General features: G+C 40.4%; 3 protein-coding genes across 4 annotated transcripts; all 3 read right to left on the bottom strand.

Moving 5' to 3' along the window:
* Window positions 1–3,244: 3,244 nt before the first annotated feature.
* On the bottom strand, window positions 3,245–18,716 carry LOC134041584 (opsin-5-like). The gene is made up of 6 exons (XM_062488428.1): window positions 18,436–18,716; window positions 14,584–14,703; window positions 10,334–10,504; window positions 6,979–7,313; window positions 4,558–4,793; window positions 3,245–3,308 (listed from the first exon to the last, which is right to left on the bottom strand). Exons 1-6 carry the CDS (start codon window positions 18,572–18,574, stop codon window positions 3,245–3,247), a joined length of 1,065 nt encoding a protein of 354 aa, XP_062344412.1. The 5' UTR covers window positions 18,575–18,716.
* A 33,833-nt stretch (window positions 18,717–52,549) lies between these two features.
* On the bottom strand, window positions 52,550–58,275 carry ADGRF4 (adhesion G protein-coupled receptor F4). Its single transcript, XM_062489654.1, has 7 exons — window positions 57,698–58,275; window positions 57,279–57,315; window positions 56,977–57,137; window positions 55,700–55,981; window positions 53,632–54,996; window positions 52,722–52,763; window positions 52,550–52,642 (listed from the first exon to the last, which is right to left on the bottom strand). The coding sequence occupies exons 1-7, from the start codon at window positions 57,773–57,775 to the stop codon at window positions 52,550–52,552; spliced, it is 2,058 nt and encodes a 685-aa protein (XP_062345638.1). The 5' UTR covers window positions 57,776–58,275.
* A 6,773-nt stretch (window positions 58,276–65,048) lies between these two features.
* CD2AP (CD2 associated protein) lies at window positions 65,049–140,171 on the bottom strand. 2 transcript variants are annotated; one of them, XM_062489653.1, is made up of 18 exons: window positions 140,150–140,171; window positions 118,141–118,301; window positions 102,651–102,804; window positions 99,038–99,138; window positions 94,927–95,047; window positions 92,382–92,581; window positions 88,932–89,040; window positions 85,385–85,476; window positions 83,762–83,866; window positions 81,417–81,453; window positions 81,004–81,066; window positions 77,618–77,777; window positions 75,658–75,800; window positions 69,486–69,598; window positions 68,545–68,631; window positions 67,753–67,937; window positions 66,973–67,036; window positions 65,049–65,808 (listed from the first exon to the last, which is right to left on the bottom strand). In XM_062489653.1, exons 1-18 carry the CDS (start codon window positions 140,151–140,153, stop codon window positions 65,767–65,769), a joined length of 1,941 nt encoding a protein of 646 aa, XP_062345637.1. In that variant the 5' UTR covers window positions 140,154–140,171; the 3' UTR covers window positions 65,049–65,766. The 2 variants fall into 2 exon arrangements, with proteins under 2 accessions (XP_062345637.1, XP_062345636.1); XM_062489652.1 differs by lacking the exon at window positions 140,150–140,171 and having other exon boundaries at window positions 118,141–118,607.
* Window positions 140,172–144,179: the final 4,008 nt, after the last annotated feature.

Raw genomic sequence — 144,179 nt, 5'->3', positions numbered from 1 at the left:
TGCAATAAAGAAATCTTCCTTCAGAGTCATATTCCTTACTCATTCATCACACTGAGTAGGTTTTATACTGTTGGTGCTTTGACAAAGCCCAGATCACAAAATGGCATAAGCTTGAAATGTGTAAAACATTTAGAAGATTTCTAGAATAGGAAAGTGAAAGATTCACTCTTTTGTTGACCTCAGACCAAGCTAACATATCTCAGTTTTATATAATAATCAATTATCAGACTCAACGCAGGGAAAAGAAGAAACTCTGTTCTGAGCATCAATGGCAAAGTATTATCTTTAGAACCATCTGGCTACAACCTTCAAATCAATTCAAAACTGACCTTGAAAATTTGAATCCATGATTAGACCCCTCATTCCTCTACTCAAACAGAGGAGAAACTGTGTGAGCTGCTTTATATACAGGTGAGCAAAGAGAGTGCTCCAGGCCTCTTGTCATTGAATCCAATGAGATCCATTTGCTCTTAGGTCCAGATTCTGAATTTAAATTAAGCACTGCATGCTGAAATGTGCATGTCCTGCTTGATTCAGGGAAACATCTTTCACTTGAACACATGCTCAGCATAAACTTGTCTCTAACTCCTGCACAAGCTGGAATCCTAAAGTTTCTTCTAGAGCAAGATACTGTTCAGCCATGGAAAAACTGAGTTTTCAGACAAGAATAGTTATGTCACTGAATAATAAATAAATTTAAATAAAATTAAAATAAGTGTCTTTAAATAATATGAAATGTTTATCATTTTTCTGGATATTCATATTTAGGGTTTACTAAACCTCTGAACTCTTTAGGTAGCAGATGTATCTAGTACATTTGCTATAGTGGGATCCAAAAATGTCTTACACTGTTTAAAAATATAAAATTCAGCCCTACCACAAGTGTTTATCCACTTCTGGGACAACCCAACAGCAGTTCTGAGGAAAGTACATAATATTAACAAATAAAGAGAAAAGCCTCCCCAGTTTAAATTAGAGGAAGGGTTCATGCACAGACTGTGAGTTGATCTATGCCTAAATCTGGCCAGAATAGTGAGCAATTCCTACATTTTACCAACAGTGTTGTTCCAGCCAATCTCTTTTATAGAGACTCTACATCAGATTTACATCACACCTTAGTTATGATAAACACCTGTAAATACAAACAGAAGTTTGCCTGGATGAAGAAAATAATAAAAGCTTCAGGATAATGCAGGCAAGGTTGTTATATCTTCATAACCAAGTCTGAAAATATTGTAAAAGATGCTTTCTGCTCTGGATCAATTTGTGGGCAAAATTTGCAACCATAGTTAAGGAATAAGTTGGTCTTATGCTGAAAGGTCTATAGAAATGAAAGAATTCAACTTCTGGGGGAAAATTAACACAAAATCACGTATAGGTAGCATGGTAACTCTTTGTACCTCTGCAAGTTCTGTTAGTATTTATTCAAACTTCTTTTGCTAAAGCATTGCAGAGGGGGAAGCAGTATTTTCCTCTAACCAGCTTAGGAAATTCAGCAAAATTCTACTTCTGATACATGTCTGAATATCATTTGATAAAATAGCAACTGCAGAATGGGAGTTCTGGGACATGCCAACAAACATCAGATTAAACCTGCATGGTATTATTGCATAAAGCAATATTAACACCACCATGGATCAGCTGCAAAAGAAGTGCAGTTCAGTGTGACAGAAAATGCATATGAAATACAATTCTGAAATAACAGTAGGATAAATTAACATTAAAGAGGAAATATTAAACAGGAAAGTAATTGAAACTCTTTCACAAATGCTTTCTTTCCTTAAAGGAACAACTCGGAAGAAAACTTTGCCCTTGTAATTTTGTTAACAGTCAGCATAAATCTGTGTGGGAGAGTCGTTGATTTGAAATTAACTTATTTTTAATAAAATCATATCCTTCTTGAAGAAATGTCATAGAAACTTCAAAATCATTATTTTAAGCATTAAAAATCTGCTTTTACTGAAATGCTAGTTTATGACCTGTAGTCATGCCTCCACCTTAAAATAAATCCAAAGGAGAAAAAGGAGATAATAGGAACTATTTTGTCTCCTATCCAGCACAACTGTTTTTGGCTCCCTTACTCTGCAGGTCATTTCAAGAAAGATTGTTTTTCTGTTGAATGCATTAGGAACTTACAGAACTTCATTCTCTCAAATAGTTACTAATCCTCATCCTTCCAAGACATAGTGTTTAAGAGCTACTCTGCAGATGCCCTTTGGAAAGACTCCCCTATTACCAGTGTTGTGACCTTCCCCACAAATACTCCAGTTTTGAATCTGGTTCCATGGTTTGGATTGAGGAACATTTTGCCATTTTATATCTAATTAATTGATCTCCTAAAGAATTGTGATGAGTAAAATACAGAATGAAAAATTCTGTTATTAAATCTTTATGCTTATTGCCATCATATTCCATTGTAATTTTGGCCAGGGAATGATAAAAAATAGGGAAATACTGTTTTGCTCAGTTTGGCTTGGGCTGACTTCATTTCAGTTCTGCTTTTTTATTGCAAAGTTATTCATAACTCCTAAATGAATCTACAGATTGAGCAAGAGACCTTTCCCCTCTCATCCACAATTGAGTAAGGTTTGTTATTCAAATGTCCTAAAGTGATCCTGTGTATGAATGTGGCACCTCCCATTTTGGCATGACTAAAATCAAAATACTTCTGAATATTGAAGTACTGAAGTCAAAGTGGGTTTAACACAACTTGTAGCCTCAGGACTTGAAGCGATGCTCACCAGGGAAATCCAGTCAGCTAATATTTCCCCACTGGGTAATTCAAAGCCCCAAGAAGTGAAGCTCCAACTCAGATTTGTCCTCTAAGGAATCCTTTCTCTCATGGTCCAGGCCTCCAGTGACTGCAGCAGGAATTTAGGGAGATTAGCTTTGGTAAACTAAAACTGGCCTTTACGAATACTTTCCTTCCCCTGAGGGAAAATATTGCCCAAACTATAATTTCTGTTAGTGCTAAGAACAAAAAAGGGCATTTTAGCATCTGAAGTGAAAGAAAAACTTTAATAAAAACAAATTTTCTCCATTTCTTCTTCCTCTGAGTACTTAGGATATCTGCCCAACTCTAATGCACAACTTTGGTCAGGATGGAAGGAACCGTACATTGTACACAGGAATAGGGAGGAAAAGAAACCTGTCAGTATGTTTTAATTCATTTACAGAAAGAGGAACTTGAGCCAGTAGGGTTGTTTGTCACCAGGTTTTCCTTTGCTGCACGTGAGATGAGCCCTCATGCTTCCAGCTGGGTTTCATTCATCACCGTGGAGTCTCTGTGTGCAGATATGGTGTATGTCCTGTGGGGCAGAGAAGGTACCGTGGTCATTTTGCTCACACCAAGCTGAAAATTAAGTTCCTACTTCTGGGAAGTGATTCTTCCAGATCATTTTGTTCACTTCACAGGCCAAGAGAAGTCAGCTTGCATTCAACTTGAGGGACTGGGTGAGAGCTCCTTCAGATGTTAAACACAAATCCAGCTACCAAAACTCCACTGAAGGCTACTTCTAATTTGCATCCCATTGGGCTAAAACTGCAAAAGGGATTTTGGCAAACTATAAATTCAACACCTCATACATTTACAACATATATAAACTCTGTATGTTCTGCAGATGAAATGAATCTCAGTGCATTATGGAATGATCTGCTACGAGAATCTGTGGATGCTGAAGATTGACTCACGGAGCAACATACCAAAAATTCTGGAACTGGTAAGGGAGTAATGTGAATGATAAAATGGTCCTTCATGCACATGTGTTTTAGGACTTTGAAGCAAATTACTGGCATCCTGTTGTTTCCCAGTCACTTCTGTGCAGCATGGTGTTTATGACAGTGTACGCTCTCAGATTAACATCCATCATTATTATCTTGTTCAGTCACAAAAGTAAGGTACTTGTCTGGCATAATACAGAACTATATTTTTCCTCCAAGTGCATAATTAATGTTTTCAGGAATTTCACAGGTGTGCAGCACAAATTTTGCCTGAATGTTGTAAATAAATAAAAAAGGAGACTTTCTCATGAGACAACTACACTTTGATTTGTCTGGTTTGAGGTGGGTTTCCTTGGTATGAGTGGTACCTGCTGGGTGGTTGAGGAAATATTGTCTCTCCCTTCTGATTCAGTGGCTGAAAGGCATAGTATTAACAGGTTAATTATGGAAGGAATTGACACAATTCTCTTCCATTTGCTTCACTGGCAACAGAGGTCATCAATACCTTGTGGAGGAAACTCATATGATGATGTGAAAGAAAAGGATTGGGAAGACAGGATTGATCCAAAACCTGTTAAAACCAATGAGACATTTTTCCAAACTATATCAGTGGAGTTGTATCTGGATCTAAAAGTTAGGACTGTCTCCTTGCTTCTCATTATACACCCACGGTCACTTTACAAATTCTCATGGCAAGAAAAATCCCAAATCAAAATGGTCATGGTCAAACTCAAGAAATAAGATTCAATGAGCTGTGATTCTTAGTAGATCTTAGCGTGGTACTTTTTTGGAACATTGTGTTCCTAAAGGTATCCTACTCCCCAGAGAAGAAATTACCTTGATTTCTTCAAAGAGCTCTTGGCCTTCAGCCCTCCTGAGCGGCAGCAGGCAAACTTGCAGTCAATGACCTGGTAAATGATGGGGTTGTACATGGCTGCTGACTTCGCAAGCAGTGTTGGTACCACTGAGAGCTGGATGGGGACTGAATCTGGCCGTCCAAAAGCTGACCAGACCGAGACCAAGGCGTAAGGGATCCAGGCAATGAGGAACCCTGCGCAGATCAACATTGCCACCTTGTGAGAGCAGAAAAGAGACAGCAGGGTTACCCAGGAGAGACACATGGCAGAGCAGCACAGAGCTAGGCAGAATGCAAGGCAATTGCATTCCACTGAACGGAAAAGAAAACTCAGAACGTGCTTTTTCATACAAATTTACAATATGAACAAAATCTGCCTCTTTATCTCATGCCCGTGTTTCTTTTGCCTGACACAGAGCAGCTAATGAGTCTGCTATCAGATCTTCAAAAATACAGCAAAGTCTGGCTAAATTTCAGGAAAGTAAATGAGATTTCAGAAAATAATAATAGCTTGATATTGAATTCAAATTCTTTAAGGAGGGGATTCCTTTCAAAACACAGAATCTTCTTTTTAGGATAATATACTGATAATAGCAGAGCTGTGAAGGTTCTTGAAAAAAAGATCTTTTGAAAACTGGGAATTTAACTGAGAGTGAGAACGCTAGTAAAATGTCTAGATTTATTTCTCCTAACCCATATCAAGAATTTGTACTTCATTAGAATATGTAGACACTTTAAAAGCATATTTATGTTAAATATTTTTGTTCTGATAAATGTGTTTCTAGTAAATTAGTAAGTTACCTCCTTATAATGCAAGGAAATGTGACCATAAGAAAGTTTAGTATAGATACTAAAGAGAAATTATTTGGGGCCAAAATCTGTGATTTGTATACTTTACCTGAACCAGCCTGTCTGCACTCGGTCACAGCCTGATACCACTTCAAATGATGCCATGCCATCATACATCCTGAAAAACATCTGTCTTTATACTGCTGCCATTGACAGATTATTGCTGCATCCAGACTGGTAGCAGTACATGTGCACTCATTTGGAATAAGGCAATTAACAGGATCAGATTACCAAAAAAAAAAAAAACCAGAAAGCACGAGGGGTTTGGACATTGAATAACCTTTCCTGTAGCCTGTTCTTTTTGTTGTCTCTCACTGAAGGAACAGTGCAGGTGAGCCAAGGATCTCAAATACAGCCTGTTTGTCATAAATTCTTCTGTGGAGTCAAAAGGGTTATAAAGGAGACTAATTTTCCATATTTATATTTGCCCCAACATTATGTTCTCCAGTGTAGATCCAAGACAGGAGAGAAAACTACTGATGCGGAAACTCAGATCACATTGAAATTTTACATGATCCTTCCAATATGCAAAAAAAAAAAAAAAAGATATAAAGAAAAGCAAACAAGCAAACAAACAAACAAAACCCAGCAGCTTCAAATCAAAAGTTTCCACTGCTCTTCAAAGGAAATTTGCAGAATAACCATCAAAAAAAAGTAACAATTTGAAACATCCTTTTGAAAGGCAAGTGCAGTTGTACCAGCTGTACTGTCAGTACTGGCTGTGCAGGTACAGCATTTTTCAGATATGTTTAGACATAATGTCCCTTATTGCTGTGTGTTATATAACTCTCAGTTCAACTCACAAAAATTGTAATAAAATTTGATCAGCCAAGCAAAATTTGTCTCACTTTTGGCATGGCTTGTAGAGGTTGGTGAATCTTTTACAGCTAAGGAATCGAATTTTGTTCAATACAAGCCTTTCTTTTAAGAGATTTCCTGGCACAATAACCAGTATCAAATATCATGGCTGTCACCATTGCCAAACAGAAAATAGATTCAATCAGAAAGGGAAAACAGGATTTGGTCTGAGATGAAAAATTAATTTTATCACTTCAGCATTTTTATCAGCAGTTATGGCTGAGTCTAACTGATAAATTATTTTTATAAAAACAATTGCAGTGTCACAGGACCAATTTTGGTTTATATCTTCATTAACAGAGGAAGGTAAACTGTCTGAAAATTTTATTTCCCTGCTTCAATAATCTGCTCTCTGTTTTCTGTTATAATTCCTATGCACATCAAACACCCTAAATTACCTTTCCCAACTGTTTCTGAAAGCAAAGGGTGTTCTATGGTGGGGAGGAGGGCCACAGGAAGATTATATGACATGTAAGGTCACAGGGGAAAGCTGAGGCAGAGCTTCAGAGTGAATCATTATCTCAGGGACCCAAGTGCCCTAATCACAGAATTATATTTTCACACCTGTTTTTTCACCATCTTGACAGTAACAGGAGAGAAAAAACACCTTCAGTGCATCATGTTATTGTCTCCAAATCTTCTATGCTTCAAGCTTCTATGACCCAGAGCAAACTGAGAAAAACATTCCAACCTACCTTGGTCAGCTTCATTTCAAGTATGTGGCTGTTCTGAATCCTGGTATCGTAGTGAGCAACTTCTTTGGTGGATGATTTGACTTTTAAAATTATTTTGACGTAGGAAAATACAATCACTGCAGTTGGGAACAGGAGGCAGAAGAAAAGGATGCTCAGAACAAAAGCCTGTCCAGCCACTGAAGACTGTGCCAGCCACCAGTCCAGAGTGCAGGAGGTCCCAAAGGGCTCAGGGGCGTAGCTTCCCACCCCAGCAAAAGGCACTGTAGCCCAGAACGTAGCATAGGCCCAAATTATTGCCAGGCAGATAAATGCATGGTGCCTCTTAAGCCAGGTACCTGGAAGAAAATTCTGGAGTTACAAGTCCATGCCCAGATGTGTTTGGCACAATGGAATGTGTTGTGTCACGTGGAAGTGTTCAAGGCCAGGCTGGATGTGTGTCTTGGCTTGCAAAACAGGATGTGACCAAGAGTATGTATTCTATCACCATCTGCTATAAAACAGGTGGGGCAGTCATCTTTATCTTTTCCACAACCCATCCTTCATCCAGGGAGATATCTCCTGTTAATGGGCCATTGAGTCCCAATACATGACTGATGAAATTACATCATCCCATTGGGAGATGCTCCACCCAGGGGGAGGAGACAAGAATTTCCTACCTGGATATAATCTGAGATTTGGAACATCAGGGCAGCCTTTTTCCACTGGATTCCAGAGAAACACCAGACCCTTCTACAGGACCACTGCTGCAACAGAACCGCATCTGTCAGTGCAGGAGGACTGCAGCCACCATTTAATGGGACTGTCACCAACACCCTGACTGATGGGGTGTCATATTCTGACTCTGTCAATGTTTTGGGTTTGTTTTTCTGTAATACTGTATTTCTTTTTAAAGTTTTTCCTAGTAAAGAACTATTATTTCTATTCCCATATGTTTGCCTGATAGCTCCTTAAATTTCAAAGCTATAGTAACTTGGAGGGAGGGGGTTTACACTGTCCATTTCAAGAAAGGCTTCTGCTTTACTTAGCAGACACCTGTCTTTCAAACCACAGCAATGCGCTGGAACAATCTAGTTTACTGGAAGTTGTCCTGTAGGGCCTTTGGAACTGGATGATCTTTGAGGCCCTTTCCAACCCAAACCATTCTATGATTCTGTGAAATACGGTTTTTTAACTGTTCTACAGCAACTCTGTCATGTTCATCTTGGCTTTTTGCAGGTGTCCACAGTGACCCTGAGCTCACACTGTGCCTCATGAAGACAAAAGCATGCTCACATGGAAGGCTTCACCTGTGTTTATTTCAGATCTTTGTTTCAATTTGTGATGAATTACTACTGAGAAGAGTTCAAACTAAAGAAATCCAAACAACCAGCTCAGCAGCAGTCCAGTATATGGAATCTTGTCCAGTAATTTCAATTCTTTAATGTAACTTAGGTTTTTTCCTCTTCTTTCTCTCCTGTTACCTGACTAAAGCTCAAAGTCAGCAACTGAAAAACAAGACTTTACGGTGGAAATAAGATATTAAAGATTTAATTTTACTTTTTCATTCTTTTCCATTATAGAAAATCACCATGTGTGTCCTGTCAGATATATCTGTAGTATGTGTTTTCACACATTTTGCCCTTTTTTAAAATTAAATGGAAATAGAATTCCTGGAGATGAGAATATTTTGTTTCTGCTCATCTTGCATACAGTTTTAATTCCTCTGGAAAAATTTTTGATTTACAAGGTTTTCATCATCATCTACATGTTCAACATGTAGGACTCAGATAGGACTAGCAAATTTAAATCTTCAATTTTTGCAGAAGCTTGGAATATGGTGTTATAACATCTTCTTGGGACACCCAACTTGTTTACAACCTTTGACTCAAAGGAGAGTTTTCACTTGCTTCACACTAACATTAAGGAGATTTCTTCAGAGTTTCAGAGTGACTTAAAATAAAACCCAAAAAAAGAAACACCTGTAATTTGGATGTGTCCAGCACCCCTTTCCAGCTGATTTTACATGTGCAGTTCACTGGAAGGAAAACAAACACCTCCTGACAAATGACATGTTCATGTGTGAGAGACAGAAAGGTGGTTTGTTGTGTTCAGGGGTGGGAAAACAAAGTAACAATAGCATAACTATTAAAAGAGAAACATTTTTTTAACCACCTAGACTGAGCATGATAAACAAGTCTGTTTATTGCTCTCCATCCTTTTGTGTGGTCCACCATGATCAAAGTCCTTGAGAATAAAGGTTTTGAAGAGTTATTTCTCCCATGAACTAAGATGTCATATTAAACACCACAGCTGTTGGCATGAATGCAGCCAGCCATGAAATATTCACTTCAGCTCACCAAGTCTGTGAAAAATTGTCTGTGTTTTGGGTTGCCACTGAATTATTTTGAGAAGGCTTCTATGGAAAGAACTGAAATCCTGCTTAATATTATTGGTGTATCTAAAACTCAGCTAAGGAGGGTACTCCTTAGCTGTACTCCTATTTAGGGAAAAAGTATGGACACACCAGGGTCTATGACAGCACATCTTAGCACAGTACCACAGCTTTTACCTGCTTGCACAGACTGGGTTACTTACACTTCCTAGCTGCAAACGTTCCTTACGACTTAACATGATTGATACTACATGTCATCATAAAGAAATCTGTTGTGTCCCTCAAGTCACACGGACAAGGTGTTTATTACTTGTAAAGCCACCTTGAGCATTCCCTGTATTTGGATGGGAATTTAGTCCCTTACAATGCAAGAAGAACATCTTTCTAAACTGTGACAATATCATTTAATGGGAAAGAATGAAGCATATAACACACCATATTCCAGAGGTACAAGATATTGATGGATATGATGGTAACACCTTACACTGCTTAATTCATTTCATCCTCTCAGGTTCCATTTCCATATTTGAGAGACTATTCCACATTATGACTTATTGCCCTTCCAAATCTCTTAGGTGTTTTAAATAGCTTGCCATACACCGCAGAGGAATGTAGGCATCTAATAAGGAATATTTTTATGTGTTGGTCCATAAGACCCTGCAATATGTGCAGTACTTGCATCTGTTAATGCTAATAGGCCTTGGTAGATATAAAGTGATTTATCTATGAGTGGTTACAAAAACTCATGGCCTAAGTAACAGCAGAGGGAAAACAGTGATGGTGTTACATCCAGCAAAATTAATTTAACTGGGATTTCTTGGACCATGCAAACATGTTTCTGTCCTCTGTGTACTTCCCTCTATATTTAAGAAAAGTAATCTGAAGATTTTAATTATTATTTCAGTGTAGTAAACTATAGCACTTAATACAGCTTTTCTACAGCCCTAGATAATAGAGTTATCTATAGATACATATTTGTCTTACCATAAGACAAGTGGCAGATTTTCAGGTACCTGTCCAGGCTGACAGCTGTCATGGTGATGAGGCTCCCACAGCCAAAGAAGAAACCAGCCCACCCATACCAGCGGCAGCCAATCCACCCAAACATCCAGCGGTGGCAGAAGAAGGAGATGATGCTGAAGGGTTTGCCTACAACTTCAAAAGGAGAAGAGAATGTCAGCCCACTAATAAAACCCATCCTTGAGAAAATCTCCTTTTATAAGAAAGGCAAAACCTCTCCCTTGCACAAAACTAATACCTGTAAAAGTGCTCTGCAACATGGAGAAAGAGTTTCAGGCACAGTGTGGGATGGGTTCAGCCTGGAGGGTAAATTTATGTGGGATATTAGGAAGAAAATCTTGACTGTGAGCATGGTGACTCAGTGTCGTGGGATGCCCAGAGAAGCTGTGGATGTTCCATCTCTGGAAGTGTTCAAGGCCAGGTGGGATGAGGCTTGGAGCAACCTGGCACACTGGAAGGTGTCCCTGCCCATGGCAGGAGTTGGAAGAAGATGACCTTTGAGGTCTCCTCCAACCCAGACCATTCTATGATTCCATGGCTTGTGACCCCTCCATGCACAGGACTGAGCCTAAGACAGCTGTAGCTGGATCCCAGGGCACCAATGATGTGGTAGGATAAGCCAAGCCTGCAGAAGGGCTGGGAATAGGTGCTTTACCATAAATCACAGGAACCAGAGGTAAACCAACACTCTGGAACCGATCTTGGGCAGACTCTTCTTATTATGAAACCTTCAGAGTACGTGTTAAGTCCACATGCCAGTACCTAAACAGGATGGGTGATGGTGAGTCTGAGCTTGAAACAAGCCCAGATCTACTTAGTCTACATCCCTGTAGCCAACTGGGTGTCTTCAAGCACAAGGTAAAGAAATTTGCCCTCACAAACTTCTCTTTTCAAACCTGTCAAGGTCCAGCAGTAGGATACACAGTGAAGTAAAGTGTTAGGTGGGAAGGAGAGATAAGGACTTGAGCTGCAGAGATGGTTTCAGCTCCCCTCCACGCTGCACATCCCTTTGGTACCTCCCAGGAAGACACTGCACAAAGATACCAAAACATTCCCCAAAGAGATGGGAAATTAATAAGTATTTTTGAGGCTTTCTCTTAGTGGCATTTTAGCTCATTCCTCCACAGGTAAAAGTGAGTGCTGCAATATGGAAGAAGTGAAGTTTGGTCAAACGATATTCCATTTTCACCCTAAAGCTGGTTTACATTTTTCATATTCTTTGTAAGCATTGCGACAAAGAGAAAGTTTGAAAATTGTAATAATCTAATCGGGAATCTCCAGTTTCTTCTAATTACTTGTCTTTTTCTTTTTCTTTTTTTCTTCTTCTTTTTTTCTTTTCTTTTTAAGACCTTTTCTTGGTCTTAATTTAGGCAAAGAAAAATCATCGACTTTAATGGAATAGAAAACTCAAAAAATCATAATCTAGATATTTCTGTTTTTCCAAACACTACAGTTTTACTTACCAGCCTGATCTTAAATTCTCCCAGGCCTGAACATTCTAACTGCAACATTCAAAAAACATTAAATATTTTACTCCACATTCCTGTGGCTGTGTTCCTTCCTGCAAAGGAACAGCTCAGCTTCTCTGGGCTGGTTTCTCTGGCTGAACCACAGTGTCTGTAATGTCATAGAGGCTCAGTAAATTGATTATTAAGAGAGCAAAAATTATGTTGCAAATTGTATTTCCTACAACATAACCTATTCATAGAAACCAAGATAAAAATCTCTATTTTGTTGAAGTGATCTGTGGGAAAATATTTTTCCTAAAAACATTCAATTTCCCATTGAACTGATATAAAACCATGCATTCTCTTTTCATTCTTAACAGAAAATTAAAGCATTTCTTCCAAAACCAAATCTTGCAGAAAATTACCTTTGCTCTATCTTCTATGCCAAAAGCATCAGGATTGAAAATCCTTCAAAATCTGATGCATTTTTTTAAATGGTATTTTTTGATTACTTTTGTTCAGCCTCAACCTGCGAGGGAAGTTCTGCCTGGACCTGCATGATGTGCTCAGGTCAATGTATGATGTGCTTTTCCCTGAGCAGAATAAGTGCACTTCTAATTTTTCAAGCAAAAGCTGACCTTGGTCATTAAGGTTTCAAGAAAAACATTAAATTTGGCAAGGTGTATGTTATGTGCTAGCAGTGAACTCATTAGCTTTAAGCATATAAGTGACTGACAACTCTAAAAGTCAAAACACTTCTATGCACAAAACCAAGTTTCTCTTCAACAGCAGCTCTCGGAGCAGCCCAGGGCACGGTGTCAGTGCAAAATGAGCCTGTTGCAGCTTTGAACAAGGGGCTGGTGCCCCCCTGTGGAAATCTGCAGGAAGCAGGACTCTTTCCTTCAAAAGGTTGTTAAAACAAGTGTGTGAAAGATGAAGATTTTAGAAAAAAAAAAAATCCCATCTTCAATTTGCCCAGCAGACAGAACCCATCACATTTCTGAACTTAGCACCTTCCATTAAAAAAAAAAAAAGAAAAAAAAAAAAAGCATGGCTCAGCCAATCATTATTTTTAATTCCAAAATTTAAGCAAAGTGACCAAGTGGTGCACTGGTGACTGACAGACCTCAACAGAGCAGAGACATTGGCAGCCCTCACACACTAAGAGGGGTCCCAAACAAGCTGTAGGTTGAACGCTTGGGACACACAGTTTTTATGGTTAGGAGATACCTGCTAAAATTAATCCAATCACAGAATATAATCCAATCACAGAATATAATCCAATCACAGAATATTTTGGATTGGAAGCTGTCTTAAAGACCATCTCATTCCATCCCCTGCCATGGGCAGGGACACCTTCCACCAGTCCAAGTTACTCCAAGCTCTGTCCAACCTGGTCTTGGAAACCCAGGAATGGGGCACATTCACAATATAAAGCTGGGGAATGTCTCCTAAAACACTCCTTCTCATTGGAGTGACTAATACCAACCTTTTTACGCAGATTCTTAAAACACAAAATAAAAGGGAATATCAGAGACGAGGGAAATGCCAGTCTGAGGTTTTTCCTTAACTTCCAAGTGTTGAGAGATGGAAGTAGTGTGTCCATGACAGAAATGCCAAAGAAATCATTGGGATTTCTCTGTGAGGTAGCAGTGATATTTATACCAACATCTTTCTTCTACTGAATTAGTATTTCCTTCAGAAATCCATGTTTACTGACCAAAACCACTGGAATCTGCAGGGATGGGCAGATCTTTGGTCTTGTGCTCTGAGAGTTCAAGCAAGCATCAGTCTGGGGAGGCTGGGAGCCATCATTTTATATTGTTCAGGGATATTTTTGTCATTTATATGGGGCCAAAAGCATCTGGCAGAGACAATGGCAGGAGAAGGGTGCACTGGAGCTGAGGGCAGAGGTCCCAGTATATACAACACATAGGGGACAGATGACTCTGCAAGCATGGGAATATAATTCCATTTTTATGGCACTGGGGGGATCCCATGGTCAGCTAGGTTCTGACACCCACTGGATTGTCTTCCATTCAAAATATCCTTTTCTAAAGGACACCCAGCCCTTTCCCTGTATTTACCCATGAGCAGCTGAATCAGTCTCATGTCAAGAGCCAAAACAACCATCTCTGCAGCTCTGGATAAACCTCTCCAAAGCTCCTTCCTCCAATGCCAACACATCCAGACTGTGGGGTTGAAACAAAAACCTTCCCAGCTGGCTCATACTCTACAGATTGACACAAGTACTTATTTTTTCAGATCCAGAGACAAAGGAGGATGGCCACTATAGAGAAAACTACTAGCTTTGATGGGCTGATGGCCACTGGCATTTTCCAATTATTTGGCTAAATGTGCATTTTTGTGGCATTTGGATCCTTTCTATTTCACCCTATGGCAAGAAAGCATAATTTTCTGCACCTGTGGTACCAAGCTGTTTTGTGGTTATTGTGCAAGGGTGCACATGGGAGCCCCCTTTGGAGGCCTGCCCAGAGCTGGGGTGAACAGAGGCTCTGCCTGTTTGATGAAATCAACCTTAATTTTTCCTCTGTACTGTTCATTCATTCCTTCCAATCAAGTTGTTCAGGAATGTTGTTTTCCATCCTCCTCTATTATTTTTTTATTGCATGCAAATAATAGAGCAGAAATATCCTCAGCAAAAGGCATTTGGTGCTCCCATGACTTCCAGAGGAATGTCTCTGGCTGCTGCCAGGCAGAATGGTGAGATAGCAAAAACAAGGGAGAATGAAAACATGAAATTACCTGAAATGCCCAGATCACACACTGCTAAATTAACAGTCATTATCTCAGCAGGTCTCAGCTTTTTTTTTCGCTTTGAGGACATAAAAATAACATACCCATTTCCCAGAGTTGAAAGGATCCCTGTAATAATGGAAAATAGAATAACATTCAAATTAGAATCATCCTCAAAAACATCAATACTCCATCTTCCTTGTGAAATTCCCTGATATTTTCAGCCTCCACCTGCGGTCCCTAAGGCTGGGAATTTTACTCTGAAACATGGTCCCCTCAATGTCATTGTGCAGCTCATAGAGAGCTCAAATGCAAACACATCCCTGCCACAGCAAATCCATCAACAGAATGCTCACAACAGGAACTCCAGAATCCCTCTGCTCTGACCCACCCAGCTCTCACTCAAACATTTATACAGCCACGAGAATGAAATTCAGATCTCTGTAATCACAGGAACCAGAATCTGACCAATTTCAACATAATTTAATACTTTAATCATACATCGAGGGATAAATTTCTAGTTTAATTTAAATTAATATATTAGTACCATATCTTAAATCTTGCATTAAAATTTATTTCTATCATAAGAAAGAAAAATTATAAAATAAAACTGATTAATCTGATACTAACTTCCAGATGAAATTCAGTGCATGGGATCCTTCTCATATTGTCTTCTGGAAGGCCAGAACTCGGGAAACAAATTTCAGTAATTAAATGGGTGATTAATCAATTATTTAGTGATTAATTTGGTAATTCTGTCATAAATAATCCAGTATTTAAGTGGCTATTTTATTATTCCCTCAAGTCTATCAATGGCATGATCCCCTTGCAAGGGTGCCTTGTCCCCACAAAATCAAGAAACCCAACCTGGGAACATCCATGAGGCAGAGAGAGAAATGGTTCCCAGATGCTGAAACCAAAATATTTATCAAGAAATATGAGTGACTGAGAAACAAAAAGTTGACCAAACTGAGGAGAAAAACACTTTGATTTCATTTTTTCTGTACTAAATGGTACACTTATTGGAAACTTTTTATTTTTATATTGACAATATTGTTTTCTATATTATTTTACAAAATAAACAGAAGGACAGAAGCTGGCTTATTATTGATCTTCGGTTTTCTCATCAAATTTGATTTACCCTTGGTGGATTAAAATTTAAGAATGACCTATAAGCAGATAGAAGTATTCATATGAGTCATTTTCTTCCTTGCAGCTGAGTGAATGAATCTCAATGCTGCGAGCATTTCCCATATATTTTAATCCTTTTCTCTCTTAATGCCATTTTCCTCTCCAGTGATATTTAGGATAACTAGAATGCCAGCATCCAGTTAGAAATACCTTTTGAAAGCATTTGACATTTTCCTGAATCTTCTTCAACTGACTGGCAGTCTAGAGAGACATCTCTATCAGCCAAGTAGCTCTGAAGCTGCCAAGTGGCTCTGAAACTACTGCTCATTATTAATATCAATATTTCAGAGAGCCCCAGCCCACTGAGCTCCTAATCCCGTGGCTGGAAGGAGTCCAATGATAATTTGTGTAGCCTTTTGTCTCGGCCTGCATTTGAAAATTGCTTACTGAATTTTTTTTTTTTAACTCCTTGGTGATCAAAACTTTTTAACCTCCTTAGATGAGGCATCTCATGCTCCATTTCTCCTGCTGTGAAATGACTTTCACAGCAGTCAGCTAAAGCCCTTGCTGGAGCAGGCCCTCAGCTCTGGTAGGTTGGAAACAGGGGAAAAGACTTTTCAGATATGAAATAGAGGCTCTTTTCCAGGAGAACTGTCCATGGCACCGTGGCACTATTACATATATACAAAGAGCCAAGGATGTGATAACTAAAAAAGTGACACCTGCAGAGGCAGAGCCAGGCTGAGACACACAACCTGCAGTGAGAGGGGGAAGTGTTTACAAGCAGCCAACTGGAGGAATAAACTTTCACTTCTCCAACCTGACAGCAGCGCTAAACCATCAGAGAAAATAAAATTTTAAAAAATATATAGGAAAAATAGGTAGTTCAGGATTTTGTTTTCAATTAAGCTGTTTCACAACAGTTTGTAAATCAATAGTGATTTGCCAAGGGGTTTCAGAGGAGCTGACAGCCAGCAGGTCCCTGCTCAGTAGTTTGTCACCCTGCCCAGATGTACAGTGAATCAGTCAAGACAGTGATGAAAAAGCTGATGAGGGAAGTGACAAAAACAAAATAATTGGATTCTTATAACCATGTGCATAGTCTGATTTTTAGGGTTTTTTTCCTAGACAATGAGAAAGCTGTACATGGAAATGAACTATGCAGGACAAAGGATCATGCGCTCACATAGAATTTATCAGATGGGTCAAGACTCCTGATTTTCTTCAAAGACAAAAAAACAATTATTTTTCTATTTCAAACTGCAATACTTCAGCTGTACAACCAGTCTGACCCTAAAAGCTCTGCAGAGTTTCCTGATAAGATCCAGCCTTGTTCATTCACTCTTCAGCTTCTTCCCCTTTTTGAAAAAAATTAAACTCACTACCACCTTACACAGCTCAAGTGCAAAAATAAGCACAAAAGCAGTCCTGACTTCCCACCTCCTGCTTCCCTGTCCCTGCTGTCAGGATGTCCTCACAGGCCATCCTCAGGAGTGGCCACAGTTTCTTGGGAGGGATCTGCAAAGGAGTAGGAAATGTAGTTCACAGGAAAAAATGTGACAGGTTTAGTCTGAATCACAAGTCATCATTAAAAAAACACTGACATGGAATCATAAGATCATTTAGGTTGGAAAAAACCTCCAAGGTGATCAAGTCCAACTTTTGACTGAACACCACCAAGCCCCCCAAACCATACCAAGAAGTGCCACCTCCACTCATTTTCTGAGCCCTTCCAGGGCTAAAGATTTCACCATTCTCTGGGCAGCCCATTCCTGTGCTCAACCATTCTTTCAATGAATAATTTTTTTCCTAATCCCCTTATTCTAGAGATCCAAGGAATATGCAAATACAGCATTTATATGGATATGGGAAGACCATAATTGACTCTAATGAAAGCCACTAGTGAAGTTTGTTATGCACACAAGGACAAAGCTATTAACCAAGTAAAATGCAATGCAAAACACACACTTCAAAAATTAACTTAATTTAGGGCTAAATGTAGGATATTATGTATACAGATACATACAGGCACAGCAGAGCTGTGGTTTAAACTATTCTAGCCCAGGCCACCAGATACAATGAGTTCACAAGTCCAATATCAAAATTATTGTGAGACTTTTAAAATTATAATTTCAGTTTCCACATATTGCTCACAAAAGTCTGTGTCTTTATGGTTGGCTTTTGTCTTTTCACCAGAAATTTTTGATTCTTGTTCCATGCCTTAATTTGATTATGTCTGTGTTTTTCAAGATGTTTCACACCTGACAGGGGTCATTTTTGGAACAGGGTAAATCTACATTAAATACAGTGAATATAACAAGGCAACACAGTGTATATTGGGAGGATTCATCCAGCAGATGTATTTTATGGGATTAAAGCTAAGTTTGCTTAACCAAGTGAAAAAAGAGCCAAAGTGGGGGTTGTTTTGTACAGTTCAGTAAAGACATCTATCTGCACAGCAACAGAAAATGTATGGGTGAAAAGTGAGGATACCCAGTGACTAGTCACTTCTAGTGACTTTTGGCTACCGAGAGCAGCATTATCTGTTGACATTAACTGCTGACACCATATTTCTAACACATTATCTCTTCTCCCTCCCAGATTTTTCCTCCTAGTATGAAAAAAAGTGAAATTACACGTCTAATGAACAGCAGTTTCTGCCTCCTTTCTGAGAGCTGCAAGGATGCAGTGGTATAATCATATTTCAAAGACCAATTATAAAATAATTACCAATTATTGTCAAATAAAAGCCAGCTATGATGTCAGCTTCTCTAGAGAGCTTTGATGCAAAGGGGTCTTCCTTTTGGAGATAGTGTGGGATGTATTCCTCCTGGGAAGAATTGTTGTGATCTGATGCCATCCCACTCATGTCCAGTTAAGTGCCTGAAAAACAAAAGAACAGAGTTTGCAACAGATCACACCCGCTGTTAGAAAATGTGAAGATATTTTTATTCATACACAGGATCCATTTTCCCGTCTTTCATTCTGCCCTGACACGTTCCAGAGCATTTCAGGATACCATTCAAACTCCCATAAAGCATGGTGCCATGATTTAGGCCACGACTTATTTTGTCTAAGAACATCTTTATTCACTTGGGACCACAATAGAAAAAAGGCATCAAGCTATTGGAGAGTGTCCAGAGGAGGCCAGAGGATGGTGAAAGGTCTTTGAGGAGCAACTGAGGCGACGTGGTCTGTTCATCCTGGAGGAGACTGAGAGGAGACCTCACTGGGGTCTTCAACATCCCCATGAAGGGGGGAGGAGCAGGAGCAGGGGCTGATCTGTTCATTCCCATGACCAGTGACAGGACTGGAGGAAAGCTGGGGCTGGGGCTGTGCTATTTGTCTTTGTCTATTCACATGGTTCTCACAATGCCAAGAAATTGGGAATTATCTGCAAGACAGTCCCAGCAATTTCTCTGTATCCTGAGGGGCACTATGTCTGCAGATGGCAGCTCTGCAAATTTTACAGATAAGTGAAAAATTATGTCCATAAATTCTCCTTTGAGCTCCTTAGTAGCTGTGTTCCAATGCAAATAACTTCTCACGGCCACAGTTCTAAAGAGCAATTGGCCACTGGAATTGTGAAGCAGCAGGAGTATTAAAAAAATAAAGTCATCTAGGAAGGCTTGATGTGTTTTCTTTTCATTTTCTTTTGTGTGGAAATGGGTTATTGAGGTCAAACGTGTTAATATAAATAAAGGGAACCTTGGCAGGGGAAAACACCCATGAAAATCATCCCTGAGGACAACTGAAGAAATAAAGTGAGGAACTCCTGCATAAGACAAAAATATTTCTGTTGTGTTTGAAACCACCCAGCCAGGGGCTATTTAGGGCATTCAGACACCCCAATTCCTCCTGCTGGTGCTTGCTGGGGCAGGAATGGCACTGAGGAACTTAGCACTTGACTCAGGGCTTCCATAACTTTTGCTGTGGGACCTGGGACAAGCTGTGAAGCTCTAAATATTTCCTCTCAAAATTCCAGCTTGGAGGGAGACTAAATGAGAAAGAAAAATTATTTCTTTATTTTAGCCATTTGCTCTCTCTTTTGCATCTTGAAGCCAGGCAGTTTTGTCAATAACAGACCTGTGTGGCCAGGTACACCCATGTACACCTGAAGCACTCACAACCCTCTCCCTACTGTCCTTCTGGCTTTGGAAAAAAAGAAAACAGAAAGATTTTATTGAAGGGGATTGAACCATGAAGGCACACTGCTACTTTTGACATGGGAAAGAACAAAAAGTCACCCAGGCATATGGCTCCAAGCAGCATTAACGATTTAAAGTTCAGCAGCTTCATTGTCTTTGGGTGGTTTTTTTTCTCTCTGTTTTTTTTAATTAAAAAAAAGAGCTGATTAATTAAAAAAAATTAATTCATTATTCCAGACAGCAGAGTAACCATTTAGGTTTGGATCAGGCACTCTGGTACAACGAACAGCCTGGACATTCTGAAAAGATTTTCTTCTACAGAAGGATGGACTAAAGCATGAATCTGGCAAATAATCAGTATCATCCTGTCCATCCTATCACAGTCACAGGTCTTGATTCAGGTTTCACTTGGCCTTTAGAAGAATCCTGATGCTTTTTTGTCCCCCACCTTGCACAGTCCCACAGCTCCTCTGTGGCTGCAGCATTTGAACCATGTGGGTGGCTGAAGGGATGCAAATGGAAAAACACATCTGGGACCTGTCAGCACAGTTTGGGTTTGATACAAATATCCGAGTGTTTAGGGGCATGTTCCTCTTTTGAGCCACAGTAGAATCTCCCACTCAAGTCAGTATCAGGTGGCTCACAAGGATAATATTTTGCTACTTCCAAGCATACTTCTTGACTTCTGTGTATGCGAAACCCAGCCAGAAGTGCAGACACTGGGTTTTTTATCTGCCTAAAGGTGTAGTTTTTCCAGACAAATCACAGCCTTGGGACAGGAGAGAGCCCTCTGTCCACCTAGACATAGAAAATTTTGCTTCTGCCTTTCATATAAGTTGTTTACCTGCTTGCAAATGTTAATGTTGTGACAGACTATTCTCTCTGATTGCTGAAAAAAGAAACACTTTATCTCAGCTTTATGCAGAGAGAACACATTATTTCTTGAAAATTTTCAACAAAAATAAAAGGAAATTAATTTCTAACTTCCAAGTAGGTACACAAACTTTCCTTATTATTTTAAATCATGTCTGGTGAACTAAAAATAAGTTTCAGATATATAAGACAAAAGAACAACTATACTTGATTTACACAAAAATTCTTAGTTACGTATAATGCAGAGGTTTAATCCTTGATTATGGCTTGAAAAGATGTCCATCATCCTGATTAGACAGGAATTAACTGTGCCACCCAAAATGAACCTTTATTCCAGAATCAATCTTGCTTTTAGAGTGCATAAGACAGAAAAGTGTGTAATTAACAGGGCAGAATAATTAGCCCTCTCAAAATTCCTAGTCAAGAAAAGCCATAATCCTAATCAGCATCTAGTGTCTAAATATTGGGTAAAAAATGCAGAGAGGGAAAACTTTCATACTAATAGACAAAGCCTAACAAATGTAGGAGACATGCATTTTCACAAATACATTACTTCAGGAACCAAGATTTGTACTGCCAGCTCTGTTGGTTTTATTTATACATGTGATTATAAGGTATCACAGTATTAAATGCCTGATAAAGGTCATAAATCTTCTGATACACACCTCATAAAAGTTAATGGGTCAGCAACAGGGACTATAAAATATTATTCTAATAGAAACACAAGTGATCCATGCTTGTACCAATCCTCACTGCTTTCACGTTCCTGGGAACTCCTACAAAGTTCCCAGGAAGCTACAAATGGGAGGTGTAGCAGCCCAGGTTCAAATCATTGTGTCCTCTTACATGGGACTTAGAAAATTATGGGCATTATGGGCAAAATCTAAAGTTATTAATCTAAGTTAGTAGGAATCTAAATTAGTAAGAAATCTTAATTACTAATTGATCTAAATTAGTAAGAAAACAATCACTGTGCTTAAGTTAGCCAGGAAAAAAGTGGATGTACCCAATTAATGTACAACAGTCAAACTGGTATGAAGTGGGTAATGCATTTTCTGTAAATCTGCAGGCAAATGGAGGAAATACAAATGCCAACCATTAAAAAAATCTGAAAAAACTAAAAGCATGTTGTAGGTCAATGACAAAAGTTGTTCACTATGGGAAACAGCAGTGAGTGCCATAGGAATCCCAGAAACTGAACTATTCTCAGGTGCTGTCAAAATCCTCTGTGGAAGTTACTGCAGCAGGAACGCTTTAATGTACTTGACAAGAGAGCACAAGAAATCAAACATTATTTCCAAAGTCATGGCCCACAGACAAGTGTTGCGAGTATTTGTAAAAGCAGATTAATGGCAGTGGATAAATGGCAAAGTGAAACAAAATATACTCATGGACCCAGGGCCACCTCATAGAAAGAGTCAGTAGGGCTTGTTTGAAAAGTTTATACAACTAAATTGATAACACTATCAATTGTGTTAATTAAGAAAATCATTTTCTGCTTTTTCATGATATGTTAAAAACAATTAAACTATGAATTGTTTTATCTGAGTCAGTAAAACACAAAAGCTAAAAGATAAATTAGTGCCAGCAAATATCTTTCTAAGAGGAAAAAATGTAATTATCTCCTAATTTGTCCAATGACATCCATTCTCAGTATCTCCACAGCAAAGTTAATCTGCTCTCAGTGTCTGCTGGATCCCAACTCACACTGTCAAGTGCTGTGCTTATCCTAAACTTCCCAGGGTATTTTGAGGAGCTCCTTTCCTAGACTGGGGCTGTGGAAGCACAGGCAAAGGTCCCAGTGGTCATTGTCTCACCCTGTCACACCATCCTGGCTGCTGCATTGCTGACACTGAGCCTGGAGACTCAAAGCTCAGTCCACAGCACACATCCTTAGCCAAGCACTTCCCAATTGTCCAACCTGCCTCTCTACTTAGCAACATAAATAACAAGGATCAGAAAGACCTCAAAACAGCTACAAAGGGCCATCATTTTTATTTCTATTTTTCTTTTCTTTTCTTTTCTTTTCTTTTCTTTTCTTTTCTTTTCTTTTCTTTTCTTTTCTTTTCTTTTCTTTTCTTTTCTTTTCTTTTCTTTTCATCTTCTAGTATAGTAAAAGAAATTCTTTTAAGAAAAATTTGCTTTGTTTCATCTCACTTTAGGACTAAATCCAGCAGATTCAAGCTATGGACTGGAAATATGTCTTTTGTCCTCAATTGGCTTGTTCAACCACCAGGCTGCAGGTTATTTTACAGTGGATTCAATCCCACCTGTTGAAGAGGAATCATTACTGTGAATGTATTAATTAAAACATTTTCTACATTTCAGGTGCACACTGTGCTCTATCACATCACATCACATCCCACTGCTGCATTTGTGTTAATAATTATATAAAACAGTACATTTGGTGTGTCTCATGTTTCTCACACAAGAGACACAGACAGAGCTTCTGAAACAACTTTTGGTCTGTTGATACCAGGAAAACACTTCATGCCTACCTGTCACAGAAGATGTGACCAAACTACCTAATGCAACATCCCACAGGAGCACTGGAAGGGCAGGGCAGAGAGAAAAGCTACACTCAGATCACAGAAACACAGAATGGTTTGGCTTGGAAGGGATCTTCAAGGATTATTTAATTCCAACCCCAGGTTACTCCAAGCCCCATCCAGCCTGGTCTTGAACTCTCCCAAGGATGGGGCAGCCACAGCTTCTCTGGCAACCAGTTCCTCACTGCCCTCTCTGTATGTGGTCCCCATCTCAGACAAACTATTTTAAATATTTTAAATAAATTTTAAATAAATTTATTTTCAATAAAGCCCTGTTCACTTGCTACTATTTCCTTTCAGTTTAAAGACTATGCAATAAGACATTACCTGGCCTTGGAAAACAGGCAATGATTTTTAAAAATAATAATTTACTGTTTGCAGCTACTTTCACTTTCCTAGGCAGTACAGACCCACAGCAGTGGATCTGCAGAGCAAAACAGCTGCTGTTGAGGACCTTCATTTTACCAAGGCTCTACACTTTTCAGGCACTAAAAAGAAAATAGAAAAAGGAAAAAGAAAAAGAAAAAAAAGATTAAAAGGGAAAAGAAAAAAAGAAGAAGAACAAGGAAAAAGGAAAAGTGAAAAAGAAAAAGAAAAAGAAAAAGAAAAAGAAAAAGAAAAAGAAAAAGAAAAAGAAAAAGAAAAAGAAAAAGAAAAAGAAAAAGAAAAAGAAAAAGAAAAAGAAAAAAGTAAATTATAACCCTTTTTATAATTGATTCCTTGATTTTGGTTAATAACCATAGATTAAAACCCAGGCTCCCAAAAGATATTTTGTGACATAAGCGTCTGACGCAATGTGGTAAGCACACTTGGACAAGCACTGGGAAATAATCCATTTATCCAGGACTGGCTTGGTTTTGGTGTTGCTGCCTCAGAAGACCAAAGGGTCCCACTCTGGTCTGTCTCTGATGTCCAACGCTGGGAGCAGAGAGCACTGCACCTCAGGCTGCCATCCATTCCATCCCATCCATGCTGTGCTGGAAGGCCCCCAGGGCCTGTGGAAATAGATTTAAAACCACAACAAAAGAAACCAACTTGTTCTTATTATTAGGAATGGGTTCATGCTTATATCAGTGCTGCAGACACTCATCTTTAATTAATACACAAGCAATTCCACTTTTAAATAATATATCCTTTAAAATGGAACTGTTCCACTACAGCCAACCTCAAGAGATACAAACTCCTGGCTCAGACACTATAAAATTTCAATATCAAGCCTCAAAACTTCTGAGATTAAAGAAAAAAAAAGTGATTTGAGGTTTCTTGTTTAGCCTAATCAATGCAGCTTTGCCAGCCCTCCATCAGCTTTTTTCCCTGCTCCCTCCTCATCTCTCACTGGGAGTGTTTCAACATGTCCTTCATGGCTTGGCCAGGATGTTCTTACCCTGACAAAGGCCAGGACACACCATCCCCACCTCTCACAGGATACAAGTCAACCACATAACAATGGTTATGTGCCTGTAGGGAGGGCACAGAAGGAGGGGCAAGAAAATCTTGGTTGTTGCTACAAAGCACTGCTGCTTTCACTAAGGTTTAGGCAAATCCAGGGAATTTTCACACAGAGTTGCCAAGATCATGATGTTTTGCAGATGAGTGACAGGAAGCAAAAGGACCTGACTGTTACTTGTCATTTATCACAGAATCACAGAATAGAGTGGTTTGGGTTGGAAGAGACCTTAGAGACCATCTCATTCCAACCCCTGCCATGGAGCAGGGACACCTCCACTAGCCCAGGTTGCTTCAGGGATCTATTCAGCCTGGCCTGCAGCACTTCCAGGGATGGGGCATGCACAGCTTCTCTGGGCAGCCTGTGCCAGGACCTCACCATCCTCACAGTAAAGAACTCCTGGCATTCAATCGGACCCTGCCCCGGTTGGTTTATTTCCATTATTTATCTGGCACTGACATTTGGGTTCAGGGTTTTGCAGTGGCTGCATCACAGCAGGCACAGCATGAGATTTTCCACGCCCCTAACAAACTCCAGCCTGTGAGGCCTTTAGGTCCCATATCCCTCTACAGCATCACCTGGAGAAGGTGGGAACTCCAAGGAAAGTGCTGCCTCAGCAGCTCTAAAGCCCTGACACAGGCTGTCCTGGCTGGGGTTTTGTGAGTTTTTGTTTCATCAGACACCAGGACTTACTGCTGCCCACATTTCCATCCTGGTGTGCCTGCTTTCCCATCTTCTGAAGGAAATTCTTTCACTCCCCTAACCTTTTGAGGGAGCAGAAAGGTCTGAAGGACCAAGGACAGAGCAACCCCTTGGGTCCTGCCAAGCCTCAGCTCTTCTTCTATTTGCTATGGATTTTGCAGCAAATTACTAAACCTCTTCCCCCCCAAAGAAGAACAGAGGGATTTTGCATCTACAGGGGAAGGTGGACCAATGCACTAACGTGTTCTGGTGCAATGGTTCCCAAGCCAGTGATCAGAGCAGGAGTAATGTGTTCTGCTGGTTTGGAAAATTATTGTAAACCACAAAGTGTCCTAAGGTACTATGAAGTACTCTGAGATCTGAAGCTGTGTGGGTTTTTTTCTGCCCAGGACAGCAACTTCAGAAGAAAAGTGATTTATTTACAACGAAGAGATTAAAATTGAAATTTCAGATTAGCCTCAGAAGCCTGGTATGTTTTCAGTGTTTGATAAGAAAAATCAGAAACATTATTGTTTTTAAAATTTATCCTCAATGTCCAGAGGACACCTAACAACATCCACCAGCCTGAAGTCATCCAAATTATTCCCTTTATTTGTAAGTTTGTTTTCCCATAGCTCAATAAAACAACAAATAATGCTCTCTGGCTTGATAATATCCCTGAAAATGACCATATATATTTTTTTTGTCCAGGAACAGAATCTGAAGGTGCTGGGGTAGGCAAATCATGGAATATTTCTTTCAGCCCTTATGTGATTTCACAGTAGGTTAAATCCTGGTTTTGTTGTTACAGAAGAGTGTCCAGACTGTTCCTAATAATGGAAATTTCACAGCTTCCCAAGGTACATATTTCCTGAGGTTAATCAAAATTTTCAAAGAAAGAAACTTGAGATCACACACTTCTTAAACAATTTACTTCATTAGGTCAGAGAGACTCATTTTCCTCCCAAATCTTAATATCTGATATAGGTAGATGCTTCTGGGGAAGAATAATATTAAGGATTTATTTCTGTATTTTAAGGGTATAATCAGTGCAGATCCAATAATTCAGCCTTGATAAAAACCCTGTTAATACAAAATGGATTAGGAACAGGGCTGTGTACAACAAAGGGAAATTCAAGTGCCTTGAACAAGTAACATATATGAAGAATGGTAGGAGGATATTGACTTGGCAAGAAACATCAAAAGTGTTTTAATGGCTTAAAAAAAAATCTCAATTCACCATGATAATATACCACAAAATATGTATCAATTGCCAGAGGCCTAAGTACATGAATGTGAGAGGAAAGAAAAATTCACAAGGACCTGAATGCAAAACCAATTTATTCTTTTTCTGGTGAATAGAAGGCATTTAAGAAGCACTGAAAACAACTCAGCTTTGGATATTAAAATTAAGAGCCATGTAAAGGTAAATGTTTGATAAACAGCACTAGAGATTTCCTGCTGTTTGGGCTTTAGGCCATAAAATGACCTAAAAGTTGGCATTTAGACCAACCTAGCTGCAAAACATTGTAGGCAACAACCCTGCAAGAAGATCTGATCACTCTTTGCAAATTCCTCGGGGATGATAGCCAGCCTATTAGGAGGAAAAGGTCTGTGTTCCCACTGTATTCCCAGGGATCCCTCTGACAGCAGAATTTCCTTACATATATGCTTGAGCTCCACCTTGATCATGAATTTCATGGCACCGACCTCTGCTCTTTCCTGGGGCAGAAAGGGCCATATTTTCTTGCAGTATTTTTCCTGGGAGTCCTGGGAGTGACCAGATCAACGTTGTGAACCTGGTACAGCAAAGTAACACGACAAATATCTGGCTCTACCCTTCTCCTGATCCTGCAGAAGGAACCTGGCTGTCTCTGTAGACCTGAGCCAAAACAAAACTTAAGAAAACAGAGGCAGAAATTTCGCAGGGTCTGGAAGGGCTGTAAAGGTTTTATTGAATCTTTCTACGGTAGCGAGAGCGCAGCATTTCACACTCCTGCTTCCCTGAGGCTGACTTGTGAAAAAAGCATGTGCCACTCAAATGTGGGAGCTACAGAATCAGCAGAGGCTGTCTAGAAGAAAATGGAAAGCAGTCACAGCCAAGCATCATTTGGAGAGGAATAAAAAATGGTCTCAGTAACCCGGCACATGCTGTTTTAACCAAGAAAACTGTACCCCAATTGCAGCACCACTGGAGAACAAGCAACAGGGAACAACCATTAAAAGAAAACGATTGTCCCAGGGACAAACAAGTGGTTTCCTGGTGGATCAGAGCATGAAATCTCATCTGATCCTTTCTCATGTAAAACATTAGGTTTGGAGTAACTAAATGCACAACTATTTTCCAGCTCATAAACTTAATTAGAGCAGCTTAGTCATCTACGTGCAGTCATGTAAGGAGTCAGGGGCTGGGAATGCAACTTTCTCTCTCTGCTGGATCTCTCTCCTCTTGTCCTCTGTTTGATATCAGGCTGACCTTGATATTAAAATTGTCCTTTTGCTGCCTGTTTATTATTGAGGAAGTTCACGCTGCAAATTGGAGTGCAGGAAGAAAAACAAAGCAAGTGTCTGTATACAGCTCAGCAAAGAAACATCCTCCAAAGGCATGCAAATACAAGGATTTGCTGATGCTTGACTCTCAAGTGAGTACTGCAATGCTATTTTATTATTAAATGAAGCTTAGGGTTCTGCTAAATACAAAGAACTGCATTTACTTTGGTGCAAAGTGCCATCACAACCCTGTGCTGACTTACAGTTGTACAACTCCAGGCTGTTCCCTTCTGTCTGTGAGAAAAGTTCCTGCAAATACCTTCTCTCTTGTTGTAAGGGAATATTTTGGGATGCTAATTTTAATTTGTTATTTTGAAATTAACCAATGATCAGCATAAAATCAATACCAATCATGTAATCAGTATCAAAATAGTAGATGTTTTAGGCTCCTGGTATTACCCAAGTACACAGATGACCAGTTCTCTTCCAAATTCATTCTGCAATAGACAACGCCAGATTTGGGCAGAATTTCAGAAAGACTAATGGAAACACCAGTCCAAAAAAGACAATATTTACCAGAATGGCATTAGACTGGCCAGTCCTGTTACATCAAGAAATCATCCCTGGTTATATCACACAACTGAAGACTCCAGTGCCTTCAGAAGGAGTGGAGGAGAGAAAAGAATAAATGCCCCTGTGCAATATCAAAACCTTCAGGATATTTTTCTGAATTTCCTAGGTATATTTCAGAAGGCTGCACCCCGACATTTTCATTCCTATAATGAAACATTTTATTCCACAGGAAGGAGAAGAAAAATAAGATAGCAATCAAAAGGACTCTCTGAGAAAGTAAGTATGAGCAAAGAAAATATGAAAATTAAGAATAGAGTGAAAATAGGTAAGCACCCTGGTGTTATCTGTGTTTGCTATTTCCCACCTGCATATTCTTGCACATGTAAATATCCACACTTTCAGCATCTTACCAGAACAAGAGGAGAAAAAGGACTTACCTTATTTATTAACTCTGCATAGAGCATCCCCTCTAGAGCGCCACAGCTGCTTTTATTTCAAAATCTGGACCACAGTGATCTGTAAAAGCATAAATCCACAGGGCTCTTGCCGTTTCTCAAGTTTTACAGCTCAAGAGGGAGAGGTGAAAATCATTCTGTTCCTCAGTACGAGCCAATCTCCCTCCTGCTCCCACTTCCCATCTCGGACTCCCAGACTCTGGATTCTGCGCTGCTCCTCCTCTCTCACTCTCCCCGGTGCTGCTGCTGTCCATCATCCATCTCACCCCATGTAATTCCCTCTCCGGAGCATCCTGCCCCTCTGTCTGTGCCAGGCAGCTTCCCAAAGAGCAGGAGCTCCTCAGAGGGACCACGGGAGAACGCCAGGCAGGGGAAGGGGCTAAGCCAGAGCCAGGCAAGGTCTGTCCCAGCACAGTGTCACACACTGCTGGGTCCCTCCTGCCAGCACGGCTGGGATCCTGTGCATCACCCCCACCGCAGAGGGGAGGATGGATGCTTTGAAACTTGAAGGTGCTTTCTCGCATCAAGTAGTTCTAACTTTTCTGGTAAGAGAGGAAAAAGGTCTGCAGTACTAAAAGTTGCTTTCACAGAGGCAACAAAAGCTTCTTTCAGTATTTTAGTTCACTTCTCTTCACCAGCAGCATCAGGAGCTTATAAGACTGAGCTGGATGGTAAAAGGATGCGTGTGTAAATCATATCACCACCCCGAAGTCAGAAAATTTTTACATTAACTGGAGCCCTTTCCATCCCCACTGTAGCAAAATAAAATGTGAAGCCTGCAAAAGAAATTTGCCAAGAAGAAACACAGGGGTTGACCCTCAATTTTCTTCATTGAGGCAGATTTTTGAGTCTGCACAGCTGAATCTCAGAGTCAGTTCTCTTTCATCAGCTCTGGTCAAGAATCACTTTCTTAGGTAACACAGGAAACTGATCCAGTCCTGGGTGCATAAAGAATATTGCAGCAATATTTTAGATGTTTTGTAACTCGACACTTACCCTATCACCTTTCTGGCAGGGCTAGGAATTAGGAGCCTTCAGAAGTCTCTGTAAGATTTTAATAAATTACTTCACTTGACATTTTAGCATTAAAGATAAATAGAGATAATGGCACTCTTTTTGTTTCATTTTTAAAAATATTGTCATGATTTCATGGGTGTCTTTCTATGCTTGCCAAAGGTGGAAGGATTGTGTTCTAGCTGTAAATACAAAAGAAGGATTCTGTCCTAAAATGGTAAAAGAAGATAAGAAGCAGCAAATAATTTCCAGAAATATTGAGATTCCTCTGAGCCAGGGCAGAGCCCCCCAGTAAGGCTGGATACCACTCTCTGATGGTTACATTAAAAAAAAGCAACTTGTTTTTTCATTTCCTTATGAAAGAACTGGGAGTAGTCCAGTTTTTGGGTACAGACTGGCTCCCTTCAGTTCACATTTCCTTGGCACGCTCGGGTCCTTCAGCCTAAAAGCACTGGATGTAAGGAAGGAATCATGAAACTCCAGGAAGGGATTTTCTAATTGACCCAAAATCCAGGCTGCACCATCAAAAACCCTGTGGGGCAAGTGACTTGAGGCCAGTTCACTGCAGGATTAACAGGAACACAGAGCTTTATGCTCAGTTGGTTTGAGGCTGCTCTGCAGAGCACACTCATCCTTAATGCCATGTTTTATTCAGGGGGTGAAGAACCCCAGCAGAGAAAGGTGAAAAGTACATGATTTTCCAAAGAGGAAATTCACTCTAGGTAAGAACTTCAGTCTTCCAAAGTGTCAGTGTGTGCCAAAACAGCTGCAGACATCAAGAAAGCTCTTGGGATGTGGAGCTCTGAGCCCCCCAAAATCACCCCTGTGCCTCACCAGCCTCAGGAATAGACCAAGGTAAGCATCCCTGTGCTGCTGCCTGCTTTGTGGTGCAAGTCCTGAGGTGACACCTGGGGTCTTTTTCACCTCCAGCTCCTCACATCAGCATGGAGCAGAGCAATAAACAGCAGCATTAGGGAGGGTCAATGACAGCAGCATAACTCAGGATGGCCAGGACTTGGAAAGGGCAAAGAAAGTTGGAAAAGAAGGAAAGATAGGTGTAATTTAGAGCATCACCCAGAGCCCTTGGCACTTGGAGATAGCAGGAACATGGTTCTCCAAACAGTAGTTTCTTTAAAGAGGACTTTGATAGTTGCTACAGACTCAAAAATGGTAGATGTGAACCATGAATCAAAGTCCTTCTGGGGCATGTCACTTATCTCTAGGAAAGAGTTTGCAGAAATCATGGCTAACGACTCATGAAAGCTGGCAGTGGGAGGAAATTGAGTTTATTCCCCAGTTTATTGCAGGTGGTGACATTGTCAGTGCTAGTAACAGATCACTGATGATGTCCTCATCTTAGCTCCCACCTTAACTGGTCTTACTAACTGGTCTTGACTTGTTTTCCTTGCTCAAGCAGCAAATTAGTCAGGGCACTAAAATCTTAACAGCAAAATAAGAAAAGAGATGAAAGGGTTATTTTTTCAATTACAATCCTTCTCCAGTAGCTTTAAACCTTGGACTTGCTCATATTTGGTAAGATTCAGTCTTACTACTAATGGCAAAATCCCAGCAAAAAAAACACATGTGAGTGAAAATCCTGGCACAGTAAGGGTTCATAAGTGGCTGGAAAAGAAGCTCACTAACAAAAATAGTATAAAAATAGCCCCAGGCAAACCACAAAACCAAGGAATTTTAGAAGATTTTGATTGTGCCAGGCCAGGCTGAGGATGTAGTTGAATGTTGTGAGCTGCCTCATGAACTACTTCAGGCTTAGTGAAGAGGCAAGACTCGAGGATTCATGTTGTCTAACTTTTTTTCAGGAATCTCAGAAGAAAAAAACCCCACAACTTGGAAAATGTTCCACCGACTGGAGAAAACTAAGAAACTGCTGGTCTCCCCAAGCTTGAATGAACATAAGTGGCATGTACCATGAGAAACAGAGAAATAAAAACCAATATTGAACATGCTTGCAAGCACAGAAAACTGAATACGCTATTGATTTTTTAGGAAAAAAAATGTACAGAAAAAAGAAAGGTACAAGGAAAAATATCCTTCAGCCTACCAGTTCATTCATTCAATTTTTCTTTCTATTTTTAAAACAGCTTTTTAAAAATTATTGATTTATGGCTACAGCAAATAAAGAATAAATCAGAATGGCAGCATCTCCATTACTGATACACCACAGCACTGCAAGGTGTCTTTTTAACACCCACTGTGAAGCACAGCAAAGCTCCATGATCACTGCACAGCACCATGGGGTAATCCTGGTGCAGCACAGAGAACACCAGTGTAGAGCAAACGTGGCCATGTGCCAAGGGCAGGGTGTCTGAAATGTTCAGTGCATTTACTCACACGGTTATTAAAAAAATAATATCTGTGGCTTGATGCTTAATGTCACACTGATCAGCTGAGATAAAAAAATAACTCCCTGCTTACACAATTTCATCCTTGACATCAAGAAAAGGAATGAAAGAAGGGGATTTGAGTGCAGGGGCTTCATCCATCTGGATGTGTCCAATGAAACTGTTCCTGTTCCTATTCTTGTCTCATTGAGAAGTAGATGCCAGGACCCATCAGAAGGCCAGGCTGTGCAAACCTCCCAGTCACACACTGCAGCATGGGACACAGTCACTTAACACAATGCCAGTGCAAAGCTTGAGGCACAGAAGAGCTGGGTGCCATCCTCTCCTGGGGGCTCATCTTCTGTCTGCCAGAACATGTTAACTGAGCCACAGACTCTGCTGGATCGACTCACACCATTTTGAATGATATTTTAAATATCCCTGCTGTGACAGGATCTGCCAAATGGAGCACTTGTGCTCATTCCCAGGTCTACCCTATTGGCATGACACTGGAGGAGTTCTACTGCCCTCACCCTTGAGACCTTCTCCACACTGCCCCACCTTCTGGAAGGGAGATATTTTGCTCAGCAAATGTGTAGGGTAATAAAAACCAAAATAAAACACTTTCCCCCCACCCCTCCCTTTTTCTAGGGCTCAGCTTCACCCTGGATTTTTTTGCCCTCCTTCCTTCAGCAGGGGGACAGGGAAGGGGGCTGTGGTCAGTTCATGACATGGTGTTTCTGTTGCTCCTTCCTTCCAGAGCAAGGACTCCTCACACTCCTCCCCTGCTCCAGTGTGGGCTTCCTCTCCCAGGAGACAGATCCAGATCCCAGGATGAACTGTTTCTGTGTGAGTCCTCCCAACAAGCTGGAGTTCTGCATGAACTACTCCAGTAGGGATCCTTCCCAGGGACTGCAGTCCCTCAGGAATGGGCTGCTCCAACGAGGTCCACTGTGGATTCACAAACCCTGCCAGAAATCCTGATCCAGTGTTCTCTCCATGGGGCTACTTGTCCTGCCAGGACCTTGCTGCAGCACAGGCTTCCCATGGGGTCACAGCCTCCTTTGGGCATCCCCCTGCTCTCTTGTGGGGTCCCCATGGATCCCCATGGGCTGTGGCTGGATCTCTGCATCCCCATGGATCCCCATGGGCTGTGGGTGGATCTCTGCATCCCCCATGGATCCCCATGGGCTGTGGATGGATCTCTGCATCCCCCATGGATCCCCATGGGCTGTGGGTGGATCTCTGCATCCCCCATGGATCCCCATGGGCTGTGGATGGATCTCTGCATCCCCCGTGGATCCCCATGGGCTGTGGATGGATCTCTGCATCCCCATGGATCCCCATGGGCTGTGGATGGATCTCTGCTCCCTGTGGATCCCCATGGGCTGCAGGGGCACAGTTGCCTCTCCATGGTCCTCACCAGGGGCTGCAGAGGAATCTCAGCAGTAGTGAAGTGAATTGCCCTCTAAAAATGCCAGGTTTTCTAGAACTGGAGAACTAGGTCTAAAATTAGTCCTAACTCAAACTTTTCCTCCCACACCTCTCCAAAACACCTTGCATCAACCCCCACTGCAAACGTAGGCAATGTCTCCTTTAGCACGCCTGCATGGAGCAATGCATTTCTCTTACTAAGGCATATAAAATCTGTGTGATCAATCAAGCCACTAATTCTGTCCTCTGGGTGTGCATAACTTGCCAAAGACAACTTCAAAGTAGGCCACCTGCTGACAGTTCTCTCAGGCCATCTGGGTACATCTCACTTCAAAAAAAGCTTCTCTCCAGCAGTGAGGACACCTTGGGATCCTCTGCTTCCAGCCAGTGGTCCCCAGCTTCCTGAGAGGAGGGACAGGGATGGCACAAAGCAAAGAAACAGCAAATAAAGTGCAGGTGAGCAGAATTCCAGGGTTTATCCTATGCCACATGAAGATAATTTACGTGCAGGCTAAAATCCATCTAACCTAATGGAAGTTGGTGAAATGTGAAACATCAAAATTTTAATATCCATCAGCTTTTTATCTTTAAGCATGAGGGGGGAAAGAAAAAAAAAAACAAAAACAAAACCAGAAACCTTTTTTATCATGGAATCATTCAAAAGAGAAAATGGGTTAAAGAGAAATGGGAAAATGTAGTTTGATTAAAAAATTGAAATTAACATTTCTGATGTTAAGTACTTCTTAAATACTAATACTAATTTCATTTCTTCGTCCCTGAAAATGCATATTAGTTCTGAAAATCAAATGAAAGTTAAGCAGTTTACTTGCTTCTTGGTTTCATAGGGAAATGAGAACTACACAATTACACTGCCCAAGGTTTCCCCAATAATTTTTGACATAGCTGATGCCCTCAAAAACAAAAACTAGTGGAAATCTCTAATTATATCTCTTTTAATGCTTTAAAGAGAGAAAAAACAGCAAAAGCACAGATAAAGGAGAAGCAGAACCATAGGCAAAGCAAGGAGAACCACGAATTCACCACTTGGAGCAGCAAATCCCTTCTTTGATAGCAAATGCCTTCCCTGTCCATCTTTATCTGGAGAGGTGTGCTTGGGCTTGTACCTGCCATTCTTTCAGCTGCAAACTTCCCTGCTATTTGTGCAAGTTTTGCTAGACTAATCCAACTTACTCCAGTTGGTTTAGCAAGTAGTTGTGACAAGATTCCATCCAAACCATTTCTCCTAATTGGGAGAAATAAGACTGCTTGTGCAGTCACCACTGTCCCAACACAGTCCTTTAGAGGTAACAATGATTTTAACTTTGTGGTTCTCATTTCAGCTCCTATTTATTCAGTTTCTGGACATACTGGAAGCCTGGTCTGACTACACCCTTTTGAGTCAACAGCAGGGAGAACTGAGACTGTTTTGTTATCACAACCTGTAAAAAAAAAGTGTTTGCAGAACCTGGCAGAAGGAGTGAAATAATCAGGTTGTGCTGTTTTGTTTTGTCTAATGAAAGAAATTTATCGGAATGAATTAATGATCTGAAAAATTTCTTCATCTAAAGGTTTGCACCAGAACAGGCTTCCCAGGGAAGTGATGGAATCACCACCCCTGGAGGTATTTTAAAGACATGTAGAAGTGGAATTGAGGGACCTGGTTTAGTGGTAGGTTGCAGTTCTGGGTTAATGGTTGGACCTGATGATATTCACAATGGTTTCCAACCTAAATGATTCTGTGATTCCATGAAAAGTTGAATTTTTTGATGGACTCCATACCCTTGAATGAATTTTGTATCTTTTCTTATGGCTCCAGGTTTTTTTTCAGCTCCATTCTCTCCATTCTGGGAGAAAGAGGGGAAAGAAACAGAGGGAGTATTTTTTCTCCACCTGTGTTGACTCATGCTCTATTATACATGTTCATTTGAAAGCAAAATTTGGTGCTACTTGATTTCCATGTTGTCATATGGCTCTCCTCTGGAGTCACTGGTTCATTCACCACAATGAGAAGGTTTGATTGTTGCCTACATGACCTCCAACAAGGATCAAGGAACTGCAGCAATCACATCAGGCAGTTTAACACAAGGATGACTCAGCTGAGGCCACCAGCTGAGATATCCAATGGCAACTATATGTGTAAATTATATTTTCAAGTCTTTCTATACTCAGTACACTTTGGGCACAGCAAACAGGAGCAAACACAAACTCTATTCCAGAAGAGTGAAGAGAGGAAAGAGAAGAGAGGAGAGAGGAGAGAATTAGTGGTTGCAAAAGTGAGGAAAAAGAAAATAAATTAAAAAGATGCAGCAGCAAGAGCAGTGGAAGGTAGGGGGGGAAATAAACATTTCCAAACTGGTAAAGCAAGAGAGAAAAATCTTGAAGTAAAGTGGGTTGGAAGATGAAAGAGGCTCAAAGGAATAAAAGAAAGAGGGAGAGTTTCTAAAAATACATCCTCATTAATTTAAACTGTATATTCTATGATGCAATTATCCCCAAAATCCCCTTAATAGTTTCAGGGTGGGGACATCTCCTCTTTCCAGCTCCCTGTGCAATTCCACACCTCAGCCTGTTCCTCTCTCTCCTCACTCCCTTCCCAGGCACTGTTGCTTCCCTGTGCATGTTACACATTTTAGTCCTTGGACTGGCCTCCTCACCTTCCCAGTCCCACAGGAATGAGGCTGGAGTTTATTTACTGTGCTCTATTTACTTGGAAGGAAAACCAAGGAGCTGTGAGGTGTTTTGGAGACTTTTGTGCCTGTTGTGGGTCATGCCCACAGTCCCCTGCCAACACAGATTATCCCAGCTGGGTAAGAGCAGATGTGGGGGCAGCAGGGTCTGCAGGCAGCACAGCTCTACCATCAAATTAACAATTTTACCACCAAAACCCCCAGTCCTAAGCAGAATTACTTTCAGTGTCACGAAGAAAAATTAAAAGTTTCTCAAGTCACCTAAAAGGCTTTGGAGATGTGTTTGGAGATGTGGAATATCAGCTTATGGAGCTTTCATCATTGATCCATTTCTAGTGGATTAATTAAAAACTAAAGGTGTAGTTAGTAATATACATATATATATTATTGTTATTATATATATTACTGCTATAATAATAAAGACTATTATTGCTTTAAGTGATATTATTTGTTCTGGAAAATAGTACAAAGGAAATGTTCCTATTTCTCCACTTGAATATGTTTGTAATAGGTGTGATACACTACATCCAGGAGGAGGGTTTATATTTTATATATTGCTATATGTATCCCATACCTGAGGGATTCATTTTCTCCGTGTTTTTGAAAGATTTCTGTCATAAAACTTAGGAAACCATCGAGCTTTTTGACCTCAGTGGAACAAGGATTGTGTTGAGACCATGATGGGAAGAGTCTTTCACGTCAAGATAAGCTGAACCCAGGAAAAAAACATAAGAACAGCTCCTCACACTATTTCCTAAGTACCTCCCTTGTCCTTGGATATTACCTACCTCACCCCATTTCCACTTATTTCAGACTTCAGGGTGACTCAAATTTCACTGGCCAGGTTACCTCTGGGAAATCCCTCCTGGCACTGAATCTGTCACCTGCACTTAAAATGAATATTTGGCCACACTGCTGGCCAAGACAAGCCCACAGCCAACCAAGAAATCCCAGCTTGGGGCCAGGAACTGTTCCCAAAAGAGGGCTTGGATGTAGCTACATCATTTTGGAGACCAGAGTTTCTTCACAGAGTGGAAATCCTGGCTGGCACCTGGGCCAAAGAGCTGCTGTGACCCTGACAATGCTTCTACTGCCACTTAACCCTGCAAGTGCTGGTTTTATCTTCTCCTGATGGGCATAAGGACAGGTACAGACCTGGCATGTCCCTGGCAGCTTAAATCAGTCAAAAGCAATATTTGCCTTTGGACTAGGGATGATTTTTGTCTCTGTAATTGTTTGATGCGCACATGAGGAGCTACGAATGTAGAAATACCCCAGTTTCTGAGGAAATATTGACATTTTTATTTCCCAGTCTATGGGTTTTATGAGCACTTTGTCCTTTTAAATATTAACGTCAATAAGAAATTTGACTCAATTTTAAAGTTCCTTTTAAAGATAGCAATTAAAATAAAGTCCTCCAATAATCCTGAGTGACATTTTTGTGTCATTTCACAGCAATATTACACAGGGCAGTAAAAGCAAGTCCTGCAAATAGAATCTCCTTTTTTGACCAGTCATTGTGCTGGGTGGATGGTTTGCCTTGATAATCTTAAAGGTCTTTTCCAATTTTAATGATTCTGTGATTCTCTCAATGTATTTCTAATAAAAGAGCTCCTTCACTTCTTAGTAAGGGAAGCAGGACCAAAAAAACCTTTGCAGTATTAAAAAAAAAAAATAAAAAATTGGTCAAAGTGTTCTGAATAAGGACAAATTGGGTTTTAAGGGCCTTTTGATCATTAATATGAAAGGAAACAAAAGTACCTCTGCCTCTATACAAAATATGTCCTCATGACAACAAAAAAATGTTGCCTAATTCTTGAAACAGGCATTGCATTATTTGTACTTTTTCTCCACAAGCAAAAGAATCTTCTCTTAATGACTAACTCTTGTTCACACTATACCAAGTGTTGCAAAGCTAATGTCCTCAAATTGTGAGCTATCATTAAATCCAGAAAGCTTTTATATAAATCAAACTATGGCTCAGGGTGGGGGTTTCATTACTTGAACATGTAAAGAAGCAGAAAGTCTATTTTCTGATTATATAAGATATATTCTGAAATATAAGATACTAAGGATATGTTTAATATAAGTAAATTTAGCATGTGTTTAAATAATTTCTTATGATAGTATATTTTTAACAAGATGGTTGATGTTCTGAGACCAAAGTAGATTAATTGGGAGATGATAAAATGAGCAGAGGAAGAATTACAAGGGGACTAAAATCAAATGAGGCACGGGAATTACTTTAAATATTCCTAACAGATTATATCCACTGAGAGACAGAGTATATCTATTATATCCACATCTCCTTTGGAGCACTGAGTGACCACAGCACAGGGAAGTGAGGATGGAACTCATGGCCATGTAAGTGAGCAGATGAGCCTGGCTCAGTCTTGGACAAGTCAATGAGAACAGACCCATTTTTTTTTCTCTAAACCCGATTTTCATGGTGTTCTTATTGCAGTATAAATCATACATCAGCAGGATGGAGAAAATGCTGTGTAAGTAGGAGCCCTCTACACTCAGTGGATTAATTTTGGCGCCTTCACATTACAAGAGCCTAATGTCCCACATGGCAACTGAGTAAAGTTCCAGTCAAAAATGTGCAACCTGAAGTGTTATCCTCTAAAAACATTTTCTTCCTAAAGGAATAAAAGATTTGAGAACATGCAAACCCATGAAGGTGGATAAGCTTTCACCTCAGCCATTCCAAATGTTCAGAAAGGATCTATTTGTTTTTTTTTAAATCCCTTGCTGTTTGCAGTCTCTCCCTCTAAAAGGTGACACACCAGTGCTAGGATTTCTGCTGGGATACTGAGAGCTCCCAGTCAGAGGCTGGACCTTATAACACAAACTGGAACTTGAAAAAAAGTCTATTCAAGAAGCAGAAAATTATTTAATAAAGAACTTCCTTAGAAGTCAAACACAGTATTTGACAATAATGTCCCCTGGAAGGCACAGAAGGATAAAAGATAATTACTGAAATGATAGCTGGAATTCTTAAAACTTTGAGAGCAATCCCTTGAGGACTGGTTAATGATTAGCACCTTCTTATTGAAGGAAAGGTGTTCAAAAAAAGACTCAGGGACATCATGACAGGGAATCACACACTAACCAGCCACTGCTGGGTATGTTTAGATTATTCAAAGGCATCCACATAAATTATATATAAATTGCACATTTGAACACAAATGTGCTGGTAGGAGCAGGTGCAGTGCTTATTTCCAAGGTCCCCGAGCTTTCCTCTAGGAAAAAAAGTCTTGTTATTAATTTCTGCTGATAAAAAGAAAAAAGTCATTATTAAATTCATTATTGCAACCTGACCAAAACCAGTAAGCATATATCAAACTGAAACAACACAATGGCAATTTCTTTAAGGAATAAGAAGACAAAAGTTTTCTACTTCTATGCAGCAATTTTTTTTCTGAGTAATTGTAACTAAAATTAAATATAGAGCTACTTTGGAAACTCTAGGAAAAATATGCAGGTGTGAACGAAGCATCCAGTGTTTTTCCTTCACTCCCAAGAACTTTAAGGGAATTCAAGCCATTATATAGCAAATAGACATTCATACAACAATGAATATTTATAGGTACATTGCTAAACTATTCTGATTTTTCCTTTGATGAGGTCCCTGGTCCTTCTGTGCCATGAAAAGAAAGCATATTTACTTTTTCTCTGTCAAGCAAACACATATCAGCCATTAAACCATCTCTACCAGGAAAACATGTTTAATTCTGCCTGGCAACTCCACACCAGCCCTGAGAGCTGCAGCCTCCTGGAAACACATCCAACACGTCCTGCCTTCGTGTGCACAGCTAGGAGATGCCTTACAATCTTATTTTGATTCATTACTGAATTATGGTCTTCTAAACTCTCAGTAAAACCGGGGTCTGTTCGAGCTTGAAAAGGTTTTCTGGCTAAAATCTACAGTCTGCCAACTACATGAGGTTGAGATTGTGCACTATTATTTTTTTCTGAACACTTTATGACATTATAATCCTTGTTTCTTACTTCAGATTGTAAACCTGTAATGAATACTCGTAAGCAGAAATATATAGGCAAGATTTTCTTTCTTGCTGCCATAGAATTTGATGAAAGGATCCCAGATATTTCACAGCAATGTTTTCTCCTTACACCCCAAATCAGTTTTTAGATTATTTGACTCATAATTTTCTGTATCTATTACACCATCCATTCAATTTTCTTGAGATTTTTGGAATCCTGAAATATAACTAAAATATTTCTAAGATTACTGTTCCCAAATCATCACAGAGAACAATAAAATAAATAGATTTTTATCTATAGCGTTGCGATTGGCTTTTAACAGCTTTGCAAGGCATATTTTAGGTTGTTTATTTTTTTAACTAAGAATTTCCCAGCAAAATTAGTACATGCTTTATTCATGCTAAAGTTCAAGATGATCAGCACATATGAGTGACTTTTTCTTAAGAAAAGTTCACAGCCAAAAATTGCCTCAAGAATGTTAATTTAATCAGGTCACACTGACATTTTTCCCCTAAAGAGAAATCAGATAATAATAGGAAAAGTCACATCACCTCACATTTCTAATGAAAATAAATACCAACAGCATAAAATGTTCAGCCGATGTAGGCACTGTAGATGTGCAAAGGTGAAATTGTGCATTAACTTGCCAAGACAAAAAGATGTTTCCATTATTCTGCTTAAAGAATTCTTTCAGCCTTTTTCTAGCTAAGATGTGATTACATCTTAGAATGCAACAGGCAGCTCCAGTGACAGAGTATTTTTAAAAATCCCAAATAGCACAGAAAAATCTAGAAAACTGATTAAGAAAAGAGAGTTCTCTGAGAGTGCATTTAATTCCAGAGGCAAGTCAGCAGAACTGTATTTTAATACTAAGAAAAAGAGACAAATGTGTCAAGAATGGAGGAAGGGGGAGGGCTGTGAATTAATTCTAATGCGTGTCTTGGGCATTTTTTTATATTAGATGCACTTTGGCTAAATTTCAGTTAAACCTCCAGTCAGACAGGTACCAAACTGGTATCAGTTGTTCCATATGGAAAGAGCCTGGAACAAACAGGGGGGGTGGGGAAGAAAATGGAGCTAAGATGGACTGGCCTAAAGGGGATGAACTGGATGAACTGAAACATGTGCTCCTGCTTGCCCATAGCACAGGAAGCAGAACGGGAGATGACATTTGTTATTTGTGTTGTACTTACAACCTGTGGTACAGATGTACACAAGACAACTTCTGGAAACAAGGCAACCTAGAAAGGAAAGATCTCACAGGGAGAATGCTGACTAATTGTTTCCATAAAGTGCGTAGCCAAATGTTCATGAATTTGAAGGAACCCAAGCTTTTTATATAAAATATGGGTGTAATGAAACTGAGAATAAAATTCCACTTTTATTCACTTGTTGTTCTGTAATTTTTTAGAAATTTTAATCAGGATACAGAAAGACACAGAAAGGTACAGATAGATACAGAAAGAAGACTCGTGATTCGCCCTGGACAACATCCACACCAAAAATGAACAAATCCACATGTACTGGCCATGCAGTTTCTTGTGCAGATGATCCAAGACGTCCTTTCTCTTCCTTCCCCCTGCCCACCTCTGACCTTACCCACGGTCCCAGCAGACACTCACAGTGCCCACACCTGCCCATAAGGGAATCACGCAGTGATGCTCTGGAGCATTTCCTGGCTCACCTCTCTAGGATACAAAGAGACAAGTGGATTTTTTTTCTAGGGCACTTTGCTCAAGGAATGCTGCACAGTCTGTCTCAGAGCTGAGGGAGGGACAGAAGCTGAGGAAAGCATTCAGCTGCAGATGCCTCCACTTGCAAATTACTCGATTTCCTTGAAATTTCCCTGTGGAAAAAGGCAATAAGCTCTTTGAGAGTCCCAGGGAGAGGGTGGCAAGGTGCAGGTTGAAGGCTGGGGGAATTTTTTGCCTGAGTGACTAGAGGTCTTCACCTCATCACCTTTGCTCTAAATAGGTAAATACTTACAGAAAATACAAAACCAAATGCAGATATCTGAAGTTTCTGAGACTTCCCAATAAAACATGGCTGAATTTACAACATTTTTCCCACCAACAGCACACAGAGAGAGAGGAAGTGATTATAAATCAGTGGAAATGTGTTGTGTTTAATAATGTCATGCATGCTTTCTGCTACACTACCTCTGTGAGGAATTTGGCTCAGTGAGATGGAAAATTTTAGACACTCCCTGTATTTTTCTTACAGATTTCTGTAAGAGCCTTCATAGGGTTTGAGACTATGTAGATAATTAATTCATCTTCAAAATTGTTAATATGTTAAAACATTATTTAAGATTATGCCACAGTCTCAGGGGCGAAAAACCTGTTATTTGGATAAGGTCAATAAAGCAAATAAGTTTGTGGGTATTATTCCTTCAAATATGTAATTTTGTGGTTTGACAAAAAAAAAGCCTTTGGATTTGCTTTGTGCAGCTGGCTCTGGTTAATAAATGAGATTCTTCACAGGATGGAGAGCTCAAAGCTCACACTGCAAATTCCCCACAGGCCTGTGCTCACACTGATGAGAGGGTGAAAATCTATGACATTAAAAGGACAGATTCCATTAGATTTGCACCTTCAGAGTCTGTCCTGTCAGGAGAAAGAAAGTGTGAATGTGCTGAGCAAGATGACTTTGACTTTTAAAAAATGCTTCTATCCAGGTCGCGCAAGGAGCCCAAAGTTTTACCTGGGTGCTGCTCCCTGCCCACAGGGATGCTCAGCCTGTCCTGGGCTCCTCCTCAGCTTCACAGGGGGAGTACAAGAGACTGAAGAACGCACATGTGATGCTTTCCACATGACAGACAGCCAGGCCACCTATTTCCAAAGGTGTTCAGCTCACACCGAGCAGAACAAAATGTGTTCTGGAGATGGTTTTCAGCTCTGCACTGAGTACACTGAGTTAACAAGCTGAGAACTGAGGAGAACCTGAAACCACCTTCAGCCCATCTGAAAATCTACCACGAATTTCCTGACCAAAAGCAGCAAACAAAAGGGTAAGAACAGCCAGTGCTAGGTCCACAACCCAGCCAGGAAATATTGAACAAGGACTCAAAAACAGATTTGCATCTCCAATTCAACGCTGTCAAAAGATACAAAATTGACTCACTCCTCATCAAGTGATTGCTTCCAATTCTTTTGGTGGACCATTTTGAAGGGGGAAAAGGATCCTTCTGCTCCTCACAGAACATTCTTTTTTTGCTGATAATAAAAGAGCAAATCTCTAAAGCGTTTAGGTTTTTTTAACCAAAATTTCTAACTTCTTCATAAGCAAAAGGACTTGATTTTTCTCTATTCCATATTGTTTTCATATTTCCATACATTCCACATCATTTCCACCTTTAAAATCCTTCAGTCTGCTTTTAGGGAAAAACATTTTGCCTTTGCCTCAGCCTCTCTGAGGAGCTACTGCCTGTAGCTTTGAAGAAAAAGAAAATTATTTGGTTTTCCTCATCTTCCTTAGATGAGTGCAGGCAACAAGCAATTTCATTGTTCTAAGGCCCCAGCCATACAAGCTCTAACAGATACCACGTCTCTGCTGCTGGCCACAAATTGGGAAATTTTAATCCTATCAAAGGCATTTTGCTTAATTGATTCCATGATTTACTTTAAATGGCTCTGCATATCCAAATCTGTACAAAGATGTCAACAAAAATTAATTATTCCAGGCACAGCCTCCATTGATACTGCATGAAGAGATGTATTTTTTACTACACAAAGGCTGTGCAGTGTATTTTTATACATGTGCATACCTACACACACCTTTAAATCTGGTGATAAAACCAAAGAATAAATCTCCCACTTTCTACCATTACAATTTCTTACTAAAAAAACAATTGCACTGAGAAACCTGTTGTGACAGAAAACAAAATCATAAACTTCATCCAAAAGCTGCTGCAGAGATGTGCAACCTGACACAGACTGACCCTCCCCAGAGGCAAAAGCTTCCTCAAAACTCATAGAATTGGTGTCTTTCAGTCACCTTCCATCAGAAGCAGCACAACCAGAACGACACAAAATTATTAACTAACAATAATTCTGCAAGAAGGGAAGGTTGTGTGGAGACCTCTTTTCCAGGAGCTGCGATGGTAGGACAAGGAATAATGGGTACAAACTGAAAGAGGGAAAAATTAGATTGGATATTAGGAAGGAAATATTTATTGTGAGGGTACTGAGACACAGGAAGAAGTTTCACAGATGAGCTGCGGCTGCCCCATCCCTGGAACTGTTCCAGGCCAGGCTGGATGGGGCTTGGAGCAACCTGGGATAGTGGATGGTGTCCCTGCCCACGGCGGGGAGGTTGGAATTAAATTACCTTTAAGGTCCCTTCCAACCTAAACCATTCTGTGGTTCTAATTTAAGATTTTAACCAGCAATACAGGAATCATTCCTTTAGAAGAAAGGAAACACATTTGCATTAGGAGTATCACATTTTCCATGTTTATTCCTCATAAACACCCTACAGTGTTTATCACATCCTCTATAGGGGCTGCCTTCTGCTGCTGCCAAAGAACTGCAGCACTCCAAATCTCCTGGGAGAACTCTCCTTTCCCCTCTGATTTTCACATACACACATAACAGGAAGAAGACCCAAATTCCTATTACTTTAACACAGCTCGTAACCTGATGGGTGCATTTGTGTACTAAATTAATTGTTCTGTCTGCTACCAAAAATGGAAATCAATACAAATTCAATACAACAACTCCTCTTCTGAAAGGGAAAAGACAGGTCAATCTATCAAAAGAAGCTTGAAAGGTGGTTTGATCACATGAGGAGAGGAGAGGAGAGGAGAGGAGAGGAGAGGAGAGGAGAGGAGAGGAGAGGAGAGGAGAGGAGAGGAGAGGAGAGGAGAGGAGAGGAGAGGAGAGGAGAGGAGAGGAGAGGAGAGGAGAGGAGAGGAGAGGAGAGGAGAGGAGAGGAGAGGAGAGGAGAGGAGAGGAGAGGAGAGAGAGAGAAGAGAAGAGAAGAGAAGAGAAGAGAAGAGAAGAGAAGAGAAGAGAAGAGAAGAGAAGAGAAGAGAAGAGAAGAGAAGAGAAGAGAAGAGAAGAGAAGAGAAGAGAAGAGAAGAGAAGAGAAGAGAAGAGAAGAGAAGAGAAGAGAAGAGAAGAGAAGAGAAGAGAAGAGAAGAGAAGGCTCTGGTTAATCTCAGCAGTTACTTCTGGCTTAGAATATAAAAGCTTTAAAAAAGTATCAGCGAGCCTTTGCCCAAAAGCAGACATTTTCAAGACACTTAGGGCTTGGCAGTTCGTTTTAAAAGGAATTTTAATGCTAATCTGCACACTTCAAAGTCAGCCTTCAAGTCTTGTCTTCAATAGATCTTTTGACAGAGCCTGACACACATTACACTGCAAGAGCTTTACAGTTTATTGATAAAGAAGTCAAAATCCCCTGTTCCACTGCCCTATCCTGCTCTGCCCCATAGTACTGCAGCAGATAACCAGGGGATTTCTGCTGCACCTCTCCAGCTGCACAGATGAATCCCCCAGGCTCTCTGCAATGAGCAGGGATTAAGATAACATTTTGTAATAATGCAGGAGAAATCCAGGCTGTCCCAGGGCTCCCAACCCAACCATCTCAGCCAGGTGGGAGATTTTCAGCTGCAGCATGGCAGAAACAAGGATTGCATGAGCAACTGTCATTACCCAGGAAATAATGGATCATTTCTGTGGAAACTGCAGAAAGGCACAGGGCAAGGTGAGGGATCTGATGGGATTTAAACAGGCCAGGGGTACCCAAAGCCCAGTTCTGCTCCTTTGAAACACAAAACATCAGCATGAAATATTGACATCAGTGGGGCATTTCTGGAAGATGAACAGTCTAAGAGCAAGGATGTGGGCCAAATACACTAATAATGAGCTGCAGAGTGCATTAAAAAGGTTGGCATCAGTGCAGGTATACTGAAAGAAGTGCCCCAGCTTCCTTTTCCAGAGTCCTGTGCCTGGAGATGGCCACCTCTAACCCCAGAAATTCCCAGCTGGCTGCTGGTATCAATACTGCAGTGGGAAGGACAGCCTGGGACAGGGATCAAGTGTTCAGGCCACCAGGGACCATTCCACAACTGGGGATCTGCCTTTGCACCACTGCACAGAGCCCAGTAATTGGTGTTTACTGGAAGCCTGTTTAGCAACACCAGGGTAAGGAAAACTCACTGCTTCACAAAACACTCACTTCTCTATTAACTTACCTTTCTTAAACAAGGGTATTTAAAGCCAAACTCAAGCTAAACGTAGCTCCATCTTCCAACACCCCAGAAATTGCAACAGTCTGCCTGTTCCCTGCCCAGATATGCTGCAGCATGAATAGGAATCACATTATAAAACTCAACTTGCACTGCCCAAGGGTTGGAATTATCTTGCTAATCAATCCATTGTCCAACACTTAATCCTCAAATAGCCCAGAGATGATTTATTACTGGTCTCAACCTGAAACAAAAGTACCCAAAGGGTATGCATACGTCTTAGATGCGGGTTGAAAAGCTATAATTAAAGATTGATGCTTAAGTCAGCAAGAGAGCACAGAGCCTTTCAAGCTTAGCACTGCTGAGCAAATAAAAGTGCCATTCCATTGACTGGCTGCAGTCAAGTAAATAAATAGACCTCAGATTATGTTTTCCAGTTGTGAAAAAGAACGGCCTTAGCACAGGGCTGCAGTAATTAGTGACAGATGAACTACTTTTGTCAGATCAGAAAGGACATGCACCTTTTCCCAAAGCAGCCCCAGGGTGTCACTGGAGCCAGGCTGGGTTAGATACAACAGGAAACTGAGGGGCCTGAAGGAACACACAGTGTCCAGCCACATCTGATCTGAAACACAGATGGCATGTAAACATGTTCACAAGCTTTACACCATTAGAAAGGTTTCTCTGTTGTGTCCAGAAGGAAGTTACTGAAGAAAGACACCTCCAACCACAGTGCTCAGGGAAAAACCAAGGAAAGATTTTGCTGCATTAAAATCTCTCAGGGAAGTTAAAATTCTACACAACTCCAATGGCATTTAGAGAATCACTGAAAGGGTCAGGTTGGATGGGACCACAGTGGGGTCATCTGATCCAACATTCCTGCTCAAGCATCATCCCAGAGGATGTTGCACAGGATTGTGTCCAGATGGTTCTGGAATATCTCCAGTGAGGGAGACCCCACACGCTCTCTGAGCTGTTCATTGCTCATCACTGCACAGAAAGGTCTTCCTCAAGTTCAGCTGGAACTTCCCATGCACCAGTATCAATTTGATATTGATTGCACCCCCCTTGAGAGGATGAAAACAAAAACAATCTGCTTTATAGTACAGGGTATGCTAGAAACATATTCAGCCTTGCCCTGCCTGCAGGATACAAACAGGACATCTGACCTGGGGGGGCAGGGAAGGGGAATACGGTTTATTATAAGGTTTATATAGTTTGTTTATAAAGTTTATATACAGTTATAAAGTTTAGAATTTTGACCTGATGACATTCACAGAATTCTGTGCTAAAAATATATTCCCATCATGCTGTTGGCTTAAACAAAACCACTGAAATGAGCCAGAGGAGACAGTGTTCCCAAGGGGCCCTTTCCTGGGAGCACATCCACCAGGGATTTTAGGAGCATCCTCACTGTGGGGCAGGAGGTGAAATAGAGCTGCATGTCCCAAACTGTGCTTTCCCCCTGAAATGAGGCTTAACTTTGGAAGGACATGGCCCTAGAGACTCCGTTTGTGTAGCCACGTGCTCAGCCACAGAGCCAGGGCTGTAAGCCTGTGGCAAGGAATGGGATGTGCAGTGAGTTGTGACCCCTTGGCAAGGTGGGCACTGGAGCTTTTAATTGTCACCACTTTGGCAGCCAGGGTGGAACAGTTCCAGTCAAAATCCTGCACATCAAGGAGTCCAACTGTCCCACACAACCCTGATATTATTAAGTTGTTGCTACACAGATAATTTGTGAAACTGGCAGAATTCCAGCTCTGGTGATTCCCTCTACTCAGCTGCAATTAAAGGTGGGTTCTCAGCCCATGGAATTTTGAGAAATACTAGTTTATAGCCCACGAAGGACAGTTACAACCTTCACCCCTCAAATATATTTATTAATGAAATGCTCCTGCACAGTTTAAGTTTGGGCTATTAAAAATAGAATTTCAGTGCTCCTCTTTATCCTGGACCATAAACTGGTTGTCTGCAAAGCTACCCCACCCCTGTTATTTTTAAATACCTAAATGTCCATAAAACACAGAGGAAAACACTGATATGTGCTAGGTGCTGCAAATAAACACCATGCTTCAAATACCCTTTGATAAACAGCAGATGAAACTGATTCCTTTCATGGTGCTTTAGCTGGGCCAAGACTCCTGCTGAATTTCCTGGGATTCTGGAAGGATTCTGTATAATAAAGGAAGCCTCATCCAAGACCATCTATAAATTCTACTTTTCAACAGACTGGTTTAACATACACACATGTGAGAGGAGGGCAGGTGCTGGGCTGTGGCAATTTGCTTAAATTTATCAGGTGCTATTAAAAAATCCAATCACTTCATTAATAAAATGACACCAAGAAGCAGACCCTGGGATAACGGTCTTTTAAAATTTGTTACAGCAGCACACAGACCCAATTTTACCTCCATTTGTATAAAACTCTGCAACATGCAGATGGGCTGTGTGAAAGCAGCAGGGATGGACTCCTGTAACAAGATCAAAGTCTATGAGAAAAGAAGAGAGGAAAGGAAGCAACAGAGTCCTGAGGACAAGAAATACCCCACGGCCCAGGCACAGCTCTGCCCTCCAGACCCTCCTCAACTTCTCCCACCAGAACATCTGGCTGTGGGTTTTTCCAATGCCAGGGCATTTTTCTCCCTCTTCAATAAAAGTTTGTTGATGACATTAAACTGTGTTACTTTGCTTAAATCTTCTATATTTCAAATGTATTTGAAGCCACATGGGTTTAAGTGATTTATGACTTTAGGTAATACTACAGGGCATTTATCTACATTTTTGGTAGAGAAGGATAAGTACCACTTGTTAGAAACAATGACAAAATTTCAACTTTATTTTTATTTGAAACCATCAATTTATCCTGACAAGAGTCATTAATATATCTATCAAAGCCTTCATTAGAAAGGGTTTCTCAGAGCAAGCACAGATTTTCTAATCAAACAAGACAACCCATCTCACATGGAGAAACAATCTCCTTTGATAGGACATTGCACAGGACATGTCCATCCATTTGATTAGCTCTGCTTGCTTTCCCACATCTAAAGGGGGAAACTGAATATTTGCAGCATCCTCTTTCTTGTTCATCTCTGTCATTGTCTTGCAGGACAGGAAAAAGAATAAAAATTCTGTCCTGACAGGTCAGAAAAGAGCTTTGTACAATTCATCTCACACACAAATACTGAGATGGAGACAAGAAATATTGGGAGGGAGAGAATGACTGCAATGCAGAAACAGAGCTGTCCATCACCCTGGCAGGACAAATGGAAATTATGAATACAGTAGCAACAAATAGAATCAGTTTTGTTCAAAAGACAGCCAAAATCAGCAAGATAATGCTCAACATCTCTACATCACATGAAAAATTAAATAATTTTAGAACAGTTCCACATACTGTACAGCTCCTTATTGCACTGACAAAAAAAAAAAAAAAAAAAAAAAAAAAAAAAAAAGTAAGAAAGAAATTGAAGCCCTGAAATGGCAAACAAGGACGAACTCTCCTCACAGAAGTTTTCACAAAGGTGAGGAACAAGCTTTATGTTTCAGCATGTTTCCTCCAAGGGCTGCAGCAACACTGATGGTTCCTGCTCCTGACAGCAGGTTCAGGGCCTTTTCTCTTCAGGTTTTCATGATGCTTCCTGTGGCTGTGCTCCCAGACAGTGCTGTCCATGCTCTGAGCTGGCCAGGCTCTTCAGCTCCCCTCAAACCAGCACCTCTCTGCAAGAAGTGCTCCTTTTCTTCTCGCTGGTCAGATCCACTGAAGACAACAGTCCACAGCTAGGACTAGGAGGGAAAACAATCAGGTCAGACTACAAGAATCATCTGAGAAGGTGGAAGGTCCATTTCAAACAGGAGGTGCCTCAGCATCCTGTGAGAAACACCACAAGATGGTCACCTTAAAATGTGACCCACAGGAAAGGCTCCTGCAGGTCTGGGGAAACTCAGAGATCTGATGCAAGAGTCTGCATAACCCTTCCAGAGTTTTACATTGACCATTGAATCCCTGGATACCCTGTCCCATTTTGGGCCCCTCAGTTCAGGAAGGACGTTGAGGGGCTGGAGCGTGTCCAGGGAAGGGAACGGAGCTGGGGAAGGGGCTGGAGCACAAGGGAGCAGCTGAGGGAGCTGGGAAAGGGGCTCAGCCTGGAGAAAAGGAGGCTCAGGGGGAACCTTGTGGAGGGGACAGCCAAGGGGGATCAGGTTCTTTTCTCATGTAACAAGCAACAGGACAAAAGGAAATGGCCTCAATTTGTGCCAGGGGAATTTAGATTGGATATTAGGAATAATTCCTTCACCAAAAGAGTCATCAACCATTAGAACAAGCTGCCCAGGGCAGTAGTGGAGTCACCATCCCTGTAGGTATTTAAAAGTCACATAGGTGTGACCCTTGGGGACAGGATTTAGTGGTGGGCTTGGCAGTGCTGGTTTCATGGTTGGACTCGACCTCAGAGGTCTTTTCCAACATAAACAATCCTACGATTCTGAAGCTCTCTGCAACAAGACTTTTTTTTAAAACAATCATCTCAGGTGTGACAAACTTCTCCAGCTCTAACGAATCAAACTCCATGTTTACATCCAAGTTTACAAAAGTGGATGACTCACATCTTTCCCCTCTGTTATGCCACAGTAAACACCTACAAGTGGTTTCTTCCACCCAGGTGAGTGACAACATTGACCCAAATTCCTAGGTATACACAGCCATGGTTTCCACATCAAGTTTTGCCCAGTGAGATCACTCAATATTTTTATAAAATGTTGCTGAGTCATGGGAGTAGTGACACTTCCATCTGTTGTTTCCAGCCTATTATACTGATGGTGTCTTGAGAGAATTTTAACTTTCAGACTTTCAATCCTGACCTAATGCCAGGCAAGTTGTGCAACATCTTTACTGGATCTTCCTGGACCTATAAAAGAATCGTAATCTCAAAGTTACACAGTCTCTCCTGCCCCAAATGACCCAAATGCTGGTTTCAGAGGAGAGGAATAGCTGCCTTAACCCCTCTGTTTTCCCCTCACAAGCCATATACATTTGAATACACTGTCACTGGAAGACCCTCTGCAGCTTTCAACACAAGGATCATAACTGAGTAATAGACTGGAAAAAAAGCAAAGAAATTATTTTTCCCATGTCCAAACTGACAAAGTCTCTTTTGGCAAGACAACAAAAACACTGCAGGTAATTCTTGAGACACCTAAAGGGCACTCCCTTTTAAAAATATTGTGTGAAACTACTAAAGCCTTGGTACCAGAAGAAATTTAAGGACAACAGACAAAAGTTTTCCAGTAGAGGCAGGAAACACCAACTCAGTGACGTCAACACTTCAATTCTGCCAAAGTTTTTGTAGGAAAATGCTAAAACATGGTTTGTTTCCTTAAGGATGAAACGCTGCTTTTAATGAATTGTTCTGATATTTAAAAGAACCTCAAGCTCTCATGAGTGCACATCAATTAGGATCAAGCACACTGGCTGGGCTCTGAGTGGTTTCCATCCCTCAGTTGAAAACAGAACAATCCTCTGACATCCTAAAACAGCCCTGCTGGCATACAGATCCATATTTTTGTGAAGGCAGCAAACAGGTCATTATATTGGGAATTCCAATTCCTAATTACATTCCTTCCTTATTCAGTGACCCTAAAGTAAATCTAATTCACGTACAGGGCAAAAAAATTACTGGGACTGTTTGCCTAAAGGGCTTTGACATCGGCAGGTGAAGACATTACATTAAAATACTACTTTTAACTTTGTAACCACAGCAGTAGGCTATGTAGGAGTCACAAAAATCTATCGATTGCCACTTCTGATATTTAGAAGCTTAATATCCTGAGCAGACTTTTGAGATACCTGTATGTCCTTCAGCAAGAATTTACTTTTGAAAAATGTTACACAGTGTAAGATGTAATGGATGGTCCTATTCTTCCAACATACAAATAAGGTTTGTAAATTCATAAATTAGCCATTAACAGGAAAATAAATCAACTTTACCTTTTCTAGACCCCACTTCCGCCTTGATGAAAGGCAGTTCATTCTTAAGGCTTCTCTTGTCTGTAGATTTAAATAAAAAACATTAAAGGGACCAGTTTCTTAAGGTGTAGAAAATGTGCATATAATCCAGAATAAGTACCTTTCTGTCCAGAAGTGTGCCAAACAACAGGATGAAGAATCCCTAAGAAATTACAAAATCAGTTAACAAAATAAGCATAACCACATGATATTTCTTCAGTGTTTCTAGATGTCTTTTCATTAGGGAGAGATCTCATCACCTGTGATTCAGGTAACAGCAATGGACAAAATGGGTTTATCCACACAGGTCATACAGGCTCTCTGGGAACATCAGGATGGATATAACCTGTGTTAATTCTGACTATGAACTGGGCTGATGAGTAACAAACCAGGGCTTTCTGAGCCCACTCAGTGCAGCCTGAGCCAAGAAGAGCTAAGGCAGACTGGGTGTGCAGCAGTGCATCAGGTAACACCGGGTGTTTATGCTGGTGATTTAAAACCATGGAATCAGTCATGGAATGGAATGGTTTGGGTAGGAATTGACCTTAAAGGACATCCAGTTCCAACACTCTGCCATGGGCAGGGACACCTTCCACTACACCATGTTGCTCAGAGCCCCATCCAGCCTGGTCTTGAACATTCCTGGGGATGAGGCATCCACAGTTTCTCTGGGAAACCTGCACCAGTGTCATCTTCACTGGAAGGGAGAATTTTCTGTGCAATTGTTAATCAATAAGGATCAGACATCTTTGCGGTTATGGACATTAACTGGTGTATTTTACATTTAAGAGAAATTAATTATGGGATTAATTCTTCATCCCCCTTCAAACCAGATCAGTTTGTTCCATGACCCATCTCCACCTAAAACACCAACCCGGGATGCCTCGTGCGGGTACCGTGGGAAAGCACCGAGTGGAAGGGAAAGCTGAGCTCTTACTTTTCATGCACAACACCTGCTGCCAGCCCCTCTTTGATCTGTACCTTTATGCCAGGCTCAAGGTCAGAGCACACACGCTACTCCCAGAGTTTACCTGGAAGGCGTTCAGCAGTGCAAACACGATGTGGAAGGCCAGAGAGCGGCTGTCGATGATTGTTGCTAATCCAAACCCCCAGGTGAGGCCCAGCAGAGGTGTCAGAAGGGCAACATTTTTGCTGACTCGTATCATGCTGCTCAAATCTTGTGACTTGCAGCCTTCTCCAACTGAGGATCTCCCAGTCTTTACCACAACCACGACCACCACAATGAGATTCATAACGATGATGCTCAGGGCAGGTACGACAAAAGCCAAAAGGGCTTTTGTCTCATACCAATTGAGCCAGCAGGCTCCACTCCTTAAATACCCATTTTTTGGTTCAGTAATAGCAACAGTGAGAACAGATATGACCAAGGGACATCCATACCCAATAGAGAATGCTACAGCTAGGAATACAAATCTTGTTACCTTAAAAAAGATTAATAATAATCCATAGAGAATCAAAAGGCCCAGGGTAAACATCCAAAAAAACAGGGCAAGATAGAAAAAGTGAAGGAAAAAGGTGGCTGCCACACACAGCTGGTAGTTCAGGGCTGTATTGTGCACAATGGCTGCCAGGATGAACAGCACATCAGCAACAAGAAGCGATGTGGCAATGTTGACCAAGCAGAAGTGACGCATGTAGGTTATTTCGGTTTTCGTGACGTGGTGCCAGACCACAGCCTCGATGACAAGGCAGAGGACCAGGCTGAGAACGGACAGGCCCAGGCCCACCCGTGTGATGTAATCCAGCACCGGGCTGCGCGGCGCGGCCGGGGCCATCAGGATGGAGAAGGATCGGTAGGCGCGGCGCCGGTGGGCGCAAACGCAAACCACGGCGGTGACGGTGTGAGCGCGCAGCTCGCACGCCCCGGGGTCCCAGCGCCGCTCGGCCGAGTGCCACCCCACGCACTGAGCCCCCGCCTGCTCCAGCTTGTTCAGCTTCTCAAAGGTGAGCACAATGTTCTGGAGCTCCTCTGGCAGGGACACCGACAGCACCATGCCGTTCACAAAAGCGGGGTCCGGCTGGTTGGTCTCCAGGATGGCTCCGAGTGTTGGGAATGCGACGCTGATGGCTTTGGAAGCCCTGGGTAACCTCAGAAGCTCGTCTTCTGGAATCAGCACGTGCCCAGTTATGTTGCCTGTGCCATTGAGCTCCATGGAGAAGTCAAAGCTCTTTTCTGAAGCGTTTCTGTGTATGCTGTAGCCTTTGGTAGCAATAAAGGGCTCCTGGATACTCTCTGACCCATTTCTCAGAAGAAGTTTCCCAGCAAATACATTCACCGAGTCCAGTAATATTGAACCAGCATTTCTGTCCTTTACAAAAGCCCAGTTGGAAATTATGGAGCTGTTTAGAATATGGTTTGCTATTCTGCTGTAGCTCTGAAACAAAGAAGCAAAATTGAATTTATTTGTTTTATGTTAGAAGAAACCAAATATTACTATCCTGGCAGTGCCTCTAAAAAGGCTCATTTAATTAATAAGTGATTTCTATAGAAGGAATAATCCCTTTGACAGTGAATATGTTCCCATGATCCATCTGAGTCAAACCCAAACATTTCATTACTAGAATTGTCCTATCCTCTTCATATCCTACATCAAAGGGTGATCGGAGAAATAAATGTATAGCAAAAAGGACAGCCTAGTTCTCTTCCAGATGTTGTCCCACAGTGCAGGTCTGATGTTTACCACCCTCTCTGATTTCTGAGTTCATCAGGGAAAGATCTCAGCTGTTGCTGTACAACACATGACAGCGCAGCTGCAGGTCAGCACCTCCAAGGCTGCCTTCCCTACAGTGTCATACTTTAGAAATTAATTCTTCCTTGTACTTATCCCATGTCTATAACAGCAGTTCCTGAAAACCTTTGCTTTTAAAGAAATTTAATTCCACAGTCTACTTTCATCTCACATGAATAAGCCAAAAAGTTTCTCTGACAACAAAATATCCCATTCTGGAAACTCTTTCCAGGTGATCTCAATGTAGCTTGCAGCCACCACTTCACTACACAGTGGCCATAAGGAGAAAATACTTGTGGATATGCTGTAAAGCTCAGAAGCATCCCCCAAAGTCAATAAAAGTAAATACCTGCATTTTTCCTCTAGTGACATTCTCTGATAGCAGCAGGGAAATCTTCTTTAGCAATTTCACTATATCAGCAATGTTTCCTGGGATGGCTGGTGAAGACAGGATATCTGGGATGATGCATGAAAAATCAGCTTGGCAGCTATTATTCCCAGCACCAAAATGTTTTGCTCCATCTCCAGGTTTCCCATGCCCCAGCTTTCCTCCTCCTACAAAAGGAAGATGTTCTCCAGCACCACCACTGTGTCCTCCAGAGCATGGGAAGAGTTCACTTTGGGATATCCTCTGGAGGGAGGAAATAGATTTGAGACAATTACTGAAAAGAATGAAAATGAAGGCACAGTTACAACCAGGCAAGAGATGCAGTGCTGGGTGTGCAGAGAAGGTGCCAGATGGACTGAAGCCCAGGACAAAAGCCCACCTGACAAGAATATCATGATTATACTACACACATGAAGGAAGGGACAAGAGCTAAATGCAGTGTCTCATTGCTGAAGTAACTTGAATAATGATCTTGCAGCTGAGGAGAATTTGTCACAAATAACCTGATTATTACACACACTGGTGTTGTTTTTTTTCCTCAGTTTCATCCAACTGTGTTCTTATCTTGGTTTAGATCCACACGAGGAACACCAGTCAAGTGAACAAGGCAACTTCATTTATTAATCATTTCCACACAAGAATCTCCCAAATTTATTTCTTATCACCTGATTTAAGATTGCAAAAGAACTAGAGCAAAGTGTAGTGAGGAGTGGCTGAGGGATCTGAGAATGTTCATCCTGGAGAACAGGAGGCTCAAGGAGGGACCTTATCACTCTTTACATCTACCTGAAATGAGGTAAAAATGAGTCGGGGGTCAGGCTCTTCTCACAGGTAATAAGTGACAGGACAAGAAGCCATGGTCTCCAGTCACAACAAGGGAGGTTTAGATATTAGGAAAAATTTCTGAAAGTGTGGTCAGGTATTAGAACAGGCTGTTCAGGAAAGTGGGGTATCACAGTCCCTGAACATGCTCAAAACAAGTGTGGAGGTGGCACTTGAGGAAGTGGTTCAGCAGTGGAATGGTGGTGCTGGGATAATGGTTTCACTCAATGATCTTAGAGGCCTTTTCCAACCTAAACAATTCTTTGATTTCATGAAGTCAGAGCCTGTTACCAAAGTATTCTGTGTTTTAGGATCCCATCTCCCTTTGCCCAAGTCTGAAAGCACATGGAAGGAGGGTCTGTCTTTGAAAGAAGTTACAGGCACAGGCTAAAGTAGGTGTACAGTAGCATCCTCACCTGAAAAAGGGACTGAACATCCAGGCTTGCACAAGCATCTGACAACATCTGCCACTTTCTGTCTTCACAGACAAAACTTGTCTCCCCGTGGAAGGAGGGAGAGCAAGGCTGAATACAAATTGCTCCATTATCTTGGCAAGGAATGAGATTTATACAGGCATCTGGAAAATAAGCCAGGCAGACACAGTTACAAGGTGAAGACAGCATACACAATGTGTGATGTGAGTATCAGGGGTGTAAAGTATTGGTAGGCGATAACACCTCACAAGGCATTAACCAAGGCACCTAGTTAGTCACTGTACCTTGCTCATCACCAGTCTTTGATGCGTTACTGAGAACCTGAAAAATAAGAAGTGGAAAGTAGAGTGCATGTTTACATAAATAAGTAAAAAGATGACTCCTTGGTATAAACCAGAAAGGGTTTCAAGAGGAAAATAGTCCTTTTGAGGTCCAGAATGCAGAGCTTGTGCCCTTTGCTCATCCAGACCAACTGAGAGCTCTCTACTTCAAGTCTGTCTCTACATATGAAGCCTTCAGTTGGACCCTGCTACTGAAGTGACACTCTGAGCTCATACACAGGATTTAAGATGATGAAGCTGTTTATGATGAGCTTGGTGAGACACTGGCACAGGCTGTCCAGAGAAGTTGTGGCTGCCCCATCCCTGGAAGTGTCCAAGGTCACTTGATGGGGATTTGAGCAGACTGGTTTAGTGAAACTTACCCTGGGAGTGCTGTGTGGCACAGCCAGGAGGAAGTGTGAAGCCCAAAGGAGCAGGCTTTGGATCACCCTCACATCCATCACCACTCATTTGCTGATCTCCTCCTAGAAGAAAGATATTGACGAAGTTTAGACATCTCTGTTTCCACTTTTTGAACACACTCTGGTTACTTACTAGTAAAAAACTAGCTAAAGCTATGCCAGAGACTGTCCTTACTGGGCTTGCAAGGTGATTTTCAAGCATTCATAATTAATTACCTTTACTGAGAATGACTTGTGAACCCTTTCTTAAAAAGGAAAAAAAAAAACCAAACAAAAAATGCAAAAATCTGTTGAGCACTCAAGATTACTGCATTAATAATTTACTGGAAACTGCGAGCTGGAGAGCTTATTAAAGCAGTTCAGCCTGCGGGTCCCTTTTGAAGTGATTTAAGACATTCTCATCTCCACTGGTTTCAATGCTCTGCTCTCTTGGGCAGTTCCTGCCATGTGAGTAGGAAATGTGGGCACTCAGGGGCCAGAAATCAAAATGTGATAAACAAGGGCCAGAGTGAAGAGTTATTATTTCCTTTGCAGAGGATTCAGTCCTCTATTCCCTCCATGAGGTTTCCCACAGTCCTTAATAAAAGCTAAACATCCTGGGATGCAACTTGTTACAGGCATATTTGTTAGAGGAAAATAATCCAGCAAAGGGAATGAAGGAAAAATAACATCAAATACATGTGATACATCAAATACGATTATTAGATGCCAGACTTGTCCAAGGCAAAAGAAACAGCTGCTGTGGGTTCAGAAGAGTTGAGACACTGATCTTATATCACCACAAGTATAAGTAGATTAATTTAATTTTTTTAAAAATCAGAAATATAATGCGTAGAAGTCAGTGAGCTAAACCACAAAAGCAAGAAGCAAATGCTCAATGGCAGAACAGGACTACAGCTGGAACTCAAGAGAAGGCAACATGAAAAACCTCATCAAATTACCATGCCTTGAGAGGAGCACCTCAGTTCTCCCCTGACATGTACTCATCAGCCCAGATGATGCTGATCAGAAGCAGAAGGGGTCCTGCACTGGGAGAGCAGAGATGTTTTCTCATCCAGAGGCTCCAGGCTCTCCCATCTGACAGCATCAAAGGCCCAGACACACTGCTGGCTGCCCCTTTCACCTGTGATGTTTCTCCACCGTGCTATGTTTTTAGAGTTGTAGGTTTATTACTTAATCATAGAATTACAATAAGAGTTCAACTAATGCACTGAATTTCTAAGGTAACTCTTAAGGAGAACCTCATGCCAGCCCCTGAATTCAGCTGTTAATATGAAGAGCATTTTCTGGGTTAAAAGCTAGCAGCCACTAGCTCTTCTAAGGAAATAAAATGGATCAAGAGAAGTGAAGCAGAATATTCAGATAAATATTGCCAAACAACAGGAGGTGGCTGGGAAACACCTACAGGTTTGGGGTGAAAGGCTGCACCAAATTCTTTTCTGATTTCTGCAGTCATTAAATGTTTATTGTGAGCTCGTAGCCCTAATTCCATTTCACAGCTTGGAATCCTTGAGCTCATCGTGTCTCACCATTAATTAATTCACATTCATTTTGTGTTTGGTCATGGGTGCAACTCCACCTAGGGCTGTTACCTCTGATGAGGCAGAAATCTGGGACATCTCAAGTATCTCAGGCTCACCGAGACACCGGACCCTGCCAGCAGTGAAACACTGAGCTTGCCTGGCTGCATTGTTTGACTCATCTTGGAAACCACCCAGTCCCAGCACTGCAGCTACCTGCCAAGGAACTTGGGGCAAAACAAGCAAGACAGCAGCAAGACACTGTTACTTTAGGAAAAAACATGGGTGAGTGACACTGGGCCACATGAAAGCATAGACAAAGAGAGGATGATTTATGTCTTAACATAAACTGCTACCAATGATCTCTGCCTTTGTAAGAAGCTGTAAGCACAACACTCCTGGAGGTTTCTGCTCCATCCATGTACCAGGACACAGGTACATGAGCAGCTGAGGTGTCAATACCCTCTCATGTGAAAAGGACTTTCTAGTAAGGGGAGACTTCCACACCCAGCTCAGGAGATTGTCACTAGCAGAGGATCCTCCTTCTCCAGTTCATATCAAAGCCCTCAACAGAAGGGAAAGAGCAAGGAGAGAGGGGATGGGCAGTGGTTACAAGAGAGCAAAGAGTCTCTTAAAACAGCAAAAAAAAAATTAAAAACTGATCATTAATTTAAAAAGTAATCCTTATGTTGGTTAATGCTCATGGCCTTACATTCAAATCCCTTACTCTGACTCCTCTTGGTGTGCAACTGAAGTATTTTGCAAATACTACTCTACCCCAAGCATATTCTTGATTCTAACTACTGGCAGGATGCACTGCACAGCAATCTGGCCCCACGTGGACACAGCAAACAGAGGGATCTGTCCAAACGCACAATGGCAGCAATGGGATTTACACCCTGCTGTGCTGGACCCAAAGCCTCCGGCCAAAGGGCCCTTCCATTATCTGGAGTCACCTCTCTCCACTCTCCACCACTTCAGAAAACAAACTACGGTTAAGTTTACAGGGAAAGGTGCTCTGCACAAAGAAATTACAAGCACAGTTTTTACAAAATCAAGATTTATACCAACCTTGCAATAATTTGCTAGAGACATATATTTTCCCAAACACTACTAACTCACAACCTTAACACCTATTAGAAGTATTAAACCCATTATTACAGAACCTAGTCTATTGGTTTTAGGGCTTGAATGGCCACATGGCTTGCTTAAAACTCAATAAACCACCATAACATGGTAACCTGCCATTGCTACCAAGCAAATTATGGCTGCAGCAGGAGACTTTAATGTCCACATGGTCATCTAAGGATAAAAAGTAAAGCTCTTAATTCTTCAGAACAGTGTAAGTTGTATTTTTAAAGGAATCATAGCTGGAAAGTACAGCTTTAAGTGAAGCAGGTTCTAAGAGGACAGTAATCTTTATACATAGCCACAAGAAAACTCCAAGTTTTCCTAAAACTGGCAACACTGATTAGAGACCAATTACAAAACAACAACCACAACAACAACAACAAGAGGTTAATTAAGATATCTAATTATTTTCACAGATATAAAGAGAATATAAAACTCAGGAAAGAAGTGCAAAGTAAAGACAGCCTTAGCAATTAAATGCATTTTAGATTATGAATGAATAAATTTCACAGACCACTGATAACTCACCAGTAGCTCTGGAATAATGATGTTCTGTGGAAGCACTCACCGTTTTCAGAAGTCTGGGGAATACTGTGACCAAAGTTAACCCAGCCAGGGATCCCCAAGGTCTCAGGTGTGACTGTCTAACCACTCATCTGCTGCCATCCTGCCCCAGTCTCACTCTCAGTCTTACCCAGCCCTGCCTGGGTGCTTCAATTAATTTGGAGTTTTCCCATGAAGAAATAATGTTGTCCAGCAGCTGCTTCTTTTCTTGCCTGACTGGATTAAGGCTGAGGAACCTGCAGATGAAGGTATCGCACTGCAAAATGACAAAACACCTTACAAACACGCCCACAAATCTGCCAGATTGCCACCTCTGCCGGGAGTCCACAGGCATGAGTCACACCTTGTGGGGTTGGTGCCCTTCCTCCAGGTGCAGGCAGCAGCTTCTGCTCTCCTGTATTTCATAGAATTATGGAATGGTTTGGGTTGGAAGAGACCTTAAAGGCCATCCAGTTCCAACCCCCTACCAAGGCCAGGGATACCTTCCACTGTCCCAGGTTGTTTCAAGCCCCCACCAAACTGTTCTTGAACACTTCTAGGGATGGAGCATCCACAACTTCTCTGAACAACAATCTCTTAAAGACCTCAAAACATTAGTGATCAAAATCTGGTCAAGCTAATGCATTATTCTTCATTAATGCAAGGGCATGCTTCTGACAGAACCTTGTGCAGCTAAAAAGCTCAATGGGCAAATAATAATAATAGCCCTTTCCTTCAGGGCTACCCCATCATAAAGGGTGACAGTTATCTGCTGAACCTTGTGCCATGGTCACTGTTGGCTCTCTAAACATCACCTCACCTCCAAGAGCCAGATTTCCAAAAGCCAGAAATTTACAGCAAATCTGTAGCTTATCAGTACAGAAGAGCATTTCCTAACAGTCCTTCACACAGGACTGACTTGGAAGAGCTCTGGTCACTAATTTTGTTTCCTACATTCCTGCAGTGTGTTAGTCAGGAGCTTATGGGGTTTCCTCTCATTTTGTCTGCTGTCACAACTCCAGCCAGTCCTCAGTCACAGGTGTAGCTCCAGTTTTAATCTGAAGATAGGTATTATTTACTGTTCTGCTTTGATATAGCCAGCCTCACATCAAGACCAAGTAGGAATTTAGCCAGGCACAATCAAACACAGCCAACACAACCCACCTGGGAAGGTTAAATTTCTTGTACTTGGTACAACACCAGATAGGAATAAATTTTAAAAAAAATACTTTAAAGTAAGGAAGGCTAAAAACAGTATCATGTCAAGTAAGGTATGGACATGTTTCAAAAGCCTTCTTGCCCACATCACCTGGAGCTGTGCTTCTATAAACTCCCTGAACCTTCACTGTGATGGCGAAACTGAATGACCCTTGATTCTCAACACCTCCTTAACATCAAAAGTTCTCTGAATGATGCAAATTCCAGCATCCTGCAGTCCTCAGACACCCACACACTTCTCCCAGAAGGAAGCTGTGTGAATCTTGGCTCCCAGGGGCCTTGGAAAGAGACTGAAACCATGACTCCCAACAAAAAGGGCACTTCAAACCCTGACCCCAGCATCATCAGTCTCATGATTGACAAGCTAGTTGGGGTTGTTTGCCTTCCTCAGGCACATACAGGGAGGGGTTTGTCCTCTCAGCTCTTGCAAAATCCAATTAAACAGCATCTGCAACCAGCTGCTTCGATGCTGTGGTCACCACTTGCTTTCTCAGAGATAACAAACATCTCAGGTAACTTACAGCAGCCGAATGGCAGCTGTGTAAACCTGGGTTTACCATTTCCTTTGGAAAGAGTTAACCACAGACTTGTGCTAACTTAATGGATACAAGGTATTTATTTAAAAGTTCCACAGATATTTTGCTATACAATTCAAACCCGGCAATAGTCACAGGTTTCCATCAGAACTTTACTTCCATAAATATTAATGAAAAAAATTCATCTTTGTGGGGAAAAAAAAATCAAGTAAGTAGACCTGTAATTTTGCTTTTTTAACTTTAACTTGTGTGGTACCAAAATATTTTTAGAGAATCTTAGCATTGAATGAAAACCTGGCAGTTTAAAAATGCCCTTCTGCTGTTTTGTTCTTTATGTGCATTTTCCCTCTTCCACATCCCTATTAAACATGCCCATACCCTCAGTCTTCAGTTCTTCACTATTACTTAATATGAGATTCAAACATGCATTTATCCATGTTACTGAGTGGCAGCAGGGATCTTAAAGCCTGAGGATGAAGTTAGGTCAGTGCAATATGGGCCAAGAGTTAAAAAAAATAAAAGGGGGGAATGGATAGATCCCGAGAAGTTGAAGATTCCCAGTTATGTTTGCAAAGCAAAACTGAGCTTTCCAACTGTTTGGATCCTAAGCCACCCTGATGGTGAGGAGCCAGAGCATCCCAGTGAGCAAACATCTGAAATCTTTAAAGGGGGACTATTATAAATACTTTGCTTCCATTCCCTATAATCCTCCTTGCAAAGAATTTAATGGCAAATTAATTTCATTTGTATTAAATTTTAATACAGAACACTCCTGAACAGAACTGAGCAGACACCTGAAGTGGTTTTTATACTCATTTTATTTGCTGGGTTTAGATAGCATGCATCATTTTACAGCACCGGTAGACAAGTCAGTGAAGCACACTGCTCTTAGGAACTTGTACTGTGGAATGTCTCCAAAACTATTACCTTCTCCCCCTCCACTGTAGGACGTAACATTAGCTGAAGACAAGACAGACACACATCAGGGCAATTTCCTTATGGCTACAAATACTCATAGCAGCGACTTTTAAAGGAGGGTTTATTAAATCAAGTCATTGCACTTGGGTCATTTATTGCTATAGCGAACAAAGGCCATTAAATAACAAACACCTTTCGTTTGTGGCTTTAACTGATTGTCTTGTTCTGTTCATCCTCTGCCAGCTTACACACAGGCACAATTTCTGCAGAACAACCCCCTTCCAAGATTTGTTTCGTGCTCCAATCACAGTGAAGAGCTTGTATAACAAAATAGGGTGCTGCATTAGGCTGAATTCTTGTTTTTCATCACTCGCTTTACAGGCATGAATTCCAGGCAAGAGTTCAGTGTCTGACAAGAAGCACATGATTCCTCAATTCATTTGTGATGCACTTGGGCAAGTCAAGGTTAAAAGCATTAAGAGTCAATCAGCTTACTAGCAATTTGACTAGCATTTATTACTCAATACCTGCACCATGTATTGATCAGATTTCAATGAGATTTCATGAACTATTTGAATCCGTAATGGACAAACATTCCCCAAATGACTTTTTGACGTTTTGTATTTTATGACACATCAACTGTGGAAGAATCCCAGTGTGGGATTGCTCTCAAGAAGTAACACTTTCATGTCACTTGAACAAGTGGCATACTGAATGCTTACTATATTTATGAGTACTCCCATGAAGAGAAGCTTAATAACTTTCTTGTATTGGTGAAGTTGCCAAATTATGTGGCACGTTTTTGTCTGTTAAATTACAGCAGATCTAAAGGAGATGAGCTGATTAACAGAACTAATGATTTTGACTAGCTTTCTAAAGCTGTATGTTTTTTAATTCTTTAATCAGACAAACAGCAATAAATACCATTGTCTCCCATCATTTTGCATATTATTTGTGTATTATTCTGGTGCAAGTTTTGCACCCAGGGGTTAAAGATAAAGGTAACCCACAAGATCTCACCTTTTTTTCTATAAAGTAACAACACCATCTTGGGCAACAGTACAATGATGTTAAAGCAATTGTTCAAATCACTCATTAAAATACAAAGATGCTACTAAGTTTAGAGGTACGCAATATACTGAGAAAGTTTATGGCATAAATATATAAATATTGAGAGCTTTTGAGAGTATCAAAGTTCCCAAAGGGATTTATTTGGAGCTATATTATTAACAAAACCTGACTATTGTAAAAACAGATCAAGATGCATACTTGAACCACTAGAAAGACCAATGATTTCAGAAACACAGAAGTACAGATGCTGTGACTTAAGGTTTACTTTTTCATGCTGTATACTGCAATATTTTAGGCACAACAGGTTAAGACTGGACTCTCGCTTTGTTTCTGTATTCCTTGCATTTTGTGGTTCAACAGTTAATTTTGTCATGATTACATGATTCAGTCTTAAATCCCTTTATAATCCAATAGTGCAAGTGACAAACCGTTCTGGTGAACTACATGGATTAGATCATTCAATCTTTCTACAATGCATAGGAGTTTCACCTGCTTCATTGCACTATCAAATTCCTATCTCATTACTCAACTTATTAACAGCATAGTATTAATATTCTCACTGCAGACAGGCACAACAGCATAACCCTGGGTAGGACTGCCAAAATTATACAAATACCATATATTCCCTTTTGCATGTAGGGGAAAAGTAGTGACTACAATTACGATACAGTTATTCCATCCCTTCCAACAGACTATTTTACAGATTAGTTGCAAAGACAGATCACCCTATTTATAGTATAGATCTCTTTAAAAATTAAGCTACAGGTATTCAATAAAAATCTATGAAGAATTCCCTCTCCTTTCTATACAGATTCAGTAGTATTTTCAAGCAAACCAAAGAAATAAGGTCTGCAATTCCAGCACAGTAAGAAATAAGGCCTCTTTTATATTGGCAAAAAAAATTACACCATTATTCTTTTTTGTTTCCTTATCTCTCTGAATATAAGACTATATTCCTTTTTTTTTTTTTTTACTATATTTTTTCTTTAAAACTGTAGAACACCAGCATCCACTATAATGAAATAAGAGTCAGTTCTCCTTGTGTTCAGCTTTGAATTCCTGGTGAGTTAAAAACATTGAGTCCATAGCTGTCTCATGTAGACATCACTGCTTTCTTCAATTTTTCTACTTCAAGCTGAAAAAAAAAGACATTTTGAAAAGAAAGTCAGTATTAAAGTAGCTCTAAAGTCTTCAAAGCTTTCACCAAAGTTATAACCTTTATATTTCAGAGACACTTAAGTATTGCACCATATAAGCATTTGACAGCTCAGTATTTACAGTTGGTTTTGTACCACTATATTGCTAAATGAACAGGAATTTAAAATAATTAAAATTTTAACTACAGTTCTGATACAATTTTTTTAAATTAAAAAAAATGTGTTTTATAAATCTGTTTATCTGGATAAACTCTCTCTGCAAAAAGAAGTCAAAGCTGGTTTATGGAATCACCTAAGGTGTCCCCATGTAATGCTGCACCATCACCTGAGAGTAACCTCTTAAAACAGCCTTGCATGCAAAACACTGCCTGGATTAATTTGTATTTCTTGAAATGGATAGAGGACACCTGGTGTTACATTCTCTTCATCTCCACTGCATATTTAAGGTATCTTCATAGATTGCTTTAGAGTCACATTAAAGAGAAACTCACCAGAAGTTTCTCTCATGTGTTTCAAGCAGCTTTGTAGACAACAAAATATACTATTGCACAAATAAAATACCCTTTTGTACCAGACCAAAATTACTTTTTACAATGAGCTTATCCTATTAACTAATTAATGGCATCATATTGTACTGCAGGTACATTCTTAATCAGTAAATTGAGGAGTGGTGTTCATTCATAAGGAAATTTTTCAGATGCATTCTTTTCTTTTGGCAAATCACCCACACTTACTATTTAAACAATTCAAAAATTTAGCGAAGTTTACTTTTGCCCTGTTTTATTTTACCTAAATTAAATAGGTCTTTCAATCTTATAAATGCAAAGTATTAGCTGTATCTCTTGGAACTTGTCCAGTTGGACATATTTCTAGCAAAGAGCAGAATCCAGCAATGCTAGACTGAACTCCCACCCCAACCCCCCACACTGATTGTTCCAAATAATATTCCAGAAAATGAAAGCTGAACTTAGATCTTCTCTATACATCCAAATGCCTCATGAGGCATTCATTCAATCACAAAATAAAACAGCAACACAAAGGGAACTGAACAGGTTTGGCAAGACTTTCCTGTGACATCAAATCCCAGAACAAAGCCTACACACCTTTAAACTCCCCATGCCCTCCCAAAGTGATCACATTACCTCCAGACTGCTTCGCATCAGCTTCTCTTCTTCCAAATCCTTCTTTAGTTTTTCCAGTTCTCTCCTAATAATAGTTAAGAGAGAAACAGAAATTAAAAAGGGGAAAAAGAAACTTCACATAACCAAGGACAGGATGCACAGGTCTTGTTTAAATTTTAGGAGTGGGATTCACAAGGCACGTGCCCACCAGTGAATTGTTACATCTGTTGGACCACGAGGTTTTGCCATCACTCAACACTTCTTACCTGCAGCTATTCACCTATCCCTAATTTTTAATCCCAATTTTAAGAAGGCTACTTAAAAGTTTGTGCTGTTATTAAATATTTAAAGTTGAATTCAAGCTAAAATAACCTGGCTATTTCTACACCGAGAATAAACTACTTAGAATATCAAGCTCCTACCAGCCATGTTGATACTGCAAATACTTGTGCACATTGTTACACAAGACCAGCACATGTACTTATGTCATTACCACAAAAAATTAACTACTTTTCCTTACAATGAAAGCACAAACTGTTTAAGAACTGTTTTCAAAAAGATGTAATGGATGCAGGAGTGCAAACTAGGAGGGAAAAAATGTATACAAATTCCAAAATACTCTCACATCAAATTTGTATGTATTTAGGACATTTAGTAGGATCAATTTCAATAGAAAATAACTAAATTTATGTATTAATATGTTATTAGCACAGAACAGTTTTCTAATTTTAAAGTCTGCCATTGAAGACATTTATAAGATGTCTATATAACCCTTCACATATTGACAAAGGAAATATTTACCCATGCTCTTTCTTCAGTGCATCTACTAAACCAATTAAATCATTAATCTGAGTCCTGAGCTCTTCCACAGAATTTTTTTCATCATCTGCTTCTCCTTTAGGTTGGGGATCTCCAGGTAGAAAGTCGAGTATGACAGAACTTGGTCTCTGAGATGAAGGTGGAATCGGTGGGCTGAATGAAGATGGCTAAAAAATAAATCAGCAGAAAGGTAAGAAGTGAAATCTTTATGAACTGAACACTTACATCACACAGGTTGTACCAGGATAGGAGGTAAAGTTCCCTTAATTTTCTAACTAAAAGGTAAAAAACAATGTCCAGTTTGAATGGATTCCTGGGGTACATGAAATAGTTATACAGCTCTTAATTAAGGATCTACCTGAGGTTCCTGTAGTCACTAAAAAAAGTACTTACACTGCAGTCCTCTACACTTTAAAAAAAAAGTGACTTAATGGAACCCACTGGATCATTATAAAGAAGCTTTTGTGCACTTTGCTGATCTGCTCAGTTGTTCTGTCTGCCAGGAAACTGGAGGCTGAGCAGATATGGAACTTATTTGGGAAACACTACCTGATACAGCAGTTCTCATCAGAACTCACACGCTTTGTAAGTATAAGTGAACTTCAATACTAAATATCTTACTATGAACTTTATACTAAACGACTCAGCTCACTTGTACTTAAAATATAAGCACTGGCATTCAGATGGCTGCGTGAACCTGGATTGGAAATGCAAACAGGATGAGCAGAACAGCAAGCTGCCTGGTACTCCTCTGACTCCTTGGTAGCATCATACCTTCTTTGTTTCAACTGGCTTTGGTTTGGCACTTTCTTCTTCTTTCTGCACCTTCAAAATTTTTTCTGGACCCACATTTTGACTTGCCTGGTAAACCATTCATAAGGAATGAAAAGGTTTTCAGAATTAAAAAAAAAAAAAGTAACACAAAACAAAACAAAAAAAACCCCAACAAAACTTAAAAGTAAATAAATAGAGTAAATTTTAAAAAAGCTAAAGCTTTCACATGTTTCTAAAAATGCAATAGTAAAGGGGAAAACCATGTAACTAAACTTAAACTGCTACACTAGCAGACTTTTCTGTCCCTGACAGTCAGAACTTCCCTTCTCTACATTCAGCTGAACTTAAATCAAACACAGGAATCTTGGGCAGGATTTTCATGCATATTTGCAATACTTAAGTGTGTGATGCTTTTGGGAACCTGTAGGTGCTTCCACAAAACACAAATGGGCAGGAACTGTAGATGGTAACTGGCATGCCTAACTATGCAACATCCAGTGGAAAAAACTGATTTCAGAGACTCTGCATCTCATTGTCTGCCAACCTCACATCAGCAATGAGATCAGAAACCCCACATTACAGCAGCATTAAATTACCAATTTATAGTGACCAATTGTCAAAGTCACTAAAGACACTCTCAGATCTGTGTGTATGTAGAAGATCTATTTCACCAGTGAGACCAGAAGAGCCAAGCATTTCCTGTAGCAACAACCCATGGAACAGGAACACTCCTTCAGCTGCAACACAGTTCCAGCTGTTTCTCTTACATTCATCTTCCTGCTGGGAATGGATGTCCCCACACACAAAACCTACAGGAACTGAACCCTTGCAGCATTTTACTCTCAGAAAAATGGCTTACAGGACTGTTCCCCAGGGCACTCCTGTTGGCTGGGAAGCCAGTTTTTAGTTCCCTACTAGGAGAACACCCCCACAATACTCACAGGACTACTGCTATTGAAACGGGAAGGCAGCCTCCTACCAGGCATCTTGGGCCGGTTCGCAGTCGGGTGTGACAGATTATCTGAGGTAGCTATTACATCAAAGCTTAACAGATCTACAAAAAGATGAAAACAGAGACCACCATCAAGACCAGAAAGTTTTGCTGTGTTCTTTTTATCACTTTTTTTAAACTTGAGGCACAAAAAAAGAATTATTAGAATTCTTATTGTTTCGAGGATTTTCAGCATATACAACAGGAGGTATCTGAAACAACTGCATGACTTTGACATATCTGTATACAAACTGTATTTTCCCCCTTGAAAAAATAAGATTTAGTTCAACTAGGACTTAAATTCCAGTTAACTTGTGTGAACAGAAGAAATGCTCTAGCAACATGGCAGCGCCTGCAGAAAAATAAATTTATTACTTTTTCTGCCATATTCAACTACTTAAGAGCATATTTTCTTGTCACTGAACTTGCATGTAAAGCATGAAAATATAAGTTTTGTGACTAAGACAAAAAAAAAGCAAAAATGGTGAAGAACATACTGGCGTACTCCACACAATGGTGAAAATTAACAAAACATTAACTGCACCTATGTCTGTGCAGTAGTTTTTTCATGTTCAGTATCTAAAGATAATATACAACTTCATAAAGTCGTTAATAAAATACTTGAAAACTCTACTCATACTTTATTCAACCACACAGATCTCTTTGCTCATTAGTCTCTTTATGCTCACACCTCTAGGTAAACTCTCCTAGACCAACTTTACATCCTCTGGGAACAGGCAACCTCAGGAAAAAAGTTCCTAATAGGAAGAACTGACCACAACTATTCTTAGTAACATAAGTATTTCACCTAAGTAACAACAGGATTTAGCCTTCTCCACAAAAATAAATATACTTACCTGGCAACAGATGTTTTAATAAGACTGAGTGGTGTTTTGTATTTAAGCACTGACATAAGATTACAGTTATTATATATCATTTGCAACCCAAATTCATCACTTATTTTACAGACTGTAACTAAAATGCCACACAGTATTTACCACAGGCACCATAAACAATATCCAAGATTTTGGGTTTGATTATTTTTAACATTGTGATTTAGCAAACAGAATATACAATATCTCTTTTCCTATGTTCTCATTAAAGGTCAGATAAGAAAAAAGCCTTGGGTACTGAGCCAGATCATTCATGCTCCTTCAGTGTCTGGATATCTTAAAATCATCTGATTGATGCAAGTTTATTCACACATTGTCAAAGCTAATTTATACCTGTAGGTACAGAGTTTTCCACTGAATGTTTTAACTGATTTAAATGTGTTCTCCACATTAATATCCTTGAAGACCTTAGAGCATTCAGCTCCTTAGGACAGCCCTCATCAGACCTACTTCCTCACCCATTCCTTTACAGCAGTGTTACCATCAGTTTTGCTGCTTTTTACTTCTACTCAAGAGAATGTCAAGGCAGTCTTTTGCAAACATGCAATCACACCTGCAATTAAACAAGCGGGGGAGAAAAAAAAAAAAAAACAAAGAAGGAAGAAACAGAAGAGTGATAAATGGCAAGCAGCTGACGGAAAAGAGGATGAGGGAGAAATAAATGAGAAGGGATTTCTGCTCTAGTCTGTGCCAATATTTCATTTAATACTCTGCAAGCAACAGTGACCACGAGGTCATCTTCATGGTCTTTACTCAATTATTAGTAGTCCCAGGGTGGTTCAGGTTGGAAGGGACCCTAAAGATCACCCTATTCAAGCCCCTGCCATGGGCAGGGACACTTTCCACTAGACCAGGTTGCCAAAGGTCAAATTAGGATTGATGTTAGTTAGGTATCATTAAAAAGTTAGGTATCATTAAAACCCTAACCCTAACAAGAAAATACTTAATGCCTTTTTCCCCTCATCTCACTAATTTCTGACCTTAAATGATTCTTCTTTTCTCTTTCCACAGAAATGACAAATCATTTTGCAAGAGATTTAAGTAAGAATTATAAACTTAGTTGCTATTATGGTTGTAATGCCACTCCTGTCTCCGAACAGTAAACATCAGGAGTATTACGAAAATTAAGAATATATTAAGAAAAATATAAAGTTTAAAAAATATCACAATATTCGACAAGACTTGAAAACCCCTATGGTCCTGAACTGTGTACTATTTAAATATAGATGGTGGGATGATACAAAAGCCAAGGATTTTTTCTGTATTTCTAAGAGCTTCTAAAGGAATTTGTTACACCTGAGAGAATTGCTCAACATTAAGATTTTGCCAGCAGAGTCCAGTCAGAGGGAATTCTGCCTGTACTTGATTTTTTTTTTTCACTTTTTCAATTCATTGCTTTGGTTTAGGGAAGAAATTAAAACACAGGTTGGCGGAGATTGGGGTTTGGGTTTTTTGGTGGTGGTGGTTGGTTGATTGGTTTTACTGCAGGCTTAGGAGGTTTATTTGATTGTTTCTCTTTAATTTAACAGCATTTTTAGTTATTTAAGAGAAAATTTAACCAATAAACCATTAAACCAATAGAGATACTGATGAAGTCCATTGAAAGTTCATAGTCTACACCCATTTCAGTTAATAAAATGATTTATCAAATAAGATTTTTACAGACAGACTGTGAGCAATTGTTAAAGGAAATCACATCACAGTTCCAAAAGAGCAATGCCACACATCTGGAGATAATCTGGGTGAAAAAAAGGACTTTATGACTGAGCAAGAGACCTTCCTAAAATAAGCTAAGCCTAAAGTTACATAGGATGGACTATTAGAAATGTCTCTTCTACAAGCTTACCATGGATCCACCACAGAGCTGTTAGGAGCTTTGAGAGGTACAATTAATGAGAGGCTTTGTTAAGATTTGTGGATGCTTTAAGTGTATTCACAGCTGTTTGTCTTTAAAAGCTTTCACAAAAAGAAGCAAAGCTGAAGGTTGGTTGAAGACATTATGGTTCCACCATCTCATGTGGCTGGGGTTTAAACACCCATGATATAAGTGAAACATATCCAATATTTTAGAAGGTAAGAACTCACATTAATCTGTGGAGTAAAAATATGGCACCCTTTCTCCTATTACTCATTTTGCTGAGATTTCCCACCAAAAATTCAGGTGACAGCTGTAAGCTATAAAATATTTTAAAAATTCCATGATTGTGTTCTTTGTGTGTACAGAACGATAAAGCCATTCAACCTACATATACCAGATGTGCTAAAAGTACTGAACACATTTCACTACAAACAAACAGTAACTTTGGGTTATCAACAGCTCAACTATATATTTTTTCTTACTTTTAGTTCTCACCAGTTCCTAATGGAAAAACCTACTTAAAGAACTTCTTTAACCACTAAGGAAAACAGGCATTCAAACAAACAAAAAAGTGCATTTTTAATAGAAACCCCAAAATTCTAGTACCAATAGTTGCAACTGAAAATCATGCTTACGATGTTAAGAAGAGGATATGTGTATGGAATAAAGCATTTGGATTTCCTTAGAGATTGTTATCTTACCAAAATGGAGAAGGGTAGGGTAATTTCCTGACACGTAAGAAGGGAAACATGGCAAACAGGATAGGAAACAAAATCTGGAAAGAAAAGTCAAGGAGAGGAATGTCTAGAAAAAGATTCTGAACAAAAAAATTATTTTACAAAGCAGGAAAAAGAAACATTTGTAGAAGAAACAGAATTGCTTTACATGTTCAGCATGCCAGTATTACAGCTTTAGTCTTTTACAGCACTTGATTCTAATCAAACAGAGAAACATTCATGCAATTTTTCAAATAAAACTTCAAGAGGAGTTATTTCAATGTGATCAATGTTTCTAAATGGTTCTGATTATTTGTCCTTTTTGGCATGGGGTAGGGGTTGGTTTTTTAATTATAGAATATTTACAGCTTCTTATTTTGCTAAACTGAAAGTAGCTCAAGCTAAACCTCACTTCATGGTCAAAGTAAGTTGCAGAGAAGCAGGACCCGTATTTAAAAAAGTTATTTCCTAAAAATTCATCTAGCTCAGGATCAGTATCTGAAGAGGACTCTAAAAATAAGGACTCTAGTAAAGCAGTTGCCAGCCCCAGCCACCCATTTTTCCTCATCTTTTATTAATACCTACTTTAGTTATTGTAAGGTTAACAGTCCTAAACAGCATATAAGGAGCCAATATATTTTTTATAGTTTTATATAGCCTTGCTGCACAGGGTATTATGTCTTTAGCAGCACAGTAAGTAGAGAATTAGAGCATGAGATCCATTACATTTTACTGGCAGGAGTTTGGATCAGTCCCTTTTCACAAGAGTGGTAGGTGTGACTTAGGCAGATTGTTTGAAGGAATGTCAGTTTGACAAAACAGGATTTCTGAAACTTTCCTTCAATTGCAGTTCCTTGACCCTTCTCAGTGTTGTGGCCCCACATGAACTGCCTGAGTTTCCTTTGCTTGCTGTGCACCAAACAGAACTGAACAGACCTCACCCATGAGCCTGTTGTACACCCCTATGCCCTGCCCCATCCAGGTATTAAAATCTTTAATTTCTTCATAAGCCTGTAAAAACCTATATTTGCAAAAAAATTAATATTTTCCCTCAATCTGTGTAGAATTATTCTGTTTCCATCACAGAATATTCTAAGTTGTAGTATACACATGAACACCTGACAGCACAGGTACTATGTCACCACCCTGGTTATTAAGGATGTCATGGTAACTGAACGTAAAAGGAAAAAAAAAATACAAAAAAACCCAAAAACATATTCCAGCTGTTTTCATAGGGATTTTTCCTGAGGTTAAATGATACTACCCTATACAGTAACACATCTAACACAACCCTAGAGATAATAATGGAATTTATTATACTAGCTAGAAAGCTGATAATCATAGAATGGCTTGGGTTAGAAGGGAACTTCAAGATCTTCACCTTCCACTACCCCAGGTGGCTTCAAGCCCTGCCCAACCTGGCCTTGGACACTTCCAGGGATGGGGCAGGCACATCTTCTCTGGACAGCCTATGCCAGGGCCTCACCCTCAAATTAAAGAGGTTTTTTTCTACTATCTAATCTGATAGTAAAATTTCTGTATTAAAGACATATATGAATTTACCTTTCTTCATATAAAGCATTTACACTTAAAAAGCATATTTTAACATGCTCAGTGAAAAAAATCAGGAGTATTCTTTTTATTACCTAAACTGCTTCAGTTCTTTTAATGCCTTATTTTTATCTTCCAGATGTATTTATTATACTTTGGACCAACTATTCTACAACTGGAATATCACAATTTGCCTTAAAAATAAATATATTTATAGTATTTTTAATTGATTATTACTAAAATATTTTCTGAGACAAAAAGTTGCATTTGAGAGATGAAAGATGAACATTGCAGGTATAATTCACTACAGCTTTTTCTGAAGTGGTTACTCATAAAATATCAATAATTCAGAGTTTAGAAAAATATGCCCACAGCAGCTGATCTCTGCCTAAGACACACAGAGGTCTGGTATCAGCTGCACAGTCAGTCAAGGACTAATGGTATCAATACAGTAGTTCAGAGATTCTGATCATTAAGTGTGGGGGCTTTAACCACTGCCAAGGGTTTTACTGGATATATTTAGAATTAAGGAGATGCCAGGTTTGGTTCAAGGTGCTTTAAGCAAAGCCATAAGCATGCTATTCAAATGTACAATGCTCCATGCTTTAAGGCCCCAGTTTAAGGTATGATAAAGTCAAAATCTAGAATAGCTCTGAATTAAATCACCAGAGGCCAAAGGTAATAGCATTACTAAGAATTCTGAAGCCAGCTAGAAAAGCAAAGTTATCTGAACTGCAAGAGCAGAATAAACTGGACCAGCCATTAAGAAAACAGCTTCATAAAAACTCAAGATGAAAGAGGCAGCAAAAAAAAAAAAAAAAAAAAAAAAAAAGCTTTTAAATTAGAAGAACCATCCATTATCTCTGTCTCCCTTCCTGCCCACTGTCACAACCCAGAGCTCAGCAGCTATCTGCAAATACCCTGCTGACATCTGCTCATCCCCTCCTGACTCTTACCTTCAGCTGCCTCCAGCACTTCTAAAAAATACACAGGCATAAATGCACTCCGTGGCATTTTTGAGTAAATCGCTCAAAATGCTCATTCCAAGCCTGTAAAACACAGCAATCCAAACAGAAAGACCCAAAAGAACATTTATTTTCTTACCTGATTCTTTAGAGCTCTTTACCACAAGTGAATCTACCTCTACTGATTTTGGTCTGAGTGGCAATGGTTCAGAGTCTAACTTTGGTTTTGCTACTGGCTCAACTTCAGATTTTGGTCGAAGAGTAACAACTTCTCCATTAGTCCTGGTAAGAAAAAAAAGAAAAAAACATACCTAGTAAAGACATGAAACAGTTTAAAAGGCAAACATACTAAGAATTAGAAGCAAACTGAAAAATTACAGTAGATTTTATCACCTTCTAAGGTCTTGTTTTAAAACCAAGGCTTCTGGAGATCATTACTACTCCTATGAAAACCAATTCTGCTGTTCCAGCTCTTGCAGACTTGCCAGACGTACACAAAACTCATGTGAAAATAATGCAGAACTTTTACTGTAGGAACCACTTTAGTCCAAAATATTGCACCTCAAATGACAGGTGAGCTGAATAACATTTTCACTAATACCTCCTGAAATAATTCAGAAACTGACTCCTTGACATTAAAGAAATATTCCTTACAGGAAAAAAGGCTGATAAGAACAAGTTCTTTCTTGCTGGATATGAAAAAAGCTACTTTGTAGCTTTTGTTCTATCATGCATTCCCTCCATATCTGCTCACATCATTCACAGACAAAAAAAAACCCCCAAGAACAACAACGAAAAAAATCCAAAGTACTAAAACCCCCACCAAAATAAATGAAGAAGAATAGATAACATCTTCCTTTACAATTTTTGCCATCACAAACCCATTCTGATCAGGCCTGATCACCCAGTTAGCCTGTACATGCCAAATAAAAACTGTGCTCCTTTCATTAATTCACCTCCCAAAGCCTGTAACTTTTATTGCAGTAGTAAAAGGAACAGCAGCCTGATTTTTCCTAAAAAAATGTTAAAACTTTCAGACATTTCAATATCTCTAAGATTTAAAGGTTTCAACTGCTAAAGGCCACAGCTTACTACAGATCTCCATTTAACTGCACATGTGCATCCTTTTACAGCAGTAATTATTTTCTAAGCTGGATAAGAACACGACTTGTGGTTTTCAAAAAATAATCTTTACTTGGGAAAGTCTTCAAAAGACCAAGTGAATATAATAGTTCTGTACTGAAAAGTTATTTAAGGTGCAAGCTCTTTGATGTAGCAGATGTCTGCTTTATTTTCACAAGGCCAAGTGTATCACAACCTCACTTTCTCATGGTCCTTTCAAGCCAACTGAACTTCCCAAAGGGACAGTTACCAGTCAGCTGTTGGTTTACACTTCTAGGTAAGGGCCTAGCAACTACTGTGATGGAGACAGAAAGGAAAATTCTATGTGAGGGATTGTATGGATGCAAAATAAGGCATCGTCAGAGTTTCAAACTCATGAGAAATTAAAAAAAAAAAACCAAAACAAAACAAAGTGTATGTAGAAGCAATTGTCCCTAACTCAAGTGAGAAGGCTCAAGAGTAGATAATGTGAATGTGGTTCTGTACTAAGTGCTTCCTTCCCCAAAAGCAAACATGAGCCACAGTGAGTACCTTTAGCACAGGTACCTGTGCTCAGTTCTTCCTTTCCATCTATCTTACTCTCTACAAAGTGCTCAAGCCTTGAACACTGAGGCAGCTCGAATTTTCAGGGTTTTCTTTCTATGCAATAGTAATTCTCAAGGGCTGTGCCCACATTCTTTTACTCCACCTTGCCACTGTAGCTACAGCAGCCCCCAGAAGAGCAATTTCATCTGCCTCATGGTCAGTTATGCTCTAATACTGACTCTGAGATGGATTCAATGTCTCAAAGGACTTGAAAGGTCTAAGTTCACATTGACAAAGACTGGGAGAAATAAGACAATGGGAGGTGTAAGGCAAAACTTATTTTTGCATCCTTTTCACCCTTAAAGCACACGTTTCTTTCCAACTCATCCAAGAAGGAAAATCAACAAATCAAATTGAATATACTTGGTGACTGCAGCTTAAGTGATACTGACTTGGATGCAGATGATGGCAAACCAGGTTTGTCTGGACGTTTTGGGTGCAGGAGCCCTGCTCTCAGTAAGCTGTTGGTCTTGCTTGGAGGAATAGGCTTCTTGGGTGGGACTTGAGGAGCTTGTGGCTTCAAAGGCTTCTGATCCAAAGTTCCTTTTTCATCTGACAAAGGAAGTCACATTTTCAAAACCCCACATTGTTTAGAATTCTTACACTGCTCATCAATTAAAAAGCACCTGCTATCAGAAATGGCTTCTTTGAAGATTAAAATGAAAAATAGATAAGCAAGTGTCTTAAATGACACCTTATCAAAACACACAAACTACTTACCCGACCTCAAAAAGATTTATCTTAGAGTAAGATAAGCCATGAAACGGTATTAATAAATTATGGATTCACATTATTGCACTGCAAATGACAGCTAAGACCCAAAAATCTTTGTACTGCTTTGTCTTTTCTACAAATTCATTTGATTTCCTTTTAAAGAGGTAGGGTCCTTTCATTTTGTTGTAACTAGACTTCTTACACATACAAGCAGCATAATTTCTCTATGGAAGAAGTAGGGGGAGAGAAACGATGTTTCATCTGAATAGCTGAATTTATTTATCCAAAGTCTACCTTCCTACAAAGAGATAGAAATTAGGTATGGATTAAAACAAAAAAATCCAGAGGAACTGACACAACATATGGGACACTGAAAAATTGAAGCTGCTTTACAAGCAATAGTTGAATAGGCTTCAACCCACGTGTCCTAACTCTACCCTGTTGGACAGGCAGAGCAAACCTTCTACTTGTCCCTGTAAAACCATGCCATAGTTCAGTATACACAAAGTACTGAGTATTTTAAAAAAGAATTGTTAGGATACAGCAATGGGTTACAGTTCTTTATAGTTACTGCCCTTATTTACAGGGAAGGGGAGAGTGACCTTCAGCTTTGATTCTCTCCATCCTCCCCTCCTGCAATTTGCTTTTAACCAAGTATTGATCTGGTGTAAAATGTTTACATATGTTATGGATCTGGGAGCAGGGCTGAGTATTTGCTGCAGCTCCATGCCAGCAAAGTGCCTGAACTGCCAGGTCAAGGACTGATGTCCTTTGGATAAGTCCTGCAGTCACTGAGCATCCCTCCAACCCTAAAACAGGAAGAAGCCCATGTTCTTCCACAGGAAATTAAGAAGCAAACAGATCCTAGAGATACTTCTGTCAAAAGCATTGCTCAGGGGCAGAACTGCCTTCCCACTTTGGGACACTTGAACATCAGGAGGAGACATGAGCAAAAAAACAAGCTGGCTGACATCTAGCAGTCTCGGCATGGAGCTAACAATGCAGGATGCTGAAGCAGTGGAAGGATCTGCCACACGGTGGGGCTGCCTGTCCTGTGTAAAGCAGCCCATCAGCAGCACCAGCCACTCCTGCCTCCCTACCCAATAGACAACACTGCCAGTTTTAAAAACCCAACACCAGCAAGTACTAACTGCAGATCAATTTGCTTTACTGAAGCTATGCTGAGCACAAGCTGACAATTACCCTTTTGCTTTTAAAAATGAGTGAGTTCATAAACAGGGCAGAAAAAATGTCATCGAACCCTACTCCTTAACTCTCGTATGTCAGTTCTCCCTTCTAATACTCCCACTCAAAATCTGAATATAAAAAATGTCAATAGCTAAGTGGAATAAGTTAATACAAAAGGCCAAGGTTCACCATGAGCACAGAAACTGGGCATTTCTGCTGGACAAAATGACATATCTTTTTTGGACTTTGCTCCTCAATGGAAAAGAGCACTGGCTAAAAATGAAGTTTTGTAATGGAAATAAAAGATACAAATCTGAAGGCATTTACACTGGAAAAAAAATTTCTACATGCCACCACGAAGTGTCCTTCATTATAAATACAGAAATACTCACAGAAACTCTATTTTTAATTTTTGATCAATTTTTGATTGCAATTAAAGGCAGATTTATTAGTCTCCCAACAGACATAAAAATAACATGGTTTGATAGCTTCTGGTTAGAGCTGCTCAGTATATTTTTCTGAGAACTAGTTACAGAACAATTTCATTCTTAATGGGCTTAATTACTAGTATTAACAGGGCTATTTTTCCACAAGTACAATTGCCCTGATAAATGGACACCTTTTCCAGTAAAACAGTAGTGCTATCTAAAAAAGTAATTTTTGTGACCTGATCTGCAACTGAATACATGACAAACTTTTCCTCCTGCATCTCCTGTAGCTCAGTAAAGAGTCGTCTACTTTATGTAATTTTGTAGAGTTCACTTTCCTATGTTTTTTGGATGGTGTCACTCAGTATTTCTTCCTATATTCTTCCATGAACAGTGAGCTCAGCTGTGCAAAGATTAACTCTATAGTCCAAACAGAAGCAGTTTAAAATTAAACTTCCTTCAGTTTAGAAGAATTTAAAAGGAGCCACGGGATCAACATTCCTGGAATCATACATACATACATCTCAATTCACATCTGAAGATGCTGCTCCCACAGATAAAAATTACTTGTTTGTTCACATACAGAACAAACAGAACTGATTTTAACAAGTGTTTTTCATATTCAGTACCTGGGAAGGTGCCTTGTTAAAATGGGGGTAATAAAAACTATCCAAGGAAGCCAAGAAACCCATCAGCAGCCTCAGTGGCAGCAATGCTGGTCAGCCACAGTCCACCATTCACAGGACAGAGTGGTTTCATAATTTGGTTAAGCTGCAGAAACATCAAGATTTCTTCTGAAAGGCCCAACCTTGTTTAAGGTTGTTTAAGCATCTCACTTTTCAACATAATCAAACATTTTCACTTGGCAAGTTTTTCAAACACGGAAAAAAGCCTTTTAGAGTCTGTTTGGGTGACTACAGTAGTTTTGCCTCTGGAAAAAGGCATCCTTTAAATGTTAAGAATAAAGCAGTAAATGTCTCCAAATTCAGTGGAACTTAAATATGGAATATAGCAAGAATTAACAGGACAAAAAAATAACTATTTCTGAGTATTGTGACTAAGTTCTATCTAAGGAGTCTTGTACCTGTTCTGTGTAGCTCTTTCAAAATACTTTTGATCAGGTTGATTTTTGCAGCAGTTAACCTTTCCCCTTCTATTAACTTACTGCTGCTAAAAACTGCAGCCACTGTCACGGAACTACCCCTTCATGAATTTATAGTAACTATGTTACTGTGCAGTGCAATAACCTATCTTCAGAATGTAATGCAGCAACAGAAATAAAGATTTCAACAGAGTTTAGCAGTTCCTCTAACCACCCCAAAGATATTTCTGTAACATCTCACACAGGAAAACTTCAGTAGATGTTATTAAGGAAGTTTGTATGATGGCTCCTGAACAGAGAGCCTATTGCCAGAGCAGCCAAGTCACCATGAAAAAATCATCCTTACCTTTTTCTTCAGACCTCAAAGAAAGGAATTTCTTTTCTCCTGCTGGCAATTCAGGTCTTGCAGCTGAATGCAAAATCAAACCATAAACATTTCTCAAAGAGCTTTAATTATCTTGGTCACTAACTAAAAATAAGACTCATGCCAAGTTGTATCTTCTCTTCTGAAAGGAATGTAGTACCATTCATAAACACTCACTTGAGCCCAAAAAATTTGTGAGCCACTGTTAAAATGTTTCCAAAGCAGGCTTCATTATAACTTTAAAAATACACAGCAGCAGCATGAAAAGTAACCTCAAAGTGTGACTATGGCTGCATTATTAGGAAATAAAAAGCTGCTTCTGAAGTTTAGTTTGAAGTCATGCACTGCTTCTGAAATTTATAATTTTCTCAGACCACTATACATGTACCACATACCTGGACTTTTAACTGGAGGTGGAGGTTTCTTCGGCTTCTGCAAAATGAAGGGGGAAAAAACCGAAGTCAAACAAGCAAGCAAACAGATATTCTCTGTATCCAAGACAGCCTCATTTGTGTTTTGTTTTGCATACTGTAATGTGGAGCTTGTTTAGCAGCTGATTTCCAAGTATTTCATAAAGGAGGCAATCAATTCAGACAGGAAACACAAAGACCTGGAACAATGCCTCTGATATCTCCCAGACAACCAGGTAAAAAATTCAGGGCCAAAATTTAGGTCTGTTCAAATGAAATCAGTGCTTCAGCAATGTGCATAAACGGGGGGGGGGGAGGAAACCCCTAAAATCCAATAATTTCATCTTTTTTAGTCCAAAGAATTGCTCTGAACACACTCACTTTCATTTCAATATAAAAATCTCAATCTTAGTACATGCCAGTTTAAATGCCAGTTTGAAAGAGTATCCAGGTAATTTTTTGAACCAAAGATGTTCACTTTCACTAAAAACAGATTTCTAAATTAAGTATCAGAGGAATGGCCTCAATTAATTGACTTTTAAATTACAAGTGTAAGCAAAAACTAATAGATGCTGGCAGCATTTGTCTCAAAGATTACAGTTAAAAGAAAAACATTTAAGTTTAAGCTCCCTTATCATTACGTTCAAGTGGGCAAGATGGACAAACTATACCAGACATTAAAAATGTACAAAGTATCACAGAGTATCACAATGCAGCAGTTTCTACATTGAAATGACTATTTTGAAACAGTTATTCATCACTTTCTGATACACTTGAAGTTGAATCTCTCTCCTGCTGAAAGGAGACTGCCACCTCTCAGGAGAGATCTCAGCCACTCACCCTCACAATGTGATTCATTAAATTACTTTACAAGAGGGGGCTTTCTGGTTGTACTAAGGACAAGATTCCCTGATAAAATGATACAAAAGCCTACAAAACCACTTGTCCTTCACACAGGTACTGCTGACACCATACAGGCTCAGTCTAACACACCCCCTCCAAAAACGCCTCGCAGTGGGTATTTTTAAAACAGTTGCTATGGATGGATTTCACTTCTGTGCCCCTACAGCTATTGAATAAGCTCTTTTTAATGCAGCAAGATTTTACTCTAACCTGTGAAAAGTAACTAAGAAGAGCCACCCGTATACAATTTCTTCAGAGGACACAAAAGCAAGTGAACCCAAGTAAAAAGATTCCCTTTTCATTCTTCCCCAAAAAAGTAACTACATTATCCAGCTGTGCAGCACTGCTGCCCATACCAAAAACAATTCAACAGAGTTCAGCATCAGCTTGCCATTATACAGTTCTGCTCTGTGTTTTCATGAAGCCAGTATCAAATAGCTGATTATGATCACCAGCCATCCAATGCCTTGAGCCTCAAAGCTGCTCAGTGCAAGGTGAATCCCTGTGCTGAGACACTGCACACAAAGCAGAATAAAGGATCAAAGAACGAAAATGTTGTTTAGGGTAAAAGAACGGGGTTTTTTTTCTCCATCTCTGTAGGAAACAACTCTGTATTGTGAAACAGCAACCCTACCTACCCTTTCTTCTTGTATTTTATGGCGTTTATGCTGCCCCTGCACTGCTGAGAATCCATCTGAAAAGAAAATTCTGTCTGAGGGTAGGTAAGTTTCTGTGGATGTGAGGTAACTCAGGATAAACGAGAAATTAATAGCTCCTGATCTGGAGCTGAATCCATTTCACCTGGGGTTCATGTACATTTGGGAATTAACACAACCATCTCTGCTACACAAACGTGACAGAACCAAAACATCACACTAATCTCAACAAAAAAAATTTTAACACGAGGACCAAAATTATAAGGTCACTGAGTACCACGTGAAAACATGAACTTTTACAAGTTATTACACAAGATGGTGAAAAAGTATTTCTAAATCCTACCCAAAAAATAATCTTCAGGGGTCACTCAGCATTTTGTAATTACAGTTAGTAAAGGACTTGAGATGGAAAAAATCAGCTTATCTCCCTCCTGAACAGCAAGGGTTTAATTCAGTAACCAGCAACATGCAACTCCATGCTATCAGAACTACACCCTTTTCTAAAAAAAAAAGACCTGATCATCCTCATTAATTAGAGTTTATCTCAAAAAACATGCCTCACTTTAGTATTTATAGTCAAGTTAAACACAAAGATTAACCTTCTCATATTTCTTCTTTTACACAACTAGGCCAAGATAAAGTTAAAACTGCCCCACTTGTAGTATTTTTAAGCTACAAAATGTGCTGTGACCTCTTTTATTCTATGCATTTTCATCAATAGTTTTTTTTTTTTAGTTTTTTGTGATACAAACAAAAGGTGTAAGAACTTACAGGGAAGTCTTTATCAGACTCTTGTATTTGAATAGCAAAGTTATCTGGGAAGACTCCTTCTTTACCATTGAGCTCTCCTCTCCACCAGCCTGGCTCTCCAGTGTCCTAAAATAAATAACCGGTTATTTCAACCAATATTTACTTCTTCCCCAGAACAGATACAGGTACAATAACTATTTCCCTTTCACATACAACATAAAGTAATTGTTTGTCTGAAATTGGCCAATTTAAATGTCTACAGATCAGATCAGGTTTGGTCAGGTTTTGTTCATTTTCCAAAATGCAGGCTGAAATTATATTACATCATATAAGATAAGGGTATAAGCATAACATCTGCAAAGGGAAGGAAAGTCCACAAACCCAGTTAAGACCTAACACAAAACATTTGATCTTCTCAGCTTCCTTGACCAGTAAGTTACTCTGTAAATACTTCAAATATTATTGGCATGACGCATAATTCTACTAAATAAAAGTGATTCTGATGCTATGAATGAGCTCCACTGGTCTGAAAGGCTAAAGAAGCAGAATATATCCCACTGAGAGAAAAAACAACCATACTACAACAAAAGAAAATAAAATATTGGCTAATTAATTCAGCGGCAGAGAAATGCATTATATGATGCTACTGGATCAAGGCCTTTGTCCACAACAGAAAGCATGATGCTATACTTTACCAGCATAAATAACAGCTTTCCTCTGAGCCTCTGATCCAAAAAAATCACAGAAACCTACAGTGGTTTAGGTTGGAAGGGATCTGAAAAATCATCCAGTCCAAACCCCCCTGCCATGGGCAGAGATGCCACTCAGTCTGAACAACTCTTCTTAGCTCCACTGTGGACTAGTGTGTGCTTGGGGTAAATTGGTTTAAAAAGACAGAGAGGCAAGAGATTGAGTGGAGATGGGCTAAGGGTTGCTGTGTTGACAAAAGAGCCTTCCATAGTTACTCTTTTCCACTGTACTTACAATCAAGGATGGCCATAACATCAATAATTTAATTCCATAAAATTAAAATCTTAAACTAAAAAAAATTCTTCTGCAAGTGAGAGAAAGTTGAAGATGAAATTTTCCACTTTTTTAGGAAAGTCATAATTCCTTAATATAGCAAGCATATAAACAAAAGACTGCAGGATATTGCAGGGAAATTAAGTATGGGTAGGTTTATTTCCTGTTTAGAACCATCTCTGCAACAAAATGATCAAAAGGTGCTTTCAGAATTCAACACAAATGAGAACATTCAACTAAACAATCATGCTTCTCTTACAGACAAAATACCACTAATTTCTGTCTGGTCATTCTTCATCACCAGGGAAAAAGAACTGTTTGGGAAGGGGCTGTTTGCAAAGCTTTTCCCATTTCCTCACTGAAAAGGCATTTGGTACTGAGTGTACACTGATCCCACTGGCCTCTGAGTACCCCAAGATAACCTCCCACTCTGGAACCACCTTTAAAGCCACCTGTATCTCCATCAAGTGCAGAAGCACAGAGTTGACTCTCACATGAGAGAAACCAGTTTATAGGAATATCTACTCCAACAGACCCTCCTGGTTCCCAATTCATACACTACCTCCCTGCCAAAATTCACCAAAGCCATAGACATGGTCAGAGCAGACACAACTTTCTTACCTTACTGATTATTTGAATGATCTCGCCTTCTTTAAAGCTGAGCTCATCATTTGAGCCATCATAGGAAAATATTGTCCTGCAATATTCCTTGGCTGGAAGAGAGTAGCACAATTAACCTGGATACCATAGGTAGTAGAATTCATTACAACAGCTCTCTTAGGCTGTCTGAGAGCTGAGAAATTCACACTGTAACTACACTGAGAGCTGAGAAATTCACACTGTACCTTTCCTTCAAGACCAGTCACCTGAGACTGCTTTTATGAATGCACAAAGTACAGGAAAAATAAGATAATATATTTATTGAGCAAAGGAAATAAATCTTTGAGAAGTTAGAAATATAAGCCCCAAAACATCTTTTTCACAACAGCAAATTAATTCAAGCCCTCTGATTTCAGTGGGAGAAAAGAGGCATTAAAAGTGTGACAGTTAAAATTGTAACAGCCAATTTCACCCCTCCATAGCTTTTATATATTCAACTTCGAGCTACTTTACATAAAAATGGTTTCAAACTTCTTAGAGTTTATATGTATTCTCTCAAAATTAATCTAAATTTTAAATTTGCAATCCTAATTAAATACAGGCAGCTGTTTTCAAGTGACATCCTTTATTAACATGTACAACTACAGAAACTTCAAGCAGCAGACTTCAGGAATTGTGCAGTGAAACCAAGTAACTGAAGCAAAGGCATTCTTTGGCTAAGCACCTGAAACCAGAGCTCATCTGAGCCAGCAACTCGGCCACAGCATCTTCTGCAAAAGCAGAAAGAATAATTCTTCTCTTCCTATTTGCTACAGTTCAAAACTAATCCATTTAAAATTGTGGTAACACTTGAAAAAGCAAGAGGATTTTTTTTCTTTTCCCACGCTGGCACAAAAACAACCATGAGAAATGCCAAAATACGTAAACACTTTTTAACCCCAGCACATTTAGAATAATTTAGCAGATAAAAAGGTTGGATTTCTGTATCTGACACACTAAGAAAGAGGAAGCAAACAAAAAGGACTCTTTAGATGCTGCCATAACCTATCAGGTGTTTGGCACTGACACCACAATGAGCAGCTGCTTCACCCTCCAGTAAGAGCAGCACACCAAGTCACAGAATCACAGAATTGGCTGCAATTCTTAAAGACAGCTTTTGCTGGGTGGTAAGAGAATAAATCAGTTGCAGTCAAACCTTTTACTGCTGTTGTATTTTATTTAATCAAGATACACATCTGTAGTTTAAAAATGCACAAATGGTATTCACAAATAAAAAACAATGATAACTACTATGTTAAAATGCCAAGTATGCCAAGGTTCAAGAGATAATGCTAGAGATATATGTATGTGTGTTCACAGATACGTGAATCTTGTGCCACATGAGCAGTCTTAGGTACAAGAACTTGTATTATTTTGATGTCTTATCTAGTAATCAAAAATGTTCAGTCACAGCCTGATACATTGTGGTTCATGAAGAATTACAGAAACCATGAACCATGTCAAAGAGGTTAATGTTTAAATTGAGGTCCAAAGCCCAGAATTCATATTGACTCCAAAAAAAATTCAACAGGTACACTATAAATATCTATCAAATGTGAGGAATTTATCAGTAGTCATGGGTGACTAACATTTCACTACATCCTGATTCTGTGAAAACACATGCATTTCCTTACTGCTGGGGAGTTGGTCACTATAATCCTTCATCTCCTCTCCTGCTCCAAGCACTTCTCCCCTCCTCACACTGACAAAAACAGTGACAGAAAGGGGATGCTTACCTCTGCTCCAGCTGCCAGAGGGCTGGAGACAGGGAGCCCTGCACCCTGCCCAGGTCCCCCCCGTGCCAGGCTGTGAATCCCAGCATCAGCACCACCAGGAAACCCAGACACATGAGAGGAGTTTTTGCACAGTTTCCCCTTTTGATCTTATTTTGTGAGCCTGGTATTCTGCCAGTAGTTAAGTTTAAGAAAGACTCCAGTTTAATTTTACAGCATTTACATTTCAGTAAATATTTTTAAAATAACTTAGTTTAAATCTTTTCCAAAGTCTCAAGACTAGCAATAGAGTAGCAGGAATCATAGAGAGTGTATCCTAACGTAACTGGGGGAAAGAGGGGTCACATTGTGATTATTTTATTTTTTAAAGAAAATATTTTTACATACTTGCACCAGAGGCCAAAACAAGCTTCCAAAACCAGAAACTCACTACAATCTAAGCCACCTTAGCATAAACATTTCAGAGGTCTGTGTTTATCTGCTAACAGATGAACACAGTTTATTTTAAAACCTGGTCTCTCAAAGCTGAGGATGAGACACATGAACTACACTATGGTCTGTATTTAAATAAGACACTAAAGAAGAAAAGCTTTCTTCCTAAGGTTTAAGATGTTCTTATCTGGTGTCTATAGGTATTACCTACTGATGTTCTCCTACAGGTTCTATTGCTGTCATATTTAAGTTCCTCTCTCTGATATGTATTTGTTTCTCTGGGAAAGAGACTCAGCATGGCTACAGGATTAGTCCAACTTCCACACTTTTAGCATGAGGTGCACCTGAAACTATGAAAGGAGCTAAATACTGAATGTTTTGGATATCCAGCATTGAATGCTGGGATTTTTTTCTAGGCAGAGTTGAGTTAATTTTTATGCCAAGTTTTAGACAAGTCAAATTTCACAATGCTAAGAGCTGCACATTGTCTTACTGGTTCTTAGAGCAACAGCAGTGGAATGCTTTAAAAGAAAGATGTCACAGTTTCCTTATTTCTGCAAATTACACATTCCATAGAAAACAACACACCAAAATAAGAGATTTCCACATGAAACAAAAATATACTTAAAATTGCAATACAGAAGTTGACTAAATGTCTGCTCTGGAACTGGGGAAATAAGCAGTCTACACATCACATAATCAAAGTTAATTTTTCATACAGGGTTGGCACTCCCACAGGTTTTCTGGGTTGGCTTAAAAATATCTCTCTTGATAAAACTGAGCAATTTGACAGCTAAATGAAGTAATAAATTCTTAAAATATAATAAAAAATAAAAATAAAAAAACCAGAATAAACAGAACCACAATGGAACTGGATTATGAAGAGAACAGACCCCAACACAAAATAAACACCAACTTTCTGCTGCACACTGCCACCTCCACAGAAAATCCTGAGGCTACAAAGGAACTTGTGTAACTTGGGAACAGAAATTGTGCTGGGAGAATGTTCCATGGAAATAGGTCTCCAGCATACCATCAGAATCAAACTAGGCAGAAAGTACATCCCTTTCAACATGTCAACAGAAAATTAATGCAAAAGGACTGTTTCAATAAAAGTTCCTACCAGACTTATTTTGTTCTGGAAGACAACCCTATAAATGTTTCTGATTATTTTTCTACAGAAATGTAAGCAAAAATTCCTTGAGAATTTTTTGCATTTGCATAACTCCTCAAAGGTACAGAACATGACCTAAAACTCCAGTACACACACACATTTTAGATTTTAACAGAAAAAAAAAATTATAAACAAATAGTTCATAAGAAAGGACTACCACGTAACAGATGCAAATATCCATCAGCCTTACCTTTTGGTTTACTTTCAGCTTCTGGTTTTATTACTTCAGGTGTGTTTTCAGTTTTCGCTATATTGCCAAAATGAATTAACTTGGTTCCAGGGGGGTGGTTAGGTAATGGCTGTATGAAGGGAAAATAACTTTGTTAACAAAAATTTTTTAGAGTTTTATTTTTGATTAGGCTACAGAACAGGCTGAATTTTTCATTAGCTGAGATGATGAAAATTACCATCTCCAAGATATTTAATGAGCCTTCTCACTAAGCACTCAGCTTACTGTATTTCCTTCATTGCAGAGACTGCAATTAGAGCTTGTTTACTGATTAAAGACACAGCACAGCTTTAAAACTGATCTCAGGACATCGCCAAATATACTTTAGCAATTGTACTTCAGCAGTTCCAGGTGTTAACTCTCCCATTAGCCTGAATACTGCCTCCTCCAGCACATAAAGAAGCACTTATTAAACAGCTCTGCTCAGAGTAACTCGCTGGCCATGCTTACTTTTGCACTGGAATAAGGCAGGGATATTCAGCAGCCACACATCACCTCAGACAATCAGTTTTTTAACTACTCAGACAAATGAAAGAGAACATGCCTCCCTTCACTCTCAGCAATTTGTACGGAACAGGTTAAGTGTCACTAGAGATTTCTCCTAAATGAAAAAAACAAAGAGGCATTGCCACAAGTTTCAGAGTTAACATCTAACCAAAATAAATTAGAGAATATTTCATTTTTCCCCTTGGAAACTTACTGAGCTGCCAGGCAGATTCCGACAGCTTCAGCCACATCCACTTCTTCACACCCTAAGATCTACAAACACAGAATATAATCTTACAGTCAGTACTTACCTGAGCAGCTCTAACAGCATTACTGATGTGAAAAATCCCACTGCCTTTAGTTACTCTGCTCATTTTCATTTACAGTTCAACTCTGCAGACCTTCCACTGTCAGAGAAACTGGATTTACTCTCCTTAGAGCTAGATAATGTCTGTAGGTTGGCGGCTGGTGCTTGATGCCATACCATAGAGGAAGCCAAGGTCACTTGGAATGTTCCTTCAGTACCTATGCAATTTAACTCTCTCCAGAGTGGTATATGAAGGAAGCACTAAAATAACCCTCCTCTAAGATTAAACACCTCCAACATGGAAATAGTTCTCTGCATTTCCCCCCTCCAACATAAGATGCAATTAGGAGTAAGAGAGGAAGTTTAGGCAGACAGAGTATAAATAGCCTGAGCTCAGGCAGAATGCTGGGAGAGCTGGAACAATCTCCTGCAGCAGCATATACACTCCTGTGCATGTCAGATCCATCAGTGCTCAGCCTTCCTGTGCTGAACAGTCTGAATTTTCCAAGGGAAAAGATCTCTCTCTCCTCTACATAGCTTTGGTTTTTTTTAATACTGTCTTAAAAGACTGACAGTGCTCTCCCAGCATTTCGTCAGCTAACCCCAAAGCAAGTCAAGGAATACATCCGTTTTCACAAGAGCTTCATGAGATCTATCTCCTTTGAGCTCTCCATACTCTTCTGTAAGTCTGTCCACCTTTGGGATGACTTTGGCAACAAGTGTAAGTGGAATATTAAGTGCTAAACTAAATTGTTTATTTCTCTGATATTAAACTATGCAAAACCATTTTCTCACTTCATTTCCTCTCTTTATGAGAAATGACCTACAAGACCTTCCCAGACAGGCCAACCAAAACTGCACAGCACCAGCACATTTTATTGCTTATACACAGTCAAATAGAACAATTCAAAAGGTCTGAGCTGACTTCATATTAATTGCACAAGTTTGGATAGGCTCTTTATATTCCCAAGTGACAAGGTACACAAGTAGGGAAGCACCCTTTTGAATGATCAGCCTCAAGACAAGAAAGCAAACTGTAAGCTAGGTGCTGAAAACCTACTCTAACAGCATTCACATGAAGATGTAGTGATCACAGACTGACACATCAAGGGACAAAGGAGAGGAATGAGAATCCATGTGACTTCGCAGAAATATAGAAGGGTTTGAGTTGGAAGGGACCTTCAAGGACCACCCAACTCCAACTCCCTGCCATGAGCATGGACACCTCCCACAGAAGCAGGCTGCTCAAAGCCCCATCCACTCTGGCCTTGAACAATTACAAAGATGTGGTAACCATAACTTGTGTGGGCAACCTGCTCCAGCACCCCATCTCCCTCACCATGAAGAACATCCTCCTCATCTCCCCTCTTTTCTTCCTAAGTCTCCCCTCTTTCAGTTTAAGCCATTGCCCCCTGTTCTGTCATTACAGACCTCAGTAAGAAGTCTCTCTCCATCTATATATTGAAAGGTGCAGTAACATCTGCCACAGACCTTTACAAAACACCACCTTCTTTAGGAGGCAACATTCCCCAAGCTTTAAACAGAAAGCAACAGACATGCAACTTTTCCAAATCATCTGATGCTCTGACCAGACCAGAAACAAACACTACACACACCATGCCATTGCTCTGAGCATTGCTATGGATGGAGCACACATTCAAGGAAGCCTCTGACCATCCCTCCTCCCAGGGACTCACCTCACTTTTTGCCCTACATTATTACAATTATTATCATGGCAGAGGAAAACAAATCACTCACCAAAACAGCATTAGTGACTACACACCACAAACAAAAATTGAAATGGACAAAGACTTTAAAAGCTTTCTTAATCACCTGAGTCAAAACTGAAACTCTGGACTATCTCAGCTGCCTTTCATTTCTCAAAAGTTGAAAATGCATATATAAGCTCTTGGAACAGTAAGTTCAAGTTAAAGGACTGAGCATCGTTGCTATACTTCCAAGGGGTAAGAGTTCTGATCAAAAAAAATTCAAACAACAAAGAATAAATGTGCTCCTTTTCCCACTCACTCATAAGAAAATGAGGGAAAGAAAATGCAAAATCCTAGAACTGTGTTTTTCAGGCTTACAGGCTTACACAACCAGCAATTTATGCAGCCAGAAGCTTGGCAGTACTCACTGAAGGTAATGGCAGTTGACACCTAGAACAGCAATGTCAACATCCACCAAAGCTTGGTAAAAAAACCCCAAATAGCCAAAATGCAGAAATGCCAAAATATTTCTTGCTTTAAAAGACAAGTTTAACTTGCACAGGTAGGGTTAATCCCCTCCCAGACCATATATCAAGTCTGTTACAAGGTGAACTACAAGAGACCTCACACTGCAGATGTGCTTGAGATGTCATGGTGTCTTTTACCACATGGCTCTAAAATGACAATTTATGTATCAGCTGGATGTTCAGTCTCTAACAGTTTAAATACCAAGACATTACAATAGATCTTTTAGAATCAATGTTAAACACAATTTACTGTGAAACATACTTGAGGGGATTTGTTATGTTTTATAGGCAAGAACCCTGTGAGAGGATAGTGGACAGATTCCACATTTCCTAATTTTTTTTTACAGGAAACCCCAATAAAAGAATATGTACCACTACAAACCTTATCTTGCTTTTTATCTTCTGATCTTTTATCTTCTGATTCATTACTAGATAATCTCGTTTTAAGTTTCACTGAGCCTTCCTTAAAGATATCTCCAAACCCAACACCTCGGATTTTCTTTGGCTGTGCTGGTCCCAATGCAGGTTCACTCCCATTTCCTGGAGAGGTCACAGGTGAGGTAGGACTATTAAAAACAGGCTCTGAAAATAAAGTAAGAAAGGGAAAGCTATTTTAAAAGCTGAAATTATTTATTTGCCGTTCTGTGAAAAAAAGTGGAAGCAGCACAGCTTTGTGCACTGCTCCTGATAAAGAGCTTTTCTAGGAACTGTAGCTGTAACACCTCACATTTGTTCTCATTTTATATTTAAACTTAAATCACACCAGTTTTGCCCTGATTACTTTGGCAACTAAGTCAGCAGCTCACTAATATTTTTGCTATTTCAATTAGCACTCAAGCTCCACAGCCTGCTAACATCAGTGTTTTCTGTTAGCTTTATGAAATGCTGTTCACGCGCTCTCTGAAAAAGGCATTTTAATCCAACATTTAAAAGCTTCTCATTTGAACAACTACAGCCACGGAAAGAGATAATCAATAAAGGTCCATAATGAATCCAAACACGTTTCAACTGCCATATGAAAACACAGTGTATTTCAGTGGCAGAGTGATGCCTCTCAAGGAACCAAAGTGACATTTTCCTATTGCTCAAAATGCTCCAAGTATTCAAGCCAAGTATAGTTGTTGGAAATAAATCCCTGGTAGATATTTTAACTATTTACAATTCTTTTAATCTTTCAGTTTTAAGGGACAGCATTCACCCACCCCCCAGAAATGTATTTCAGAGAATAACTTAATTTTGTTGCCAAGAGCTTTGCAACTTTTTTTTTAAGGTTTTTAATTATGGTTAGATCTCTTAAAGCCCACAGATTAGTATACACAGGCAAGCAATTTTTGCATGCAAAAATTCCAGGAGACAGTCATGTGAAAACAGACAGCTTTTGTAAACCAAAGTCATAATGGCCTCCACATCTTCTGGCCTTTGGGTCAATTTGTTTTCAGCCCATGCAGGCCTGTGAACTGCAATAAGGATTAAAGCCTCTTCCTTCTATCATAAATTTAAGATATTTTGATGGTACCATGAAGATAAGTTGCTCACCTTTTGTCTACCCAGATGCTCTTTATTTAGTTATATGCCCCTCAGATCTCATAGGACAGCTAAACATCCCTTCGGTGGGCAAAGTCCAGGCTGCACCTTCACAGGACCACAGGTGAGTGAAAGAGGAAGTTACTGTTTCCCAAGAGTGAGGAGAGAACCAAAAGATACTCCAGACCCTGACTGTGAAGGTACTAAGCATTAAATATAACCCCTGGGGGATATGGGGCTGAACACACCAAGTTGTTAGGTACTGACAGAAAATACAATTACTACTTCAAATTACTGTGCAGTGTCAGTGATCTCAGTATTCAGGAATCAAGACCAACACATATCCATTTGTAAATTCACTGCACCAGACCTCATTAAACTCAGAGAACCAGAACTCCAAGGAAACTGGGGATTGTTTTATGCTACTGTAATTTCCACAATTTCCAAACAAACAAAAAAAAAAAAAAAACAAAAAAAAAAACAAATTCCAAGCCAGGCTGTTCCCTATGTCTGAGCAAGCCTTATTTGAAGCAATCAGCACTGGTCATCATATAAATGAGGATGCACATTACCACAAGGAAAAAACACCAAAACAAAAACAAACTGTTCTCCTCGAACATTACGCTGATGTCTTTAAAAAAAAAAAAAAAAAAAAAAAAAAAATCAATCAACTCCTGCTATGATGTTCCCAAAAAACATTCCTGTTTCAGCAATACCATATCACAAGTCCCCTTCAAACTGATCTTCATAGGCTGAAATGTTTCTAAATGCATTTTCAAGGGAACAGAGTAATTGTCTGTAACACACAGACCTGTCTGGCACCACTCAGCTACTGTTCAGCCACAGAGTATCTGCTTCTGCCCCACCTACCCACCTACACACTCATAGCCAGAAAAGGACAACCAAATGCAAATTCTGCCTTTAAAACATCTTACTGTCACATTAAAGTAATCTAAGGCCTAAGAACCAGGATCTCCTTCCCTGGACTCATTTGAAGTTGAGGTTCTCCACACTGGTTTGATTCGCGAATGACTTGGTTAAACACTTAAATTCTGTTTTAGAGAGTTCATGTTTGTGAGAATAAGACTGAAAAAACCTACTAAAGGAGTAATTTTATATCCAATTCAAAAACTATCAACTTTGAATATGATAAAATTTCTAGCGATAAAGTGTAGAACACACATTTGCAAGATTACGACCCTGACTACAATTTTATTATGAGTGAAGTGGGAGCAAGAGGTATCTTCATGCTCAGCATCAACACTCTCTAAAAAGAAACTGAAACACCATTCTTAGGAAGATTGAATTCCTTACAACTTTGTTGTACTTCAACCATAATACTCCAAATTATACCAGAAATCAAAAATTACTTTGTTAAGAGTTTGCAACAAACAGAACACTACCTGTGTCATCCAGAGCATCCTGTGTTTCTCCATCATCCGTTGATTCCAATTCTTTCACAAAGTTTGAAGGAAACATCCCTGCCTTGCCATTCAGTATTCCACTCCACCATCCTTCTTCTACCTGTATAGAAGTATTTTGCACATTACCAGTGGTATAGAAGGAAATTCCTATCAATTCCATACAAACTCTACAACCAACTTTGGGGAAAGCTCAAAATATCATTTCTTTATAAGGAAACCTACGAAAGATGCATAAGCATTAACCAAAGAGAAGGGCAAGAAAACATTTTTTTAATTTTACTTGTATCACTACAACAGGAGATTAGCTCCATGCCAGTTAATCCCAAAAAGCAGCAAAACGTTCATCAGCTTTCTCAAGACAGTAAGAGGCATTGCACATAAAACACATCAAGAAAGTATTAAACTGTTCATGAAACACAGATGAAACTTTGAGTCTGTGTCTCCAAGGAAAATTTTATGTGTTCTTGCTGTCCATCTGTCTTTTCCTCTGTCTTGTCCAGTTTCCACCATTCCTGCTCCAACTGGCCTCACATCCACGGGACAGCTTCACACAATTTTGATCAAAAGACAAGTTTCAAAGATAAAATTTCTACAGATAATGTTGGGCAGAACAGAGAAAAGTCCTTAAGGATGGAGTAATGGAAAACCAAGCTGTCCACTCCTAGCAGGGGCTGAACAGCACAGCCTGGCCCTACATGTGCCACAGGGGCAGGGACCTGCCCAGCAGAGCTGACCAATGTCACCAAGTCCACAAGGATTTTGTGGTGGCACACAACAGTCCTAAGGCTAGAAACGTATTGGAGAGTTTATCAGGAATACCCCACATGGTCTAAAACAGAACAAGCAAAAGCTGGGCAGGAAGGGCTGATGAGGTAAAATGACGCCAAAGGATTAAGAATTGTGCTCTTTGAATTTATGAACAGTTTTCAAAAGGTCTTAAATAAATTCAGTCTATTTACCTAATGAGCACTAGATAAAAATTATAATCAAGACAAATTTTCAAAATCTTTTATTTAGGCTGCCCTGTTTTGAGGCTGGAAAGCTGTTTTTAAGAAAGGAAAGCAAGAGGGAAAGGAAAAGGCAAACCAAGCAGCAGCTGTTTGCATTATCTTTTTTTAGCCTGGCTTTGTAGGTCACTACGCTTGACACACAGGCACAGTTTTTAAATGCCAGCCCACCTCCAGGCAAGCAGAGCCCAAGCAGAAACTGGCAGCTGCTGAGACAGGAAATGAAAAGAGGACTGTTGCTCTTCAAGGCATCCTGGTGTGAAAATACAGCTTTACTGTGGATAGTTCAAACTCAGAGACTGGTCCTCTGAAACAAATTTTAAGTACAGATTACTGGCAAGTGCTGCCCAGGCTCTGGCACCTCAGGCTTTATGGAACACATAACAGAAAACTAAAATACAAATGCCTTGACTCACCCACACCACTCACTCAGGAGCCATGAGAAAGGGACTTTTAATGGTTACGATACAGAAAATGACTTGAGCATCCATTTATTCTTCTGCCAAGAGATGTGGTCAGCAAAGCAAAGCAATGCCAACTCAGAGGCACTCGGGAACAAATCCAAAATTTCTTGGGCACACTCATTTCAGCCTCCTCACCATACTGCTTTTATATAAACCCCTGACTATACACAAACTGTATTGCCAGAAAAGGTTTCTTTCATCAACATTAAGACACAGGCTAAAGAAGTTCTCCATGCTTTGGTAGAGAACATCCGCACATCTGTAAGGGCAACAATGCAGATGACAATTTCATAACCCTTCTCTTCCATTCCAAAATATTATCATATGATCCAATTTCAACAAGAGGAAGGTACAGCTCTGGTACATACACCAGAACTTTTTTTTGTGAATCCCATAGACTTATTCCTACGAAAAACTCAGACTTCTAAAGGAAAAATGGGGAAGAAGGCTGAAATAAGCATCTTTACCAATCTGGTTTCATGGGGTTTTTTTACTAAAAACTTCCCCAATGATGCTGTATGAAATTTTACTTTGCTAGAAAAAAAACAGTATGCAAATACGAAAAAATATAACACTACAAAAATAAATCTGCTATTTGGTGCTGCCCCTGACAGGAGAGAAGGGAAAATATAAAGGAGAAATAACGGGTTTAGAGCAATGACACATCCATCACATGCAGTCTGAGCATGTTCTTCATGTGTAAAATCCACATGACGTTCTAGGAACAAAAAGCCCTGTGGATTCAGCCAGCACACAGCACAATTTTCTTCCCAATAAAGTTACTTCTGTGCTCTTCAATATCAACCATTTCGCTTCTGAAGTCATTTGCCTCCACCTTGGATTTCATACTCAGTGGTGTCATTTATATCTACTCAATTTATAAAAACCAGTCAAGGGCTAACTACTGAATTATTCTCAAGTGAATGATAGAGTTTATCCCCTCATGGAGCTCATTTTACGTTACTTTCCCCACAGAAAGAGGTGACCAAACAATCTTTCCTTGAAGTAACAGTTACAAGCCATCTTCATGAACAGAAATAGCACCTCTTATATAGAAGCAAGCTCTCTCATAGTAGTGAGGACAAGTTACCTAAGACAAGTTATCCCAGCATATTGCACAACCAGTGGACAGTATTTTCCACCATTCTTTACATTTCTGGTCCCATCAGTACAGTTTCATGAAGCAGACAGACACAGTCTACACCTGTCAAGTCCCTTCTACATCATCATGAAAACAGTGTGCAAACAGCTCTGTGATCATAGTAAGATGCAGTACATTTTACCAGGTAGCATTTCCCTAAAAATGTGTTAACCATTTTTTAAAGTAGCAGCAAAGACTGAGTACTACAAAAACATAATTTCAAATTATTAAAAAAGAAATAAGCATGGCAACTAACAAAAAAATGCTAAATAATAAAATATAATCCACACTTCCTTAAGAAACCAGATGAAGAAATCCTCTGATCTTTTTATCTTGTTTGGCTACTTGGCCAATTTGTGGTACATGACACCACACGCTCCTCTGAAAATATTTCCAGATGCTGACACGTGCAACCAAAGCAGCAGTTTAAACAATAGTTCACTGCACGTGCTCTCTCATGAATGCCTACACTGGACCATCCAGTCACAGCTGCCAGTGCAGGCACCATCCACAAATTAAATTAATTGCTGAGGTTACATAGGAACACTCCTCTAAAAACACCCACACACAAAGGTATTTATGAAACTGAGTTTAGTGAGCAGGTTTTGCGAGTCAGTTGCTCTGTTTACTCCCAGATATTAAATTCTGGAAGTATTAGTGCAAATGCATCAGAGGGCACAGTTTTTACCTTGCTAGGAAAATGAAGAGTCCTTCCTGCCAAGTGTCAGGTTAGCAAACTCTTCCAAAGAGGGTCATGCACAAGAAAACACAGTCTCATAAAGCTCCTTAAAAAGCACCACCAAGAACACATGGCTAGAAAGAAAGCTTCACTCTCTTTCCTCAGAGGTTCAGGGAGGAAGAGGTGGCACCAGTGAAGGTCAGAGCCTGCTGGGCAGGAGTTTTCCATCCAGTTCTGAAAAGGTTCCTTCCATAATCACTCTGATCTTTTCCACAGCTTCCCTGACAGATTTCACATTTGGAAGAGACACTCCTGTGACACACACAAACTTCCCACCACTGCTATTAAATGGAACAGATACCAAGGAAGCACACAGGTAAGAAAAGATAAGAAACCACCACTCCAAATTAATGAATTTACAAGAGTGCTTGAAACTGGCAAATCAGTCCAAATAACATTTTTCACCTATACCAATTTGGAGTATGTCAGCTTAAAGAAAGTGGTCCAACAGTTTTATAACAAGCATCCTAAAGCCAAGAACCACAAAACCCTTTCAAAAAATGAATCTGTGTAACAGATCACAATTTATTACTGTGGTGATCAAACATTTCTTCTAAACATCTAGCATTCATTGTTTTAGTATTAGATCCTGAGAGAAAAAAACTCTTAAATTATTAACTTTAGCTGCAAAAACACTACTTCCCATGCTGTTTTCGCAACATGCTTTAATACAAGTAATTGGCCAAAAAAGTGGTTTGACTCCCAGCACATGAACGGCCAGCTCTGTAGAACAGCTTACCTCATCAATGATGTCAATCACATCCCCCAGCTTGAGTTCCAGCTCATCCTCATTCTGCGGGATGTACTCGAAGAGCACTTTGCACTGCCGCTTCTTGGACCCTGATTCAAGGGAAACACCAAAAGTAAGAACTCCCATAAAGGAGTTATAAAGGAGAATTTGTCTTTCCTACACTCTGTTCCTGAAGACCCAGAAACCATCCCAAGAAGCTATGGAGCTTGTGATCCTGGTTTTGTGGTTTGCTTGGGGCACCTTAGGCCAGGAAGCCATAGTTTTCACACATGAACACTGTATCAATTATCAACCTGCTATAAAAAGCATGTTAATACAAGCAAGTCTGGTAAATCTACACTACAGTGATTTCTCAAGCTATTTCCGAACCAAAATCTGCAGGAATGGCAGTCACTGCCAGTTAGCACCTACTTGGAAGAAAATGTGAAAGTTTGAGCCTCCAGTCCTTAAGTAATCGTGACAGCAGGAACACCTTTTGTTATGCACCACCCTGGAGAGCTTACAGACCTTCTGGAGTCTAACAAGGACCTTGCTAACCACAACTCTGAGAACATTTGCTGGGCCCATATTTCACAATCTGAACTCATCTTTATCTGTGAATTAAAAAAAAAAAAACTCCCTTTTCTCAGTGCCAGCATGGCATCAAGTAATTAAAACTGTCAACGAGCAGTCTCTGACAAAGGCAAGATTAAAATCAAGTGCAGTCTTTAGCTGTTTGCCCTATGTCATTAAAGCTCTGCAGGCATTAAAAAGGCAAAATGACATCCTGAGAGGGGAGAGCATTGAAGTGGGTTCTGACAACACAAGCCCTGCAGCCACAGTGGTGTGAACTCACACTGCGTAATTACTCTGCACATATCATGGAGTGCTGCTGCTGCTGAACCCAGACAGTTTATGCCCTCTTCCTTCAAACAAGAGGCTATGCCTTTAGACCTTTCCCACTACAAAACAGCCACCATGCTTTAGAAGACAATTATCATCTTGAGCTATGACCCATGCATGCTCCCTATCCTCAAAAACAACCTGCCACAGTTTAAACAAAAATATCAATCAAAAGCTCAAGGTGTTTACCACCTAAGCATAAGCTTACAGGAGCTGTGTGATTTCCATGCTCTCTCTCTTTGTGCTCCTTCTACACTCAAGCTTCAGCAATTAAGATTAGCTGTGTAAAAACACTTCAAAACACAGATACTGCCTCAAGATTGATCCTTGTCTTTTTATAGCACTGTTCGAAGTCCAGAGAAATGCATTTAGAAAACCACACCCAGCATCCTCAGTACAAAACGGGCCAAGTACCAGCATCTAAAATTTCTGACAGAGCGCTCACCAAAGCAAGAATTTTCTACATCCTGGTATATGATCTATGCAAGAAACAAAAACCAGAAATAAGAAGCTTTGTGATTTATTTCTAATAACACAATTGCCTACATAATACACCCTGCTTTTACCTCCACTGGAACTCACACACGAGCCCAGAGGGATTGTTCAGTTAAGAGTAATTGCAATAAATGGTTCAATGGCCTTTACTGCCTCCTGCAGTGCTTTCAAGGCTTCTGCTTTGTAGGAGATTAACTGATACCAAAAAAGGCATATTAAAAAGTCACTGCCACTTGGTATAAATCTGACCTCGGTGTTCCTTTTCATAGTATAATTATATCTAAATGGGAGTGGGGGGGAACCCATGGATGCATTTCACATCCAGAAACCTCCCTCTCCTCTGAGGTCGATTTCCAGTGACACAGTTTAGGCAGCACTGCCTCCCACTTTTGAAAATCCCTAGAATAAGCTAGGAAGGGAACCAGTCCTCTCAGAGAACAGTGCTCAGGTTTCACCAGGCTGGCAGCCTGCAGGCAATTCTGTCCCTTTCCAAAACAAAAGCCAGTCTGGCTTCAGTTTCTGTTTGTTTTGTATAGGGTAAACCAAATTTAGCTCTTTGTTGTCACTTAGCACACCTTCTGTATTTTCCTTCTGCTGAACAAAAGCAGATGTCTAACTGATAGGAATTCTGCCTGCAGCTTACCATCCACCTGACACAAAAATACCTGAATTCAGGGAGAGCTGCATGAAAATCTTTAATCTGTTTTTAACACTGTAAACCTCATCTCAGCCAGTGAAAAACCAGGAACACAAAGACAACTAAGCTCTGGAAAGTAAGTGATCGCTAGGCACAGAGTAAACAGGATCTGCAGGAGCTGTTAAAAGAGTCTTCCAGGAAGAAGGGAACAGCAAGTGAAATGGAAATACAGAGACTGTCCCTACACCAGGTAAACAGGTGTGTGCCTAGAGAAGTGCTTGAACACCATTTTCTCCAGAAGGATGAGAGTAGCCAGAGCCCTGCGGAGTTTGAGACCAAGCTGTATCTTCTACCCTGGCCACAGCCATCAGCATGAGGATATGACATGGAAAATATGGGAACATTCCAGGGTTAGGGTGACCAGAACAATAGCTGACAGCTGAACTGGTATCAGATGATGTTCACAGAATCCCGTACTATCTCCAGGTGGAAGGACCCACAAGGATCACATTGATTCCTTTTCAGAGCTGGCTGTATTTATCTAGGAACAGCATTAATCTTTCAGGCTGGATTCTTCCAAAGTCTGCTATGTAAGCATCCAACAGGCACCTATGTACTGCTGCCAACATGCACACACAGATCAGTCACTAAAAAGTGATTTTAAATCCTTAGTTTTCTGGAACAAAGTCTCAACAGATTTGTAAAGGTGATGGTCCTGTTTCAGTTTTAAAAGACAACTAGTGGCTCTTCTTTTATAGGCAAAACCTCAAAGTATAAACATGCCAGAGCCAGTAAGCTCTGAAATCTTTTTGAAAAAGCAAGCTTAAATCATAAATGCCTTCAAAACGTGGTAATGCAAAGGAAGCCACAGTAATTTAAAACAATTTCTTACAAGAGATTGCTATGTCCAAATACAAATCACAAGCCCATTTGCTGGATGCAGGGAATGGTAAGCTTTCTGCTCCAGGCTTTAGTCACCTTGATATAAAAACTGGCAATATAACAAAAGAAATCACAGGTACAGAAGCACCAGTCCTACACTCCTGTCATCCTGAGGGCTGCAGTTACAACAAAAGGAAAACTACTGCTTTTTGTTAACACCACCAACTGCACCTTATTTCACACCAGAAGCAAGCCTACCAGGAAGAATCTGAACTACACAGCACTTCCTTGTCAAAGCCTTGAATTTGTAGTAAAACTTCATGTTTTCATGCTTCAACTCTTGTTTTAAAACAACCACATTTTTGTGAAAATTTCAGATTATCATGAACAGGCCTCCAGCTCTCTATTCAGGTACCTGATAACACAAACAGAGCTCACATGAAGTTACAGAGCTCTCTGACATCTGGAAGGAGTCTAAATCCTGTTCACAGGAAAATTCACTCCTATTACTGATGTTAAAAGCTACATTAAAGCTTTCAGCCCATACATACAGGAGCAAAATTTGTCTTTGAATCAGTTTTTCCTCCTATGCTTCCAGTTTTCCACATAACCTTAAAACTAAGTCATGCATTAAATAATTCATGTTTATTTTCAAAATGCACATCAGCAGCACACACAACTAAAGGAATTGGAATGTGCACATACTCTTCTTGAAGCCTTTGGAGGGGGGATGAGGCTGAAATCCTCCTGCTGGAAGCCCATAGCTGCTCATACGCTGCACAAGGCTGGCTACATTGCCAGATTTCTCCCTCCTGAGTGGCACGGCATCATCCTTGGGCTCTATGTCCTTCTTAACTTCCTGAAACAAGAGATTTAAAAGACTCAGAGGTCACTTAAATCACCCAAGAGGTCAGTGGTTTTAAACAGGTGCACCATAGACCAACACATTTCAGGTACTTACCATATGGGGTATAATGACATATTGTACTCAAAAATCATGGCCTTCTTCCTACAACTAAACACACCCAAGGCTGTAATAAACTTGGCCTTTCCATACAACTGTGTTAGTAAACAGGTAGTGTGCTGTGAAAAATCAGAAACAGGGACAGCATTTTAACCATCTACTCTCAATCCCAGAAAAGGAGCTTTGAGCCCAGAAGTCTCATATTACAACTTCTATGTAACAGCTCATATTTGAAAACATTTTTTAAAATAGAAATATTTCTTCAGTGACAGACCATAGAGTAGGATACTAAAATATTTTCATATATAAAGCTACTAGGTGATCATCTCTGCCCCAGAAAGCTCCAAGGTGTTTACAGAGATGCAATTGCACTGCTGAAAGACATGAGCAGAAAAGGTGAGCTCCAAGAAACAGAGGGAGAGCAAGTGAGGGGAAGGATCTAACAGGAAAATAACAGATATCATTTTCCTGGTTAATGTCTCCCACTCTCCTAATCTTTCTAAATTAGAATGTTAGCACTGAAATTGATTGTGCCAAACAAGACTGAGAAGTCTATAAACAAGAAAGCACCAGTTCTTAACAAAAAGGCCAAGCAGCAATAGCCACTCTACTGTATCAGCTCATTAAATGGGATTCCACTGGAGAACAGGTATTATGAAAGAAGGAAATCATCACTTTGCACAAGAACAAACCCATTAAGTTGGATCAATGGCCCATCTATTGCAGAACACAGCATCCAGCAGCCAAAATCTCACATGTTCTTTAGAGCTCCTGCAGCTCATACCCTCCCACATTCCCAGAGCACCAGTAAGGTTCCACCAGGGAGATGGATCACCCCCTCTCCCTCCTGTGCCTGCAGTTGGAGCTGTCTAAACCCCTTCTACGACCACGGTCCTGTCTGCCTCCACAGCATCCTTGGGGATGCAAAAACCCATAAGTACTTGCAGCTTTCTGAGATCCACTTCAGAACAATTCTTGTATCCACCATCAGCAGCCACTGGTTAACAACTCCATGAGTTATTGCAGCTGTAGCTGCAATAAAATATTTAATACTTGAAAACAGAATTGGCAAGGCACATATATACAGTTACTCATGTGAAGTCTTGAACATGAGCTTCAAGACAACAAAGCCCATACATTGATAAAATGCCAAAACTATGAAAAAACATATTCCCCAGGACCTGTCTGGTGCTTTTTGGACCATTAAAGCCCAGCTTTCTTACTTGCAGCTGTCCAGATGGAAAACTCAGCAGGTCTGAGCACTCACTGATGCCTTCAAACATACTATGAACCACAAGTTAAACAGACCAAAGCATCTTCCTATTTCTCAAAAGGACAGAACAAGACTACAGACAGCAGAATTTTTCTTCCCACTCATCTACATTACATTAAAAAGGCTTTTTAGAAAACAGTTGAGTAGTTCCTGCTGTTATTCTCCTTCCTCCAAAATTACTTCTGCCCTGGAGATCCTAGCTCTGCTGAGATCCATCCCATCTTCCAAGTTAAAAAAAAAACCCAAAACAAACAAAAAACTCTCTTGAACAGCACAGCATCCTGTCTACCTCCCATTTGACTAGACATTTTACATTTGAAAGATTTTGTCATTCTCAGGCCTACATCTGTTTTTTGGCCTGTTACTTCCAAGTCTGATAAAACCATAAGCAATTAAATTTGGCTACAGCTGAAAAGTTTGCTACCTCCAAAATGCCTTTCTAGCTGCCTCGCTGACAAGGCCATTCTGCTCATCTTAAAAACATACTGGTACTTGAAAATCTGCGTAAACCACTTCTGCCTGCCCCTCGATTTTTATACCTATAATCTTTTTGCCACGCAATTGATGCAGGCTCTAAAATCTCCAAGCTGCTCCAGGAACTAGTACTTTCCCAGGTTTCTCAATTGTAACACTTTCCAGTGAGGAGTCAGCTCCAGGCTCCTTCCCCAGGTCTGCACTTTGCATAGGACTTCAGAAGCAGCTGCTTCAGTTCCTTTGTAAAAAGCACAGAGATGCAAAAATAAGTGGGGAAGCCCCACACAGACAGTTTGGTCAAAAACATGACTTTTTCTTTTTTTTAAATTCATTTATTAGAAGAAAAAAGAACAAAAACCACCCTACACACCACTTCCAAATACTAGAAAATCGTGTGAGATATGCACCACCTCAACCAGTCATTTTAATTAAACATACAATATGCTTTTAAGTCCAGCATCAAAGGCAGTAAATAGTGGATAGTTTATAAATAACAGGAAATTATTTCAGATAAAAGCAGTGCCTGCTACAAAAGACCAAAGACCCAAAACCAAAAAAAAAAATGAATGCTTGAGCAACTTTCTTGCCCGGCTTGAGTCTCCACCTGAAGTAGAGACAGGTAGAAAATGCTGTGGGTCTAATACAAGACATTGGCAAATTTTAGCAGGAAGTACAGGAGAATGACATTAAAAAATAGGATCTAAAATAATTCTGTAAATAGTCATTACATGCAGAAAATCCTGCTGCTCAGTTCAAAGGCTGAAGACTTACTGATGAAGAATTTCCTCAGCAGACATCGAAAAGAACAGTCAGACAGTGGGAGAGACTGGCAGCACCAGGAAGGTGCTCTGTACTTCCTTTCCTCTGAGCCAGGAAAGGAAAGCAGTGAACACTTCAATACACAGTTAAGACAAATAATCTTAATCCAGGACACACAAAATCAAAGAGGATGCAAGGAGAAGTTCAAGGTGACTGTGACAAAAACAGGAGCAAAGAGCCTGCAAATCCATGAGATGTGGGCATGGGATAGGTACCAGCCAGGTTTGAACCAGAGTAGACAGTGACGTTTCACCTTGTCTATTAGAAAGCTTTGCAACAAGGAGAGAAAAAAAAAAAAAAAAAACAAAAACACAAGAGAGCTCTGCTACAGCAGCCAGGCATAAATCTAGTTTTGACAAAGAACTACAGAAGAGGTCAGTAAGCAATGCCTAAATGGGCCAGGAACTGTATTTTTATCATATTTAACCCTCTACCCTTCATAACATTCTTGTAAAGCAAGAATTATTTCTTTTGTTCTCATTGTTAAAGAAGTGCAACATTAATTATCCTTCCTCAGGGCATTATAAACCACATTAAAATTAAACCAAACTGAAACAAATCCAGGATCCCTAGTTTCCACACCTGCATGTGGCCCACTACACCACAACCCTGTAGTTCACATCAGTATTCTAACAGCAAGGAAGTGCTCCAAGATTCATTTTCAAAAGCACACACCAGAATCCTCAGACACACACACCCATCACTCCTGCCAGCATCTTCATCCTGGGCATCATCATTATGACTCCTTTCATAAAGGAATTAATTTTTACACAAAGACAGAATGGATATCTCAAAACTGACAATTATTGCTGCAAATATGATGAGGCTCTTGCCTCATTAATAACATTAATAAGAGTTTGCAATTCTTACATCTGCTCCAAACAGCATGCTTGCACTTCAGTGGTTAGAAAATGACACTGCCTAAAAGGTCTCACCTCTGAGGTAACACTATACTCAACCCAAGACTTCTGTCCATGGGATTGACAAAGCAGTTTTCTTTGTTTGTTTTTGGTGGGCTTTAAGACAGCCTCATATACCCAAATTATCAGAGAGAGTCTGTGTTGTGACAATACCAACAAAAAGCTCCAGGACACTTCATCTTATTCCGAGGTGAGGCCACTGCCAGGCAGCAAAACCAAAATGAAAATTACATTAACTGCAGCTGGAAATTTTAATATTTTTATTCTGCCAGTCCATTGCAGTTCAAGGCTTGTCAGGGTTTCCATGAGCAACACAGATTTTATGCATTTATGACTTGGCAGTACAAGGTCAATACAGACTGTCTCTTGGCCTAAAATACGCTCCACTGGGAAGTGACCACCCACTTGTTCTGTTGTGAACTACAGTAGTAGTCATAAAGGTTTGAAGTTTTCATAATCTCCACTAAATGTGTATTTCGCAACACTTACAAACTCACATACGCAAAAAACAAGTATATAAACTTAACTAGCCAAGAAAAAAAGTGGTTTCTGCTTTAATTGCATGTGTCACAACTTATTAATCCCTCAAGGAAATGTGTATGTTTACAAACAAAAATATCAAAATGGTTAAAGTGCAGCAATGTGTGATGCAAGAACTATTCTTTATACGCAGACAAAAAGGCAACACATATAAATGCACGCACAGCCTCATGATGCTGTTAAAATAAGCTGGTGCTCCTGGCCTATTTCTGAGGCAAGCAGGAGCAGCCTCCCCTCCATCAGCCACTTGCCCACCCATGGCTCCAGCAGGGACAGCTGGATCCTCCCCACTTCCCTTGCCAGCAGCCAAGAGCTCTCAAATCAGCCAGGCAGTCGAGAGGCAGAAAGCAGGTCAGAGCGTCTGAAAGGCCAGGAGTTAAAAATACAAAGTCTATTCCAGAATTATAGGGCACAGACAAGTTCATTATCCAGCAAATCTAAATCCTTAGCTAGATTCTTCAAACATAAATATTAAGGCTTCAGCTGCCATCTCCTCCTATATATGCCATTATACAAAGAACAATCATCTTTAGACTTCTAACATTAATTCCACTGTAACATCACTTTGTACAAAAATTACGTGCATTACTCTTAGTGGCTGAGTACATTTTAAAGGAAGATCTCAAGGAGCAGATAATGGTCTCAATCTCTAAAGAGGCTGAGATAAAGAATACACAAAGATAAATGTCTGAGCATACTCATGCAATTATCTCTTTTCTTCCCCATCTGGACAGCAATAAAGAACCCACGGACTAGAGAGTCCATGACTCTCATTTCACTGAGTAGAAAATAAGTAACTCAGAATTGAACCTGTCATTTTAGGTGAGAGGGAGGAATTGGAAACTGACAATAGTTCTGTTTACACAAGTTCACAGCCTGCAAAATCCCATTCCTGAAAAAAACCACATAGAAATGTGACTGTGTATAAATACATAAAAAATCTGTACAGCTGCCTACAGAGGAGAGATTGCCATCTGTAACCTGTTCAAGAGCAATGAAACCTCAGTTCCTGGAGCACAAAAAACTTCACAGAACTAATTATTTAGGCACCATATTTCCAGATTTTAGTAACTGCAACAGACGGGCAGGCACATGGCAGCCTTAACAGCTCCAGTCACTTAAATCTTAGATATCCCATATACTTTCATTTTTCCTGTGTCTCTTCCTTGAGTAGAAAGCAGGATTTCTCATCCTCAATGTAGGTGCCCAGAGGCAAAATATTTAATAAAGGCAACGAAAGATGAGCAATGTGTAGCTGTTCCCATCTATCTCATTATTTTGCATGAGCTACAGAGAAACGACAAGAAAATCCATGGACCAAAATAGCTGAGAAGCTGCTGAGCTCCTTCTCTGGAGTATTCAGAAGGTCAGAGGAGATTTCACCTCCCAAGACAAGAGCTTGGCTAGGAGAGGTCAGAGGCTGTCCCAGACTCTCCAGAGGATTAACATTACTCTTAAAAACAGAAAAAAATCACCTAAAGATGAAAGCAGCTACCATCTGAAAACAGACAAGATGGACAAACTTGTTTTGCAAGACAACTTACCTCCTGTAGAGTGTAACATGTGTCATGGGTTGATTTTTGGGGGGTTTAATTTATGATTGAAGTAGGGAATGTTTACCAGTGAATCACTGGGTTTAAGTGCTGACCCAAGATCAGGCTGAATCAACAGTGAGGCAGCATCACTCCCTGCCTTTGCCCCTTCATATTCTGACTTGTTGCTTTCTATTAAAGCACACCCACATCACATAACACGGTTTAACAAGTTACCAACATTTGTACGTGTGTTATAATCGATACTAAATATAGATCTTTTAATCATACTGTCTCCTTGTGTGGGAGCAAAACAATCATCAATCAGGCAAGGTACTACTTCTTTCTCACAATATGCAACACGTGGAGTAAATGGGATCTCGGGAAGCATAAAAAAGTAACTGAATTGCTGCAGATTTACAGACTAAAACCTGAGGAGGTGAGTAAGTGTGATACTTGAAGGTCAAGAACAGACAAAGAGCTGAACCTTCCTATATAAGGAACACTCTGTAGAGGAAATATAGAAGCAGGCTTGAAGTTTCAGATTTTGATACAGATTATAAAAATACATGCATATAGTTTTCATGCATACAAATAACTCAATTTTGTCATGGAGAATTTGACATGTAAAAATTTTGTGTCAAGCAAGTATCAAAACAGAATTTGACAGGAAGCCTTGTTAATATTGGCAAAATACAAGAGATCTCAAACAAAACTTGAAAGCCCAGATGCAGGAAAGCTCAGCAGTCAGCTCACCAGGTCTACCAACAGCACAGCATGGAATCCTAAATTAACAGGAGTAACTAGAGGAAGCACAGGCCTTCAGATTAGTTTTTCCCAACCATTTAATTAAGAAAAAAGTTCATTTTAAAATACTTCTGAAAATAATACCTTAAGAGTATTGTATGATGTTGCTATGTTCATAGCCAGGTAAAACCATTTTAAAATGCTGATTGCCTTTCTTCTCTATTGTATTTGCTAATACATACATATGAAAATTTAATTATATTTCTTGTAATTGTTTTATAGAATAACAGTTAATGTCCTGCCAACCACCAGCCACAAAATAGTGCTTCTGATCAATGAAAGCAGGAATCACATGTGGCAGAGGGCAAGACAGAGCTCCAGCTCCCACAGCACATGTGTTTTATCAGCTTCCCCCACATGGGAAGGCAGGAAGACATTTTCTTCTCTTCTCCCAGTTAATTGCTTCTACTGCTGTGGGATCCAGTAACACTACAGGTTCACTTTGATGTTTAACTCAGAACATCCCTTGTTCCTTCTCACCACCATTCTGTCTTTCTGCATCCACTCTGTCACACTCAGCTTTCTTCTTCCCAGCATCTTTATTCCAAGGCACCATCTCTTTGCATTTCCTGTAAAACCTTGAGCATTTCACTAGTGGCCAGAAGATAAAACACTGACATATCCACATACCTTCACAAGTCTCACCCAGGACAAAATATTAAATGCTTAACAGGTTGTCAAATAAGGGCTAAAAATATAAATCTGGAGTCTTTGTGGAGATTAGAAAATGTTTAAAGATTAAGCGCTGCCAGAGATTCATACATTAAATGACATTTTTAACTGAAAATGCATCTTGTTTTCTGCTCCTGTTTTAAAAGCATCTATGTAACATGCTTATCACCATTAGTTTCCAAGAATTCAAAAGCTTATTACACCAAGTCCAAAGCTAATGAATTCACATACATACACCAAAATATATTTTTACAAAGTGAAGAGCATGAAAAAGCTTGTTAAACCTACAAAATATTTACCACGCTAAACTTCCAGATCAGCTCAAAATATTTAATACAGCCAGTATTCAAGGAACACATGCATTTGAAAGTCAATTTAATAATCAAAGTGCTGCAGTTGAAAAGAGCTAACTTCCCCCTTCGAAATGATGAGCTACCAAACAAAAAGTTCACAGTCAGTACAAGTGTTAAGAGATGACAGGACAGAGATGAGCTACCCTTGTGCAGGTTTTAAGCTTCAAGTTCACATTTAGATTACTTCACCTCATAAAATAGAAAAAGAACAGATTTAATATTAACTGTGTTGGGTGTAGACACACATGGATTTATGAGACATATGGCAAAGGACTGCAATTACATGGCAGCAATGTGCAGCCAGAGCCTCCTGGGATGTAACAAACATTACAGCAAACAGCACCTGGATAACTGACCTCTTTGCTCTCACTACATATGTTAATTCCAGAGTACATATTTATAGCTGTATTTTAGACTTCTGCACAAAGGGAAGGTCTAAACTTAAAAAGTCGAGTCCCTGCACAAGCCCACTCAGCCTCTGCTGCCTGAGATGCCAGCAATGTTCTGTGCAATTTACTCAGTGATGGCTGCAAACCCCTTCTGATGGAGCACACCCTGTTTGAAACCTCCAGGCAGTGAATGATGGCCTTGTTCCTGTGCTTGGAGAGAAAGCTATAAAATTACACACAAATCAAGTGCAACAACTAAATAAGGATGGACAAAAGAGTAAACTGCTTCATGTTTTTACAGGGAAAAGGACGTGTATAAACCTGCTGCTTCTTCCACACAAACCATTACACTCAATCAGAGCAGCTCTGGGAGTATCCAAGAGGGTGCAGTTACCACAACGCGACATCACAAGATGATAAGGCATTTAGAAAAGCAAGAGGCACAGGTACAATAAACAAACTTGCCTAACTCAAATCAGAGGGAATAATTAGCAAATTAGCATATTAAGCAGTATTCACACAGATCATTAATGACACTTTATTCTGCTGTCCTCCTGAACAGCACCTTAAGCTCCCTAAAGTTCCACACTGCCAGTGCTGCCATGGAGACAAAACTTACAAGCTATTTCTGCTTCTCTCATGCTCCTGACAATATAGTATCAACACATATATTTTTTCCATATTTGTAAACATGCTAAATATTACAAGAACCACCAATGTTTTCCCCAGTATGTGTTCACATTCAGCCACTGAAGACTTCACAGCACCACAGATTTTTTAATCTTACAGTGGAACAATAGTTTGTGAATACAAAGTGAAATCTTCTCAGGTGATTTTTTTTCAACATCTTAAAGCACAGGTGCTCACCCTGAACAGGGAAAGGGCCACACCATTTCAACAAATTTCCTGCAGTTAAATAGTTCACTTTTGAGGAAAGCATCTGTGACATTTCAGATGATTTCAGGTCCATCAAGATAAGTAATTCAAATAGTCAATTCGTTTGTATGCTCTTTCTTTCCAAACAAGACACCTATACTGCCTCGGAATATGAAATAATTCCCACATCCCCAACCAACACCAACAAAGGAAATTTCTGTGGGGACATGGTGACAGCTGAAAGGACAACCTGACACACAGGTGCCTGCCAAGGGCTGTGTGGGCACAGCTGTGTCAGCAAGAGCAGCTCTACAGTGCTAAATCAAACACACCTCCAGACTTCCCCTCTTCTTGCCAGATACAGTCAAATCACAGAGGGACTCCACAAGGTCAGGACCCAACTGGTCTGAACCAAAGCAGTCAATCCAGTGACTCAGCTGGAAAAGTCACAGGAATAAGAATAAATCATGGTGAGCTCTGAGAGATAGTGAAAATGCTTACATATCAGTGCCATTAGTTATATCTGTCAATGTTTTCAGTTGATTTCATTTTCTTTACTACTGTTTTTAGAAACAATAGTTTCCCCATCATAAGCATAGCTCACCCAAGTGGCCCTCCAGTGGTCCTATTTCCCCCAAAACCCTGAAGAAAAATCAGTAGGAACAATGGGTGGCACCATAGTATTGGCAAACACAGGTGTTAAAGCACCAGCCTGAATGCTCAGCTTCACTTCTTGCCTGGAAACAAAGAGGCCAGTGCTTGTCTCATATACTCAGCCCTGAAACTGAAATTACTTAATATGGCTTTCAATCTCGCGTGTAATCTTTGTTTCTGAGAAACAAGAAGTGCCAGCTTTGAAACAAACATCACCTTCCTACCAGCAGGGCTGCCTTCTCTGCCTGGGAAGCAGTGCTGCTCTGAGCACTCACTGTCACCTCCCTGCACAACCCACTGCTAGTGGTGACAGCTCCTTCAAAACAATAATAAGGCAAAGGAAAAGGCTATATAAACTGAAATGCAATTTGACCAACAGGACTGACAAATTGCTGTGTATCTTGTTTTCTCCAAGCCTTACCTGGATGCAAAGGTTTTGGACAGAATACTTAAAGGGAGCAGGGCACCTACATTTTGGAAATAGGTACTTTATTCTATTCTTTAAATACATCCTACTTACTCCAAACTAAATGTGTATGGTTTAACCTACAGACATTGCTTAAATTTTATTTATTAATCTGCTTTTAACTAATGTTAATACACTTTCTAGTTGTGCCCAGGTTAGAATTAACCTAGAAGAGTCTGTCTTGTCTGTGATCTTTCCCAACTCCATGATTCCTGTTTTAAGTTCTGGGTGAGGTCAATCTACTATTTTTGTGAAGGAATTAAGGAAGATGTTACACTTGAAGGAGCTTTCAGCCAAAACTTCTCTCACTGTCTCACAGCACACTTATGTTTAACAGCATCCCTCCAGTGAGAACACAGGACAGAGACAGCAAAGACAGGCTTAAGAAGGTAGGTCAGCTGTGCTAATACTCTAAACTACTAGTCTAGGGGTGATGAAAAGGGAAGAAGAGAGGCTTGGGCTGTGTTCTGCTTCCACAAACACACAGACCAGGAAGCTGAACAGAAAGAATCACCTAAAAACAAATTATCCTTTTAAAAAGGAACTCCTTCCACAAGCACTGTCTGCAATCTAAGTGTCTCCCTATGCTACAGAAAGGGACATGAGCAAAACCACCCCCAAGTAATTTTATTGCACAAACAATTCTAAGACAAAGAATTTACACCATATACTAAATAAACTCTCAAAACCATATTGCAAGCATAACTTTTATGCTTGTTTCCATCCACTACCCCGAAACACAAAGTCTGTTTACAACATTTGATGTTAAGAACATTCGGGAAATAAAACAAGCTTACCACTTCCAAGGACATATTTGCTCGAACACGCCCGGTGTTGCAGGGGTTTTTTTTATTTAGGGGGAAGAAGAAAAATGTCACAGTGAGCAAAGTTCACGTGTTAACCTGGAGAGGATCCAGGCTCGGCACTAGAGCAGCAGCAGCAGCTGCTCACACCTGTGCAGGCAGGAAGCTGTTCCTGCACCAGCTCCAAGGCTGAGGGGCTGCATGTCCCAAACTCGCTCGGAGAAGTGTCCAGCCCACTCACCAGAATGTCCCCAGAGCCTGCTGGCAAGCTCCTCTGCCTTAGCTGATGAAAGCTACTGATTAATCTATCCACTGCTCCTCCCTCATCCAAGTTACTGCCTTGAGCTTATGATCAAACTGGTTTTACTACCATGTAAAGCCTATTACTCACAATACAGCTATTTAAAAAACTAAGATAGCAGTAAGTGAAATAAAACAAGGAACTTCAGTTCTTAAAAAAATTTTCACAGCTATGTAATGTCAAAAACCTTAAGAAAATAAGGAGAAGGATGAACACCAAATCATCACTCTCAGTTGTCAACACAAAAGGTGTCTGGAGAGTGAATAGAACTACTCAAATAAATCAACAAAAATGAATCTTAGTCCATCTTGTCAAAGTAAATACAAAAAAAGGAGTTAGGAGTCATTGGGCCAGAGAAAGGGACATCTGGAGGATTTCCTGAAGGAGGGGAGGCCCAGACTCTTAATCTTTACTTTCAGAGAACTGTTCCTGTTTATTATATAAAGTCTAGAAGCAAAGAGAAATAAAACGCAACCCAAAATCAAGAAGTCTTCCACATTCCACACACCTTAATACCTCCAAAAACCTCACACATTCCATCTAACAGCATTACTACACTTCTCTAAATAACACTGGAAAAAAAACCAGAAGTGTGCGCATTTTTCACCATGATGGATTTTAGAAAGGAAAAGCTGCTCTCAAAGAAAACAATAAGAGTCTGCTTGGTTCCATTGCTAATTCCTTTCAGGAATTTATGAAGTTGTTTATTTTAAATTGCCCATACAGGAAGAAGCAGAAAAATGGCAATAACAATGTCAGAAACAAGAAACCTAATTCAACTCCACTCAAAGAGGATATGCACACAGTTCAAACAGGAATTTCACACCAGGTTTCGTTAATAACACTGGATATGCGTGCATTCCAAAATCCAACTCTGCAATACAAGCAGAACATCTTTAAGAAGCTGCAGCACTGAAAAGTAAATTCAAGGAAATGAGCTTTACAAGTAGGCTGTGCAACTGCTGGCACTTTTTTTTTTAAACTATTTGTATTCAACTGTACATTTACCACCATCTTCTGGTTTTAGGACTACTTTGGACATCCCACACACCAAACCTTTACAACACCTCCCACTCCCCACACAATGGCACTGCATAGTATATCTAAGGATATTCCAGAGGCTTTATGGAGCTCCCCTTAACTGAGTATACCTGTTCTCTTTCTTTTAAAGCAGAATGATGCAAGTAGAAGTCAGCACCAAGAACTGCACCTTTTGGGACAGACCATCTCAGACTGCTCACTAACCCACCAAGTGATGGGCTCACAGAAAACAGCCTGGTCTCAGCTGGCACCAGGAACCAGACATCACCAACCTCTGATCATGCTCCAGGATGTACCCAGCAATATGCAAAAGGCTTGGGTAGAAGCCAGTAAAACCCAGCCAAAACGTTACCAGATGATAAGATATCAAGCATCAGCATTGCATCAGTTTCCACAGGAAGCTTCCATAAATTCCCTTCTCTGTAGCAATGTTTCAAAGTCACATAGTGCTTAGCTCACCCACACTATACAACAAAATAACCCAATTAAAAACACAGTCTCAGCTTCTTCTGCTGCACTTCTGACACCAACTGCTACCACTACACGAAACAAGCCTACTACCACAATTTAAAATTACTTTGTAATATTTAGAAGACTTGAGATGCAAAAGGAAGACTTAATCAAAGAGTTATTTCGTGCTTTAACAACCCAAAATGAAACTGACAGCACTTAGTCATACTTCAAACAGAAAAGATGCATTTATCAAAGCATGAGAAGTGGCATAAAATGTCAGTAAACCCAATGTATGGGCAGAGCCCAGAAGGAGGGAACAGAAGGGGACTGATCTGCTTTAGAAGAGAGGATATGGTCTGAATGTAGGGCATCCAACATATTCAGGCAGCATGCTGCAATAATCCTCCTGTCCACATTTTGCTCGTCCCTCAAACAGGCAAGAAGCAGCCTTGTGCTGCCCGACAGACAAGGACAGCTTGCAGCTGGCATCAAGGCAACAAGCTCTTTTCCTGCCCTCACACAGGATGAAGAAGAGACAAACCAACAAAATTAGCAAAAACAAACTAGCTGGAATTAGCACCTTCCTCCCAATTCTCTTTCAGTTGATGAAAATCAAAGGTTTTTATTTCCTCTTTAAAAAAGAATTTATCTTCTCTAACAATGTCTAAAATTTGAAAAATAAAACATGTTTATCTTCACCCAGTTTAACCTGTTACATTTATTACATTTTTAAATTTAACACATGAAGGCAAATCCAGTGGATAACACACACTCTTTCAGCTTCAAACATTCATCTTTTCCAGATCAGCACAAATTATATTAACAATCCATAGTCTGCATGGAGAGGCTATATCCTGGCCACAGTTCAACTCTTAATGCTCATCCCTTGTTAGCATCCTCACTATTCTTACCACTCCCAGTGCTGGTGGTTGCTCTCAGCAGCAAACAAATAAATAAATCCAGTTCTCAAGGGACTTTCCTCATTCACAAGGCCAAAGTCCAGCCCTGCTTGAGCTCATTTCCACCTCCCTCCAGCAGGTCACCCACACCTTGCAGGTGTTAACAGCACACCAGGCCAAGAAAGGACATCCGAGTTTAGTTGCTGAGGCTTGGTACTTGCAGCAGTCTGGTCATAGCAGCATCCCATAGATCCTGCAGCACGATCCAACAACCTACTACAGCAGCAAATGAGAATGGTTTAGGAGGAGGCACAAAAAAAAAAAACCCACCACCAAAACACTTTTTTGGAACAGCTTTCCCAGAAATAGCCAAATAGCCTCTCAAACCATCACTACCTGTAAATTAACTTTTACAAAGAAATTAGAATCAAATTGACCACGAAGAAAAAACACAACTTTCACCTCCCTAACAATGAATGCTTTCCCATGATCTCACCACTGCATGACAGCCTTCCAGCCTAAACTGAACCATCTTGAAGAAAAGTTCCGAAGATCAGCCTCATAAATGCACTCAGCTCCAGCACCAGGAAGGCAAGTTAGCCCTGCTGTCATGAAACAAAAGTGATAACTTTCTTCTACACAACTTCCCTTCTACTTCTCCAAACCCCTACACCTTCTACAAAACTGTCCCCTGTAATTCAGGACATCCAACCATGCCATGCACATATGAACAGCTGGAAAGTTAAAAATACCTGCAGCTGAGATGCCAGGATGGAAATAATTTTAAACAAAGTTTATAAAAGCCACAGCTGCAGAAGGGCAAGAAAACACCCAACAAGGATGGTAATTAACACAGAAACATGTCACATCTGACTTTGTTCTTCAGCAGGACAAATTGATGACACACAAACCAGCAAAGAACCGAGTCTGATGCTTTCTTCCTACACAGCACTTGAGAGCTAATTAAGAACTTCAACACAATAATCAGCAAAACACTATTTGAGGTCAATTTACACAGAACTCAAAACCCAAAAATTACTTTGAACTGAACTACCAACAACTCGAAAATGTTAGACGAGTGAAAAGCATTCACACAAACTTTCCTGGGTAAGAGACCCTCTCAGAGAACAACTGGATTGTTCCCATCAGTTTTAAAAGGAAAATCTTGACACCCTTCACAGTAAATCAGAAAAGAATAATTTTTCTTTTTCAACTTATCAGAAAAATTGCCTAATTTAAAATGAGCAAGCGTAAAAAAGTGTTTATAGCACTGGACCAATATCCCCTTAGGTCTTACAACATGAAAGTATCACAGTAAGATACACTGAATAGTTCTGGTTTGCAGGGAATTCATTTCACTCCAAAAGGGGCAGGAATATCTACATTCACTTGGACTATATGCAAGTGTTACACCAAGGAGTTTGCAGAGTCACAGAAAGGGCAGTGTCAGCAGCAGGATAAAGCTGAATTGCCCCTTCCAATACAGCAGCTTGACCCAGGCTAAAGAACCCACTTCAGCACAGCCTAAGGATGCAGTTTTTCATTACAGATGAGCTGACTGAGCTGTGACCCCACTTTCCCAAGTCTCTCATGACTGGATGTCTTCTACAGAGGTAGGTTGAGGGGTTTTTTTATATTCTGGGTTTTTTTTTAATCAGTTCATCCCACTAAAGCAGGTAAGCATGGCTACAGACAACTTGGTGCAATGCAGAAGTCAGAGTGACACAGAACACATAATGCAAGGGTACAGACCAAAATAAATGCTAAAGTAAGAATAGACAGCAGAAAAATTTACAAAAGTCTTCAAAAGCATATTTTGAATATGTCAGCACCTTGAATGTCTTCCCATTGAAAAAAATCATCCTGTTACAAATAGAGCTGCTGTGTATTCCAACAATTTCAGTAACAATGACCCAGCCATACCATCACAGTAAAATCAAGCCAATGAAGAAAACTCACCTTAACAAAATTGTCAGGGAACATGCCCCTTCTGCCATTTAACTCCCCTTCCAACCATCCTTCTTCTTCCAGTTTTTTCACATTCCTGATGATTTCCCCAACTCGGATTGTTAACTCATCATCATGCACTGCATCATAGTCATATTCCACAATATAGTCCACTAAAAAGTAAAAAAAAAAAAAAAGCACAATGAATACAACCCAGACTGGGAAATGACTGGGAAATGTAACTTGAAAGCCACGTACATTCCAAAGGCAAACCTTACAATGACTGCTAACAACAAACGTTTCCCTCACAGCAATGCTCATTTGTGAACTGTGGCATTCCCATGTATTTTTGAGAGGGAGAAACAATTGGACAGTCATCTATTAGAATAATGTAAATTTAGAAATATGATACCAGGTTGCATTTTGATGGTGGTGGATAGGTTTTTGTTCATGCCTGGTGGAAGGAATTGCTTGCAATGATTTTTTTCCCCACTGAGTTCCAGCTGAAGATTTACCAATTATGATTCACTGCCCACAGGGCAAGCACTTCTTACTCAGTGCCCATTTGTGGCCAAGAATCTGACACTGTGTGTATGGTACATACTTTCAATGCTTTAAGTCAAGTCTCACACTTGAGCCTGCTGCTATGTTTGCAAAAATCTAATTGCTGCACATGCAGAATTTCTGCAGGGTTCATCCAAGAAATACAATACAGCCAGAAGGTGTGTAATTGATAAGATCATACAGCTGAAATTGCAAATATGTAAAAAGCACCTTCCTTCAGAGTCATTTGGTTTGTATGAAGTAGAATAAGCAAGTGAGCTTTACTTTTGATACAACTGAGTTTACTCTGAGGAGCAGTGTATTCACGTATTTGTCCACCTGTTGCACAAGATCCATTAAAGTTGCTCACTGACAGCTTAAGACTTGTTTGGCAATAAAGAACCATTTGTCCATCAAGAAATTCTGTTAATGCCTGAAATTTCCACAAACCTGCAGCAATTAAATAATCTTCCCTCTCACTCAAATTCAGTCAAATACCTAGGCACTGCCAAATGTTAAAACACTGTCCTCACTGAAACCTCCTCTCCTCTGCAGATCACAATGCATAAGAGCACAACAAGGTTAAAAGACAGAAATCCTGAATGGTTGTAGAAGGTATTTTTCCCAGGTTAATCTATTTTATCTGTGCACAATAATACCCAACAATTAATTAAAATATGAAGGAATCAAATGGTAAGAAGCATTTATTTCCTTGTCACTGAACTTACAGCAGCATTAAACCAATGTGTAATTCTGATCTGTGGGCAGTTTTAATTACAAGTGCAGCTGCAGTGATTGCAATTAAGCCTTTATCCCTCTGCTGTCTATGGATGAAGCCAGAAACCCCTTAGCAAAAAACAGAACTGCTTGATGGTGCCATGAATGCAAGAGATGCTTGAATTATATGTCTCACAAACTATTTTCTGAATGCACCCATTAACAAAGGAACCAGTAGACATAAATGTGAAGACTTAATTTTGCTTTCTTCCTTTAAGGGAAAAAAAAAGTTACCCTCTTAATGAACAGAAGTCATCACCAGAGTTACCTGCCATACGCACCTGGAACTTTTAGCACACACTTTTTGTACTGTAGACGTTTATTTTTGCCAAATGTACTCTCTAAGTTTGTTTCAAAGCATCATATTCCCCCATTATTGCCTGCAGCAAGCAGAGTAGTCCTGTCTTGGTTCTGCATGGAATTGTCTTTTGAGTGGCTGACATAAAATACTGCCAAACATACAGGAAATTCTGGCAGTCACAAATCATAAGGACAACAGTCATTCATCACCTAAGAGTCTGGAAATGAAAACATCACCTTCCAACCAACTCAACCCAGCCATTCTGGAAACCTACACACCTAGAAAAATGTTAAGAAATATCCATGTTACATATTTCTCTCATGATACACTGTTTTGAAGCACATTAGCAGGTAGCATATTTCAATAAACACACTATTGGACAGCTTTATAAAGCTAAGCATGGAAAATGGATCAGAACAGCGTCAGTCATGGCAAATGCTCATAGCAGTGACTTGAACTGCCAAACACCTGGTCCTTTTTCCACAGCAGCAGTAGATAATCACACCCACACTGTGTCAACATGAACCAATTCTATTGAAAGCTTATTACCTTGGGAGAACGTTTCTGTATTTGTGTTTGAAATGCACAGCACATTCATTTGGTCACCTTTCCAGACTACAAAACACAGACTCAGTCATGCCAACAAAGAGAGAACCTGAACAAACTCCCAGTCATCATCCACATGTCTTTATGTTCCAAATTGCAGTAAACAAACATCAGCTTCTTTCACTTGAAATTTAGGTGCTGAATTTCCTCTTGTATTTGTCAGTGACACCCAAAGACACCCTTGCTCTCATGGATACACAGACAAACCAGATGTGAATTGCCTTGTCTGTAAAGGGGAAGGGACCATGGAGAATGTTCAGACACTTTCATCCCATTGATTTTTTTCATATGATGGCAGAGGAACAGTAAGGATCTACACATCCCATGTCTTGCTACTACATGGTCCTCAAGAAGAACACTTAGAAGTTTTGCTTTTCAATATTAGCATGCAGCACTAATTGAATCATCCAGGTGATGGGCAAGAGACATCTGTACTGCCAAAACTGTCCAGATTAAATAAATCTCTGAAACATCCTAAAGTAAATGATATTTACCCTAGTAAAAACAAGAGTCCAGCAATGACAGAAAATGTTTTTAAGGAATCACAACTCCTTGTAAAAACACTAACTAGAAATTACATTAGTTTACTGGTTACACTTCTTAATGGTTGTACTAGTTCTGAATGCTTCAGGTTCTCACTTCAAAGCTTTACTCAAGAACAGATACACTGCAATCAGTCAGCAATAAGGTGGACTCCAGTAATATAAGCTGGTCAATTTTTTTTTTTTAAATTCTCAACTGGTAGAAAGTGCAGCAGAATACCTCAACAACACAAGCTATCAAACCCTCCTTTTTTATCTCCCTTCTGCTTTTTACTCTTTCTCCATTTCAAACTCCACTCAGATCGATTAACTGTAGCTTGAAGTCCGTAATCATCAAGTTTCAAATGAAAAAATAGTCTTGGGCTTAAGCAAGAACACTGTGAGGTTTACTGTGCTTTTCTAGCACATCCAGGAATACTAAGGTTCACCTGAGAGGGGCAGACAACTTTCTCCTGAGTTTTCACAGTAGCTGCATACAGGAACGGCTGAAAGGGCTGGGAAGAGTCTCAGGGATACCTCATTGATCAGGGTGTGGAAAAGACCAAGCAATACTCAATGAAAACACAAGAGGCAGTGGGACAAAATGAAACCAAACAAATATCTCTTAAACATATATAAACACAGTCTGTCATCCAGCCATGACAGCTTTCCAGCACACTCAGGAAACCTACCAGATGGTGTTTTTTGAAGGTTCTGACCCATTTTCAGGGGTAACTGACTGATTAAAATCAACAGAGCTACAAAAACAATTATTGACTGGATATCTTGGGAGGAAGATGGCTCTGTGGGAGGGAGAGGGTCTGTTCAGATCTTGCTCTCTAGTAAGATGACAACCTTATTAACAAAACAAGAATGTAACAAGCAGTTGGACATTAGGAATAAAATCTTCACAAAAGGGTAAAAAGAGTGATCAGACATTGGAATGCACAGCCCAGGGAGGTGTTTAAGGGAACATTGGATGCGGCAATTGGTGCCATGGTCTGGGTGACATGATGGTGTTTGGTCTTAGGTTGGATTTGATGATCTCAGGTCTTTTCCAACCTGATTCTGTGATAAAACAAACCAAACACATCAAAGCCAGTCAGCAGCTACAGAACTACTTTATTCCCCACAGCACAAAGTGTCCTACCCAACACCTCTGAGAAAATAGCTCCCACTGTCAGCCAAGACAACAACAATGCCTGCACCAGGCATTCAATCACTGCTGGCACAGCTGGACTCCCCAGGGGTCCAAACCTTACACAACCAGCTCTTCTGCCAACCACATCCCAGTGCCAAGGCAGAGGCCAAGTCTCCCAACAAGCATGGCCACATTATACTCATCTTCACTGATTTTACACAAAGGATGCCTTCAGCTACTCAGACTTTTTCCAAAATTGCCTATTAGAGGCAACTAAGGCCCTCTGGTACCCCTAAAACAGAAATCAAAACATAAATCAAGGAAGAGAGGAAAATATATCAAAACTCTAGCATGCCTGTAGCTTCAATAGAAACAGACACTCATTCAGCAAAGAGCACAATTTCACATTCTTAGTACTTTGTTTAGGGTATTACAACGCTGGCAGAGCCCAGGGACCTTTCTGTAGTAGCAAAAAAAAAAAAAAAAAAAAACACAAACCAGATTTAAAATAAATCCCATGAAAAACATACTAATAGCTTACACTTTTTTTTTTTTTTAAGAGGGGAGAGGGATTCATCAGATAACTGAAATCCTGGCATATTCTGGGAAGCCTTGCTGAAACTTGCTGCAGACCTGGAGGGACAGAGCCCAAAGTGAAGCAGCAAGAATTGCTGCAGGATTCCATAAAGGGCTCTTCAGGCAGGTTTCAGTCCAGTTCAAAGTTATTTATTGGAATACCAACCCTGGAAGGTCATGTGACCTCCAGAACAACTTGCCAGCAGAACTGCAGTTACCCTAGAAACTGAACTTTTGCATTTCCAATTTATCACAACAGACAGTTGCTAGATACCTAAAACAAACTTCATTAGTACTGTTATTTCCACTTGTATGTTTATCACGTTAAATCTCCAAAGTTCAGTCTCCTACAAAACAAAGCCTAACAATTTTGCTGTTATGTATTAATAGAGTTACAAAGGCATTTCATTTTATAGCAGACCAAGTTTACACTAGAGACAAAAGACCAGAGAGGACACAATTACCCTTTTAAATACTTTTCTTCACAACTACTTCAAAATCAGGTGCTGAACTTAAGGAGAATGATCCTTCCAACTGCTTTCCCACAAAGATGTTTCTACCATTTATGAGCAATAGAAATTCCAGCTGATTTAATACTAATGTTCAGCCATTTAAGACAGACCTTAGAACTGAAAAAGTAGCTCAGGTGTTTAAATGTTGAACAATGAAAACACCTCTGTAAGTGTTAAACAAAAGTAGTGGTTATAAGAATGTTTTCTTTCCACTTTCAATACCATGTAACTTCCTGTCACCCTGATCTGAGTCACTGATGACAACCCAGATGGTTAAACAGAAATGCCTGTCAGACTTCCCACTGCCCTTAAAATTCTGGTTTCTGTTCCCACTGCGAGTTTTGTCTACAAAGCTCACCTGTAAAGACACATGCACAAGGTGAGCACCAGGTTTTGGGGACCAAAGACAAATCCCTCCTGGCCAAGAGTTCCCGCTGCTCTGCAGCCAGGCTTCCTCCAGGCTTCACACTCCTGATTACAAATGACCAGAACAACCAGTTGCCCAAAGAGCCAAGTATTCCTTTGGGATACAAACGTGGTATCTTCCTCAACCTGAGTAGGGGAGTGCTCCACATTTCCCAGTATCACTGAAACCACTCTGAGAACTGTTCTGGTGCAAAAGTCCTTCCCTTCTTTTCACACCCCAATAACCATCCAACTGAGAGGCAGTGGAGGGACTGAACCTTGAACAGATGGAAACATTCAGTATTTCCTACTTCCTTCTCATGGTGCCACATAAAGCTACATCACCAACAGAGACTGGGAAACACAAGAAGTTGTTTTTCCAAGATGGTTTAACCTGAGGATGTTGTGATTCCATGCTTTCTTCTATGTGCATTCACTGGTCCCTTCCCCCTGCTCTCTGCTTAAGTTAGCAGTTATTTGTAATACTGGTGAATCAGATAAAGAAAACAGCCCAAGAGAAAGTTTGTAGTGACAACTTTCTGCAAGTTTATCTCCTTAAGATGTCTCACTGCAGGGTCAGACACAGGACTGCTTCAAACACACCTCAGAACAACCCCTACATCCCTGTTACAGCCCAGATCAGGAGCACACTGCTCAGCAAAGATCCAAACCACCCTTCTTTCTGGTGGTTCAGTTCAGTCAGGAACAATCCTAAAAGATGGACAATCCAAAAGTAATCTGGAATTTTCATTGAAACTATACCCAGGAACACACTTAATGCCTGTTAAATATTAATGTGCATTATGTCCATGGAACAAGACTAAAACTACAATGATACAAAAATGTCCAAAACTTGGAATCTGCATATGGTCCCTCACACAAGCAATTTCCCCCTACAGATCCACTGATCTTGCCCCTCACCACTTGCTGCTTCGCTCAAAGCCAGTAACTGCCATGAAACCACATCCTAACATAACACATTATTGATACAAGGCCACTGAATTCCTGTCAACTCTGATAGCAAGGATGCAGTTCCATGCTATTAAGAAACTGAACAAATGTAATTAGCTAATGAAGACCGTGCAGTCCACACATATTTAACAGTACAGTCACTAGTTTTGAGCCACACCACACTGAAGAGCAGACACTTCACTGAGCTGAGCCACTCAGAGCCATCACACTCACATTCCACGAGGAGGACTAGCAAGCAGTTGCATCACAAGGGCTACTGCAATCGTTAAACATCACCAATGGGATGTTTTGCCTTCTCAGTAGCTCAGGAGGAGGCCGGGTGCCTCCTGTACAGCCCCTGGAGCAGCAGTGACACATGGCAGAGCCATTTCTACCTGTGCCTCCTCCCAAGGGAGCCACACCAGTCTAGCCCAAACAGCTCTGTACCAAAGCAGTCACACCTCCTCCTGCTCCTGAAACTTTGATCCCGTGTGCCAGCCAAGCAAATTCTGTTGCCACAAGGAAGGGATAGGGCAGAGGAGGTTCTCTGCAGTTTAAGATAATGCTGACCCCATTTATTCAAATATGACTTATGGTCTTATTTTAAGCAAAATGGCCAGAGCCATGAGAATTATTAGTTTATTATAATACAACATAATGCCAATGAAATAAAAATGCTTCCATGCCATTCCGTGTATGTGTTCTTTTAAGCATACACAATTAATTCCCAATTTGCTGTAAGCTGTTTATTCCAGTCACAGATTATTTCAAAGACAGAGAACCTAAATCTGTACAATTTATTAGTTCAGGTTGCTGGGCAAGCAAATAATCCTTTCAAGCACTAAAGATGTCTCTAATACATACAAACACACAACGTTGGACCCAAGCTGGTTCTACATAAAACCAGCTCAGCTAAGTCCACCCACTCTCTGGAAGCAACACAAACACCCTGCTGTCACCCAGTGGGGACTCAGCTCAGATGCCAACAGGATTTGCTCTGTTTAAAGCAACTTCATGTTGAAGTGAGTATGAGCTCACTCTCTCTTCAACACACCCCATTTCAGAAGGCTCAGCAGGTTTAAAGCCACATTAGATGAGTGAGAGCAATCAGGCACTCTGTTGCAGTCAGGCTAAATTCCCAACAAGCCCCTTTCCACTTCCTCAGCACATGGGCAGACCAGTCAGAGCACCATTCCTCACCTGAGCCAACATCAAATTAATCACAGAACATGCTGAGTTGCAAGAGACCCACAAGGATCATTGAGTCCAGCTCCTGGCCCTGCACAGCACCATCCCCAAGAGTCACAACACCCTGTGCCCGAGAGCAATGCCCAAAAACTTATTCAACTCTGTCAGGCTGGTGCTGTGACCCCTTCCCTGGGGAGCCTGCTCCAGTGCCCAGCCACCCTTTGGGTGAAGAAATAATTTTTTCTAATATCCAACCTAAACCTTCCCTGACACAACTTCAGGCCATTCTGGTCGCCACAGAGCAGAGATCCATGTCTGATCTCCCTCTTCTCCTCATGAGGAAGCTGTAGACCACAGTGAGGTGCCCCCTCACTCTCTTCTTTCTCCAGGCTGAACAGGCCAAATGACCTCATAAGGATTTCTTCTCCGGAGCCTTCACCATCTTGGCTGCCCTCCTTTGGATACTCTCCAATAGTTTTGTATCTTTTTTACACCGTGGTATCCATAACTGCACAACATTCAAGGTGAGGCCACCCCAGCAGAGAGCAGAGCAGGACAATGCCCTCCCTTGCCTGGTTGGGGATGCTGCTGTGCCTGATGCACCCCAGGACAAAGCACTGTGCCCAGGCAACTCAGTCTTTCAGCTGCAACTCTCAATCTTCTATCAGATGTTTTAAAAATTCAGGAATTTAAATAACAGAGTCTTCTCAATCAAAAAATCATTGCACTGTTAGCAAGAAAATAGATCACTCTCCTGGAATAATTTTCTTAACTATCCCAAGTCACTACCAAAAAGCTGTTGGATATTTGATGGTTTACAAGATCTGTTAAAAACTTAGTAAGTATTCCCCAGTGCTTAAACTGAGGGTATTTAAAACTGCTACAAAGATAGCACCTTTGCTTTCCCTCACTTGAACAGCTCAGCTACTGTCAGCTTCCAGTGTTGACTAAGTACTGTGAGCTTAAAGGGACAAAAACTATCACTGCAATAGAGGAAGGAGCAAGCTGGCCCAAGGCCATTCTGTTATCTTCCCAAAGTATGGGGTCTCACCACTTTTTCTGCTTACTAATGGTAACAGGTACCTTATTGCATCCTTTCAGTATATGCTTTTTCCCAAGGTCTGTAGTGACAGGACTAGGGGCACTGGTTTTGAACTGACACAGGGGAAATTTAGACCTCAGGAAGCAACTCCTGCTGCTTAGTGTGGTTAGAGAGCACCTGGACCTGGCTGGGGACTGCACTGTCTGAGAGTTCATGGTTCAGATATCAGTGGCATAGCAGTGAGAAGGTATTTTTGGAAGAAGTGTTTAGTGTCTAAAACTAATTTCAGTTTGACCAACTTCTGAAGAATTTCCTATCAGCTGTAAAGGTAAAATCACAAGTGTAAGTAAGAAACCTCAGTGAGGGATATGAGAGATCTTGTGGATTATAAGAAATCTGTGAAAGTTACAGAATGTTTCTGAAAACGAACATGTTAATGACAGAGATTTGTTCATTTATTTGTATGGTCTACAACAAAAAATATCATAAAATATATTTGTGCCTGAATCACAGGGTAACTTGGGTTGGAAGGGACCTTTAAAGATCATCCATGGGCAGGGACACCTTCCACTAGACCTCGTTGCTCCAAGCCCCACCCAGCCTGGCCTTGAACACTTCCAGGGACAAAACATCTGCAGCTTCTCTGAGCAGCCTGTACCAGTGTCTCAAGTCTGTGACAAGGCAACTTGAATAAAGTTTCTTTTTCCTTTTTTTCCTCCACCCTGCAGTATCTGCTATTTTTCCTTACTTCTTTTGTAACTTGCTCTGTGCTGCATTACCCAGTTCTAGCACAAACATTTTCTGCTTAAAGCAACAATTCCTCTACATCCATAGCTTGCCTAAAAAAAAAAAAGGAAAATAGGAACAGAAATAGCACCCTACCCTTGAGACAGTCTAAAGCCAGGAGACTTGGATCTGTCAGCACAGAACTTGTTCATCTGGAAGCCGCCCTGGATCTGCCTGGCATTTTTAGACTGGGTAAGGCAATGGTGCATTCTCCAAGATATGACTCACCATGCATTTTTAATAAAAAGTTTGTGATTAATTTTACAGCCCAGCAAGAATGCCTGAAATAATTAGGAAAATGAACAGTTGAAAACAGTTAAAAATGTAGGCTTTTCCTCTCAAATTATTTCAACTAATTAGAAACTCGTTGCATTCTAACAACCACCACTTCAAACATCAGTTCCTGTGCTGGCTCAGGTGCAATTAGCAAGAGACTCTGAGGAGGAAACTAAACAGTACAGCTGAAGCCCTGCCCAGCAGCCTGCCCTGAAAGGCACAAACCACATATGCCTCATTTTTCTATTCCAGGCTACTGCAGTTTTCTGAAGTGTATCATAGTGCTTAACACTGCATAAGATAAAACAATTGAAAATTGAATGCTTGTCAATTTTCACTTACTAAAGCAAATTGTTTTCACATATACCCTTACAATTTTACAGCTGTACACTGTAGATGTCACCACTGCCAACCAGATGGGAAGAAAAATGTTTAAGGGATACCTCACTGCAGATTTATCAACTCTAGAAGAAGTACCCCATCATGTCTCCTCCAATATTATCAGAAATACTTGTCTTAGATTCAGTCATAAATCTAATAAATGTTACAATTGAGGATTTAATTTACCCCCTCACTTCGAATTGCTGGGCTGCTCCATTTACAGCAGAAGACATGAAATGAGAAGGATTAGAATAAAACCTCAACCACCTCCACGGTATTTAATACCTTATAAGGACAGAGGAGGTCGAAACGTTTTGCCTGGGAAGCGATGCAAAGCAGAAAGTGATGGTTTGTGCTACTTGCTACTTCCTTCAGTCTGAGCAGGGCTCAGAGCAAGAAACCAGCCTGGAAATGAGAGGTGACACCTGCAAGGAAGGGCAGCAAATGTCTCCATGAGCTGAAGTGAAAAAATGCTACTAATTCACATTGCAGAGAAAACCAGGGATCTTTGAGGTCATAGGGGAATGTATTTAAAAAAAAAAACAAACCACACCATTATCTGAAGCCATGACTCAGACATTGTTCCATATATAGATGTATGCTTCTTCCTCTCTTCCTTCCCTTAAGTTAATTTTATAACATCTATCTGGCAAAACATTCAAGGTGAGTCACAAAACACCGAATCACAAATTCTGCTGAAACAAAGCCATGCCAAAAAGGACAGAAGAACAAAAGAATCATATTTCATTTATATTTCATTCAAATCCAAAGCACCAAATAAGCAGTCAAATCACCTTGAGGTCAACACCGTATTTACAGGTGTTCCCTTAAAGCCTTCACTAGATAATTAGCTCACAAACATAAGTTTGAAGCTAGAGACTCTGTTGTTTATCTGAGAACTCTTTGTAAAAAGTCATTTCCTTGAAAAACAAAAAAAATTGTATTTGAAGTTTCCTTTCTTCTATGAGGACTCCACACTCCAGCTCCTCCTGCAGATTTTTTATTTCAGGATTCTCCTAGCCAAAGAGGACATCACGATCTTAGCCCCAGGTTATGAATTCAAGAGTTACGAAAACAAGAAAATCTCTGAAAGTCTTTTGGGTTTAAATGAAAACTCCTTTTACACTCCAAAGAAATGCAGAAATGCTTTGATAGACAGCCTACAATTTGGCACATCTCTAATTCTGAATGGCAATTAGTACCTGTCCAAACATGGCAAAAATCTGGCTTTGAAATAAATTTACAGGAACTCTAAAGCATTATTCGGAGCATGCACAAAGTGTTCCCTTCATCTGTGAAAACAGACATGATGCAAGAGTCTGAATGGTCCCAGATTGGAATCTTGCAAAAACCACAAAATATGCTTAGCATTACAACAAGAACAAGTGTTTGTATCTGACTCCATGCTGTCAGGGCATACTAATTGTGCCATAAAGTTCATTTACTTTTTAGTGTGAACACTTTAGTCAAGACAACAAACTGAACTTCTGATGGAAAAACACAGAAAGAAACCCTTATGAAATGGATTTTTACAAAAGCCAGTCGAAACCGTAAATGCTCAAGGGCACCGTGCAACCTCAATCAGACAGTTTTAAAGGAGGCAAAATTGTTTCACTGGGTCAATTATGTTCTAGAAGTTCAGGGATCAAATCCTTCAAATATCTATTTCCACATGTATTTAGGAGGATTTAAGTAATTCTTATTAAGATCATGATTTCAACCTGCACGGTTTGCAACACTTCCAATCACAGGAAAATAAGGTTTGAAAGGACCTTTGAAGGTTACTTATTCCAAAATGGTCAGAGCAAGGTTAATCTCAAAGTCAAATCAGGTTGCTCAAGGCTTTGTCCAGCTAAATTTTAGAAGTCTTGAAAGGATGGAGATAAAGCAGCCACCCCAAGCACCTCTTCTGATACCAAATTCTCATAATAATTTTTTCCACATTATATTCAGTAGAATTACCACTCTCCTAACGTGCGGGCATTTTGCACGTTCACAAGTTTGCACTGTGCTGCAAAGGAGACCAGGCTGTTCTCCTCTCCAGGCACACCTACTTGTTGCACACCATATGCACCAGCCTCCCGACCACCCTCAATTCTCCAGTTCAGTGGCATTCCCGCTGCATTTGAGGGGAGGGAGGAGCAAAACTGGACACAGTATTTTAGAGACAGTCCTGTGAGTGCCAGGGCATAGAGAACCACTTCCCATGATCTACTGACTACTATCCTGCTTGTGCCCCTGGTAGACAGTAAGGCAGTTCATTATTGCAGCACATCAACCATCCCCCACCCCATTCGCTGGGGAGATTTTTTAGGTACCTGGTCATAATCTTGAGCATTTGAAGAAACCAGCATTGTTGTGAGCATCCCTACCTGCCTGTCCTCCTGCTTCACTCCCAGTAATTCTTCCCCTGTACACTCGTTTGTCTGAAATATGCCAGATGAGCAGCATCTCTAAAATAAGAGTGGTACAATTTTGTTTTCAGGTTTTTTTGCAGTCAGTACTGAAGCACTCAAATCTCATTTCTTCCCAAGCAAAATACTTCAGGACTGCCCCAGCACTCACCCTTCTTACCTGACGGCTGGCTGATCACCAAATACACGGCTTGGATGCAGCTATGTGCTGTGTCTTGCAGAGTTAATTGATAGTAACACCACAGTTGGTATTTGAAGAATTTGAGAAGGGATCAGAGGCCTTACAGGAGTTTATGAAAAGCAGTCTGGGGCAAGGGATAGCAGTTGCTGCCATTAGGAGACAAAGTGCCCAAGGCAAGTTCATAGAAAGCCAACCCTCACCTCCACTGTTCTCAACACAGTCACTTGAAGGAGTCATTTGTATTCCAGAAACATAAAGGAAATACTCTTGATTGTTCCCACATATTCACAACCACAGGCATAATCCTAGGGACCCAGCTACATACACACAACAAAACTAAAAGAAACTATGACAGAAGAGTCAGCAATACAACCCTGGCTTTTTCAAACACTTCACTCGTGGCTCAGAACTGAAAAACCAGGATACAGCAGTGAACAGCAGGATCCAGCAACTCTGTGTTGATGGGAAATCAGTACAATCTCCTTGCTGCATGGAGATGACAGGCTGTGTCTCATTGTACCAACAGCACATCTCCTGTTTCATAAACAGCTTTATTTCATCTGCTGTTCATCCAGCCTGAGGCTTTATTACTGGTTACTTACCAGGGCAGGTTTTTTCCTACAACCTACATATTGGAAGCTATTTACATTACAGTCTATACATGTACCTTATAATTCTGTCTCAGTAAGGATGAAACACTAAGACTGAAAGAGCAAGCTTTCCACAAAATAAGCATCTAGTAAGGTGATGAGCACATGAAAGTAAGAGCAATTTCATACACTCTTAATTGTGCTTTTACTTGACAACCCCACACTGTTAATTTATATATTTAGCCCTATAGCACAATGATTTAAGAAATGCCTTCAAGCCCACCTCAAGCTGAGAAGGTTGTCAACTGAGATAGTTTCTAATTCCTCTACTTCCTTGCACCACATCCTTATTCAGATACTAGCAGGCTGTAAAAGCAGATCCTGTTATACTTAGGCTTCTTATAATGTGACTGTGTCAGTGTAATGGTTTTTAGTATCTTCCACTTCACAGACACTCTCCTTCCCTGTGCTGAAGGAGGAGATGTATTTTCAGTAACCTGCAGGTCAGGCAAAGGAAGCCCTGTATTTGATTTTCAAGAGCAAAACAGCACAGTTCATGATAATTTATCCTTAATTAAAAGGCTACATTCTGTTGTTTGCGCTTTTCAAGAAAATCTGCTGCCTCCTTATCTACCATACCCACGAGAGCATGGGATTAACATACTTGCTTTTATCCTCACACTTCAAAAGCCTTGCTCACCTCAGCGCTTCCACTGCCCCACTTGCAGCACAACATCTCATTCCACCTGGCTTCAGAACAGCACCAGCTCAGCTGAACACAGCAAGAAGTGCTGTTTGGGACACTGAGGTTTCAAACAAACAGCCCGTGGCCCACCCTGCAGACACTTATGCAGCTTGTAAACAGTGCTAATTTTGTCAAGTCTTGTACCAAAGTCTCCGAACAAAAGAATATTCTTCACTTAAGCTCTTCGGAAAGGGAAACAGATGGGCTCTGCTTTTCAGGAATGACTGCTTTAGCTGCTTACAGAGACTCCAGCAACCTGAAGATAAAAGAGTGACCCTGCATGGTCGCTCCCTACTCATTTCACCACTTTCCCCTGTGCTGGTCTCACAGTTGTGCTGCTCCAGGGTGTGTCGGTCTAGTTTGCTGCCAAATCAGCCAGCTGGTTCTCTTCCAGCTGGATTCAACCCTGGCCAGTGTCTTGAACTAGATCATGGTATGGACACATGATCACTAAACCTGCCAAAAGGGGAGACTGAAGACACTGATATCTGCATTATCCAGGGATTGACCATACCAAGAAACCATGGATCTAGAACTCTCCTGGCAGTTTGTTCTAGCAATTAATAACTTCCCTGACAGAAACATTTAGATGTTACAAAGAGTGCAAATAGCAATGTTTTAGGCAGTTTTAGGCAGGCTTATTCCACCTAATCTTGTATTTACTGGTTTATGATAGTGCTAAATAAGCCAAACTCCCTAAAAGCATGTAAGTGATAGGAATGTTGCAAGTCCAGCCCAACTGCAGAAAATCAGGATACAGAAGAACAGATGCATATGTTTACATACTGTGCTGTCTTCTCCTCAGGACATACACTTTATTGAGAACAAAGAAAACCAGCACCTACAGAAATACAAAAGGTCTCTCACTAACAGGTTCTCAATGTTTAGAAACTATTTTCTCTTTTAAGGTATTATCAAATTAATAAAATAATTGCAAATTAGAGGTACAGTTTAAAAGGAACATTTGGCTGGCTTAAAATGGATTGGGAGGGATAAAAAAACTTTAAAGATACAGAAAAAGAATTCTGTGAAATAACCAGTTTGGTGGATCATGAATACTTAGCGAGAATAATACAGACACTCAGAAGAAACTTATGAAATTTTAGCATGGGTCTAGTGCAAAGTAACTGCAGGTTAAAATAGAAAGGAAAGAAACAGTCCATGTTCCCTGACTCCTGAAATTGAGTCCCATCCACTCTCTTGCCCAGGAGGTAAAGCTGCAGTGAGAGTGAGGCCATCCAGCTTGCTGACATGATGGCAAAGCTGGCACAGGAGTTTCTCCCCACCAGCCAGCTCGTCAGCTCCCAGCAGAGCTCACAGCCACTGGAGCCAGGGCAAGCCAGATACAGGCACTGCACAGCCTGGGCCCTTTCCAGCAGCAGCCTGGAGTTATCTCTGAAGCACAGCCTGGAACTGCACCCACAGCTCCACAGGACAAGGCAGATTACATGCAAAACAGCCTTAAAACAAATCTGTTCATAGATCAAGGTTCAAGTCCAGAGTTAAGTGATGAGATTCTCCCTCACTTCCTGAAATTAGTGGTTTTATTTCTTCAAGCAGCAAAGATGGAGACTCTTCTCCCTGGGTGCCAAAGATGCATTAAGAAAAGCAATTTGAAACATTCTGATAAGTTTGCTTTTGTATTTTTCCTGAAAAATAAACAGTGCAACTTGAGGAAATAAAAACACACTAAGAGGAATGAAGATATACTGGTATGTTACCAATAAAGCCATAATTGAACTGAAGAGCCAAAAATCAGAAGACAAAAAATTTTCCATGACAGTGAAGTTGACAACTGCTGTTAAGTGTGCTGCAGCTGATATCAGGGTCAGTAGCATCCTCATCCTCCTCCTGCAGCCATGAGCTCAGTGTCAGTTTTTGGATAGCCAGACCAGCCAAAAACTGATTGAGGAAGGCAGGGAAGTTTCAGATTATGTGGTTCTTACGAGCAAGGGAAGAGGACAGTGCTCATTACCCACAGGTAAAGTCAGACTAACTTCAGTGCCAGCTTAAAACTGTATCCACATACCAAACCATATCCACAGTCAAAAGCATTTGACAAAGGCTGACCACCCAGTAGAGGCAGAAACTGATGACTTAAGTCTTCTTTAAATAGTAAGCCAGGCGAGTTTCCAGGAACTCTGGCAAAACTACCTTATTTAAAATTAAAGTAAAAATCATTAATAATGCCCATCCACAAAAATCTAGTCACAGCTGCTGCAGAAGCAAAAATAATGAGATTGCCTAGCACTGCTTAATTCCAAAACCATTTGTCTCTAATGACAAAAAGTATGTTTACAGTAATTTACTCACTCTTAAAAAAATGCAATCTTAAGATAATTAAATAACTTAAAGCAACATGTTATCTAGTTAAAATTACAAAAGCAGTAACATTCACTTGGAGTTTCTTGAACAGCAATGTCACATTTAAACTCAATTTGCAATACAAAGCTCTTCAGCTCTAAGTGGAGAGCAACTGCAGCCATCACCAGTAACACCACAGGTCAGCAATGCAAACTGCTGAAATTAAAGGAAAATGCTTTATTTTTTTTAATTATTCTAAATATTATATTCTCATTTATTCTGCTGAAAGCAATCCTGGCGTAATACAGATTTCACAGAATGTTCTGAGTTGGAAGGGGCCCACAACGATCACCGAGTCCAAATCTAAAATAAATGGTCCATACAGGGACTAAACTCATAACCTTTGTATTTTTAGCACCAGGCTCTGATGAGCTGAGCCAATCTCAGAGTTATGAGCATATTATAGGCAATAAATATTCCTTTAAGAAAAGTGAACTGAATATTCTAAATTACCTCATATTATGCTCTACAGAGTACATCACCCCAAAAGTGGAAAGATTTAACTCATTTGGCAGACACATACTGTGATTTTTCCTGCAGTCTGATTTAGGACCCTGGCAATGACAAGACTCAAATTTTTGTTCAAAAATATCTACAATGCATCGTTTTCTTTGTTCAAGATTTCTGAAAAAGAAGTATTTCATTCTGATTGTATATGAAGAAAGTAAATTCTATATGGAAGAAGTGAAGTAAAACACAATCTCACACAAAAACTCTTGTTGGCATCAGTCAGAAAAAGAAAACAGCAGTGCTGGTGAAATGAAGTCTGAAGTTTATGCTAGGAAACAGAAAATGATTTAGGGGGAAAGGACACTTATTAACACCAGAAAAGAGGCAACTGGAAAGGCAGTTTTAGTGTTTCAGTCCCGCTGTCACCAGTGCACCAGGACAGGCATGGGTGACGCTCAAGCAGGGCTGTGCTTCCACCACCACAGCACTGGGGAAATCCGCTTTTACCACCCTGCATCCAAAGTAAGGAACAGCAAAGGTTCAGGTACCACCTCCACTGAACACTGGGCACATTTTAGATCATTAGCACATTCACAATTCAGAGTAAAAACAAAAAGCAACATTATGGAAAGGAAAAGTGTCAGGAAAGAAAAAGCGGAATGGAATTTAGCTACCTTACAAAATACAGGATGCCAGTTTAAAAAAAAAAAAAAAAAAGACAAATTACCACTTTAAAAGGAGCAGAAGAAAAAGGTTAAGCCCCAGCCAAGGGCCAGAGACACATTTTAAGTGCTCAGGTAGCAATCACAGCTGGTAGAAATTGCTACATCCCAGACCCACTAGCAACAAATTTCATCTGATTAACTCACCGCTTCTGTCAAGGCGATTTTAGTCACTTGAAGCATTTCCACTGCTGCTCTTTCCTAACAAATCATTTTAATCAAGCCAGGTTAAGGAACTACCAGACCAGCAGTCATATGTGACAGCATGTCCTGGGAAGCAAAACCAACGGGAAGAGCAGAGCTGTGACAGCTGGAGCAGGACAGACCAGGCAGCCACCTCACTTAGCCCCAGACAGTGCAGTGTGCCCAACCACACATTTCCTGCGTTTATGCAACAAAAACCCACTAAGGGGAAAAAAAAAAAAAAAAAAAAAACCAAGCACAGTGAAGGTAAAGATGATTCAAGGGCAAGGTCACACCTAGCTGAAACTAAAGCTCTTAAGAACTGTTAGAAAAACAAAAGAAATCAAGACAATAAATATAATTCCACCCCTACATGAAGCTACCTCTTGAATAACATTAAAAACGCTTTTCAGCAAGATTAAAAACACAATCAGTACTAAAATAACTATCCAGTAAAGACGACCAGCACCTGGAATGACTGGCACATGACAAAAGTAGATGTAGAGAGACTTCCCAGTATGAAGCCACCAAACAATCACCCACCATTTCTCAAAAATACAAAGGAGTCTGGCAGAACAAGAAGCAGTTTTAGGGAAAAAAAAAAACCTCACACTGAAAGGACATATTTCCTACACACATTCCCACAGATGTTAAACAGGGACTCCCACTGTCACAGACAGTGGTGGTTGGCAAAAACCACAGGGTTTTTTTTGAGCCCCTTAGACAACCCTGGACAACCACAGACTTGAACTATCTATAAAAAAAGATCTGGTGAAACCACAAACACCTCTGAGAAAGTTCATAAATCATTAACTGCCGGACTAGGGGTTTTAATTAAAAGGGAAAAAAAAAAACCACCTTCCACTACAAACCTGCTTTCTATATCCTTTTCCTCCCTACCTGTCTCCACAGTCAGGACTCTCAGCACAGCAGTTCTTACATTCTGGGAGGAAAAAAAAACAAAAAACAAAACAGGCAAGAGCTGAGCTGACAGAATCTGCAACACCTTTTGAGGGGATTTCTGCTCTGTCTTGACCCAAAGTCAGGACCCACCAACTCTTCTCAGTTATTGCAATTTTGTTTCCCACTAGCTTAGGCACATATAGTCCAGAAGTCAATTTTACATCACTCTCTCTTATGGTTTTGTGTACAATAAAGAAAATGGTAGTAAGAAACCACTGCTGATCACAAGTACAGTTGGTCAACATCAGGCTCCTCAATACCTGAATACAGAAGGGCTCAACAACTTGAACTTCTGATTGTCATTTTACTCTACGATAAAGTCTGACTGAAGCTCAACCGCACATCCCACCTTACATATTTCTTGGTAAAAATACCAGCATCAGGACTCCTCATCTATCCTATCCCATTTGCTTGGGGTTGTATGGAGCAGATTTTTGGGTTTTGGTGGGGGGGTGTTCTGTGAGCGTTTACTGCTTGTTTTTGAATTGAAGAACAAATCCTGAAATAATGTTCTAACAAGTTCTTGGAATACTACTGGTGAATACTGAAACTGTCACTCTTCCCACAGCAATATGTTAAAAGTATTAAGTCTGCTTACAAAAACCTTCTAAACTGTTTTTTGTTACCAACATGAAGTTAACAAAAGGCTTCACACAAGTTCAATGCTCAATGAGCTTACTCTGTAGACCAAATATATACTTATTCTCTTGGCAATGAAGAAGTGTACCTGGCTTCCTGAAGTATTCCAAAATTATAAATTTTTCTGAAGACCACATGTAGCAAATTCAAATACAGTAACCATGGGAACCACTAATCAATGTCTGCATACATTTTTGCAAATAAAAAAGATGGCAGGAATGCATACAGCTAAGAAGATTCTGACAGACTTTCAGTGGATTGCAGTGTTCCACTGTGGCAATCTATCAGCTGCTGCTGGAATATTTCCTTCTTAGTTATAAAGCCATTTGACAATTAGCTGGAAGTTAATCTCTCCAAGTTAATATCAACCCAAGACAGAAAATGACAATTCAATCAAAGTCTTTTCCACCTATAACATTTTTTCCATTTGATCTGTTTATCAAACTGTTTCTAGAGTCATACACACATGATTAATCTAGTGCAGAAGGCAGAGAATTATAATGACAGGGCTCAGAGGTGTCACTGGACATTACCAATAACTTTATATGGTCTTGTGTGAGTCACCTCTCATCACACCCCCTCCCCAACCTTCAGATGCCTGAATGACACGTGCTCTTGGAAACATGAATTTCCAGCTGCCAGAAGAACATGAAAGAACTTGTTTCCAAGGCATTCTGTACTTCTGTCCTTCTCCTTTTGGTTCCTCCAGAGTCATACTGGCTGTTCTCAGTTCTCCTTAAATCTCAAAAATCCTTGAGTTCATCAAAGATACCTCAACACTCCCCTATTACAAGTAAAATCCCTTCCACAAGCTGACATAAAAGACAATCTCTTATCAAGAGACAGCTCTACCATGATGCCAGTAATAAAATAATCAACTAATGACTTCTCAAGGTAAATTGTGAGGCAACTACTAATTACACTGAGTGCAAAGCAAGCTGCAGTTACTTCCTTTTCCACTTTTATTTTTAGTGATGTTTTACTGTGCATTTCTCACCGTTTTTGACCACAAGAAAGAAATACTTGGAAATCTGAATAAAGGACAACTCCTTTAGAGAAAATCTGTTTAAAGAGCTCTGGGATTACAATACAATCTCTTCTAGAGCTTGGCCACCATCCCGGCAGGAATTGCTCTGTAACTGCACATACACAGCAATTGTTATGGTAATAAATAACCCACACAACAGCAATATTTGACACAATGTGTGCACCCACTCAGTTCAGTCATATCTGGAACAGTAATAACATGCTCATTATGGGTATCAGAAGAGGATCTCCTTTAGAAAAGCAAACTTAAGGACAAAAATATGTAAAACCATGTCACAGAATAATCATATACAATCATGAACTGGATTCAGCCCTTACAAAGTATTCCTAACTATATTAATTGAGTATACTAAGGATTTTAAGAACTCAAACCTACCATATGTCAATCCTGAGGCATTTCTCATTTCAGCACTACAGCCCGAGTTCAGTATGTTTAATTAGCACACTAAGCCTTTCTGCTTTAGGAACTACCATCACAGGCCACTACAATGACCTGGCCAGACATTTCTCACTTGCAAATAAAACAATACTGCCCGAAAATAAACGAGGAACAAGTCTTACCTATTCTGAATAATAACAAAAAGCATCAAAAAGTGAGATGTTTGCTTTCTGCCAGAATTTAAAATACTAATTTCATTTTATATTTTCAGATTTCATTCTAAGCATGCTTTCACCCTGTAAGACAACTTCCACTGAGATGAACGCACTGAAAGCAGATCTTGATAATCACCAGAACACCAGCCAGGAGGAGTGCTTCTCGCTTCACTAACTGCACGTTTGATCTGCACACCGTGCACTTCTTCATTTTCATGCACAACGGGGAAGCAGTAAAGCCATCCAAAACCCAGGTACCCTTCCACTTTAAAAGCTTTACTGCCGTTCTGACAGAACATGTTTGCACACAGGGCACTGAAGCCACTGCCACCCGCGCCCCTGCACACACCCTCCACGAGTACACCGGCGTACACAGCACAGAAGAGCAAGGTGGAGGTACTAGAGACGGACAAAATGATCCGCGCACCGTTTCGGACCCCAGTGAGGTCCAAAGTCTATAAAGGGGAAGTCGCTATAAGCAAAAAGGGCTCTCAGGAGTAGTGTCTAAGTCATTCGTTCATAGTTCCCCATGCCAACGCTTACATTAAAAACCAGACCCATTACAACCAGTGTGAACCTGAACTGGCACATCCTGAACACAGGAACACTCCCAGTGATTCTACACTCGCTCTCTTTAAAACAGTGACTGCTTCTCGCCTTGGAGGAGAAATGGGTGAGGACGCAGCTCAAACTGACGCGGAGTGGAAGGCAAAAAAAAAAAAAAAAAAAAAAAAAAAGGCGAAAGGGCAGGATTTGACCATAAAAACTTCTATGCTTCACCAAGCCACTCCCTCCAAGCAGCACCAGGCATTGCTGTACACCTCGCTCTCCCCACCGAAACCCACGGAACCCCCCGCGCCTCCTCCCAGCCGGGACCCCTCCGCAGCCTCCGGGACCGGCCGGGCAGGACGGAGCGGCCCCGGCCTCTCCCGGGAAGGAGCGCTCACCGAGCACCTGCCGCACTCGCCGGGCCGGCAGCTCCTCCAGCCGCCCCCGGGTACCGGCACCGCTCCCGCCCCGGCACCTCGGGCACTGCCGCGGGCCCCCGCCCTCCCCTCAGACAAAGGGCGGCAAAGGCGCCCCCGAAGAAGCGGGAACAGGGGGCCGGTCCCGCCGCTCTCACCCATGCTGCGCCCGCCCGCCCAGGCTCGGCGGAGCGGCTCCGAGTCCCACCGACGCGCTCAAGCCGGACACCGCGGCTCCATCCGTGGCGCTACGGGCGCGGAAGAGGCGGCTCCGAGCCGCGGGCGGCCCGGGGCAGAGGGGCCGCTCGCCGGTCCCGTCCCGCCACTCCCGCTGCCGCCTCAGCCGAGCTCGGACACCGGCGGCTCCGCCCCGCCCACGGCGGGGGGCGCCAAATCCCGCGAGAGCCGCGCGCCGCCACCGCCCCCACGCCGTTGCCAGGCGGGGGTGACGTCACCGCCGTGGTCCCGCCTCCGGCCCCGCCCCTCAGAGCAGAGACCGCCCCCGGCACCGCCCTTTCGCCGCGCCCTCATCGTCCCCGTTAGGCCCCGCTTTAGCACCTTCCTCAGCCCCCGGCGCTCCTCTCAAACCCGCCCTCGTCAAACCCCCTCACAGCTCCTTCATCGCTCCCCAGTCAGCCTCCGCACAGCCCTTCACAGCCCGGTCGTCACCTCCCTCACATCCCCTCCCAATCCCATCATAACCCCCCTCACAGCCCATTCATCAGCCTCCTCATCACCGCCTTCACATCCCTCACAGCCCCCCTCACGCAGTCACAGAATAGGTCAGATCGGAACGGACCACAGTGGTTCGACCTCCGTTCTCAAGCCGGATTACCCAGAGCACGTGGCGTGGGATTGTGTCCAGACAGTCCTGGAATACCATCTCTGGACAATCTGTTCAGTGCTCAGTCACTGCACAGTAAAGAAGTTCTGTCTCCTGTCCAGGTGGAACTTGCTGGGATCAGTTCCTGCCCGTTCCCCTGGTGCCATTGCTGGGCCCTGGAGCAGAGCCTGGGCCCTGCTCTGAGCCCTCCCTGCACACAGGGACACTCAGGGATGAGGTTCCCTCTCAGGATCTCCTCTCCAGGCTGAACAGCCCCAGCTCCCTCAGCCTTTCCTGGGCAGGGAGATGCTCCAGTCCCTTCATCATCTCTGTCACCCAGCACTGGACACACTCCAGGTCTCTCACAGAGCCCAGAACAGGACACAGCACTCCAGATTTGCCCCAGCTCGGATGAGCAGAGGTGCAAGATCATCTCTCTGACGTGCTGGCAATGCTCTTCCTAATGCACACAGGATTCCTTTCACCTTTTTGACCTCAAGGGCTCATAAACAGCACTGTCCCTCTCACCACTGCCTTCACTGCTGGGGCCACCCCACATCCCTGCCCTGCTTCCCAGCATAAAGTCCTCCTGTTCCTCTGGGTCTGGAGCACAAATCTTATGAGGAAAAGCTGAGGGGGCTCAGGTTGGAGCCCTTCACAGAAAGAGTGATTACACACTGGAATGGGCAGCTCAGAGGCAGCGGAGTCACCATCCCTGGAGGGATGTTCAGCAAAGACAGGATGTGGCACTTGGTGCCAGGGTCTAGCTGTCATGGTGCTGTTTGGTCACAGGTTGGACTGGATGATCTGAGAGGTCTTTTCCAACTTAACCATCCCTTGGCCAATGTCATTAACATCATTAATGTGTTTGTGGACTTGTGCATTGCTTTTGAAGAGTTTATAGGGTAAGGTTCCTTTTGTTGGGTGGGTTGTTTTTTTTTTTTTTTTACTTCAGAGGCATGTAGGAAAGTGCTCCAAGCTATATCAGGATGCCACTGTTTAGGTTTTTGTGGGAAACTCAGGAATGAGTGAAACAACTACTTAGAACTGAAGCAATTTAAAGAAAAAAATCCTGACCTTGAGGCCAAAAGGACAAGTAAACATGGTCTGGTTTTGATGAAAATCAGGGAATATAACACAGCAGGGCTCACTGAAATGAAAATATTCCCTCTTCCTTGCTGCAGACATCCTTTTATGAGTGGTTCCAAATGAGCTGTTTCAGCCAAGCTCAGGACAAAATTAGCCTGAAAAGAATGTCAAGTATTTCCAGGAGTCAGCTTTTGCTTAGCATCTTTCTCATTGCACAGAAAGGGAAAATTAGTCAGATCATGAGCACTAAATACAGAACATAAAGTCTGAATGTATAAACAAGTTTATATATCACATTTTATTATGGTATGTTATCTTCTTCACCATACTTTGGGGCAGGTGCTTCCATTTTTTTCAGCTGCAGAACTGGGAATGTGCAAGTCATAGTCAGCATTTCCTTGAAGCAGGTGCAGTGTTTTGCTGGCCCCATGGTGTTACCCTTAAAAGGAGAATTTATTTTTTATAAAATTACAACCTTCCTGCACCCCCAGATTTAAAGTACGTAACCAGAAGAGGAGGTTTGGAACAGAAAGGAAACATCAGCCTTAGAGTTTGAAGTTGCTCCCAATAAAAATTCAGAAAAAAACTTCCATGAGAATGAACTGTCCTCATCTGTCTAATGTATCGCTTTTTTCCACTTCCTTGTAGAGCTATGTGCTAAAAAAAGAAGGATAAAGGATTAGAGGAATTATAAATTGTCTGATGTAGCAGTTTTTACTTTTTTAAATTCTGCCACAAACCTAAGTTTGCATGAACAAGAGGTGAGAAATAAAATGTCCAGAGCGTACATATTTACAGAGCATTGAAGGAGCTCCATGTAGCCTTCTTTCTGGGAGCTTCTTTCTGGAAGCTGGTCAAATCTTCTTCCAGTTCATATTCACTCATGCTGGCATAAAGCTACCTTTGCCTCTCCCTTCAGCCTGGAACAGGAGAGCAAAGCCCTGGTTCTTGGTTCTTACACTGTGGACAGGTAGGATACTGGCTTTGTGAAATTCTGTTTTATTTCAACATGCCTTGATAACTCTGGCCGGGACAGGCTCAAAGGTTCTTAGCAGCCTGAGTACAAAACCTGAATTTTACTCCAAGCCCATCTGCTCTGTGATAATGCACCAGCATCCTCTGGTCCTGTGCTTCAGCCTCCATCCTCTTTCCAGTATCAGTGAAGCAGAAATGGGATGGGTCCCGAGAGAGCCCCTGTGGCTGCTGAGCCCAAGTCTCTTTCTCTGTGGTGACTGCCTGCGATGCTGCCGAATCCCTCACCTGCAGCCTGAGCATTTTTCTGTCTAAATCTGGGCTGTGGCCCATGTGGTGTGTGGCACTGGTGGCTGTGTCTGCCCCACACTTTGTTGAGTTTGACAAGACTTCACGGCACTGAGGTTTGCAAAAGTGTAAGAATCTGCTCATGTGTGACTCAGAGCAGCATAGGGAGCTGTATTTAGCATTGTTGTATGAGTTGGTAATTGTAATACATGTAAAGAAAATACATCTGTGCCAGGCTATTGACAATTTTCACTCAACTGTTAAATCACGTGATTACTTTTCTCTATGCTCTACGTCTGATGACATGTGCTAAATGCTTATTTACCAAAAATTGCCTTCTAAATCACCTACAATGAGTTCCTTCCTCCTTTACCACTTCAGTAAAGGCTGAAAAATGTATTGAGCCATTTCCCTTAGATATTAGTCAATAATTGGTATTTGTGCAGTCCTTTGAAAATAGTTTTACTCATATTTGGATAGATATACAGGGAGCACTGGCTCTTGCTTTTTATTCAGACCTTCCTTTCAGTGTAGATTATTGATATTCTGACTCTATGGAATTATAAAAGTGCATATTTGTTTCAGAGTATTTTCAAATCCAATTAGGTTCCCAAAAATAACATTATAGTCCCACAAATTTGTTCAGCAAAACGTTTTAAAATGAAAGATCAGCATTTTAAGTGTTTTATGATTGAGCTTAATGGAATATTTGAATATCTACCTTGCTTTTGAGAGAGGAAGATTTGTGACATACTTGCAGATCAAGATAATATCCACTGTTAACGTCAGTAACTGCTATAATTTTATTTTACAAGAGAGATCATTATATAGTTCCTGCTATGCAGGTTTATAACACAAGATAAGAATGATACAATTTGTCACCAGTAGAGCTGATTTCTTTTTCTCACAAAAAAAAAAAAAAACCTAGTAATAATGAGACTCTTTCCCTAGTACTGCTACAGTGAACGTTTCACTTGACCTTTTTTTGCCAGTGTGGTCATCTTAAAATTACTCCA

Source organism: Cinclus cinclus, chromosome 3 (assembly GCF_963662255.1).
Source record: "Cinclus cinclus chromosome 3, bCinCin1.1, whole genome shotgun sequence".
Taxonomy (NCBI): Eukaryota; Metazoa; Chordata; class Aves; order Passeriformes; family Cinclidae; genus Cinclus; species Cinclus cinclus.
This window is presented reverse-complemented; position numbering and strand designations above follow the sequence as displayed.

What these genes read in the sequence shown, in the direction of transcription:
- LOC134041584 (XM_062488428.1), bottom strand. Translation starts at nt 18,574, where the DNA reads ATGAGTGGGATGGCATCAGATCACAACAATTCTTCCCAGGAGGAATAC. An exon ending in GTGTGATCTGGGCATTTCAG is followed by an intron (nt 10,505 to 14,583) that starts GTAATTTCATGT and finishes CTCCTTTTGAAG; the next exon opens with TTGTAGGCAAACCCTTCAGC. An exon ending in TTGAAATGAAGCTGACCAAG is followed by an intron (nt 4,794 to 6,978) that starts GTAGGTTGGAAT and finishes TGCTCTCACAAG; the next exon opens with GTGGCAATGTTGATCTGCGC.
- ADGRF4 (XM_062489654.1), bottom strand. Translation starts at nt 57,775, where the DNA reads ATGGATGTGAGGGTGATCCAAAGCCTGCTCCTTTGGGCTTCACACTTC. An exon ending in TGCCACACAGCACTCCCAGG is followed by an intron (nt 57,316 to 57,697) that starts GTAAGTTTCACT and finishes CTTATTTTTCAG; the next exon opens with GTTCTCAGTAACGCATCAAA. An exon ending in TCACTAGAGGAAAAATGCAG is followed by an intron (nt 54,997 to 55,699) that starts GTATTTACTTTT and finishes TCTTTGTTTCAG; the next exon opens with AGCTACAGCAGAATAGCAAA.
- CD2AP (XM_062489652.1), bottom strand. Translation starts at nt 118,506, where the DNA reads ATGACTGTCCAATTGTTTCTCCCTCTCAAAAATACATGGGAATGCCAC. An exon ending in CTCCAAAGGCTTCAAGAAGA is followed by an intron (nt 99,139 to 102,650) that starts GTATGTGCACAT and finishes CCCTTGAATCAG; the next exon opens with GGTCCAAGAAGCGGCAGTGC. An exon ending in AAAGAGCTCTAAAGAATCAG is followed by an intron (nt 69,599 to 75,657) that starts GTAAGAAAATAA and finishes ATCTTTTTGTAG; the next exon opens with ATCTGTTAAGCTTTGATGTA.